This window comes from Cucumis sativus, chromosome 6, assembly GCF_000004075.3.
Source record: "Cucumis sativus cultivar 9930 chromosome 6, Cucumber_9930_V3, whole genome shotgun sequence".
NCBI classification, from domain to species: domain Eukaryota; kingdom Viridiplantae; phylum Streptophyta; class Magnoliopsida; order Cucurbitales; family Cucurbitaceae; genus Cucumis; species Cucumis sativus.
The window spans coordinates 9265408-9409586 of NC_026660.2; the positions used below are offsets into that span (position 1 = coordinate 9265408).

The following is a 144179-nucleotide window of genomic DNA, read 5'->3' on the forward strand; positions in this document are numbered from 1 at the left end:
ACATGCACCCATAATGGAAAAATAAATGAAAACCGAGAATTAAAAGGAACTGGAATCGTGTATTAACTAACAAATGAAAGAGATGAAACAATGGTGCCAAGTTTGCTTGTACATTGGTTAAGGGTAGAAAATGATAAATGTTCTAGCACTCAATTGATTTAAATAGAAGTTAGAAAACCTAATCCGAGTTAGGAAAGAAGATGAATGTTCGAACTTTCTTAGTTCTGATGAGTAACATCATCATCCAATAGGTTTTGAACTTGAGATTTCTCCACAAATCTCAACAAAATCCTCCAAAAAGTTTTGGGTGGTTTTACCAGTAATACAATACCTTGGAACATCTTAATTTTGGAACATGGAAACATAGAAAGAGATTGCTGAGTTTCATAATCATTTGCTTCTTCAATGGTTGTGACTTTCACACTATATCTCTTGGAAAGAGATTAAAGAAATTTTCGTACAAGCTTTTCATTTTATTCAACTACGGATCCATTTTCAACAATTTAAGAGTTTCAAACTGAGAGGTTAAGATTTGAAGACATCTTAACTTTGGAGGTTCCTTCATGTGACACCTCAAGAATTTTCCAAGCATCTGCTGCATTGACACAAGTGTTCAAGAGTTTTAAAATATTCTAATCAACTCTATGGAGATCAGGGCATTAGTGTACGAAAATTCTGGAGTGCAACTTCAACTTTAGCATTAGTTCAATCCTATTTAGGCTTGAGAGGTTTAGCATTAGCAATTACAGGATGAGTCCACCTTAGTTCGATCTATCAAGAACAATAGTTTGGGTGGTTAATCATTAGAGAAAAATCGTTGGTTCAAAAGTTACATAGATAATTAACAAAGTGAAACAAGCAGATAAAAGATTAAAGAAGATTAAAGAGAAATAATACATGAGAATTTCCCGAATCGATGAGGCTATGCCCGAATAAAAAGAATTTTTACTAATGGAAAGGATAATGATTACAATTAACAATTTATCTTTCAAGTAATTTTGATAGACAACAAGATTAGGCTAATGATAATTTAGGTTACTTCTTGATACTTGATTGACTCTTTCTAACCACTACAATTTATTTTTATAAAATGTTATTTAACTTGTCTTTTTATAAAATGTTATTTAACTTGTCAATCACTTGCATTTGTGTATTATTATTTACATCTGTGTCTAACAACTAATTGAATTTAAATCTTAATCCTTCAATTTTCTATTACTTAATATATTTTTCCATAGGAAATTTTTAAGAACTTTGTTTAACTTTACAACTCTAAAAAATTGTAAAATTGATGATTGTTATTTTTTTTTTAACTTTCAATTTTCATTCTTTTCATAAAATTGATGATTGTTATTTTTTTTTTAACTTTCAATTTTCATTCTTTTCATATTGCCTTTTGTAAGAAATTTTCTTGTATTATGAGGATTAATTATATTGAGCTTACAATTATATATTTACTTTTTAGAGAATTTTAAGCCAATCCAAAAAAACATATTGTGACGATTGGCTACATGAGATGTCTTTCACCACCTAGAAGTGTGGGGGACGGGAGAAAGAAAACAAAACATTCGAAAGATGAGACAAAATGTCTAGTGGGTGAAAAATTTTACCAATACATTTGCCTTGAACAATAGGTTTGGGTTCTGTGAACATACGCAAAATTCATAACTTGATATTCATTCCGCAAACTACTTGATTTACAAGAATATTTGTTCTAAAATTGAAAATCATTTCCTTGCCTTGGACAATTTCAAATCATTAGCTGAAAGGTTGAAAGCTTAGTTAACATTTTTAATATAGAAATGATATGATCAAGAGATTTTAAATAACAGTTTTATTAACAAATGATAGTGTATCATTCACAAGTTTTATTGCTTTTAGTTAAATTCTTTAATACAACAATGATAAGATTGAGGGAATTATAATATATAGTATTGGTTATAAATGAATGCCTATGTATCATTCACACAAGGTTTGATTACATTTAGTTAAATATTAGCTTTTAGTTGCGTTGAAGTATAGCCAATGGGTGTAGTTTTGGAATTTGGGAAAAAACAAGCATCCAATCTACTCAATGCACTGTAATATCATCTAAAGATTTAAAGTTTTGAATCATAATTTCACATGTAGTTCAACTTAAAATAATATATGAAACCTATAATCCCTCCAATGTTAAAAGAGGTCATATACGAAGATTCTTTACACACTTCTTTTTTCCTTACATCTTTTTCTTATAAAATTCTACGTGGTTGAATGGTCATGATTTTTCAAGTGTTACCCTTCATTGAATGGTTGTGACTTTTCAGGTATAGGTGTTCATTTGAAAAAAAAAATAGATATAACTTTTAGAGTGCAATTGATGTTGAGATGATGTTACTCCTTGAGATAAAATATAATGCAATATATAAATGTCATTTTGAAGAATCTATTTGGGATGAAGGTGAGACACACGTTGAATTGATAGGATTTCATTGATTCTTCCAATGTATATGTGAGTTGCACGTGTAAAAGAAAAACAAAATAAAATCTTTCATTTATCTAATTAAAAAAATAATTTCACGAGATCATAAAATACAAAAACAAAAAAAATTAATGAAAGTAATAATGAATACATTGAAACAATACATCATTACTTGTAACTCTATAATAGATATAACCTAAACCTTCAATCATTGTTTGGTGGAATTGTACAAGAGTTGTTTGCTGCTCATTGTTAGGATCAAGAAGCAAGAGCCCATAGTGAAAGTTCTTTTTGTTTTTTGTTTTGTTTTTTCTTAATCACATAGACCTTGTGGTCACTACCTCACTTTGGATATCAATTGAGTGGTCTATCTATTCTAAGCAATGCATATAGATAAGGCCTTCAATTTTCTTGATTACTTATTATCTTATTGAAAACGATTGTTGGAAAAACAATGAATCAATGTATTATATTATATTCTTATAGTTCTTTTGTCAAACAAAAGGCCATGTCACCTTGGGTGTTCTTACAATCAAATATATAAAATAATTTGCAATTATCAATCAATATAACAACAAGAAGTTGAGAGGATAGATGTAATACAATTGAAATATCTAGAAATCTATTAACATGAATAGATAAGAATTATGATGTTTGGTGTTTTGAAATGGAGAACTAGCTAGATGCGTAGAAGAATTGGATGGGGAAACTGTGTGCAATGCAAACACATATAGCTACACATATAGCTACACATATATACATATATATGATGAATAAAGATATTGAAGGATAGTGACAACCCCTATTGTTGTGTTGGCACTACTACTTGGGTTGTAAGCAAGTAAGAGGATTGGAACAAACATCACAACCAAACAACTCATTTCATTTAACATCTATCATACAGCCAATCTCTTATGGAGTTGGAAAAGTTCAAATCTTTCTCTTCTTGCTTGAAAATTAATTTAATTAATTAATATTTTCAACATAACAAATTTGAATTTTTGATTGACAATTTCATTATTTTGAATAGTCTATATCGTAGAGCTTTGAACAATGATTCTGCCGCCTCTTGAATCACTCATATCAGAGTTCAAACGAAGAAAATATATGACAATAACACGTGTGACTTTTGTTTTTTTACTAGCTTTTAAAAAGAAAATAAATTTAATATTGTTATTTATCTTTACCTAATAGCTAGTTTTTATTTTTAAAGGGTGAACTTGTTTTATTGGACTTCAAACAAATTAATTATATATAAAAAAGCATATTATTATATTATTGTTTGTGTTTGTGTCCATCCGCTAATTGAGTTTAAATCTTAACCATTCAATTTTCTCTTACTTATCTCCAATAACTCATAACGATGTTGGATTTCAATATCTTTTTACTCTTTTAAAATACTTCATTTCCCCCCAAAGTTTTAAGAACTTTGTTTAACTTTATAATTATCCTAAAAACTTGCAAAAACCATCGTTGTTTTTCTTTCTAAAATTTTCAATTTTCATTCTTTTCATCTTGTTTTTGAGAGAATTCTTATTGTATTGCGAGTATTGATTGTTGTGACCTTAAAATTGTATACTCACTTTTTTAAAGAGTTTTCTTTTGTATGATTTAAAAAACATATTGTGACGGTTGGAAAAGTGGATGTAGATCGAGTTTGACTGAACCACTATAGAATTATGGTGTCTTCTTCTCTAACATTTTTTAAAATTAATTTTGCATTTTATTTTTGTTGGTTGAGTTTGATTGCATACTCTATTTATATATATATATATATATTTTTTTTTATCAATCTTAATATTTAACATAGTTTAGCTAATTTTTTTTATTTAATTTAAAAATTATCTAGTTAGTTTAATTTAGACTTATTTGTTAATAAGTTTAATTAAACCTTATTCACCCATCTAGGATTTCCATACTGATCCAACAAGAAGTCTAACATTATATTTCGAATTTGCACGAAGAATCGAGTATATTCCACATCTTTTTTAAAAAAAATGTCAGAATTTGAGACAATACTCAAAACTGAATTTTCACTTAAGTGAGCATAAATATTTTAAAAAAATGCTACTATTTAATAAGAAAGTCAATGAATAAAATTCATCTTTTGTTTACTTGGTCTAAAAGGCGTAAGTAAACAAACTATCAAATCAAAATTTTGAGTTAAATTCTCACGTTTCGATGAAAATTATGCATTAAAGTAAAGGAATCAAAACGATTCTTTGATTTCAAGTTATATTTTTCGAGATTGACTCATAGTATGAACGTATATAAGGGGTCATTTTTCGTATTACTGTAGGAATTTATGTCTTAAAACTCGTAGTTTGTAGTTAAAATTATCTTATATTCAATAAAGTTATTGAGAATTTATTAGTGAAAATTGAATGCTATAATTTTGAATCTAATAAACCAAGGTCTCGAGACTATCTTGTGGATTTGAACATTATGTAGTGACATAAACGTGGACCGAGTTCAAGTATATAGCCTAAACGATCTATATTGTATGAATATATGATTGGACACCTTATTATAAGGACATTATTGTTGCAATCCATTTTATAGTTAGTACAAAGGATGTGATCCTGAATCGTTCATGTAGCTAGAGACATGGAAATGGGGACATCATATTGTAAAGAATTTAATTACATAAGATTGGAACAATGAAATAGTCACTTTTAAGTTGTAATACCTTTTACTCTTTAAAACTGATTATTTCTATTATAATGATCTAGGTAACTTAATGTTAATCTTAAGCTAACTATGAACTTATATTCAAACGAAATTATCCTTAGATCTGCATAGGTGAAAGTCGCTCAACAGTGCTGGTCCAATAAATCTCCCACTTCAGGGATAAGATCGGGTGGCGGCTAGAGACATAGAATGCAAGACGGAATTCACTCCTACCCACTTTAAGGTTAGTAGATAGGTTGATTTTTAATGAACTGAATCCAAGTCTTGAACAAGAGACCCCACTCTCTCATTGACACAATAAGAATTCTTCAGTTTAGAGGTTGGATCTATAACCAATTATTCAATGGTGGATCATTGGGACTTAAGGAGCCAAATGTAATATGAGTGTAAAACGGTATTCTGACCTAGCTAAGGTTTAAATAACCCGTGAAGGATTAACTTACTTATCATTGTTATATCTGATGAATACATATATATCTATAGTGAAGGGAGTGCAACACTACGAGACTTTAGTAGAATGATTGTTAAGTTAAAGAATGTTAATTAGCTCGATCTAAACGGGTTTAGTCAGTTAATATCGAATCGTTGGAGCCCATGATCTATAGGTCCATTAGGTTCCTCTGCTAACTCTTATGGAATTAACATATAAGAATATGTTGGAGTAATCTGAATTGTCCGAATTAGGTAAAGAGAGAGAAACCAAATATATGTGATAGTTATACGTTTGAGATAGAGTTTTATGTTTAAATGTGATTTAAATATTAAAAATATGAATGTGGATTCATATTTAGCAGCTCGAAATTGATGGAAATTGTCAAAGTTGTAAAAGTTAAAATGTTGATTTTTTACTTTGAAAAGTCAAATTTTGATCTACTTTATATTTAAATGTGAATGAATTTCAAAAAAATAAATATTGATTCATGCTCGGGGATCAAAATTAGTCAAAACTAACAAATGGTAAAAAGTCAAAATGTTGATTTTTTACTTGGACTTAAGTGGTCAAATGACCATATTGCCCTTGGACTAAAATTAGTGGAAAAATCCAACATTTTGTTATATAATCCTATAACACATAGTGGAATAAGTGGCTACATGAGATGTAGACACCTAGCCTACTAAGTTCCACCAACTTTTAGTGGAATGTTAGGTGTTGAGACTTATTGTACTAATTACATGCATTTTTTTACATGTAACTAAGTTATTTAAAGATCTTTTTTCAAATTAGAAAAGACTTTTGCCATTTTATTTTTAGTAATTTTGAATTATAAAATATTTCAACCTATTTTTCTCTAAAAATCGCAACCGTTAAACTCCACCTCCAAATTCCATCCCTCACTCAATTTCCTTAACCTAGGCAAGTCCCACAACCCAGTTCTAAGAATAAATAGCAGGTCAACACAAGTGGAGGTCTCCGATTCGAGTTTTGAAGATGTTACAAGAAACGGAAAGTTACAAAGATAAGTTTTCTTCTAACCCTAATTTCATTTAATTATGGTAGTTTTGACATGTTAATTTCTAAATAGTTTATATGCACTTAGAGTAAAGTTCGATCATTATTCCACTTCGCATGTCACGTGTTCCTTTAATTACAATGAAAACTGAGCCCATCATGGAAATAAAAAATGGATTGGTCGAGTAATTAAAATGGCTTAGCCCAACCCAATTTAATCCCATGGTGAAAATTTGAGCCAAAGAGGACATTGAACCTAAGCAGAAGTCGAAGTCCACTTAAAGCTTACAAAAATTCTCTATAAATAGAGGTTGTGCCCCTCCATTTGGGTAAAAGAAGATTTCATGACGAAGTATCGAAGCTTTGGAGATTTGAAGATTTCACCTTTAAACAGTCAAGTTTAAAATTTTGAAACTTTTGAGTGCTCATTTTCTTTTTTTTCAATTCCTTCTTTTAGGCCAATCCAAAAAAACAAAAGTCTCTCATGGGTTAGTCTTCTACCTCTCCAAGTGACACCTTCCAATTGATCCACTTTGAAGAGAGGAATTATGCCACGTCAACTGGTTTAATCTTATTCATTTAAAATTTTTATCTGGACAATTCAAATTATTGTGTTTGGATCGTTGTTTTGAGCTTCACACAACAGATACTTCAAAACACTAATTTACTAATGAATAAAATCACGTTTGTTATAAAAAAACATTAATTAAATTAAAATGAATTAATTTGGGATTAAGGCCAACAAGTAAACATTTTTCCCTTAAATTTCAAATTGAAACTATAGGTCAATTTTTTTAAAAAAAAAACCAATACATTCCAATAGAGGTGGTAAAGCTTCGAACAAGATGGCAAAAGGTCAACAATACGAGAAACTTAGCCCCTTCATTGGAGCACGCCACACATAACTTTGAACATAGACATACACTACAGTACAGCTGGTGGACCAAAAATTGGAGCAATAGGAAAAATCCTTTCATTCATAGAAAATCCATATATACAATGATTCTCAAATTGATGTAGACTCAGCATTAGTTTCAAGTATATATGGAGGGGTGAGTTTGGACAATTACTATGGACGTGTGCCACATCCCTAATCAAGACCAACCCATGCGACCCAGGGTGGGTGTGACCAATTGGACTCCAAAACTAGATGCCTAGAACAATTGGATGGAGGAAATTGTGTAATGCAGACGCATATAGCTACACAAAAATAGAAGAAAAAACAAAAACAAAAGATAATAAATGATTCGTCGGATGATTTGAAACCAAAAAAACTTTTGCAACATGTCATACAATTGTACTTCTCTTTTTTTTTTCTTTTTTCTTTTTGGTCAAAACTCAACATTAAAGGTGATGTAATTAGTAAGGGTGTGAAAAGAATACAATGTGTAGAAAAATTCAACCCAACATTTATCGACTTAAGTTTTGTAGTTTGGTTAATCTAAAATAATCAAAAGCGACTCGATGAAAATCGGATAGGATTAAAACTGTTCTTTTTTTTTAGAAAAATTAAATAGATCTATTATTGTGAGTAGTAGATAAGAAGTATGACACTAGTTTCAAATCGAGTGGGAAAATTGTCTAATGCATAGACGATGATATGATAGGAATAACAAAAAAAAAAAAAAAGTGATTAAATGATGGGGACAATCCTACTGATGGCTGCCACCAAATTCCTAACTGCTTAGATTGCAAGCAAAAGAGGATTGGAGCAGCCTAACTACTGCATTGAAGTAATTTCATTTAAGGGAGTTGGAACAAAATTTAAAGTTACAAGAATGAAACTAGTTGAGCTATGAGATTTTATATGGATGATGGCCTAATTAATTTTACAGATCAATGAAAATTAATATTTTTCTTACGTCACAAACCACTCAACAATTTGAAACATCTTCCTTCAATCTTTGATAAAAAAAAGTATGCAAGTTTCTATTGCCATTGTTTAAAAAATACATTTGTTGTTGTTGGCTATTTTGGTAGTAGGTGGCCAAGCACTATGAAATTATAGTTGAGCCTCATCAAGATTTTAAATCACTTCAGGATCCAAAAGTTTAATGATGGGTGAGAAATTGCGTTACAAGAAACAATTTAAAACCTCTCATGGTTGATTATAGCATTCACTTTATAAAATTGGAACTAGTATTAGTTATATTTGTGTGATGAAATAGATTTGTATGTAAGAAGTAAAAATTTATTAGATAAAGGAATAAAAATTTAAAGCATTTTGGAAAAGTTTGACATGTACCAGCATTTGATCAAGGATTTCTACCCACCTCGCTCCCAAATAACATGATCAATTTCAAAATCTTTCCCCCCCAAATTGTATACATTAAAATCAACAAACTCATCCTTCATTCACTCACTCCCTCCCTCCAAAAGAAACCCATTTTGCAATACAAATTCTTAGAACACTCTTGGCTTAACAACAATGGTGGAGTGTTTCAAAATATGCAAGCTAAATTGCCCACCTTTCTCTGAAGTATCCAGCTTAGACTGTCCAGGAGGAGGAAGCAGCTCAAAGTTTTGAACCAAACGCCCAATTGTAATACCAAGAATTGGCAAAGCCAAGATGATTCCTGGGCAGCTCCTTCTCCCAGCACCAAAAGGCAAGTATTTAAAATCATTTCCATTGGCTTCAACCTTTGATTCCTCTTCCAAGAACCTCTCGGGCCGGAACTCTTCTGGGTTCTTCCAGTTGGCTGGGTTGTTGGCTAGCCACCAAGCATTCACTAGGATCTTGCTCTCCGCTGGAATGTCATAGCCCGCAAGCTTGGCGTCGTGGAGGTTCATGTGAGGGACGAGTAATGGGATGGTCATACGAAGGCGGAGAGTCTCCTTGACCACGGCTTGGAGGTATGGGAGCTTTTGTGTGTCTGGCTCAGTGATTGGAACACCGGGTCCGAGTACGGTGTCGAGTTCATTTCTTAGCTTTCTTTGGATTTCTGGGTGGTTCACTAGCTCCGCGATTCCCCATTCAATCGACCATAATGTTGTTTCAATTGCTGTTCAACAATGTAAACAAGAAACTCAATGTCATTATCTATCATTGTTCTTTGTTTTTGTCACCATCATTTATAGTTTAGATTTATAATGTGACCAATTTTTCAATAGTGTTGTGGTTGTGGCTGTGGGTAGCTATCTTAGCTATTTCAATTGATGCTTCCTATTTTCGGGAAAAAAAACAATTTTATTCGGTAAATATTCGATTTTGGTTTTGTAAAATTAAATATGTTTCCTTTCATTTTCGACAAGGTTTCTATCTTTCATGTAAAAATAAATAGTATGAATTCCTAACCAAATTAAGATAACAAACAAACAAATTTTTAAAATTTGACTAAATAAAAATATTGGTAAAAAAAAACCAAAATCACTTTGTATCTAATAAAATAAAATAAAAAATATTTATAAATATAATAAAATTTCATCACTGCAATATACTACTATCTTTATCATCAAATGAACTAAAATATTTTACTATGATTACAAAAATTGTACACAATATTGTTATTTAGAATAATTTTCCTACAAACATAGAGATAAAACGTATGTTTATGAATTCAATTTTAAAAAATACTAAAAACGAAATAACTAAATTATTTTGTTGTTGTTTAAAGTTTCATGGAATATAAAAAGAATTTTTTAATTTACTTTATATGATTAGACTCTTACCGTCTATCAATAATAGATTATTGATAGGTTTCTATCATTGACAAAATCTAATTGATTAACTATATGTATATGAATACTTTAAATCTAATTACTACCGGTAGAGTTGTTCCTACCAAAAATGAGTGGTTGCAAATTTGTAAATCTATTAATCCTTAAAAAAGCAAAGCAAGGCTTTGGAGGAAAAGCTGTAGTTATGAAAAAGAAAGGAAAGAGAAAACCCATATGTTCAATACAAAATACTTTAATGTGAAGATAAACACAAACGGTGGTGATGGGTATCGCTGTCCCATCCTACGACTAAGCATTACTTTTCTTCTCTAAATATAATTTTAAAAACTATATACGTGTGGTTTAAGTTGATGTGCTCCAATTAATTCTTAATAAAAATGAACCATTTGTGTGTTTTAACTTAAAATTATGAAAAGAAATTAGTATGATGCACCTAAGTATTATTTTTAATAGAAATAATGGTAAAAGTATGAAAAAGATTTAATTCAAACTATATATTTACCACCCAGGCCAAAGTTGGGTGAGCAGCTACTAATACCCTAAGAAAGTGAAGTTAATTAGATTTATGAATTTACCTGCCACATTAATATTCTCAACAATGTAAAGCACATTATCTTCGTTGATTTCTCCCTTCTGTTGCGCATCCAATATATGATCGATCGCACATTTCAACCCCTCGTTCGTCGTGCTCTTCGTGTTCGCAAGTTTCCTGATCAAATTTGTTCATAAAATTTCAGTACAATTAACACATGGAACTCCAATTCGATTAACAACAGTTTATTTAATTTCAAACTCACTTCCTCTCCTCGACGAAATAATCCTTGAAGAGTTTCAGCCTCGTTTCCTTAACTTCCTTGCAGATTTTGAGATATCCTCTCAAGAACGGCCTCAAGATCGGAATGAAATCGCCGTAGTTGTATTCGAAGCTCTGCGCTAATCGGCTTCTCTCTCCATTCAGAGCCCTGAGTTTGTGAAACAGAGGATCGTCTTCACTCTCGAATCTTCTATCGAACATAATTCTGTACATGTTATTGTACATCATAAGCTGCAACCGCCGTCGGAGAACGATTCCAGTAGTCGCAGATTCTGGATTCTTCTTCACATCATCCACTACACTTTGAGCTTCGAACTCCCATCCTTGACGGTATTGCTGTACTACTTTGTTAGTGAAAAACGGAACAGTCATAATCCGCCTCATTTTCCTCCAGTGTTCACCATAGACAGTGAAAACCATATCCTGACCTTTACCGGTGAAGATATCGAAGACGACGTTTCTGGTTCGCGATCCGAACTCAACTCCCTGAGTGTGGAGCACTTCCTTGGCTAATTCCGGGGAGGAAACGACGACGAGGTTCCTCTGTCCCATCCGAAGCAAGAAGATATCGCCAAATTTCTTTGCGAGATCTGTGAGGTTACGGTGGTTCAAGTCATCACCGACTTGGAGCCAGTTGCCGAAGATGGGGACGGGTAAAGGACCCGGCGGAAGCTTGAAACGCTTGCCGCGAAGCTTGGAAATGGCGATAGCGAGGACGACGGAGAGGAAGAGGCCGAGGAGAGTCTTCTCCAAGAGGAGGAGATCCATGGCGTAGGAGGAAAGGATTTGAATGAGAAGTTGAAATGTTGGGGTGTAATTGATGAGAGTTGGGTGAGAAAGGATTGGGGGATTTTATAAGCAGAATTCAACTGGTGATGGTTGGAGGGACGGCGATGTCTGACGGCCCGGGTTAGGTGAGACTTGTGGCGAACTTTGAGCAACACTTCGCAACTCGCGTTACATTTAACGCCGTTCACAATTATTATTTTTATTATTTTTATTATTTTTATTATTTTCTATTTTCTATTTTCTATTTTTTAAATTATTATTATTTTGTTAACATATATTTGAAATTTTAAGATGCATCTTGAAACAAGTGAGTATGCTTCCAATGACATGAAAACATGCTTACACGTGAACTCTATAATCTATCATACTATTCATTGTTCATTTCTAATATATAATCCCATCATCTTTTATTTTTAAAATTTATTTTAATCCTCTCTATTAATTAAAAAATAGTAAAAGAAATTATAATAAATTACAATACTTAAAATGAGCTTTTGTGTTAATAATTAAATACTTAAACTTTTCCTTTTCTAAAAAGAGAAGAATTTCACTTATTTATAAAATATTAAAAAATTTAAGGATTTGAATTTGTAATTTGAACTCATGGAATCGTTTTTCTTTTTTCTTAATTTTATTGAATACGGATAAAACACCTACTTATGTGATTAAAGAGATGATATTAATTCTACTTAGATTGGTAGTTCAAATCTTCACTTCTATACTTTCAATTTTAAAGAAAAACGATGATATCACATAGTTGAATTATACTTCTATTGCTATTAAATAAAACCTCATTTTGTAATCTTTTTTGGTCTTTGATAGTTCATGGAACTCCAGTTTGATTCATGAGTGTTTCTCCCCTGTTGATGTTTATTATATCCTTAGCTTACCTAGACAAGATCAAAGGGGTTCGAATGAGATTATTTGGGATTAGAATTCAAAAGGTTGTTTCATTGTCAAAATTGCCTATAGGCTTGTGGTTTGGTGAAGGCTTCAGCCTCAGTGTTGGGTTCTGATCCCAATAGAAACTTGTCACTTTGGAAATATGTGGAAAGCTTAAAGCTCCACCCCATGTAAAACTCACTGTTTAGAGGATCATCAATGACACACTCCCTACTCAGGTTAACATTTTAGAACGTGTGGAATCTCTTGTAACCACTTGTGTTGACCATGTTTTCTGAGGTTGCAAATTCACAAAAGGTATTTGGCTTTCCTCTTTCCTTCTTTACATTGCTTTTTGGGTGATGTCATGTTTTGCTAGAGTACGACGGACTGTTAGGAGGGAACCTTGTAAAAGCTCTTTAGTTTGGATCGAGACACCGTCGTTGCCAATTCTTTTGTTGGATGTGTAGAGCTTTTGCAACTTGGGGAATTCAAGCAATTTCACCTACCTCAAGAAGATCGTGGTCAAGAAAATCTCCTCCCATATTAAGGAGATTGGGTCATTCGCTGTGAAGGCTCCTTCTATCCCTAGGAAGGTGATCCAGTTGAGTCATGGATTGTATCCCCCACCTAAGCTTGGTTACTGGAAGATTAACACTGATGTCTTGGTGCAACCGTGAGGGAGCTAAGGGCATCAGTTTGTTCGTTCGTGACTCCATCAGATTGCTTATCCTTGTTGGTTGCGAGAAGGTGGTATTAAACTGGGCATTAAAAACATGGAAGCCCTTGCTGTGATTGAAAGGTGGTTTGACATTATTACCATACTCGAGTTTGGTTCCATTCCTCTAGTTTTTGTGAAGTCTGATTTCCCTGAGTTGGTTAATTTTATCAATGGGGTGGGGGTTAATTTGTCTGAATTGTCTTGTTTTATTTTCGATGTTAAGATCTTATTTTATTCGTTGGAGTCATCTCCTTTTTGTGGTGTCACGCTCTGCTAATGGTGTTGTCTCATTGCCTTGCGTGTGAGGTTGTTTCTTTAGGGAGTTGTAAGACCTGTTTTGTTCCCTCTCTTCTTCCTCCTCTTTCGAAGTTGATAGGAATCTTTTTATACTCGTTTGATTCTCCTCTACCTATAAAAAAGTATGGTTTGTTGGGCTCATGATTAGTTTCTTTATATTTTACCCTCCTTCAAATATATACACACTAGACATAAACTAAAATAAAAGAACAAATGAAGATAATCCAAAAAAGAAGTCTTATTTTCTTATGGAATTTTGTGATTCTCTTAAATTCGTGTAAATCACTCCATTTTAACTAGAGGTTGATTGCAACAGTTGACAAAATTTAAGAGGTGATTGATGAAATTAAATGTCTATGAATGTAGATGTAAGGCTACAGTGGTGGTTTATGCAATATTTTTCTTAATCTTAATAAAAAGAAAAAGAAAACATTCTTTAATTTAAAATGGTTTAGGGTAGGTGGATGGGTTGTTGTGGGCAACGTCTCAAACGATGGCTTCAATCACTTAGCACCCTCTTACTTTCTCGTATTCTACCCTTTCAGATCTCGCCACCTCCTATTCTTACACCACCTACCCCTTCCTGTTTTTTTGGTAACTACCCCACACGATTATCATCAATTTATATCTTTTTTAGGATTTTTTTTAAAATAACGTGTTTTGTAAAAGTATTTACAAAGTATTTTCAAAAATAGGTAACTGAAGTCGTGTACGGTGTACACGACTTCCACAAATCGAAATGATGTCGTGGACCAGGCTTACGATATCCGAGTGGAGTCGTGGACCCGGCCCACGTTTTCTGACTGGAGTCGTGTACCGGGTACACGACTCCCGTACAGCTATCACATTTTGCCGCGTATGGTGGAAGTCGTGTACCCCATACACGACTTCTGTACAATGAGTCAACAGTGAGTCAACGGTCAACAATCCAGTCAACCGTAGGGTTCACGGGTGGACGCAAGGTTCAGAGGGTGTGGACATGTGTCGCACATGCAGGAAGCTTCTTAAGTTGTATAATTTAAGTGTTTTTAAATTTTGCTAGAACTTATTCAAGTTGTATAAATAAAAAGTTGAACTTTTTTAAATTAATTATAAATTAGAAGTTGCTAATACATGATTTAGATGTAGGAGTATTCTTAATAATATCAATATATAATATATATTTTTTAAAAGTAGAGAACCAAGTATTAAAAAAAACGTTCAAAATGTTTTTTTCTCACTCTATCTTAAGCCACAAGATTTCTTTAATAAATTAACAAAAATTCTTATAAGATATCACTAATGATGTGTTTACCTTTGGTTTATTTTTTTAATTTGTTCATAATAAACATAAATTACAAAAATTTTGGCCATTTAAACAAAAACTAAAATTTTCACATATTTAAAGTTGAACATTTAAACAAAAACATAAATTTCCAACTACCCTAATTTTGAAAATACTTTTTAAAAACACATTATTTTTTAAAAAAATCCGTCCTTCACAAATGTTTTTACCCTAAAAATAGTTAATCTTTTAAAATATAATAATTTTAAAAACAATTATTTAGGAAGTCGTGTACCCCGTACACGACTTCCGTCCACGTGGGTCAAACTCGTGCATACGTGGAGCGAAGTGGTCAAATGTGCTGACATGTGCATTTAGGAAGTCGTGTACGGGGTACACGACTTCGTTCAATTTCATTTTCAATTTCAAAAAAACACCTATTTTTTAAAATAGTTTGGGAAACAACCTTATTCTTATAATTTCTTTCCCAACAACCCTATTTTTCAAAATATTTTCACAAAACACATTATTTTTTAAAAAAATCACTTTTTTTACATACCCAATTTTTGTGTTTAAATAGTAAACTATTCTTTTTCTTTTTAATTGGTCTTTTTGTTTTGTAATTTTGATTTTTAAGTTTTTTTCTTAACAAACGTTTGTTTTAGTTTCTTAAATTAAAAAATTATATTTTCATCTTTTATGGTTAAAATTTTGTTCACTCCTACATAAAATTTGGATGATTAAGTTTTACTAATTTATTAAATTAATCTTATGTCCTAACATTCAAACATAATCGACATATTTATCAAATAAATTTTTCTTTCCAAAAACTTAAATTTCTAATATCTTTATTTTCCTATTCTTTATTAATTTTTTATCGTTTCAAGTTAGAATATTAAAACAAATGACATTTGACGTAAAGAGGCGTTTTAAAATTAACAAAATACTGAAACAGTTTACCAAAAAAAATAACAAAATTCATATATCTTTACAATTTGATACATCTTCTAAACATTTAAAATAATCACAAAACCAAAATCAATATGATTTGTTTGAGAGAAAAAAAAATCAACAACATTTTTCAAATCTTACAAAAATCCAAAGTACCAAATATATATTCATGCAACTCACGGGTTAATTTTGAGACCACAGAAGTGTATTTCACTAATTTTCTTTTATATAACAAAAGATTCTTTCACAATCTTCAATGATATCAATTAGAGAAATAAAAAGTAGAAATTCTGAGTGTTATTATTTCACTGTAACATTTTATATGACTAGAAGATAAGATTATTAAATAGCAACAGTAATGATGAAAATATTGCATTCATTATTCAATTAATACTTTACTTTTAACACTTTTATGAAAATTTTGACTTTATATTCTTAATTGTAGTATTGTTTTATTATGTCCTATATTTCATTATTATTATTTTGGGATATGAAAAGAAAATTCCCAACCTCTCAAGTGAGAAATAGAAAATTGGATGGAGGGTAGAATTTTTTTTTTAATTTCATTAATAAATTTAAAATTAATGATAGTAATTTATTTTATATTAAATAAGTAGTAAAATACTTGGTTGAAATTTAAATGTTAATTCAATCTTTGTTATTAGTACAGAGAGAAAAATTAAATTTATCCTAAAGTATTAATTTAAAGCTTCTTTCTCTCGCAATTTATAATGTTTTCAATTTTATTGTAATTAAAAAAGAAAGAATTGATGCATAAATATTGACCCATATTCTAAAATGTGTACTATTATTATGATTTAGAATTCAACAATTGTTGGAGGAATAACGGAAGTTTGACCTTTTGATATATAATAATCTTTGCCTTGAATCATTATACTATATTTTAACATTGAGAAAAATGACATTTATATTTGTGACAATTCTCTTACTATTATTGTTGATATTAATTAGGGATATTTTTTTTTTTATTATTATTATTTTGAAGAAGGGCAAGTTGATTTATTGACATTGCATTGTGTCATATAAGAGCCGTAGGGTTAAGCACTTTAGTGATGCCATTAATATATATATTGAAGTAACATAAAAAATATGTATTGTTTTATTTGACTAACATTACTTAATCTGGTCCAAAGCTCACCTAACCTAATATAGAAAACTTTGCTTATTTGATTAAATCAGTTAAATACACAAATCAAAACCCAACACCCACCTCAAAAGATCTCCATCACACGAGGCTTCGTTTTTAATTAAAAAGGAAAAAAATATATTTCATTTCATAATTAATTTCATCCATTTTTTTACTCTTCTTTTTCTATCATTAAAATGTTAGGACTAATTCATCTCAATCATTAATTTTTCTCATTTAAAAGAGCACTACCAGATTTTCCAATTACCGAAACATATATACATGATCAGATCCGCTATCTAATTTCTTGCTAGGTAGAACGTCATGTTTATCGAATATGGTATTCACACGCATGAAATTTTTACAAACATATATTTGATAATTTTATAAATGAAATATGACCTAATTAAGAAAGGTATTGAATTTAAAGGAGCGTGATCTTGAAAACTATGCGCTAAAAAACAAAGATGCCTAGTAATCTAAAAAAGAAAAAAGTATTATCATTAGTCAAGGAAAAAAAAGGTCATGATCACATTTGAGATAGCGAAGATGGAGTTTGGTTGGGTTTTGTAATGATAGTATCTTCAATATGTTTAATTATAATTTTGACTAAAAATTTTCAAACGTTAGAATACTTCAATTCCTTGGGAACAAGAGAGAAATAGTCGATTCAATTATACAAATTGAGTTATTCTCAAGTTCATCTTTTGTTTATTAATGTTAAGTACTTATTAAATTTTAATTTCTCTTTCGTGACATTTTGTTCATGTACATTTTCGAAATAGTCAATTCAATTATTTTAACTTAAACTTTTCAAATAGATGGAATTTGCTTGAACAATAATGAGTAATGTCAAACCATCATAACAAGAACAAGAAACTCATGGATGAAGACTTACGTGATATACTTATTTTGGTGAATTGAGAAGTGGGTAAGAGCATTATTTTGTTGATTAAAATTTGAATTGTGAGCTTATAAGTTATAATTTGGATGTCCATTTGAAGAAATTTTGGTTGTAATTGAATATAATTATGGATGATTAAAAGTTTTAAAGTAATTATGATGGGAAGAAAGAGAGAGAAAAAAAAAAAGAAGATGAGAAAGGGTGAAGGGCCTTGAGGGTTGAGGTTTTCAAGGCGGGGAGGGAGGAGACGTTAAGCATTTGAGGAGATATAGTTTAAAATCCAAGTAACCGGGAGAAGTCCCCCCATGAGGGGGTGTTTGGTCATCGGTGACTTTTATTCCTCACCAACGCCGACTTTATTATAATTATTATTATCGTCCTTTTTCTTCCCTTTTTCCCCTTTATTTATTATTATTATTATTTTTTATTTCAAATCAGTTGTGAGAACGGAGTTGGTTACGTGTCAACTCATCCCTCACTCTATTTCCATATTCTACAAACATAATTCAAACCCATTTTATAAAATTTATTAATTTAAGGAAAAAAATTATATTTATAAAATATAACCCAAATTTATAATTGCTGATTAAATTTAAAATTTCATTAAAAATAATTTCCAAAATAATTATTCATTTCATCCCTACATTTTAGGCCTAAAATCATTTTAGATTAATTAATAAACATTAGACTAAATTGAAGGACCAATGTGACTAAAAATATAATCATACCACTAAGCTGCATGGAGGTTAATTAATTTTTAATTCAATACTATAAATTACCTAACAAATACAATACTATACATTATCCTACATTTTGAAAAATACTATGTAGCAAAAGAATATTATATGCAAAATAAATGTAGAAATTCATTATATTTAGAAAAAATGTAAAAATTCAAAACACTATAACTCACTATTTTTTACTTTTAGAACAATAATTTGAGTTAGGGGGATTTAATCATCTCACCCGTCAAGCTAAACTCATTTTAGTTTTTCTCTAAGGGGTGAGCAATGTAGACAAAAAAAAATCTAGTTGATTGATTAAAACCAACTAAATTGAAGGTGGCCAGTCAAAGATCGAGGAGTTTGGTTGGTGTCCATTTGTAAAAGATTCAAATTGACAACTTTTTTAAAAATATATATAAAAAACATAAATAGATCTAGATCGACTAAAGATTGGTTTGTACTATTTTATGGTCGGAATCGATTTAAATATTTACTAAAATTGGTTCGGTGATTCTCACTCCTACCGTAGCTATTCGAAGGGTAAGAAAATAAATTATTTAATTGTCCAAAGCATAAAATTAAATATTACAAACAAATAAACAAATCTATATGATTAATAGTATCACTTATTTTCATATGCTCAATTTAGTATTTTTATTTTATAGATTAGATGATGAATGTATGCAATCAAATACTTTATGTAAATAATAAAATTGGAATCTCAGCATATCAGTTTTTTATTTTTAAACTTTCAAATTTATTATAAAAAAAAAAGATACAAGACATAGATGACATCATTTACACAATATCATCAGTTAGAGAAAAGAAGAATTGTTTTTTTTTATTTAATAGAAAATATAATTCTGAAGGTATTTAAAAAAAAAAAAAACTTAAATAGAAAACATAATGAAGGTTTTTGGAATAGGAATATTTGGTTCTAAATTGTTGTGCTCACCTACTCCGTTAAAAGAGAAGGCGTCATCAACCAATTATGACCAAACCCCAATGAAAAAGCGAAGCTGTTTGGTTTCCGCCGGTTTTCAACTACCACCGAATGACGGCGTTTGGTCTCTCTCCGTTATCTCTACTTTTCTATTGCCCACTTGATGAAGTCCACGTCACACATCTGACAATGCCACCAACTAACACACAAACACAATAACTAAATAAACTTTTTTCTTTTAAAAGAAAAAACACTTTTAAAAAATGGTTGTTAATAAGGAAAACAAAAAGAAAACTGAGGTTACTTTATCTGTTTTTAAGTTAGTCTTCCTTCACTTACATACATACCTACCTTAATTTGGCCAATTTTGTTTTTGTTTCCATCGGGTTTTCAAATAAATTTAATTCGTAAAGATGAACTTATGTTGATATTGACTATGACACGATGTGGTTCGTTATTTAGTATTTAATTTTCTGATTCACTCCGTTGAATGTTTATCCTAAACTTTAATCTTCGAAGATGCTCGACTTCATAAGTTTTCTAGTTTTTTGAGAATTCTCTCTAGACTAATTTTTTTTATGTCCCCACAAAAGAAAACTTTTCTATTTATAGTGTTCTTTGGTGAGTTTTACGAGCTTGGATTTGGTTGATCCATTGATCAAATCTATAGGCTCAACCATATGAACTCTGATAATATTTAATATTCATGTTAAATTAGGGTTTTTTTTTTATATTATTACTAATACTTGAATTTTAGCTCAAATAAATAATATTTATTTATACCAAAATAATTAACTTATCCAACAATCATAACGATAACATGTTGCATCATCAAAATTAGTCCATTTATGTCTTCAATTTCAATTTGAGACGCATGCCAACTTTTAATAAGTCTCAAATTCAATTATTTGTCTATTTTTTTTCATCACTAAATTGTTAAATGATGTGACAATTTGTGATTTATCCAAAATTTCTCATTTAACTAATACCTATTTTTCGAGATTTATGCATGTATTTGGATTGATGAACCTCGAAAAAAGATAAAGTTGAAGTTAAAAAACGAGCATTTTTTTTAAAAGAAAATTTTGGCTCAATTTAACATATGCATAAAATAATCTAACTATAAATTTAGTACCCGAGTTTGATTTAAATTTGGAATAAATATTAAAATTTGAGCTAACCTTAATTTGAGACAAATTTAGGGTTTTATCATAAATTTAATTTGTGTTAAGGATGCACAAAAACTTGAAATATGACCAATTTTAAATTTGAGACAAACACAAGTTCTCAAAATTGGGTTAAAGTTGGGATTATAGCTCCAATTTAAATTTGAGACTAAATTGGAGGCCATATGTAATATATATATGCAAGTTAATTTTGAGTTTGAGGTGAAATTTGGTATAAAATTTGTGTTAACCAAATTTAAATTTAAAAACAGGGTTAAAATCTAAATTTTGAACAATTTAGAAATTTTAATTATGTGAAATACGAAATTCGAGATTTATCTTCAAATAAAATATCGTAAGGTAACATAAAATAGTTTGATTTCTTTATTTAAAAAAATTGATATGATTCCAAATCTTATTAGGAATTGGTCTCGAGCCTGTAAATAGACTCACATCTTAATCGTTCTTTCCTCATTCGGTGGAGAAAGCAAACCTACGAAAAGGAAGGTTTGAAAAAAAAATTTCTCTTCTCATTTTTGTTTATTTATTTATATATATATTATTGAAAGGATAAGAGCCCTACGAACCGAAAAATTTTGACCGAGACCATAATCCTAATTTAATTGGGATCTTAAAAATGTCAAATACATTAGTAAATTACGAAAATAAATTTCTAGAGGCTAAGCATGTTAATAAAATTAAAGATGGTAGAGAAGAAAACTTACTCTCATTGACGACTATGAATTGAATTTTAGACATGATCACTTAGAGGCATTGAAATATTTTGTATAATTTAACTACTAGTTCAATAATTATGGATACAAAGTGATACATGATTTAAAAAATTATGTACTAGAATACGATTATAATAGTTTGTACAACTAAATTGGTCTACTTGCCAAGTACGATAGTAACAAGTTACTAGTGACAAATTTTATCTGATAAATTATCATAGTGTCATTTTCTTTTCGTACTTAGACAGTATAGTATGAACTTTGTTTATTCATTTTAAGAAGCCACACACCTACAACATTTTGAAGTTTCAGCATATATCAACGAACGAGAAAATCAAACCTCCCATTATCCAATCTGTAGAGAAAGAATAGGAACAACAAATAAAATCTACAAAAAAAAAATCTATATATACATATATATATATATATATATAAGTGATTGAGTTGCATATCACTCTTTTCTTTTTAATATGTTTCATGGCTTTGTTCGAAGTGCAAACAGTAAAATGGATGTCTTGTCATCCTATGATAAAACAATCTATATACCTTGTGTCTCAATCGAAACTGTACCAGAACCAATCAAAATGCTAATACATTCATATTGTGCTTGAGAAACATAAAGAAACGAGATAGAGTAAAAACAAACGAAAACAGAGAGGAAGATAATTTTTTTTCTTTCCACATACTTCTTAAGAGTGGACGCTTTTACAAGGCTTGGTTCATAACGATTCACACTAATAAAAAAGGCCTCAACGTTCAGAAAAGTTAATATGTAATAGTGCAATAATTAAAGAAAAAATTTAAAGAATCAAATGGAACATCAAAACAGTTATCATTATTTTTAAGGTGGAATTGTTACGAATAGCAAAAAAAAAACTTTTTACAGCATTATATCAATGATCCCCGACCAAAGTTGGTCTGAGATAGCCCTAAACTAAAGAAAATAACCTAACGTAATATGATCCCGGATCAAGGATAGCTCGATCGAGATAGTCTCGAGCTAATGAACATAAACTAATGTAGTATGATCTCGGATTAAAGTTGTTCTGAGGTGTCTCCGAGAGAGACCGAGAAATTTTCTTCAAATAGTTTTTAAATTTGAAAAGAATCTCACGGATGATCTAATAGTGGAAATAATAATTTAATAGTTATGGAGTTGTTGGGATTAAAAAGCAATTTAAAACCAAAACAAGAATGGTGGCTTTTATCTTTCCGACCCTATACAAACGTAGCTATTGGCTATTGCCTTTCCTTTGTCAAAAGCTTTGAAATTTTAGTATTTTCTAAACTTATAAATGACCAAACTAAAGTTTAGACTTTAATAACCAAACCCACTTACCCAAAATTATATTAATATATTCATTTCAAAAACTATTTATCAAAATAATTTCATTTGAAACTATTTATTTTATTAATGCAATTTTTTTTTTCTCTTTTTGGTCAAGTATTTCGAGTTGATCATTATTATTTTTCTTTCTCTCTTCTTGGTCGAGCCTAATGCTCGTCATTTTTTTTTTAGTTTAATTTTTCTAATTTAATAAACAATGTAACTTAGTTTCTATCCTTGTAATTTATTTTTTTAATTTAATTAAAATGTGAGGAATAATATTTAAGGAATCGCTTAAAACGTGACTAAGAAAGGTTAAAATGTGTTGAATTAAAAAAAAAAAAAAAAGAAGCTAAAATGTGTTAAATTAAGAGTTTGAATATTTTTAAAAAAGAATTTGAATGATTAATATTGTGGTTATAGTTTTAAATAAAAATTATTTTAACTAATTTGATATTCTCTCACATTTTAACTTATTTTTTAAATTTAATATTAATTTATTTTTTTCTCTCATATTAATTTATATTAACGTCATTCTCTATGGATATTTACCATTGTAATCCACTGTTTTGTATTAATTGAAGGTTGTAATTTTTTTTAGTAATTGTTTGTGATTGAAAAATAATTAAATATAAAATACAATGTCTAATACAATAATTTAACAATTTTCATTCAATGAAAAATTTATAAAAAAAAACCAATGTGTTCGACAACTTAGATGTCGTTGATTCCTAGCTCATTGCCGTCATTAACTCTACACTATTTGTTGCTCTAGTCTCTTTTGATTCACTTGTTATTGTTGCTCATTTGGTTGTTCGAGTACCGCTACATGCGGTTCGTAGTACAAATATTTGTTGTGTTCTCCATGACTATGTTGGTGTCTATGTATGTATGAAGATGATGGATCAGTCCCTAAATTATAGTATCATTGTCCAAAGTTTGACAATGATGGACATGCCTCTGAATTGTAATATCATGTTCCGATGTCTAACGATTGACCGACTTCTGAATTATAATGTCTAGTTCCAAACACCAACACCATCATCATCATTGAACTAACATAACCGATCTCACTATGTGTTTGTGTCACAAGAGACACTTCTTCCATGTGTTGGTCAACTTTTTTCAATTCACCAGTCTCTTGCACTTGAGCACCTCTTCTTTGAACTCGTGCAAGTACAGTGGGCACATTGTACATATAGTATATGTTTTTCATGTACCACTCATTATCGTTGCATATATCTAGGACATGTCGTGGACCATCTGTAACATCGAGAAGTCTATTATTGTTCGATCTCTATGAAATATTAACATGAATTAGAAACTATTCAAAATATATTTGTACTAAAAATAATTAGACAATATTTAAATAGATATCAAATGACCCACAACAGCTCCCGGCTGAGTGATATAAAGCCTGGTAATATTTTTGTACCAATTGATGTATTATTAAGTTACATCTACATTAAATTACCCAATCAGAAGGTCCAATAACAATCAATCTTCTGCAACTTAGCCATTGCAGCACCAAATGGGTAACTTTATCAGACCAATCAACAGTTCTCAGGTCAATGTTGTGCAAAAGTAGTTCAGTATTACAGTCAAGTGGAAGATTTTGTTTATGACCAAACTGTATGAGTGTTCTATTAGAATGATGTCACTCATTGATGTGAAAACATATGAGAGAACTAACCGACCGCCATATGTCGTGACTATTCGTATAAAAATTAGGTAAACTAGACATGACAGCTTTATACGCCTCTCAAATAATCTAAAACACAACATATCATATTAAATAAACAATATGGAATTTAAAATTCAAGTTCAGCACAATGTACTTGATCATGTTAGAGAAGATCAAACATAGACCTTTAATGAGAGACAATATGTGTAGCCGATTTGGTCACAAAAAATTGATATATCCATATTGTTTAATTAATATTTTAGATTTTAAATGTACTATGCACAAAAAACTATAGTTAATCAAAATTAGATTAAAATAGCATACATTGAACTAGAAGCTCGTGCATGTTAAATGGATTTGGTTTGGAAATAAATTGTATTTGAAAATGAACTAGAAAGGTTGTGGTGAAATGATCTTTAGTACCCTACGCGATGAGATTCCTCACACTTATTATTCCTCACACTTGTTATGTGTTCTTGTGTAGAATGTCATATTCTTGTTGTGTGATCTGGTATGAGATGTCATATACTTATTGTGTGATATAGTAAGATGACCTTTGCTTGTTTGTTTTCTGACGTTGGAAGACAAATTATGTGTGATGGAATTGATGGAGAAATTGTTGTTGCATTGAGATTTCTCTGCATGCCCTAACTCAGCAAGAGAGTGTGGTAAACGCTTGAGCTGAGGAGGGTACAAAGATGTAAATAAACATGCAGAATGATTCTGCGTCATGATCTATAAAACACGTTATGCAAACTACTTTCTTATGATATATGGTTTATGATGAATAATTTGTAAGAAAATGGTTTCTATATAATTTATAAATACTCATTAAAGAGATTCAAATGTATAAATTGTCTAGTGTATTGAATTAATCTTCTGATTTGAATTCAAAACTTTGTTATCAAACACATACCTATTCATACCATTGGTTTTGAGAAAAGGATTTGCAATACGTTATGGCAAAGACCTATTTACAAAATGTGTTGGTAAAAACCCCACTCATTAGACACTTTTGTCTAATCTTTCAAATGTTTTGTTTTATCCCCCCTCGCGGGTAGCGAAAGAACATATGACTTTTCCCATCTTGATCGCTTGTCGTGCCATACATAAGTCGCATCTTCTTGGTAGTAACCATTGTCAGCTTGCATAACATGTAGTATTAGATGAGCAAAACGAAGTGTTGTTTGCGACATCTGTATTTTCTTTTTGTGGGAACTCTTTGTACTTGTTAAAAATGTACTCCTTTATTAGAAATCAATAAAGTATTGTTATTTCAAAATGAATTTGTATCTCATGTTAAAATTGATGTTGGTGTTTTTTCTACTTACTAGACGTTCAACATGTTATCTTGCGAGGGAGATTCATGTTGAATGTTTAGGCGGCCTCACCTCCACACAATCACATGAAGTGATTTTGAGACAACGCGCGACATCCATTAAAATGGTGATTTTGAGACTTGAACAATGGTCCCTACTCTCCCATTGGCTCGAAAGAGATTTACGTTTAATGGTTGGAACATAAACATATTGTTTATTATATTGAAGGAGCACTCATATTGAAGGATATAGAAGTAACACTTAGGGGTCAAACGGTTATTTGATTCAATTATCGATTTATATTGATAAATTTTAACTAACTTTATTTCGATCAAACCAATTTACCCAAGTCGACATAAGCATCACTACATTTTACTTCATTTAGTCCATGAATTTTCAACATTAATTTTAAAAAACCTTCATTAAAACCTTAAAACCTTTACAATACTTAAAAAACTTCATTCTCATCCTTCAATATTAATTTCATTATTAAAACTATTTTTCAATAACGTCTTAATACATTCTACATCATTTAGTCCATGAATTTTCATGAACATCTCTAAGCTCTGAAGAAATTTTTGGACAAGAATTATTCAAGACTATAATAACATTTTGCTGCAGTAAGTATTATTTAAAAGTGTCTAATCAGATAGTTATAATAACTGTTATTTCAAAATCCCAAATTTACTCTAATATTTATTTTTTTCTATTTTACATTCATCATATTTTTAATTATTTGCTATAGTTTTTATTATATATTTTTTTCAAACTAAAATAGTTTACACATCAAACACATATTATTATAACTCAAACCAAAATAATCTACATCACAAATACAAACTATTATAATTTAGATTAACTATAATAACTCAGTCATTACTCTATATTGCCTCGTTAAATTTTAAAACCCTACCTCTTTGCCATCCTAAAAATACAATATATTTAATACATTCTTTGCATAAATTTTCATTTTAAGAAGAGAAAGAGGTGAGTGAAAAAAAGAAAAAAATAAATAAAGAGAAACCGTATATAATATATCCATTTAAAAAAGATTAAAAACAAAAAAGCTAATCTTAACTAAATACACTAAATAATGTAATCTTTTTTCCTTTTTTCTTTAATCAAATTTCTTTGTATCCTTACTTCAATAATTAAATCACTTTGTTTAAAAATGCTTCTTCTAACTAAAATCACTCATAAACCATGCAGTCATGTATATAAACCAAAATAGTCATAATAATCATCATATATATATATATGTATTGAGAAAACGATTAATTAATTAATTAATAGGTTACCAATAAAATATCCACCAATATTTTCTTGTTCAAATCGAAAAAAAACAAAAAACGGTTTCTAGGTTTGTTCACAAAATTAAATCATCTTGTTTCATTCATTGAGGTCATCGGAGCATATTCTTAAACCCAAAATCTAAATCTCTAACTTTATACTAAAAAAAATACATCAACATAGTTCTAGTAATCCCAATAATAATATTAATACCTTTGCCAAGTTCATCACCTTTTGCAAGCCATTTCCATAAGTTTTTTTTCTCTTCTTCAACACAAAACAATGGAATTCAATCTCCATTTCTCCAACTCCTTTCGTCTTCTACTTTTCTTAGCCATTTTCTCCACCCTCCTCATCGACTATGCAAACGCCTCCGAAAGTAAGTGATCTTCTTTCAAATAAATCCTTTTTTTATTTTTAAAACTACAATCATAATTTTGAAACATTTATAAATTTCTTTTTTTTGGAAATATTCATTTTTTTTAGAGAGAGAGAGGGGGAATTTTTAATCAGTTGATAAAGTTCAACATTTTGTTTATTTATTTTGAATTTAGTCTCTTATTTGTTCTGCCATGAATTAATTTTGTGTATGTGTGTGTGTGGTGAAATTAGATGTGACGAATCCGAGAAGAAATGATAATCTGAGTCCATTTCAGCAGTGGAGGAGCGCCGTTGAATGCATGACCTACAATGTAAATAACTAAAATTTAAGCTTTATGTTTATTCAATTTTTTGGATTTAATTGCCATTCCATTTTTAGGCCTTTAATTTATACTTTTTTTTTTCCCCTTTCTTTTGTAAATATTGTTGTTTTTCTTAAACTATAGATTTTAGGTTAAATTATTAGACTTTTGCCTCGAATACGCTTTAACTAAACATGTCATAGTCATTTGATTTTTTTACTTTTTATTTTTTCATAACAAAATTTATTGCACTTTAATTTCAAATTTAATATAAATATTTTGTTAAACATTTTATTTTCCACAATTTCTTTTAAAAACTTTTGTTAATAAAGTACACATTAAACATATTTTAAAATTCACCCATTTTGTTAGACACAGAATCTAAATTTCAATTTCAATATCTTTATTAAAGAATTGTCAATTAAGAAAAGGACTAATATGTCTTAAAAAGCCATCCTTGACACAATATTTAACATTGTAAAACACAAAGTAAAGATTAAAAAAATACCTCTTTTTTGTTTAATAAATTTTATTTTTCTATGGAACATAAGTTTTAAAATATTACTTGTACGTTTAATTTACTTAGTTCATATGCCCATGTTAGTATGTATGAGTTTAGTAGATTTTCATATTTTCAATTCTATTGGAATAAGTTTGGAATTTGATTTTAGTACAATGCAAAACTTAGAAAGTTAAGAAAAATTAGACACAGTCGAAAAATTGAAGAACCGAATAGACTTTAATTATTTGTTATAGCATTTGGTTTTAGCGTTGTGAAAAGAGAAATTTTTGGTGTGTGGGTGCAGAAATCTATAAAGTGCAGTGAGCAACAGCAATTGTCTCTAAATTTAACAATAGTAGTTTCACAAGAGGAAATACAGAATTATTGCAAAAATGGTTGTTTGGAGCACACTTTGGGAGTCTTAGATTGCGTTCACGAGGTCAAGAGGAATTTTTGGTTTGCCAATGATTTTAATACTTGGACTCTACGATCCTTTCTCATCGGTAGATGCGCCAGTTTAATCGGTAATCTTCTTCATACAAATTTCTATTATCATCTATTCTTTTTATTCAACGTATTTGACACGTCATTAAATCATATATTGCTTATTCATCACTTGTGCCCAATTTACTTAGACATATTTCATAGAAAGCATTATAATTGTAGGGATTTAATGACGATCAACTGTCTTACATTATTAAACACTAATTAATCGTGTTTCAAACCCACAATATAATCACCTTCTAAGAGTTTATATATGTAATTTTTAAATAACACTTTTGTAGTTAACAATTAATTAAAAAAAGTAGTATAGAACTTCCTCATAAACCTCCATAATTTTTTTTTTTAAAATCCCTTTTGAATAGAACAAGGTAAGGCACGAGAAGTTCAAATTTAGAGATCGAGAAAAAAATCTAAAAAAAAATCATTTAAAATAACAAAACTACTAAAACAATTGATCAAGGAACAAGGTGAAACTCTATCAATTCATAAAACAACTTTTTGTTGAATGTTTAAAAAAAAAAAGGTTGAATTTAGGTTAAATTTGTATTCATAGTGTGGCATTGGCACAATGAAATTTTGAAAACAAGATTAAAGTGTGAGATGGTTTGTTTGGAGTAAATAAAGCATAAACCATGTGCAGGGTTTTCATACAAGGACATACACTAACAAAGTGGAGCAATTCAAGTATCCCAAAAGATTGGTGTATCAATAATTATTCCTATAGTAATGGCAAAGGAAATTAATATGAAGTAGTATGTGATCCTATATATGCTAGTTTACTAATAAATGTCTTTGTTTTTAGTAAGATTTGATGTGATCATCCATATTAGAATATTTAAGGAGAAAAGGGCGTTGGAGTGTGTATCATTTTGTATGTATATGTGAGAGAGAGTGTGTGTTTTTATGTAAACAAATAACAGAGTTGCTATTTCTTTGTGCAAATCAATAAAAGTAATGACACGTTGTATGGTTTGATTGTTGGGTGCAAAATGAAGCTTTTAAAAGAAAGATATAAACTTTTAAAAGAAAGCTTTCAAATAGAGGATTTTATAGATGATTGAAGCTTCTTTAAACCTATAAACTTTATCCCAAGAGTTAGAAGACTCCAAACTCACCTGAAGTCGACTGCCCTCGAAGATTGAAGCTCTATTGGAGATACAAACTTTATTCTAGCTTCAAGAAGATCACGTGTTCCGCTTCTCTAAATCAAACATAAACATTCAATTGAAAAGAGAATCAGATGATTAAATTCTAAAGATCGAACCACATTGCATCAAATCAACACAAGCACAACACCAACACAAGTTTAATTTTACGAATCAAATTTCTTCGAAAATCTCGTGCAAACACATTTGAACATATGAAAACTTTACTATTACAAGAAAGTCAATTCTTCCAACGTTATATATTCGGTATCTAAAACTATGAGGTATGAAAATGGAATTTTAATCCTAAAACGTGTAATGTATTGTATACTTCATTTAACCTACGTTTTAATTTTTAGTTTTACACTTTTAAAAGTAAAATTGATTTTGAATAGTTAAAAATACACGTTTTGAAGTATTTTAAACATAATAATAATAATTTCGAACATTTTAACATATCCCCAAATATGAGAGCATGCCTTATTTTTTCCGAACTCAATCATAAAATGAAGATAAGTACCAATACATGAAATTCTTAGGGTCGTAAGCCTAATTAACAGTTTAGAGAAATTTTCAAATGACTTCTATTATGAGAAACAAAATCGTCACGAAAAAGGTTTAAATTAACTTTTTTATTAGTAAATTATACTCTCGAATTTGTAACAATTTAGTTTATAGAGTTTACTAAATAATCAATTTAATCATATATTTTACAATTTGTAATAGCTACATCCTTGTAACGAAATTATTGTTAAAATTTAATGAAATTTTTTATGCATGAAATTAAAAAAACAAATGACCTAGTTTGTTTATAAATTATGACAACTAAGTCATTATATAATCAAAATTAACAAGTAAATATAATGAAAGTTTTGATGATAGAGACTAAATTAGGATGAAGTTGAAAATATAAAGATTATACTATTATAAAATTAAAAATATTGAAACTAAATTTTTACATCTTAAAATTACACATACTCAATTTTTACCTAATGAATTTCATTTACTTAATGGTTACTTCTATGAAAGAGGTTTTCGTTTTTTAAAAAATGAATTTTTTACTAAATAGAACAAGAGGCAAAAATATTTATACAATACAATTTAAGAAAAGGAAAAAACACACAAGTCTACAACATGAAATAACAAATATATCCCGCTATTAGTCGACCCTATGAAAAAATGATTTTGTACCCATTCTAAACGATAATGTATCAAATCTAAACGATCTTGTATCAAGTCTAAACGATCTTATATCTAGTCTAAACGATCTTGTATCAAATATAAACTATATATTAGTTATAGTAGTCTATCTATAATAGACAACTAATCATTTAGATATTGATAAACATCGTTTAGATCTTCTATCAATGTTATTTAGATCTTATACCAATAAGAAAGAAAAATGAAAGAAATTTTGAAAGAGAATAAAGAAATTGCAAATAAGAAGTGAAAATATGAGAAAGAAGATGTAATAATAGGAAGAAAGTAACCGTATGAAGAAGAAAATAATAAACGACAAACAACAAAAACAAAAAGAACTTAAAAATCATCCACAATAATCAAAACCAATAAGAATAAATACGAAATTTATGAAAAAGTAATTACCTTAGGTTTTCTCGTATGTAAATATTCATGGTTTTGTTATATTTATGTAACGAATAGGAACGTTACAAACACAACTGATTTCGGTTTGTGGGCCATTCCATTTACCTGGCCCAATTACCAATATAAATAAGGAATGAGCCTTACCGAGTTGGGCCGAACATTCAAATGGGCCTCTCAATCTCAACCGACCCAGAAAAGCAGAATTTAGAAACGACATCGTTTCCAATCACAGGAAGTATGATATAACATAAATATCAACAAGAGGTATTCCCAAACGGCGAATTTCTTGCGCCTTACTCTAATCTCCCCTCGTTCAGCCTTTTGCTTTCTGCTGAGAGAAGGAAGAATCAGAAACCAAGAATGGCGGCCTCGGCTATGGTTCTCGACCCCAAATCCTCATTGGAGCCACCGGCATCGCTCCCGCCGATGAGATCTGATCTCCAAGGCTTGGCGGAACAGTCCTCCGACGAGGATGACCTCTACAGCCGTCTAAAATCGTTGCAACGTCAGCTGGAGTTCATCGACATTCAAGAAGAATACGTGAAAGATGAACAGAAGAACTTGAAGCGCGAGCTTCTACGAGCACAGGAAGAGGTTAAGAGGATACAGTCGGTGCCTTTGGTAATTGGCCAATTCATGGAAATGGTGGATCAGAATAATGGGATTGTTGGATCCACTACTGGTTCTAATTATTATGTTAGGATTCTCAGTACTATTAATCGCGAGCTTCTTAAACCCTCCGCCTCTGTCGCTCTGCACCGTCACTCTAACGCTTTAGTCGACGTTTTGCCTCCTGAGGCCGACTCTAGTATATCTCTGCTTAGCCAGTCGGAGAAGCCTGACGTGACCTATAATGTGAGTTTTATATCATTTTGTTTTCCTATGTTGTTCGAATTTTAGTAATGATGCTAATTCCGTCGTTCTTGGGTGTATCCTTTTGCTAATTGGAATTAGGGTTTAAGTGTAATCGAGTCTTCTTGTTTTGGTTTAATCCTTGTTAAGTTAGGTTAGCGTCTTGTTCTTAATCTCGAATTGAAAGGGGCTTAGATTGTTTTTCAAAGCAGTTGGTGACCATTCGACGAAATTTTGTTTTTTTCTTTATCAATTCTCATAATACTTCTTGGTTCGTTCGTTTCAGTCGATAATTTTCCTTTCCTAGAAAGATTAATGTCATTCATGAATTTGTGAAGGTTTTGAAACATTCGTTTAGCATTGTTTCCCTTGGATTTAAATGTGTATTTTAGATTGAATATTTAAGATTTTTTGCTTATCAAATAGAGAAAATTCTTCTAGGTAGTTTTATAATTTCTTGATGAATGCATTTTCCCCATATAATAGAGCTAGATAGTTTCGACCTTATGGCAAAATTCACATTATTAGTTTCCTATTTCTTAACGTGAGTTTGTGGTTGATGACTTTGATGTAGCCTGATTGAACTTCATTTCTTCCGACTTGATGCTAATACTTTCTCATAGCATGTTTCCTCGTGGAGCCTTTATACAAAGAAGGCTGGAGATTTGCTCACTGTTATTTTCTTCATTTCTTTTAAAATCATTTCTAGGATATTGGTGGATGTGATATTCAAAAGCAAGAAATTCGTGAAGCGGTAGAGTTACCCCTTACTCACCATGAACTGTACAAACAAATTGGTATTGATCCTCCTCGTGGTGTTTTGCTTTACGGACCTCCTGGTACTGGTAAAACAATGCTCGCCAAGGCTGTTGCTAATCATACAACTGCCGCCTTCATAAGAGTTGTTGGGTCTGAATTTGTTCAGAAGTATTTGGGTGAGGTAAGGTTGAAGTTTCCTATGTCATTTTGTTTGTAACTTCTTTTAGTTGCTCATTTTTTAACTTCTTGTACAAGAAAAAACCCATGACAATCTTTTACATGAATTCTCACTTTAATCTTGGTTGTATGTGGAAACTAGCTATTGATACTACTTGATCTGGGTTCTTGATCTCAGTTTCAAATTCAATATTGTTCAGGCATTGAAAATTCAGTTATTGCTGAAGATCTTTTCTTGGGAATGACTTATTTTCCCTTGTGTTCATCTTTCAGGGTCCACGTATGGTCCGTGATGTTTTTCGTCTTGCTAAGGAAAATGCCCCTGCAATTATCTTTATTGATGAAGTTGATGCTATAGCAACAGCTCGATTTGATGCTCAAACAGGAGCTGATAGAGAAGTCCAGCGTATTCTCATGGAACTTCTAAATCAGGTATTAATAATTATGATATACATAATGTCACCCAATTTCACAAGGGTATGATCAATGGCTTCTAATATGGGCACTGTTGAGAATTTTGTGAAATTAATTGAACTGGAATTCTAAATCTTATTATTAAACTACCAATTCACCCAAAAGCTTAAGCTGGTGGTTGAAGGCAAATTTAATTATATATCATCAACACTTATATTTTAGCTAATCAATAATTTTTTTATGACTACTTGTTCTTTTAGTTCTTTACTTGATTTTATTTTTGGTAGATGGATGGGTTCGACCAGACAGTGAATGTTAAGGTCATCATGGCAACCAATAGGGCTGACACATTAGATCCTGCCCTCTTGCGTCCTGGAAGACTTGACCGAAAGATAGAATTCCCTTTACCGGATCGACGACAAAAGAGGCTGGTATTTCAGGTAAACCTTGTACTTAGTTTGTTTTAAGCTCAACTTTTTTCCCATGTCATATTGCAGCAGTGGTTTCTACTCTTTACTTCTTGAGTTAATGAGTTATATTTGTTCATGATTTTCTTGTAGGTTTGTACTGCCAAAATGAACTTGGGTGATGAGGTGGATCTTGAGGATTATGTTTCTCGCCCAGACAAAATCAGTGCTGCTGAGGTTAGTCGTTTAAATGATAATGTGTGTTGTGTGTACTTTAGTTATCATCAATTGACGAAAGTAGTATAGTAGAACTGAATGTAGTGAGGGAGTTCAATAATTTTGGTGAGTTTGTAGTTTCTTTAAATGCATACATTGCCCTTGAATCTTCTATAGTGGTTAGTATCTTGTATTGAATACTTTTGAATAGTAATAAAATCCATCAGATATTATGACTGACGTAGTGAGTTGTGTATGCATTCAGCATCAGTTTAAAAAAATATATGTAGCGAGTTATTTTAATTTTTTGGTTAATTTCATTTTAGTTTTTTAAATGCACTTTGACATCTAATCCTCTGTAGGGGTTAATTTTTTGTATTGAATACTTTTGAATCGTAATAAAATCCTTCTGATGGTATTTCTTGGAAAAAGGAGGATATGAAATAACCATAGTGTAAGCAGTGAACAGGCATCAGGTGGTTGATATTATCCCTCCAGGACCAGAACTTCTTGTTTCAAACAACTCTCTCCAAACATCTCTCTTTTTTTCTTTTTTATCAACCCAGTACCAGAACTCTTCTTCTTTACGTACTAGGCCTTGAACCTATGAACAGAGGATTTGACTTAGGGTCCACCGTCCACCTTCTAAGCCAAGAAGCTACGTAACCATATGGAGAGCGCAGAAGAAGTCAATACTGAAGAGTTGTTTTTTATATTTTATTTTATTTATTATTTGTTTTTTTCGTGATCTTTAAAATTTATTAGATAACCCTGCCTTGTAGGGTGCCTAATTAAATACTGCATTTCATCCATTTCTAGTTTACTCTTTTAGTATCGTTACCTTGCTAGCATCCGAGTCTTACCACCCTGCCCCTAGATACATTTGGGAAAAAGAAACAAGAGGGTGGAGTGGAGTTGTTAATTTATGTGGGAAGGAAAGTTCAGCGATCGTTGGAGAGAAAAATCATTTAAATTAATAAATAAGCATTTTACACGTGGAGTTGTGGAAGGAAAGTTGATGTAGCAAGGATTAGATTAACTTATGGTACATTGGTCAAATCTTTAATTGACTAGGATTAGGATTGGTTTTCTTGATTGTTTAGGATTAGAATTAGTTTCTAATCCTACCACATCAAAAGCTTAGTCTGGGAAAATTTAATTAGTTACCTTCTAGGCCTCTAGTACATTAACTTCAGTGGCTATAACACGACCTTGTATGAATATGATTTGTTCTATAGGTTGTCCAATTGAGTCCTTAAATTCTAAAACTTCAATGGCAACAACAAAATGTCCACAGTTTTTTTCCCCTCGGCTCTACTTTGTTCAACATTTGCTGATAATAAGATGTGATGGCTAACTGCAGATTGCTGCTATCTGCCAAGAGGCTGGGATGCATGCGGTTCGCAAGAACAGATACGTGATACTCCCCAAAGATTTCGAGAAGGGATACAGAACCAACGTGAAGAAGCCTGACACAGACTTTGAATTCTACAAATGATTCCCAGAGGTGGAAGTGAAATCTCAGTACTGTCATTGTCGATACAATCGTAATTATCGGTTCCTTCCCCCACTCAGAGATTGCGGTTACAGCAACTGCTAGATGGAAGTTTCTTTGCCCTTGGAATAGAGCCGTGGGTCAGTAATTTTCCTTGTATTACTCTGTTTCTATATTTTCGCATAATTTAGAATGCTAGTCTTTCCGACATTGCTCAAACCTTGAATTGTTTTGTACTGGCCTGCTCTAGTCTCTATCCAAGCACTGAAAAGGTTGATTGTGTAACTCGGCGAATAGAACGTTCTCAAATTTGTCTACTGGGTTCAGTTCTAACGATGCAAACTACTAAATCTCTCTTTATTTGAGCCCATGGAGAAAAATGTACTGCTGACTTGTTGTTTGTTTATTTTTTTCGCTATTGTGTCTGCTGTGCAAGCTGCATGAGGATTAAATTTCGATGGGAACCTTTTGCTTTCAATTTAAAACGTTGATGAAATGTTGATCTCAATATAGAAACTTTGATGAAGTTTTGATCTCAGTATAGAAACATTGACCTTTTGGAAAAAAAGAAAAGAAAAGAAAAGAAAAAGAACTCTTCATTACCCATAATAACTTATGTTGTATTGATGGAACACCAATTTGGTTATTATGTTGCGGTGGAAACTATGGATGTGCGGAGGTGAACATTAATATCTTGTGGGCAGGCTTCCTTTGGAGCCTTCTATTGTTCCGTTGGAGGGCACTTTGTCCGTTTTCTCCACAGAACTATCAGATAAAAGATTGAATGTAACGTACACAAAATTTCAAGATTTTGAGATCTCCAAATTTTAGCTTCTTTTTTTAAATTTCGATGAAAACTTGATGTTCTCGAAATTTGGAATTTTGAGAATATTTTGATTTCTCCATTGCGATGAGATTTTTGAGAAATTTTGACATTTTAATAATTTTTTATTTTATTTTATTAAATAGTTATGTTAGTTTAGTTCAAAGTTTTCAATTTTATGGTTTTAACTAGTTCAATGAAGTCTTTTTATGTGCTATTTCTTCTAATTTCTAACATCCATTTTCGACCCAAAACTTTTAAAATTGAATTAAAACCTAGATTCTAGTTTAAACTATTTTTTAATTAAATACTCATTTCATCATTTTGATAAGAGTCCTTTTTTTCTTTTACTATTTTAAACTTTCATGATTTTATATTATTTCACCTTAAAATTCTTTTAGATTATATATTATTTTGTAATTTTTTTATTTCTTTTAAAACTTTTGTTTTTACATTAACATTTATCCATTTTTTTTTATTTAAATATTATCTTATTTTATAAGATTGTGATTAGAATTGGTTAGCTATTATCTAATTAAAGCCAGGATGAAAGTTTTATTGAGTGATTCTAACCTCCATCAATTGCCACCCGTTTTTATAATTTTTTTCAAATTTCTATCGATGTCTAGAACTTGATATTTTCATTAACACATATATTTTGAGTTTTAGCGCATTATGTTAAACTTAAAAGAGAATATATAAATTGATTTGATCTTTAAATCTTTTAGTTATATATAATATAATATAATACTAAACAAGTATAAAGGAGTCAAAGTTGTATGGTCCACCTTGTCCATTGGCCGTAGGATTACCCAAACTCAAGTTCAACTGTCCTCTCCCCTATAATACACATTTTCAACTAATGGTTCCATATTTATTGTTCAAAAAGCAACTTCTGTCAACATTATCATAATCTGTTCTCCTTATTGACTTGGACACTACTTAATGATACAAAAATCCAGGGAACTTTAGTCCTCTAATTTGTTTATTTTAATGAACAAGGCTTCATTTTTTGGAATATCTACCAGAAGTGCTTAGTTGAAATGCTTTCTTTCCTCTTTCTTTAGGATGTATGGAGAAGCCAACTTGTGATAGGCTAAATTATCAGTTTAGTTTATGAATTCTTTCGTCATTGTGGTACTTCAGTGACCTTGAATGTTGATGTTTAAGTTAGTATGGGAGGTTCAACTAAGCATATACAAATAGCAATATCGTACTTCTCTTTGGAGGGTGCTTACTTCCTCTCTTAAGAGGTGTTGAATGAAGCTCTCAAGTGTCATTTCTCTAACACATGCATGTCATATGTGTTACATTAACGATGTCAGAGTAATTGGGACTATCAGGGCGAGCTTAACTTGGTTATTTATCGATTTATACATATTTTCTTGCTCGATTGGTTGATCAAAAACTAAGATTCAAACATTTTCCTTTTTGGGGGCACGTTTCTCCATGTTGGCTCCTGGTGTCTCTTCGACTTGAACCTACCCATAGACATTTTGCACTTTGTTTGAGACAACCCTCAAAAGCATCTATTTTGGACTTTAAAAACTTAGTTTAAATAATTCTTATTTTAACTTTCAATTATATGTTGTATTTAATTGATCATTAATCAATTCTGAGCTTTTTCAAAAACTAATCAACGTGCTCATAAACTAATCTTTCTTTAAAAGCTATATGCACAATTTTAAAAAAGCGTCGGAGACTACAACATTAATTTAACCCATCTCTCATGTTGGCAGAGAAAAGAAGAAGATAGTTTGAGTTTCCATGAAATTAAGCAAATAACAAAACCACGACACGATTTTCAAGACTTTCAAACAAATTAATGAAGAAAAAAACGGTGTTGTATTACAGAACCACATTCCTTTCATTGAAAAGAGAAGTTGGTAATAAATTGGCATATAGTACTAGAAATTTTTGGAATGAAAGTAAAGTTGATGGTTAGGACACATGTATGATTAGGTAAGCTCTTCACTCAATGCCTTTTTCTTGCCTTTTTGCATCCAATGGGCTCCCCCACCATACATCATCATCCATTCATCTTCTTCTCTTTTTTTTCCTTTGAAACCGATTTGAAACTTGAAATTCAACTTCGTCTATTCATTGCCTCATTGTTTCTAAAAGCTCATTATACCACATGCCTTTCTTTCTCTAACTTTCATTCTGCTTCAAAATGATTCTTCACCTCATTTCTAACTTTCAATGGTGGACAGGTTTATAATGGATGTTTTCAACTATTACACTACCATTTACTACAATATTTTCAAACTTTTATTTGTTATTTGTTACTGTTTAATTCTATTATGTCTTCTCGTATAATTCAAGGTAATTATAATTGATAAGACTTCAAGACTAATAATATAAGAGCAATACATCGTGCAATCAAGACCAAACCTAAGTTCCATGTCTCCCTTTCTATATCCACAAAGAAAAAAAAAAGATAATGTGAGTCCACTCTGCGGTTCATAAATTCTTATTGGTGATAGACTTTATGTTAATAGAAGAAGATGTATTACATCTACAAATTTAGAGTATGTATAGATTTTTTTTTTCTCGATAAAGAGTTAGCAATAAATAAATAAATAAAAGGGTAGAAAACAAGGGTTAGGAGATAGAGGTGTATGTATGTATGAATAGAGTTATGGATTCATTGAAGTCCAAAAATCCAAAAGCAATTGAAAAATGAAAAATTGGTACTGTGAAAGCAAACCAAATAGGCATCTTGAGATTGAGGAAGGAATGATGAAGCCAAAATTTCTAAAAATATGCATTAAATTTCGAAACACTGGTCCCTCTCCTTCAAATCAAAACCCCTTTTTTCAAATTTCAAATTTCTTAATCATTCTATTTCACACTTTTTTACTCAATTTCAATCTCTCATACCAAACATTTTGAACCACGTTGGTAGGACAAACCATAAACACGGTGCAAGGAGTTTCATGAATACGATACCATAAAAACTTTTATGTACATTATAAATCTAAGGTTATCTTAGATAACGTTGAAATAATATCAATACTAATAGTTCGTTCAACGGTAAGATTAGCATTCAATTTTTCTAGACTTAGGTTTGGTTAAATATGGGATGAGAGACTTTTTAAGGATAATCAATAATGAGGAGGAAATTTTTGACAAATGAGAATCATTGTTTAACCTAAAGTCCGTGAAAAGCTAACGATTTGGGAGGAACTTTTAATGTAAATTTATGATGAAGTTACCTTTTTAGTCCTAATTATGATTTTTTATTAAAGAAATTTGAAGATTTTGTATTTTGATATAATTCTTTTTTAGTATAACAAATTGATCCATCATGTTTGTAGTTTTAATAGAACAAATTATGATGTAATCTTCTTTTTTTTTTTTTCATATATGTGTGCTTATTTTTCTCCCTATTTGTCTAATTCTTACATCAATTTCCATGTTAAAATATATGTAATTAAGTTTGAAGATTTATTGGTGCTTTCATTATTATTTTTCGATATTGATAGGTTACTTTTAGATCAACGAATATGAATATAGATATTGATATTGAACTATTGACCACACATGAGATAGCACATAATTGTTGAAAATTTTATCTTTTGTCTTTTACTCCAACTAAAATACAACGGTATTAAAATAAGTATGACTCAGCTGACATCAAATATCGTATTATCGATTTTCATATTAGACTTTCAATCTTTTAATTATTTTAATATTATCAAACAATAAATGGAAGTGAAACAAACCATTCGAACATCATTCGACTAAATTGTAATTTCAACCCAAACAAAATTAGTATAGAAAATTGAAATAAATTGAACAATTTGTTCAATTTTACTAATTGTGATTTGTAGATGTAATTTTTCTTAAAGTTAAATTTTATTGAAATTAACTTAAACGGTAGAATATTTTTATGCAAGTACGATAAACTAATAACATGGACTAAAATGAAACAAATTTCAAACTACAATAACTAAAATGATAGGACGGAGAATGAAACCTCTAACGTAAAATTAATAGTACAAGCTTTATATAACTTGAGTTTTACTCGTTTTGGCCATTAGCTTAGATCTGATTTTATTTTTCTTTTGACAACATATTCTTTCTTTATACCAAGTGGATCGAACTTGTGACAAGATGCATAACTGCTCACTTAGTCAGCAAGCTACAAACCCTTTGACACAGTATTTGAGATAGATAAAATTACAATTTTAACCTTGAAATTAATAATACGTGTTTTCTAATACTGAATTCAATCGTTTTGTTCTATGAGGTATAAATAATTTGTCTATTTTTGAAAAAAAAAGCTTATTTTTTTTCTTTCAAATCTTTAAAATATAGGAAAAATATCTTTTTAGCCTTTAGTTGTGTGTAATTTCTATTTATTTAATTTTTTGAAGGGTCGTTCGGGTAAGAACTATCTAAGATAGTAAATATTATTTAGAAGTCCACGGTTAACTACCTAAACATTATTTAAAATTTTTCAATTTGTTATAATATTTACTATTTATTACAATTTTTACTATTTTACATCATTCTTTTACTATTTACTACAACGTTTACTATTTTCTTATTAAATTAAAATAGTTTACACATCGAATGCATATTATTATAACTCAAACTAAAATAACATACACAAAAAATACAAGCCGTTGCAACTCAATTATAATAACACATTCCTTGTCCTAAATGCCTCCAAGTTTTAATTTTGGTTTCAATTTTAGTCCCTAAGTATCAAAATTTAACAATTTTACTTTTAAAATTTGAGTTTTGTTTGAATTTGGTCCCTAGATTTAAAGACCGTGAATACTCAATTTCAAATAGATTCAATGTTTATCAATTAATTTAAAGTTTATTAGAAAGTAAATTTTTAAATTTAATTTCAAAAGTGACGAAACACATCGAAATTTAATTCATTATAACGTGTATAAGAGATAAAAAAATAAAGTATTTCACAAAAATTGAGGTTGAAAACGTAAACATCGGTAAAATTGTAACATTTTGAATTTTTGAAATTGAGTTAAAATGAAATCAAAAAGTTAACAATTAAAATGCCTAATATATTTAATCCTAACGACTAAATAGAAAGTAGATCCAAAATTGAAAGAACGATATATGGAGATTTTATTTTCTTAAAATACAATACAATAGGATACTCTATACACTCATTCTCTGCTCTCTTTTCTATTTATTTTGTTATTGTTTCTCTTGTTTCATAACAAATTTTAATTAATTTTTTAAATAAGTAATCTTTAATTGTTGATTGGGATGTGTATTATTAATTTGTCTAACTATTTTATGGATGAATTTATTAATTAATTATGTTAAACATATACTTATTGTTAGGCATTTTAGTTCTTGATTGTGATCTCTATTAATTTGCCTAACTATTTTCTTGATTCACCAAAACTAATATGGTGAGTATACATCATGCTTAGTATTTAATATTTTTTCTAATCAAATTATTAATTATAAGAGATTTTAACATATAACGACAAAATTAATTGCCATCTGCTCCAAAAATTAAAAAAAAAAAAATAATTGCCACTCAAAAATCATTTTTTGATTGCTTTTGTTTTTTCAGTGAGACCAAGATAAATTTTGTTTTTATTTTTCGTAAATTAATTCTTGTTTATTCCTAATTTTTAGTTTCTTTAAAAGACAATATATAAACTTTTATGTAAAAATAGTGTTTATAAAGCCTAAGCTCACACAAAAGCAAGGATAGCAAGAAAAAACTATAACTAAAAGTTTCTTTTTGACAATGATTTTATATTTTTTTTTAAAATTTGTATATTTGGTTGTATTTGATTTTTAAGTGAAGATAGTAAAAGTTTTAAATTTTAAAAAAATTGTGTTTAAAATCTTAGAAGGTGTTTAGGCAACCTTTTGCTTGTTGCAACGAATTAGTAAATCCTATGATTTCACAATTTCTCAAACTTCACAACTACACTTCTTCGTTATAAACATATATCGTTTAGATGCAACAAATTTTTGGACTTTGTCGTACACAATAACAATGTCTTAAGGCAGTAGTTGAGCTTTGTTGGTGATGATGATTAAAAAAGCAGGCCAAACTTACGAACTTAATTAATATTATCATTATTTAGTAATCTGAAACATGTGTAACATTTATTTATGGGGTTAAATTGGGTGTTTCTAATGTGTGGTTGATTTTAAAGAAGAGAGTGTATATAAATGCAATTTTATAATGTTAAAGAGTCCGAACCCATGAGCCAGTTATTTTTCATTTAATAATTGAAAAGCTATTTTTACATTAAAAATGATCATTAGATCCAAGGCTTTTGCATTTAATTAATTATCAAAGTGTTCCATCGCATTTGGAGCTAACTCTTTTCCACCATTAATTGTCGGAGAAGATAGGTCTGACGCCACCGCCGGTGCAGGCGGAGGATCCGCGGCTCCACCAGTGTAAGAAGACACAATTCAATACATGGAGACGTTCCAAGTAGGAAGTTGTTTCTTCGTTTATCATAGTTTATATTTTATTAATTCAATTGTTTTAGTTTTTGTTTTAGTTTAAGTTATGATAATATGTATTTAAGTGTAAACAGATTTAGTTTGAAAATAAATAGTAATATAGATTTTATAAATATTATTTATGGTAATAGAAATCTGTATTTATTGATCTTAGTACTGTTTTGTGCTCTAAATAATCTTTTATGTTTTAATATTTGTTATTTTTAAAAAATGATAAATAAATATGGGTAATTATCAAATTAGACAGTTGAAATTAATGTATGAATAATATTAAGGATTGTTTTTAAGAATAGCAAAATGAGTCAACTTATTTATAAATATAGTAAAATTTATGTTAGACCACAATAGATCCAGATAGACATTTATCACTTTAATGATAGACATTGATGTATCACGATGATAGAAAGTAAAACTTTATTATATCTGTAAACATTTTTAATAGTTTTGTCAATTACAACAACTTAACATAATTTTAAAAAGAAAACTTAATTAGGAGTATTACTTATAGAAATTTAAAAGTTTTAGGGTGTGTTGGAGTAAATAACTGAGTTATTATAGTTCCAAATTATTATAGTTGAGTTATGTTGAGATTTTTTTGTCAAAAGATTTGTTAAGAATTCTTTTTAAATATATAGAGAGTTTTATTATTTAGATAAATAATTCTCATATATTCTAGGAATCTCGGTGTGTATCTTTATATATATATGTGTGTGTGTGTGTTGTTACTACTCGTTAAGTAGGGTTGACGCAAATAGACTTTATTGAAGAAAAAACTTTGTCTTTCAAGCAGTCCTTTTTCGAGGGTACAATAGTTACCTTCTAGTATATGAATATATATTAAAGATAGTCAATTCATCTAATGGAACATTGAATTATAAGAAATATGAATGAAAACCACATGATTGAAGATCCGATCAATTAATTCAGGAGGAGCCTGAATTCATTTTTGAGGAGATTCACGATTACATTCAAAGGAAACTTGATTTTATTTTAAGTTGTTGTGATAACTTATCAAAGTAGCTTTAAATTTAAGTTACTGACTTTTGAATCTCAATAATATTTCTCATCTAAGCGAAAGAGCTCCCTAGACGTAGGCCGAACTAGATTACCAAAGCCTTATGTGTTATATGTTACTTTCGTGCTTTAGCTTTTTTTTTTTGTAGCTAATTAATTTAGATATAACTAAAGATTATTTTTTGTCAACTTACTTATTTCAGGTTATAATAGTTTGTGTTTGGAGTGTAAACTATTTTAGTTTGAATTATAATAGTGTGGTGTAGATTATTTTAGTTTGAGAAGCAAATAGTAAATATTATAGCAAAAAAAAAAAAAAAATTGATAAATGTCAAATAGTAAAAAGGGTACCAAATCGTAAATACAATAGCAAATGAGAACTCTAATTGAGAATTTTTAAATAGTATTTGCCGTAGTTAAACGTGATTATTACATTATTGCATAATCTTCGCTCTAAACGAATTTTAATTATAAAATTATAAATCTCACACTTCATATTTTGATAAAAACGAAAGTTAAAGTGCTTCAATATATATAATTATAATGAATGTTTTAATAGATGTAATATCAAAATGTATGGAGGTATTTTTTTTTTCTTCTAAAAAGTATCCATTGCATTTTAAAAGAAAAATAAAGATAAAATGTTAGGTCTTTTTGTAGTATGGGATATGATGTATCATTTTCTATTAATACAAAGTGGATACAACTTAAAGCTAATATGGCTGCGTTTACTAAAAACAAAAGTATAGAAAAGGGAAATGGTATTGCTTTTTTGTGTTTATTATAGTTTTAAAATGACTATTTTGATGCCTTTATGTTCTTTTCATTCAAATATATATATATATATATATAAATAATAATACTTCTACCTTTTTCCACTAATAAATTATAACTTCAAACCACAAATTATAAAATAATCTATTTTTCTAAAAGTAGAATTATGTTTTAGAATAAAGTCCTTTATAATTCAATTGACTTAAAAATATATACTTGATTTAACTATGAGATTAGAGATACAAATCTTTCGACTCTAGATTGTTGTACTAAAACATATTATATACTTTATATGAACGTTGGATTTTAGTTAATATGATATCTTGTTATAAATAAAAAATAGGTGGATTAGATTCTTATATTTTATTTTTAGTGTACAAGTGTGCTTTTAGCTATCAAACATACTACTTTTAAATTATGATTGAATTTATAAACTGAGAAACAATTTTTAAAAGATAAATATTATAGCCTTTTTGTTGGTAGATTTATCGAAATAGACCGAGATTAAGAGCCTAAAATGAGCTAAAAAAATCCATAAAAAGATGTAGATGTGGCTCATAGGACTCATGGAGGACCATAGAGGTAGGTTAGTGAACTCATGAAATAGGACTTGAGGACCCAAGAAGCCTAGAGGAGCTCAAAGGATTCTAATTAAGAAAGCTTAGAGTGAGCTCACAACAATTGTGAAGAAACTTGGAGATAGTTAATAGGACTTATGTGAAGCTTAGAGGCTGTTTAGAAGATCTATAAAATTATTATGGAAGCTTATCGGTAGTCGTAAAAAGCCACAATGGACAATCAATGTAAGAGTCAAGTCGAGCAGATTAAGTATTGGCGGACATTTCAGGTGGTGGGATTGTTACTGTTCAAAGTGTGACAAACATGACAATTTGATGGATTAACAAGGGTTATTACAAGTAAAGAATTTAGTTACACAGTATCAATTGTATATAGTCAATATAAACCACTCATCAAAGGGTATGTCAAGAACACTTCATACTATTCTCTGCAACCAACATTCATTTAAACTCTTACTGATTTGAGTGTCGAAATATCGGAAGATAAATACAGTACCATTTGTTCGTTTCGTAGGAAGCTTTATTATTCTTCCATGATTTAAAATCTACCGTTGATTTTTTATTGTTTGAAACCAACAAACCTAAATTTCATAAACATTGTTAGAGACAACGATGGACAAAAGATGATTTAATAAGGCCATCATAATGACAATGTCCCGTAATTACACAGTTAGATATACATTGAAATGTTCTCTCAATCTTCTTATAATAACCACTACATACAATAAAAGGTGTTCATAAGTTTTATATTATAAACCAAAGAATTTGGAAGTTTGAGTTTCAAACATTTTCACCACCTAATTAAAGGAAAAAGAAAAATAAGAAAAGAAAGAGAGTATTTATGGTAAAACGGTAAATTTAGAGTACCTGCAAGAGAAAGCATGAGAAGATGGATGACTTCATTGAAGAAGGAACTATGAACAACGTACTCTAAACGGCCAAACCTTGAAATGCAATTAATGGAACCTCAGTTTCTTCACTTGAATTCACAATCTCCTTCATAGAATCACAGTAGGTTTCTTCCTTTTTCCTCACTTTACTCTTGAAAACGACCGCAATTCCTCTCTCTTCCCATCGAAAAGCAGCTCAAAACAAGCATTAACAGCGGTGATTGTGAGTGCTTTTGCTTTCTAATCTTCATTCTCTCTCTCCTTTTCAATACCCATTTTCATTAATCTCTTCCTTTTGTCTCTGCATTTCCAATTTCTGCTCCAAAATTCCATTTGGGTCTTCTTCTTTCACTCTCATTTCAGCTTACAACTCCAACATTTCTGCTTTAAGCTTCCTTTTTAACCTTCTCACACTCTCCTTCTAGCTCAAATACCTTGTTGTTTCTCAGATCCCTTCGTTCTAGCGGGATGTGAAGCTTCAGTGCTACATTTTACTGTAAATGCTCTCTGCTGTAGCTCCGGCTGCCATGGTGACCTTCTCTTGAGCTTCTTTGTAGCTCTTTTCACCGGTGGCTGCTTCCTTCAGTGATTGGGTGTCACTCTTTTATTTGCAGGTTCTTTCTCTTTACTTGTTTTTCGTTATGTTTTAACTCCATTTCTTTCTCTTTTCACTGTGTTCTGGTTTGTAGTGTACATCTGGATGCTACTTGAATGATAGATCTGCGTTCTTGTTGGAATTATATATATACACATTTTTGGGTTTAATGTATAGTTGGAATTGTATATTAGTGAGCTCGCATTACACTCACTTGGAGATAATTTTCAGGTTTACTTTAGCTAGATTTATTTTTGGAGAAGGAACTTTATAGTCATCAGCTTCTCTTTCTTCTTCTTCTTCTTCTTCTTCTTCTTATTTTCTTTAATTTTCGGAGCTAAGCTGGAAAAAGATCTTACAGCGTTTTTGTGTTCTGGGTTTTCAAGACACAACTTCCCTGTCATTTTGTCAGAATCATATTCTTCGGATTGTCAATTTCGAAGCCTGTAATGTCATGAAAATTACTGAAAAATGTTATCGTTCTGAAACTAGAAATTTCGTCTGAAGTTACCTGCTATAAGCTTTTGGGCTTCCTTTTTGAATTCAACGACATGTGTGCTATTAATTTCTAACCTCTTGGTCAAGGGTATATGTTTGTAACCAAGTTTTTGGCTACAATTTACAGTCATTCTTGAGGGATTAATCTGATTTTTTCATCTTATGCCGTTCGCCTTACATCCATTTCTAGTAAACTCTGTAGCGGGAGAAAGTTTTTTAGAGCCTGCATGTTGAATTTTTAACTTCAGAAACTAATTAGTGTAGGATATTATTTAAAGTGGTTTTGGGATGACTCTTGAGAGTACTAATTTTAAGTGAAGTACTTTCGAATTTTTTTTTAAAAAAACTTAAATTTCTCTGACCAAGTACTACGTGAATCTTGAAATTTGTTTTTAATGAACTTAAATCACTTTCTACCATACTAAAAGTCAGACCCAACTCATCCTCGTAGTTTCTCAGTAGTTGAGATTCTTCAGGATTAATGACTTAGCCCCCCTTCGTTTTAACAGATAAGATTGTCAAAGACGACTCTGACTTTTGTTCCTTGCACTCTTTTAGTTGCACATAATGTTGCATAATTCTTTTTTAACTTCTAAGAAATGTGCTCTTTATTATTTTCTTATTGAATGTGTCTATAGTTGGCAAGATTTGAATCATCTTCAAAAACAAACTTTCCGATATTGCCATTGTATCTGTTATTTATTTCTTTGTAGTTCTTCCCTTTGTTAACATTACCTTTGAAATCTACATTCCACTTTTGTGGCAGCCGCAGGTGAACAGCCGGGCCAGAACAGATAGTTGTTGTGACTTTTGCAGTTAGCATCTTCGAGTATCCCGTGTTAATTAATCCCAAATGAAGTTCTGTTCAGCATCAGTGCTTCCTCTGTTTTTTGTTATAATTAATCTACTTCACCTTGCAATTGCTGACCTGGAATCAGACAAGCAAGCTCTTCTTGACTTTGCATCTTCTGTTCCACATCGTCGGAGCCTCAACTGGAATGATACTACACCAATATGCACATCTTGGGTTGGCGTTACTTGCAGTGCAGATGGAACTCATGTGCTTACCCTTCGATTACCTGGCATTGGACTTGTGGGTTCAATTCCTTCTGACACCCTAGGGAAACTCGATGGCCTCAAGATTCTCAGTCTACGTTCCAACCTCCTTAGTGGAATAATTCCATCCGATATTACCTCACTTCCTTCTCTCCAATATCTTTATCTTCAACATAATAACCTCTCTGGTGATGTTCCTTCCTCCCTTTCACCAACTCTTGTTGTATTGAATCTGTCATTCAATTTATTAGAAGGAAAGATTCCAAAGACCGTACAAAATTTGACACAACTAACAGGATTGAACCTCCAAAACAACAATCTTTCCGGTTCTATACCAGATATCAATCTTCCTAAGCTTAAGCATCTCAATATAAGTTATAACCATCTTAATGGTTCTATTCCAACTTTTTTTAATACATTCCCAAATTCGTCCTTCATTGGCAATCCTTCATTATGTGGATCGCCTTTAAAAGCTTGCTCCATAGTCCTATCTCCAGCTCCTCATGCTCCACCTTCACCTGCCATTTCTCAAAAGCAGAGCTCCAAAAAGCTGAAGATGGGAGTTATCATTGCTATTGCAGTTGGTGGATTTTTCGTTCTTTTCCTTGTAGTCCTTTTTGTGGTCTTGTGCTGTTTAAAGAAAAAGGAGGGTGGAGATGCCGGTACAAGAAAAGGGAAGGTTTCTGGTGGTGGGAGGAGTGAAAAACCAAAAGAGGAGTTTGGTAGTGGTGTGCAGGAGCCCGAGAAAAACAAGCTAGTGTTTTTTGAAGGTTGTTCATTTAATTTCGATCTTGAAGACCTATTAAGGGCTTCAGCTGAAGTGCTTGGAAAGGGCAGCTATGGAACAGCTTATAAAGCTGTTTTGGAGGAACCTACCACTGTTGTGGTAAAAAGATTGAAGGAAGTGGTGGTGGGGAAGAGGGAATTTGAACAACAAATGGACATAGTGGGAAGGGTTGGGCAGCACCCGAATGTCATGCCACTCCGAGCATATTACTACTCAAAGGATGAAAAGCTCCTTGTTTATGATTATGTCCCAGGAGGCAGCTTGTCGTCACTCTTGCATGGTATGCGTTCATTATTTCTGTTTGATTTACTTATCTACTCTATAATTCTCAATTACAGTAACCTTTTTCTCTACCTTAATTTTGTATAAGTCGTTTTGTTTGTAGTTTAATACTAACTTTAACAAGACTGTTGTGTGGCAGTGCAACTCATCAAACATCCCCTTTGACAAATTATCCTAAAAAAGAACTGTGGACCAAGTGGGAAGTACAACGCATATAACATCATTTTAAACAAATTATCATCAACAAATTTGTGGACCAAAAGAAATGTAATAGTATCAAAAGGGAGAATGTAATTTAAGCTACTGGATTGGCGATGATAAATCTGCTATCTGCTACTTAAGGTCATATATTGTTTTTGAAGGAGTAAAAACTCTCATGCTTTTGTTAAGAAAAATAAAAGAATACAAGAGGGCACACAAAAATATAAAAAACAAGCTTGAACAAAAGGAGCCTAGGACTAATTATTGAAAACAAAAAGGATTCCAATTCAAAAGAACAAAACCAATATCAAAATTATACAAGGCTTAGTGATTAAAGCCCAAAGGAAGGCATTAGAGACCTAACCACCTCCCAAACTTCCACACTCGATCTCTCTATCTCTCCAAGAATTCTATTGTTCCCTTCCAACTTAATACCCCACGAAATGGCAAACTAGCTAACTTACCCTAGGGACTTGGTCATTTTCCCTTAAAGCTTCTTGAGCACCACACACATCAAACAAGGTTCTCGAGTGACCACAAATAAACTAAGCAAATTGCCAATCCCACAATAAATGATCAAGATCCTCCTCATGACTTTTGCTAAGAGTGCACCATTGCGGAAACAGGACACAATCCAAGGTCATTCGGATATACTTTTTTGATTTACTGGGGAATGTCTGGCTAACATGAGGATCTGTTCTTATTTTTTTCATTTTGATAGGAAACAAAACTTCCATGAACCAAAAAATAAGTTCAGAGTGATGAGATATCACAACTTCCACTAACCGAAAATGAAGTTCAAATCAGTTTCATCACTGACGGAGGAATAAGATGGAAGGCGTTTGATTAAAGACTCCTTGATGCGTTTAACACAACTATCGTTGCAAGATATCTCAAGAACTAACTCCTCTCTTTTAAGTATCCTTACATTCTTGACGTCCAGATATATCCCAAATGGTTGCCAAAGTACTGTTGACCCATAGATTTTGGACCTTTTATTCACATGGATGAGTAGCCAACATAATGATAATTTATAAGGCATTCTCTCATAGTTTCTTAGATAGGCATTTGAACATCCAACAACCATGGCTAGTTCGGTGTTGGGACTGTATATATACTCTGGCCACCCCACTAATCCTTAAGGAAGTTTTATTTTTGTGCGTGTCATCATTGTGCAGGGGCCTTGCTAATCCTTAAGGAAGTTTTATAGAGAATGCATAAGCATATGGTTTCGGACTTCATCTTCTTGCATGAACAAATAACCTAATTTGGGTTTCTTTTCTGAATCTTATCATGTGTATGTAAGGTAAAAAGAATTGAGGACAATCAGAAACTCTTTATGCTTAGGGTAATTGGCTTCCTAAATAGCAGTCTCTGTTCCCCTTTGGATTCTAGAATCCCTCGGCTGATTCAGCCTATAGCTCAAGTCACAACACTGATTGCTACAAAATAGCCCATTCTTTCACAAAACTGATATGTTTTTGTTGTAGATTATTCTGTGCATTCAAGTTACTATACACCTGTGGATCGTAAATTGTCAACCATACTGTATGGTTTCTGTTAGAATGCCTTGAATTCGTTACGTGACACTACAAACAACGTAGCAAGGGGGTCTCGCCAATAATATTGTTCTTCCTTTGTCCCGTAGATATAGCTAACACACTATTAGTGAATCACGTATATCTGTGTGTCTATTTTTATACATGTATTTCTTAATTGTTGATTTTGTAACAACCTCCATACAAAAGCAAGAAATTCCCTTGCTGCAAACATCCTCCCAGAATGTGATAGTGTTTTCACCACCAAACTTGTTATTATCGTTGTCTTTACAAACTCCAGTTCAAAAAGTAGGGTGTTATGGACACATGGTTCTATTCATTGTTCCCTTCAACTTTTGGTCAATTATGTTATAAGTTTGAGAACAACTAAAGTTAATAACAAAAGTTCATTGTGTTGGTATTTTCGACTTTGATCAGAGTAAAAATTTGTTTTCTAATACTTGTAGTCAACTTGAGCTGATTGATCTTTACAGCATATCTATAATCACGAGAAACTTCAAAAATTTAAATATGCTAGTTACCTACCAACTCATGGAATGCCATGAACCATGTTCATATATCTCATGTTAGCTATATATTTTATAACAGGAAACAGAGGAGGGGAAAGAACTCCACTTGACTGGGACTCAAGAGTGAAAATTGCTCTTGCAACAGCAAAGGGAATTGCTCATATTCATGCAATGGGTGGTCCAAAATTCACCCATGGAAATATCAAGGCCTCCAATGTTCTCCTAATTCAAGATGTCAATGCTTGTGTCTCTGACTTTGGCCTTACCCCTCTTATGAATGTCCCAACTTCTCGAACTGCAGGTTATCGTGCGCCTGAAGTAATCGAAGCTCGCAAACACACACACAAGTCAGATGTTTACAGTTTTGGCGTTCTTCTTCTTGAAATGTTAACTGGAAAAGCTCCTCTCCAATCACCTGGTCGTGATGAAATGGTAGATCTTCCTCGGTGGGTTCAATCGGTTGTGAGGGAGGAATGGACAGCAGAGGTTTTCGATGTTGAGCTAATGAGATACCAGAATATTGAAGAAGAGATGGTTCAAATGTTACAAATAGCAATGACCTGCGTAGCGAAGTTGCCCGACATGAGACCGAACATGGACGAAGTAGTTAGAATGATTGAAGAAATCCGGCAATCTGACTCGGAGAACCGGCCATCTTCCGAAGAGAACAAATCAAAGGACTCAAATGTGCAGACCCCATGAATTCTTTCATTAAGATTGTGTTTATTTTCATTAATCGAGGAGGTAAAATTGTGCAAATTAGGAGGTAAGTTCAGCCATTTTCTTTAAGCAGATGCACAATAATGCTTTCAAACATTTACCACCAGACCTTTGGCTTGTATGAGTTCGTACTTTGTAGAGTGTATCTGATTCTTAAGTTTCTTTAGGAATGATTGAATGTGAACCAATGAAAACTGCTTTGATTTGAATTCACTAGTTTTCTATGTTTTTCAATGCTTGGCCCAAATTTTCTTGAGAACTTAGTACAAACTACGAAGTGGATCCCATGTTCATCTTTTTATGGCTCTCTGACCATTCAATTCTAACTTCTTATTCTCGATATGTCTAGAGATACTTAAAGCACATGCCTACATTACATAATTTTCTGAAATCTTACAAGTAAATTTGGTGCAAATAGTCTCTTTTCACTAACACAATTGCGCAAGCCGGAGACCACCCACCATCTATTTGCATCGTTGCATGTGGGAAAAAGACCATTTGCTCCCACTATCTCCACTTTTGCAAGTTCCTAGAGCTGCTCTCGTATTAGTTTGTGTAAAACTTCCTATGTGATTTTTTTGGATCTTGGACCTAAATTATTCTTGTTGTTTTATTAATTGATTATCTAATTTATCTAAACGATCAAATAGACCATAAAAATATCAAAGTGAACTTAACTGACATGACTTACTAACCTACAGATTGGAGGTTTGATCCTCATTCTCATATTTGTTGTATCAAAATAAGTCATTGTAAACTAATAGACATAAAATTGAGTTTATGTTTAGCGTCCGATAGATTATGTAAACTTAAAATAAATTTTATAATTTTAGAAGCACGTAGATATATAACATTTAGTTCAACAACCACCAACATGCACTCATCCTCTGATAAAAAGATAACAATATATCTAAAAAGTTCTCTCATCCACATATGGAGAAGTAATTTTGCTGGAGTCCAATGCAACCTCAACCTAGAAAGAGAGAGGTTCAAATCTTCCCCTATTGATTTTTTCGTCTAATAATTCATTTCTATGCAATATAAATAATCAAAATAAACTTAGTTTAGTGTAAACGATATGTGCTAACAAGAGCTTTGATACTTGTATGTATCTAAGTACATGGAGATCTCAAATTCAAATTCTCCCACACATATGAATTTATGTAGGAACAATGAATGCATCGATTTTTGTATTTTTAATATTAGTTTTAAAGTGTATTATAATATAATATTAAATAATGTTCTATTTTAAACAAAATAGATTGTATCGTAGTGATTGTGTCATCTATATAAAATTTCTAGATCTGTCGTTGCTTCCACCCACAATTTATATTTAAAAAAGTATCTTGTACTATCTCCAATAAGAAAACAATTAAAAATGACCTAGAATCCAAGCAATAAATAATTGTAGAAAGATTCATCAAGAATAAAAATAAAATCAATATAAATATGACATAAATATGTTTACTTATTTATAACAATAAAGTATTTAGAGAAAAATCTAAGTATAATAAATTTTGTTGTTTTTTTTTTCATTTGATTAAATAATTTGTCTATTTTAAAAAAAAACTTTTTCAGGACAACACTGACGTAGAGGAAGGATTCGACGAATCTCTTACAAAAAAGAAAAAGGAAGAAAATAATAAAATGAAAATGAAAAAAAAATAATTAATTAGAAATTCAAGAATGGAAAAAAATTCTAGAAGCGTCTAATATCTCTCTCTTTATTATTTAATCCTGCGCCAAGATTCTCTGTCTTCACCACACCTTCTCTTCTTCCTTCTACAAAAATTTGAAACCCTTCTTTCTCGATCTATCTCCCAACGTATTTTTTCTTCACTTCATCTCAATCATCAACTGCTTTTTTCAATCTTCACCACCTGCTTTCTTGCTTGCTTTTTAGATCTTCTTTTTTTTTTTTTTTCTTTTTCTTTTGTTATGATTGAAGATTTCTGGCCTGTTTTGTGTTTGGGGTTTCAGATTTCACGTTTGTACTCGAGGACTTAATGGCTTCTAAACGTATTCTTAAAGAGCTCAAGGATTTACAGAAGGATCCTCCTACGTCTTGCAGTGCTGGTATGTATTATTTGCCCCCGCACCCCCCTTTTTCTTCCGTTTTATTCCTCAACTCCGCTCATTTGGCATCTTCTTGTTTTCGCTCTTAACATAGTGGAATTCCTGTAATGTTTGTTTTGTTGTTAATGCGACAATGTATTTTTGGTTTCTTATCTATTTTGAATTTGTCAAATTTATTAATTCTTTGTTTCTCCATCAAGATCATTAATTTTTTAATGGTCAGATTATAAGTTTCGGGTTCCTTGTTTGTTTTTAAGTATTCTTCAGTTTAATCTTGTGGACTACAAAAAGTACCTTGAAGTTCTTATGGGTTATTGTCTTCGTGCTGTTTTTTCTTAGGTCCTGTGGCTGAAGACATGTTTCATTGGCAAGCAACTATCATGGGACCTGCTGATTCTCCATATTCAGGAGGTGTTTTCTTAGTTTCTATTCATTTCCCTCCAGACTATCCTTTCAAGCCCCCAAAGGTGAAAATCCTTTCTAGTTTGAATGTTTGCGTTTGTTTTTCTGTTATTTCTTATACCATTATGTTCTGATATGACCCTTGATTCTAATTCCAACTTACTCGAATTACTAAAGTATGTATGAATATAAGATTGTGATCTTCACAGTGGGATAGTCCAACTATTCAACATGTTGAGATTGTTTTGTTGAGTTTTCACTAAGCTCGCTCTTGATCTTGATAGTTGTAGAATGGTGTATAATTCCTCAAAACTTAACCTTTTAAACCTGGCAGGTTGCTTTTAGGACTAAGGTGTTCCACCCAAACATTAACAGCAACGGAAGCATATGTCTGGACATTCTTAAAGAACAGTGGAGCCCTGCGCTAACTATTTCTAAGGTTAATTTGAATTTACAGTCTCACGAAACTAACCAATTAAACTAGTTTCTAACTTGGATAATTGTTGTTTGCACACGTTCTCTGTTTTTCTGTAAACCATCTGTTTCTTCTTTTTGCTGCCACAATTTGGTATTTGTTCAAACGTAATTGTCGTATTTTCCAGAACTAATAAATTACTTGTATATTTTATCTTCTTGACACAGTGAAGTATGATTGAATGGCCTCGAAATTTGTATTTCGTGTGTTATTTTGCACTACGTAGAAATGGATGTTCTTGTTTCCGAATTTATTTCAATCTTTGTTTTTCCCAAGTACAGATTCTCTGTTCGATAAGTGTGTTTGTAAATCTTCCATAAGCAATGTGGGATCACTTAATGCTGGTAAAATATTGCACCTTTAAGAGGGTGTTTGAGACGTGGGGTGGGTTATTATAGTCTGTTTTGGGTGCAGATTATTATATAATCTGAGTTATTTTAATCTATATTTAGGGAAGTTAGGAATAGTGAAAGGAGGAGTGAGGAATAGTGATATAGGAGAGGTGTGGGGGAGTGAGGAATAGTGACAAATAAGGGAAAGGTAGAATAGTCCTAATCCTAATCCTAGGATTATGATAATCTCTAGGTTAACATAGAGTGGGCTAACTCCTTCATAGGCTGAGGGCCAAACAGCCTCTAAATTGTTGCATGACTTTTCCTATAAAAATTGTCACATAATTTCAAATTTTCTTTACTTGATGCTTGATAGTGATAGTTATCCATCCCTGTTGTCAGAATGTCCCAACTCCTAGTGTTCGAATATTAAACAGCAACCTCTCCCCCTTCTCTTTTATTAAACAGCACCGACCATTGTGAAGCAGTGAAATGTCTTCTCTTTGAATTTTGAATTTTGAATCACATGATCGAAAACCTAGGGAAGCAATCCTTGGATCCTTTTTTTATTTAAGCGGGATAATTATATGGATCTTGCTTTGTTTTCTATTATACAATCACAGAAAATCAGGAATTTGGGTATATGGATCTTGCTTTGTTACATTTATGGTTGTCCAAATACATCTTTTCTACTTTGAGCCAGTGTTTCAGGCTGCTGTATGTTGACTTGAGCGTTTGCCATTACCCTCTGGATTTTTTTTTTTTTTTTGTTTGTTTTTACTTTTTACTTTCTAACTTTTGATAGTTGTAACTTTGTTAATCGTGCAAAAGGTCCCATCTCTTTAGTAGAGCTTTAACATGAACTTAATATATTTCAGGTGCTGTTGTCCATATGCTCTCTGTTAACTGATCCCAACCCTGACGATCCTCTTGTTCCCGAAATTGCTCACATGTACAAGACTGATAGAACCAAGTATGAAGCCACAGCACGTAGCTGGACTCAAAAGTATGCTATGGGATAGTGGACTACAGCCTCACCCAACTCAGCCTGCGAAGATAGGATTTCCCTTGAAAGTTGTTTTCCATGAAGTGAAAGAATTGAAGGCCTCTGTATTCGTAAGACTTAAATTTTTTTGCAAGGAACCTGACTTTCATTGTGAATATTGATTTGAAGAAATTATATAATGGAAGATCTGTAACTTATATTACTCTTTATTGTGAAATGATTGTTTTCCATATTTGTTATGAGTTCAAAAAGCTGTTTGATTGTCCTACACTCCAAATGAGGACCGTTCTAATAACTTCCAGTCTCTAGGCATATTTTGGGTAACAATATGTATAGTTCTTTCCAACTTCTTGATCATCGGTTTAGGGTTGAGCTGTGATCATTTTGTATTTTTAAGGGTTTAAGTTTGGTGGGGAAGCCTATTATTAGGAGATGGATTGCGAAATATCAACGTGTCCCTCTTATCTTTGATGAAAAATGTCAAATATCAAAGATGCGACAAAGAGCTTGTTTCGTCTCGGGTACTGATCATCATTTATCATTTATCATTCTTTCACCAAATCACCATTATTAACTTAAGATTATAAATATCATTTTCACTGCAGAGAAGCATCTAGATTTATTTTGGAGCACATAAACTTTGACTTTTAGTAGTAGATAGAGATGCTAGTCAATAGGAGTCCACCTTCACATCCACACACCTGTGACACTTCAGATCCTAGTGGGTCATAGGGATGTATCAGAGAGACAAAATATCAAGCCTCGGTTCTCTTTGATTGTATATTTCTTTTAACTTGTCTTGTGGGTCTATTAGAAGATTTCTTGGTATTGTATTATACTCGATACATTCTTTATAATTCCTAAATACTGTGATTCTATTTAGTGTTGGAGATAATAAATCTTCAGTATCTTTACAATAGTTTGATCATCGCATTTCACCAAGGCTGTATTGGATTATGATTGTCTCTAAGCCAAACTTGGGTTAGAAGCGATGCATGTGTTCTTCACACGATTACTGACCAACGATGGTAAGGGTCTTTCGTCTAGCATATATCATTGATTAACGTGATTTCCATTGAGTTGTACAAATGAGTTATATGCCGTCTTGTATAAATTTATATTGACGTCTTGTAATGTCAATCCTTTGAAGATAGTTGGTTTTTTTTTAACTTTCATCTTTCTTGAACTTTGATTACATTTCTAACAAACACACACTAAAATTGTAACAACGTGGCCAATTCCTATGGGAAGAAATCCCACCAAATAACATATATTAATTAGGACATTTTGTGATTTCTTACTCCGTATTCCTATATATCTGTCTTCAATCTTCCTACTCGAAGACTTGGGTTTTCCACTCCCAAGTCTTCCCTTCCCATTTTCTCTAGAAAGTCTTCCCTTTTCCCTCCATCTTCTTCTTCACTCTCTTTTCTCAACTGAAAAGGGTCCTTAGCAGCAAATCCTTTCCTATGTTTCTTCTTCAATTTGTTAGTGAAAAGCTATTTTTGATGATTTTTTTGCGTTTGATCCTTCTTCTTCTTCGTTGTTTTGCTGATTTTACAGATTGATTAAGCTTCTTCCTTTGCAACTCTTTCTTTTCACAATCCCCAATTGTAGTTTATGATCTTAACCAAAAATCTTCCTCAAGCTTCTTATTATTCTTTCAGATCTAACATGTCTGTCGGAGACATGGCTTCTTTATCAGGGCATAAAACCAACTGCCGCCGGAAAGCTCTAACTTCCGGTGAATCTACAAAACCGAATCAAAGGCTTCTTAGGATTATCGTCACCGACGCCGACGCTACTGATTCCTCTAGTGAAGATGAACTGATTTTGGGATCAAGAACAGCCATTAGGCGACAAGTAAGAGAAATCACTATTAAACGTTACTCTGTTCCTGATAGTTCTTCACCAAAATCCCCCGTTTCAGAGATTTGCAAGAAGCGGAACCCCAGATCACGAAGGTCTAACAATTCTTGTCGCCGGAATAAGTTCAGAGGAGTCCGGCAGAGACCATGGGGCCGATGGGCAGCGGAAGTTCGAGATCCGATTCTCCGGAAACGGATTTGGCTCGGAACCTTCGATACGGCGGAAGAAGCAGCGGCGGTTTACGACCGAGCTGCTATAGAACTCCAGGGTCCAAACGCCGCAACGAACTTCTCCGGCGACGGAGCAGTTAAATCGGCGGTGGAGGGCAGTAGCAAGGAGGAGGAGGAGGAGGAGGAGGAGGAGGAGGGAGGCGTAGAATCGCGGAAAACGACGGCGGCTTGGTCGCCGACTTCGGTGCTCCATTACGACAGCTTTTTGACTCCGATTGAGGAGATGGGGTATTGTGGAGAGGTGGATGAGTTGGGATTGGAGATTGGAGCTGCAAGTTTACCGACGGCGAGGAGGCAGTACGGCGGCGAAGAGGAATTGGGGGAGATTGAGTTGGACTTGGACTATTTCTTGGTTGACGTAATTTACTAACGACGTGGAGTCTCTATTAATATTCAACGACGTTACCAATTTAATAATAGCGATTATAATTATATATGTTATCTAATTAAATATTAGATGAATTTTGTGATGTGCCTAAATTTGTAAATCACAAAGTATCTGGGAGTGTAATTTTGTGCATTTCTTTTCTTTTTTTGGCTTCAAATAAGTATGATGATATTTGGAATTGAAGTTTTAAATTTTAAAATAGGAAATAGTTACCTTTTTCTTTTTGTATTAAAAATTTAAGAAAAATAGGGGGAAAGAGGTTTATGATGAACAGAATGTCAAAGTAGTAAGTTTCTATGTGTTTGCTTTGCTTTTTCTATAAATGTTATTCTTTGTTGGGTTACTAGTAAAGTTAAAGTTGAGTGAATAATAAAATTACAATTTAAAATCCATTATTGCAAATTCTATCAAATTCTCTACCATAGTTTAAAATTGGATATAGTAAATAATAATAATAATAATAATGGAGGAAATTGGAAAAGGGAAAGAAGGGTGAGGATGGAAGTGGATTTGGTGGGTCCAGAGTTTGTTCACCAAACAGATCTTGGAATAAACCAATAATTCCAATACCTAAGCTCCCAAAGTCCCAATTTCAATCTCTCCATTATTTTATTCTCAACAGCCGCCTTCCACTGTTCACTTCCCTTTTCAACAATATCACTTTTCTTTTTTTATTATTGTAAATTATGTAGCAATAAAGAAAGATCGGAGTAAATTTTCTTCTTTTTATGAAATCAAATTATCTTTACTTTTGACGTACTCCTAGATGACCAAGATAGTCATGGGAACCTCTAAGGATAAGAATAGGATGACCAAAGGTTGAGTTGTTGTATGGGTGAGAGGTGTCAAGGAGAACCTCTAAAAAGATAAGGTAGAGTGCATTTTGTAGTTTCTATGCGGGATGCAAGGATGGGTGGCCAAGGCTTGTTAGGCATTTGAAGTCAGCTAGGCGGAAAAATTATAGAAGAACCTCTAAGGACAAGGCTTGGCTAGGCGTTTAGGTTTGTAATGATATGCTAAACGAGTTGTCCCATGTGGCCAAAATAAGGCAGCATGTGTCAAGGCAAAGCGACATGATGCATTGAGGCCAAGTGAAGGCTATGGGTTTTAAGGTTGAATGTCATCCAAGCAAGTAAGCATTAGCATTAGTCGTCCTAAGAAAAACGGCAAGTATGAGGTTTCTTAAGACTATCATGCAAGAACCAATAGTTAAGGAAACTTTGAGGAGGAAGTTCTTACAATCAACTTATGCATTTTGGCTAATTTCAATTGCAAATTCTTTCTATATGAGTATAATTTGAAAGGTTGGGTTGCCAGACAAAGGAGACACGAGGAAGACCAACAACCATTAAAGGAAAGCCTTAAAGATCATTTCTCAAGTGAATTGGAACAATGTGGAGTTCATGAGAACTATATAACACATCCCTTGAGGTTTTAAGTTGAAATATGGAGGTAAGAAAATTAAGACAATTCTAAACAACTTTGTAAAAAAAAATTTCTCGTTTGAGTTATAAAGTTCGAGTTATTGACCTCCAAAGTTGAACTTAAGTTCTAAACGAGAAAGAAAATTATGGATAGAGTTTAGGCTTGGCCAAGTGACAAGAAGGACAAGGCGAGCTGAGCCTGAAAGTCAAGTGAAAAGAGGTTAGTTAGGCATTTGAGACACGAGCGACTAGGCCATGCAACATGCCCTACGCGCAAGGATGCATGCAATGTGCGAGACGCGCAACCATGAGGCTTGCAACATGCTAGGCGTGAGGTTAGCACACATCAAGGCTTTTCAGATGCACGTGCCAACCACCCTGTCGCACATACTCTGCGCTCCAGCCGTTCCAAATGAACATTTTTAATTGTTTGTGTTACTTTTGCCAATTTTGAGTAAAGATTTGATATTGTCTGGGGTAAAGAGATTAATTAAGGCATAAATATGGATATTTCAAGACAAGAGGAGTTTGAAGGATTTACAAGCTAAGAGGTTTAAAGGATTTTCAAGAGTTGAGCCACGAGTTGTGAGTGACAAAATGATTTTAACATGAGTTTAATGCTAAATGTTTCTAAACCTGTTTGAGAATTCTGAAATGATATTTCGTTATTGATTTAGCAAACGTTTAGCAAAACATAAGTTTTAAGCTTGAGTTCAAAAGTATATATTTAAAGCATGATTTATAAACTATCCCAAGCATACTTATATATGAACATGAGATTTGAAAGAGAATTAAAGCAAGCATGTATTTCAAGATAGGTTTTCAAGAATGTTTTCATGAATCTATACCCATATGTTCTATGTTACTCTCTATGACCTTATATACACATAGTGGTTTTCTGTTACTAATGTGAAGGCTGACGAGCCTATGTTTCTTGCACATTAGTGAAGATGCAATCCGTTGTGCCTATATCGAGAAGGATACAGTTAGAACTGTACCTATGTTGAGAGAGGTGCGTCATTGACAGCGTGGTGTACCAACACCCACATTTCATGTTAAGAGCGAGTTATGGATTTATAATAAAGTAAATTTTATGATATGTTCTTTCAAATGTTTATAAGTTCAAGTTTCATGATTATGAAATGATTTTAACTTCTTGAATGTTTCTATAAGCCAAGGATTTATTCAAAACTATTTAGAAAAGCATATTTTATAAAACTGTCACTCACTAAGTCTTTTGACTTATTCATTCAAATGTTTTCTCACTTTTCAGATAGTGATCATCATGTCGAGCCTTCCCTACAACTGCTAGTTACTAATTGTGAGTGAAGGTCATTATATTTTCATAGTCAGTATGTTATGTTTTAGTATGGTTTCAAGGCCTAGATAGTGAGTCGTAATCAAGTCTATGTTTATTCTGATGTACCATAAAGGTTGTAGCTAGTGGTCCAAGTTGTCAACAAAAACATTTGGCTTGTGTTGTTTGTATCTTATAAGCATGCATCTATGTTGTGACTGCTAGTTGAGTTAGATAGGTTAGATGGTTGGTGAGTGTTGTCAAAGTATGGCGATGTTTGCCAACCCTTGCACCCTCTTTTGTGGTCAAGTTAGGAGTAGAGAGAAGAGACTTTAGGAGTGAGTGTGACAGATTGTCCTTCAACATACACAGATCTCGAGTTAGACCAGAGGGTTGGAACCCAAGTTTGATCGCTTCTAGATTGGCTGAAAGCCAATGCGGACCGTATGGAGTCCAAACTGGACTACATTGAGTTCAAGTTGGACCACATGGACTCCATATTGGATCGCATGGAGTCATTCTTTACAACCAAGTTATCGACCATAAAGGAGTTGCTCATGATCTTAGTTAAGATATGTTGTTTTTGCATTTTATTGTTTACATTAAGTAGTACATGAATGTTTAATTAATCAGTACATGATCGTTTAAGTTTGACATATTTTTCATTTCTTCTCAGAGTGTGTCTCAAAATCCTCACACATCATCTAGAGACATCAATGACAGAAACGATAGTGAGGAAGGAGGTGATGAGGATGGACAAGTACACAAGGACCACAAAGTTGATGTGGATGAGACCCATCAAGCTAACAAACATTCGATTGAACTAGTTGTGGACCCATCGAACGATCAATCATATACGAACTCCAAAATTGGCTTCAATCTTGACGAAGATTTAGGTGCTAACAGTTGAAGAACAATTGGTGAATAATTCATGATCCAGTCAACAGTCTAAATGATAGAGAATCTTATTCAAGATGTTGTGTTGGTTCTTCTAATCCTACCATCGGATGAACAACACTCCGAAGAACCTCCTTTCAACATACAAACCCTCACCAAGAAAAAAGTAATTGAACCATCACTAGATAAGGACCAGGTATGTATGACATGTACAATTTAAGGTTTATAGTTGGGTCACTTAAAGTAAATTACTAAATATTGATGGATTATAGGACAAGGATGTAAATCCACCATGACATAAGAGGAAGAAGTCAGAAAATTCCCACCCGGTGAGGGAAAGAAACAAAAAAAAAATGTTGGTTGATGAACCCTCGCCTATAGTGCCTATTCTAGAAGTCAAAGAGAGGTGGATACCAAGATACGATCCCCTTTGGTCGGTTGATGGAAATTTGTGGAAGGCGTACTTGTCTTGGAGGGAAAATCTAAAAACCGAAAATGAAGAACGGAGTGTTGTCTACACATTCCAGAAACAAAATTTCTTCCAAACACTAGAGAAAAACACATAGGTGTTAGGAGATGTAAGTTAGACCCACATCTCATTTATTTATATAATATGTTGCTAATACTTAACTCTTTTTTGTAGACCATGGATATGTTGATGATGTACGTTTAGAAGAAGATGCTTTTAAGAATGGATTTATGCATCTACCAGTTTACAATATTGGACGCATCATTTATTAACGTTATTTCTAGTTAAAAAGACTTCATCAAAATCAGTTTGATGAACGTTATAGTACTTATAATTTTTCTTTTTCTTGTTCTCTAAGCAATTTAGGAGGATGAAATTATCGTTGCACAATTGGATTACAATGGGGTATTCATGCAAGATGGTAACAAAGCCATATGGTCAAGCCAAACTGATCATATCCAACTATGGAATGATCTGAAGCTGAGATACTTCTTTGACTACGATATTGGTAACATTGAGGATCGTAGATCATGATTGGAAGTAACTAGGTATTCGGTTCGGTCAACATAAGACAACATTGGTTGATGGTTGTGGCTGACATAAAGCATTGCAAGATACATGCCTTTGACTTTATGCCCAACTACAATGAGTAAACGATTGTTGACGGATGTGTCATTCCTTCACTTATGATAGCAGTCAGACTTGACACTTCAACTTCACGATTCAACCACGACCGGTGGTCAATAAATAGAAGCGAAGAAGTGCTACAATATGAGAAGTCGTTGAATTGTGGTATTTTTTGTGCTAAATTTGTTGAGTGTCTTGTACGTAATTCTTCAAAGGATTGTCTAGACCATAGTAATATGAAACTATTTAATATATGTAGCCAAGTTATGGGCCAATAACTATTTTTGGTAGAATAACATAATTATTGTAATCAATACTTGTAACAAATGTCTTGTAATTAATTATTGTAATAATTAATTTTCAACTACATGTTTTGAACTAGTCTAAATGTTTTCATCCATTTCCATAAACCATAATTTAAACAAAGGATCGTATAAAGAAGCTAAACGATACTGTATAATTTTAGAACACGATGTAATCTTTTCGTGAGATTCATCGGGATACATATCAGAAAGGTTTAGTTTTTAGAACTCGATGCAATGTTGCTTCGAGGTCCACCTAAATGTAAAACAAAAAAGGCTCAGTCTTTAGAGCTGGGTGCAATGTTGCTTCGAGATCCACTGAGATGTAAACTAAAAAGGCTTAGTTTTTAGAACTCAGTGCAATGTTGCCCTGGGATCTATCAGGATTTAAAACAGAAAGGTTCATTTTTTAGAACTCGGTGCTTCGTTGCCTTGAGATTCTCCAAGATTTAAAACAGCAAGGTTCATTTATTACAACTCGATGCTTTGTTTGCCTCGAGATTCTCCAAGATTTAAAGCATAAAGGCTCATGTTTTAAAACGTAGTGTCAGTTCGGCCAAACTCGGGCTCGGGATTTTTAAACTCGAGCTTAATTCTGCCTTATTTAGTGAAATTCATCCCGAGATTCATATAACATTTGACCAGTTTCCTGTGTGCACTCACGTGGTTGGCTATGACTGGATTAAATGAAATCGCATACTCGATACATGACTTTGTTTTGAACTTTAACCCTTTTTTTTATTAAAACCTACTCTATTTTTGTTATTAGTTTGGAAAAGAACATTATTCTTGAAATTAACTCTTTTCTCTAGTTAATCTAAAATGTACCCTTGAGCTATGTTAATTTTAGTGTTTAAGTGATGTATCTATATGTATGTTAGGTGTTTTTATTGATATATTTGAGAATAACCAAAATGTGATGTAATTGAATAATTGAATTTTGTTTTTGTTGTGAATGATTTAGATGAATAGGTTATGTGGCTCCATTTATAGCAACGTTTATTAACCTTTTTAAATATGTGGTATTGTATGGAACCCACCCCACCATTCTTTTCTATTAGATTATGAAGTTTTATCCAAATATATTGGATATTATGTGTTTATTATGTCCCACAAATCAATTGGAATTTCTAAAGGCTAAAAGTCCATTTCACCCAAACCTTTCATGTTTTCTTGTCTAATTTTCCTTTTTTTCCTTTTCCTTTCTTTTAGATATATTCTCAATCTCTAATATATCTTTTCCCCCTTTTTCATTCTTTATAAGTACATATATTATTAAAAATCTTTAGGATTTCAAGAACAAATCACTCTCACAACCATAATTGTTGAGTCATAAATTTTGAATCTCGAAAATATGTTTCTATGTTAAAATAATATTTGAATTCAACTAATTGAAGACCAAATCTATGAACAAACTAAGCTCATTATCCTTCCATTATGGAAAATGGAGGAAGAAGAGTGGAAGAATCGAAGGCAAAAGCACCCTCTCTAGATTAAAGTTTTGAAAATCTAAAGCATGTATTGTAACTCCAAGCTTTGAAGCTTTGAAATTCGTAAGATTAACTCTCTTCAAACTCCCAAATTCTGAAGACTAGAACTCTAAAGCTCTAACGATTTAAAATATATAACTTTCTTGAAGTTGTATAGCTAATTCAAGACGATCAACAAATTAGAGACTTTCAAATTGTTCAACAAGATCAACAAATAAATGTCTGTCAAGAATCAATAAGCTTGAAAATTAAAATTTATTTTTTCGAGAGAAAGAATCAAATATTAGAGATTGTATTCACTATATTGAAATCAATACAAATACAAAATTCAAATTTTATAATTAAATTTCTCCCAAAATCTCGTGTGAATAATAACTATAAGCTTAGTCCCTTAATTTTATGTTTTCGTTTTAGAATTTATTATTTTTTATAATTCCAATTATGTTTAATAAGTCTTTCAACTTTAAAATCGCTAAAATTATAAATAAATCTATCAACTTTCAATTTTGTTTCTAATATGTCTTTTAGTATATTATATATATATTTTTAGAAAAATTAATAAATCATTATAAAAAGATGAATTCCAATTTTATGTGAAATAATTTCGCAACTTTTTCCTTAAAACGTGAAATCAATCAAAATTACACAGATTTGAAAATTCTAATAACTTAATCGAAACGAACTACTTACACATTATAGACTTAGATTTAATAACCATTTTGTTTTTTGTTTTTAAAAATTAAGTCTATAAACATTAATTTCACTCCCAACTTTCTTATTTTGTTATTAATATTTTACCAAAAATTTAAAAATACAAACAAATAAAAAAAGTTATTTTTGCTTTTAAAGTTTGACTAAGAATTCATTCATTATTTATTATTTAAAAAAAGATGCAAATCACATATTGTTACCAAAATGACAATTTAGAGATTATCAATGACCAAAAACCTAAAAGTAATGATGCTAAATTTGTAATTTAACAACAAGAAAATTATATTTGTCAACATATTGAAACTTCCACCACTCTATCACATACAATTTAACAAGTGATAATGTTTCCAATTTCTTGATAATAAGAGAGAGAGAAAAGGTAGGTTAGTTATTTGCATAATATTCATATACCTTCAATTACAAAATTAGAAGTTAGGATTCTGATGCGAAGGCTGTTTTCAGAAATTTTATTTTTCTTTATACAACAAGGATGTAAAGAAAAGAAATAAAATAACATAAAAAGCTTTGCTCTACAACTTAGAGGAAGAAAAACAGATTTAGAAAGATGTACAATGCATAACAAACACTTCCACATGAATATAATGAGATGACATTGTTACATTACAACAGCACAAGCAATAGAAAAGATAAAACTACAAAGGTACAATGTATCTTATCATTTAAATCAGAGTATAGGGTTGGATGGCTTTCATCATGTAATCACCCGCCACACTCAAAATTCAAAAATGTAACCAAAAAAAAAAAAAAAGGCTTTAGGAGATTCACCTCAGATCTGATGGGGGCAGAGGGCAAGTAGGAACAATCTGAGTCATTTGTGAACTCATGTCAAGTCCTACCCCGGGTCGGTTTGAAGACGATGACGACAATGGCTGAGGTGGTAACGAAGAAATAGCATTGAGATTCGATGCTGCTGCAGCATGCTTAATGGGGTACACTTCAGTGACTTCTTCTGTGCCCTCATCAAGGTATATAACATCTTGCATGGTTAGCTGGTGGTATTCAACAATCTCCCTTAGAAACCGATTCTCGCGTGCATAGACTGAATTTTCATGCGCCAAACGAGCCTTTTCTGCTAGAAGGGTTTCAAGTTGAAGTCGTATCTAAATGAAAAACATCAGGAGTTAGAACTGAAAACCAATTGATTAAAATTGTTCATGACTCACATTTGACATACATTGGAAAACAAATGAAAGCATAACTTCATTTAATGACGTAATAAACCAAGAAAGGTCAAAGAACAAAGATTCGATCAAGTTAGAGCACTGGGTTTATATGCAGAATTGCTATGCCAGAAGAAGATGTTGTATCTTACTTCACAAGGCCTGCTTGAAATAGAATTAAAAGATTATATGAAAAGGGCAGGGGAAAAGTGGTTACCAAATCATCATCTTCTAGGTTGTTTCCCCTCTCACGATTCTCCCGAAGAATTTTATTTTCTTCTTCCAGCTGAGCACATCGTTCCTTCGCAAAAGCAAAATCTGCTTTGACAGTCTTCAACTCCCTAAGAAGCAGCTTTGCTTTGGCAGCCATTGCCATTGCAACCTATGGAGTCAAACACAAGAAATGTCTATTTTTTAATGGGTTTAGATGATGTCAATGTTCATAGAAAAAAGGGAATCCATGAAGACTGGAAAAACAGATGCAATGAAGAAGAATGGGGTAATGAAACGAATGTGCATAAATAATTTGTGAAGACGCCTACCACATTCATTAGAAAATCCATGGATGCAATTTTGGAAAAACAGAATTGACATGCATTTATACAGGACAGAGTCATTCTGAACATAAACAAAAATTAGTTTATCCTATGACATTAAAACCAACCTAACATAAAGAGTTGAGGAATCTACAATTTTTTTCCCACGAGAAGTAACGGATAAAGAAGTTAAAGCAGGCTTCAAGTATCAGCTGAACTTGTGTTCCTTCCCATTTTGTCTTTAAAGGTGTTACTATTCAGCATGCACTGAAGAACAGGCACATACAAACACTCAACACTCGCTTTAATCCTTTCGGTTATAAATACTCTACATTCTCCAAACGATCAATGTGATGAGGCCCAAAACATGATAAACTCTAAATACAAATCAGATCACTTCATATGAACTCTGAAAAAAGGTGACACATAACAAATAATCGAAACCTCTGCATGAGTTTGCATCATATCATAGCAGTAAATACAAACTTATAAACCAAATACTTGAACCAATATGATCCTTTGATCCCCAAATCTTCTAAAAATGAACAGGTAAGAACACCCAAGGAAAAGAAACGGATAAAACCAACTGGTTTTTTTTAAAGGCTTGCAAGAAAAAATCCAGATTATTCTGTCTAAGCTAACTGATTTATATGATCTGTAAATAAGTTTTTTTCTTTTCTTATCTTTTAGAGGAGAAACAAAATTTTGAAATGTAAGTTTTAAGCAACTGTTCAATCATATAATTTCATAAACTAGAGATATACAGTTGCCACCTTACGTCGCGAGATGCCTTCAGCTGAAGTTCAAGGCCAGTTTGCATTTGGGTTTGTGTTGGAGGCTGCGTCTGAGATTCCATGTTAGACCCAGAATTTGGTGTCTGATATTGTGCCACTGAACCACCAGACTTTTTCTTAATATGCTTGCGAGTTTCTTGAATGATATCAGCCGTTTTATTTTCAACAGCCGTAAGCTTTTCCTGAGAAGGTGACAAGCAATATCTTTAAGAATAACCTAAAATAGAGATCAATTAATCTCAGAACACTCAGATAGTCCATGACCCCAGATGTTTTAGCGGTGTATATATTTCAGAAAGAAGCATAGAATGTCCCTGTTTTCTGAAAAATTAAAGGGGTAATTGGATAGGCTATTGAAATTTTCAGATATTGGGTTACCTCAAAAGCATTGCCAATATAGTTAAGGGAAGATGCTATGGCGCCCAGTCCCTTCTGGAAAGAAGAATTTTCTGTTTTTGGTTGGCTTTCATCTGATTGAGTTCTGTTATGATACTGGAAATTGCAAAAACATACAAAACCTTGGCAGTTCATTATGAGCAGGCATATTTGCATCCTACTAAGAAACTGTATAGATAACATTTCCTCTCATATACTGGCTACTGCATAGGTCAATTTTTTTAGAAAATCTTACCTTGGCCCTTGTAGCTGAACCTGCACCTGCACCAGCACCTGTACCTGCAGGGGTACCTGTACCAAATCCTTGCTCCCTCATTCTTCCAGGTACTTCAGGTTGTTGGACGCCATTATCATCATCAAGAATTGCTTTGGCCTTTCTGGCCAAAGCACCCCAGAATCCATGTTTAGATTCATTCAAACTTTTCATTGATGTATATTCATATGCCTTTGAATCCTACATTTATACACACCATAAATTTTGGAGAAAAGTTAGCAAAACAGAATCCATTTAAATATGGAGGACAAGTGCAAAACAAAAACTGATAAGTAGCACTGTAGAAAAGTGAAAGCGCCACTGCAGAAGTAAAATGCAGAAACGGTACTCCTGCCAAAGATATAAACCTAAACAAAATTGAGAGTGTCGTGCAAGATAGATGGAAAATTAAACCCCTTTGACTTACTATTTCTGTATTTCATAAGCAATGACTTTCCATCACTTGGTTCAAATCAGGATAAACAGAATCCATAGGAAAGCAATGCAAAACACGTCCTTCATAATTGAGGGAACTAGTAGCAGGAAATTTACACCTCCTAGAAACTAGATAAAGTAAATGCAAAGAGAACACTTCTTTGAGCGTCAAAAGAAACAAGAAGAAAGTGTCAGGGGAAGAGGTATTCAGTATCTCTAGGAAGATAAGATAGTAAAGAATGCACAAAGGATTATATTTTAGATGATCAACAAAACAAGTAGCAGGCAGAGTAGTCTTTATCAATAATACGGAAAAAGAGAAATATAAACCTGTTAAGAACATTTTTAAATATCTGAGTAATCTCATTCTTCTTTTCGTAGCAACTTAGGAGAAAATGATAATCAAGGATAGAAAGACAAAGTGCAACATTCAATGCGGATAGAGAGAGGCAATTCTGCTGCCAGCTGGTCTTCTGAGCAGAATGTTGCCCCTATATAAATTAAATTATTTCTTTTTCAAACCTCAGGTTATAGGGAAAACACTTCTACATCTGTAATCGCATACATAACAAGGCTCTAAGCTAGTGAAGGAGAGATTGTTAATCTCATAGAACCAACTTTAGAAGGCAGGCATCATTTGCTAATAAAAAATAGCTTGGAGGATAAGGCACCAAATACTATCACAAAGAAAAACAATGGTTTGATCCCCAGCCCCACAGTTGTTGAATTAAAATATGAAAAAGAAAAACCCAGGCATTATTTCTTTTCTACTCTCCTCTTTATTTCGTAACGTAGATCCAGCAGTAAAACTTAGTTCTCATAAAAACATGGTTTCAATACACTGGTGCTGAAAGACCCAATATGCAGAGACAACACAAACTGGAGCTATCAACCATATTTACAAGTTCGAATAGTTAATGGATTATCAGTTCAGCAATAACGCAAGAACAAAACCAGCTTCTAAAGCAATCAAATTAACAAGAGTAAGCCACAACAGTTTGAAGATTAATAAAAGACAGAAACTAAACCTGAACAGATGAGGGGGAAGGAAAAGATGAAGAAAAAGCGGGTTTCGAGACCCGGGAAGCAGAGCGTGCAGCGTAAGCGGATGAGAGTGAAGAATCCCTATGAGCCGACGAGGCTTTTATGGCTTTAGCAGCAAGAGATTGTGGGGAAGATGATGACCGCGAACTACCAACAGCATCATTGCCACTGTCGCTACTAAGATCATATACATCATCATCTTCATTAGAAACAAAACGAGTAGGACGCCGAGAATTCCGAGCTACTTCTTCAAAATTTGAAGCTCTTGTCGCCCCTTGCTGCCGCCTCTTGTATTCCATATCCGTGTTTTTCCCTAAATTCCAAAAACCCTTTGGCCTGTCTTAAGAAAACGAAACCATTTCTGGAAAGAAAAAATGAACAAAATCCCACCTCCAGCGCAGAAGAAAGAACTAGCAGCAATTGAAATGGATGTCGAATTTCAATTTCAGCGCTGTAAACTAGCTTTTCAGTGAAACTTCGAGAACAGATTCAGATTGGTTGAATGAGGGAAGGGGATGATTCTTGTATTTGAAGAAGGAGAAATAAAATGAAAATGGATTCAGAGAAGAGACATGAAACAAAGAGTAGTTGAGTTTGAGCGATTGACGAATCGTTTCCCCTCGGATTCCTTCTCTCTGACTCGTAATCTGTTGTTTTTCCCTCTAGCCTCGGTCGTCGGAGCCCACAATTCCGGTTGAAATTAGATCTTCATTTTTTAGAATTTATTATTTATTCATTTTCTTTTTCGGCTAATTTTCAATTAGCCTCTGCCTTATTCTCACATCTAATATTTATGGAAATTTTGTAGCAATAACTCAAAAGGCCCACTTCAAAACCAAAACAAATTCTCACATTCATATCACAAATGCTACAAATACCATAAATGTCATCGTTACCGATATACTTTGATACACCGGTATAATTGACACTTCTAGATAATCTTTAGATCTTAATACACTTGACGTACTATGATACTCTTTGATACACTTAATACTCTTTGATACACCTTTCATACACTTAATATTCCTTGTTAGACTTGATTTTTTTTAATATACTTGATACATTTAAAGGCTTCAATGATGAGTTGGATATACTTGATACACTGCTAACAAACTTATTATGTTTCATTAGTACATTGATACACTATTGATATATACTTGTAAACTTGATTCATATACTTGATAATGATTCACTTTACTCATACGTTGATATACTTTAATAAATATATTATTGATATACTTGATAGTGATACAATAAGCTATATCATTCATATACTTAATAATTTTTTTTAAAAAAATGGAAATTACGTAGTAAGTATATCAACCAACCAATACATATAATATAAGTACATCAAAGCACTTGTACACAAAATTGATACAAAGTAAAACCAATGTAAAAAAAAACATAATAATTTGAAATCAAATTCAACTCAAAATACACATCGAAGAAAGTAGAAAAAAAAATCACAAAACGAAATTGAATTAGTGAGATCAACAACCATTATATTTCACATTGCAACTAATGTATCATTCATATCCTAAAATCAAGATCAAGACAGAAAAAACAAATATTTTTTACATGTAAAAAAAAAAGACTAAAACCTTGAAAATGAAAAAAGAAATAAAGATAATTAAAATATTAAAAATGAAAGTTTGGAAATAATAACAAATTGAAGATGTAGTATTTTATAAAGTAATGTTTTTTTTATCATATTTATAAAATTCTAGAACAATATGTTATATTTGTTATATCATATTCTTGAAAAATCGCGGCAAATTTCTATAATTTAATTTTAATTTATTAATTTATAATTATTTTAAATTCTTAGATTTTTATATTAGTAATATTTAGTAGATTTGTTAGACGAATTTAACCTTACCATTTAATTTTAGAAAAACAATACAAATTTCGTTATATTTAGTTACAATAAAATAGTCAACTACATTTATTATTGTTTTTAGAACGAACATATTTGAAGTATTAATTAAGTAAATTTTATTTTCTCTTTGATTCCATTTAATAATAATCCTAATTAACTAATTATAGTATTTAGTATTTACGAGATGCAATTAGAGAGTTGTTTGTTTTAATTAAAACATATCTCTCCATGTTCAATTGTTTTCGTTGCCTTTCCATTTCCTTTCCTTTTGTCGATTAACTTACAAAAATTCATGATTTATTGTCTCGTTCATCCTTCCATTTAATCTTCAATATATTTGGTTGATTTCATATTGGAGGAATATATGGATATGTTATTTTACAATTCTTTTTTTGTTTTTTCAATTTTTTTTATGTCGAGGGTTTAATATTATTCTTATATTAAAAATAATGTTTTCTAAATCAACCATGTATGTTGTTCATAACATTCGTCGAAGTGCAACTACGTAGTTTTATTATGTAAAAGTAAAACAATTATATTACATTTAGTAGACAATATTATAATTCATATATTTAAAGTTATTTTTTTCTAAATTCACATAATATATCTTTCATATTATTTGTTGATATCAATATGAATTTTTGTATTAGAGTAAATATGTTTTTGAGTTTCTTATTAGATATGACCAATGTTCCAGTATATTACTATGGGCTTTTCAACGAATTGGACAACTATATTAGTTATAGTGTATCATGTATTTTAGTCTATGAATAGATGTTATTTCAAGAGTTACATAATACACTAATATATGTCCAAGGAGTTTTGTTAATTTAGATAATCTAGATATGTATCTCTGTTTAGGTCCTAAAAAATGTTTGAAAATGACTTGATTATTACAAATGATAGCAATGTAAGATGAGTTTACCATATAATAACATCAAATGTTTACCAACACACGACTATATTAGAACACACACGGATATGTATCAATACAAATCTCATAAATATCACAACTATATCTTTCAACATTTATAATAAACTAACATATATATCCCAAATACCATGATTAAATTTTCATGATATTTTCCTTTGCATAACAGAAGCAGATATACACCAGAAAAACCACAAGTATCATATACTATTTGAACATATATACTAATATTATACACTAACACAGATATCGCATAAAAATAAATTGGTGTTAGGGTCACACTCAACCCTCTAAAAACAAATTGATTTTTTTTTTTAAATCTTAAACATCAAATCCATTTTAATTCAAATTTAAAAAACACATTCTATATATCACATACATTTTTCGTTTGTTAGGAGATTATAATTGACACATGGTCATAACTTATTTAGATTTACAAACATATCCTGCCATCCATAAGTATATGTAAAAGGCTAAATGTTAAAAAGAAAAAAAAAATTATGGATTATCTAAAAAGAAAACAAATTATCCTAAAAATTAGGAAAACAAAAGCAAATTTGGAAGTTCTAAAAATAGGGAGAAAAAATTGAAAAGAAAATATAATTTAGTGTTAGATTTATTGAAAATATAATTCTTTTAAAAAATGAAAGTGACCACTACTTAACCTTTCATTTTTAATTTACTTTTTGAAAAAATGGTGTTTGTGTTAGGTCGTGAGTTTTAAAAATATACTTCTTTTAATTACCATTTTTATAATAATAGACTCTATTAGTTTTTAAGATTTCGAAATAACCTTATTACTTCCCAACTATTCTAAAATAGTTTTAAAATCTCTTGAATAATTTTTTAATATACAAACAGAATAAAGATCATAAATATATTTAAAATTGATGGTCAAATTAGGGAGACTCATGATTTCTAACCTTGTTAGTTGTCCCCCAAATTCCTTTAAAAAAAGAGTAATCATTTATGAGATCTCACCTTCTCAATACCTCACTCTTAATCATTCTTAAATTGAAAATAGACTTTTGCATAAGTTTTCTGTATATTATACATATAGTTTACAATCATAGAATGGATTATCTTAACTACTCGTATATGATAAAAATTAATTATCTATTGAATCTAACAAAATCACCTTTTAATTCTAAACAAATATAACAACTATATAAAAGCTGATAGATAAAGACCTTTACATTTAGCTTCCTAAAAAATTGTTAACTTCGTAAAGATTAAATAATGACATTAATATGTTTTCTTATTAATATAAGAATAGTTATTGAAATTATAAAATTATGAAAAATATTTATAAATATAACATGTATATTTAGTAATATTTATAAATATTTTAATTTATTTTACTATATTTAAAAACAACTCTTAAATATATCTAACACGATTTTGTAATATATTGTGTTTGACCTAATTGAAAGCTCGAGCATACATTCGGAGATGTGTGAGGCAAGGAGTGTAATTCATTCAGTGGGACTAAGACTTCATAACTTTTTGGGCCAAAGAGTTCTCCCAAACTCCAAACACCAAACACAAAGGAAGAAAATTATATATAGTGCATCATTGGCAAAACCTAAAACAGATATGTCACAATAATATTCAATGAGAGCAAACTAGGATAGAATAAACAGTATTCCACATCCAATCTACAAAGACATTGACTTTTCGAATTAAATACTAGTCTTGAATGGATATAACAATGACAAAAGTATATAATATGGTACATAAGAAAAATAAAGGGCCTATAATCCATCGTTAAGAACCGATTTAAATTATTGGAGGGAAGGGACCTTATTTTTTTTAATGAATCTTAATTATGAACCTTTTTATTATTATTATTATTGCGCTTCCAGTTTAACTGCAGAATCAAGGACATCAATGGTATTATTTTGCTGGCCCCACAGCTGAGCATATCTTCCTGCCTTTGATAAGAGAACTTCATGGGGTCCTTGTTCAACCACCTTCCCATTCTCCAAAACTATAATCTGCATATTACACACAATTTTAACAAATGCTCTGTGCATATATTCAATAAATTTGCATAGTCAATGAAGAGTTAAAACTTAAAGTGGTCTGCAGCAGTAGTGTTTTAAAGCCCTTTTGACCAAGCCTAGATGGTAGTAAGTGCAGATATGGTGCTTGCCTTGAAAGGGCGAGACTCATAAAACAAGTAAGAAGTGCGCGTTTGTTTTGTAAGGCCCCAAGGCTATTTCAGACCTTTTTACTATTTTTAGAAAATAGTAATACTTCCAGGTTTTTCTTCCTTGTTAACTTAAAAAGGACCAAATTTACTAAAAAGCCTAAATTCAAATCTCCTCATCTTATTTATGAAATACTTTTAAGTTCTATATATAGTACGGTCAAAAAACAAGTATTTGAAGACTGCATATCAAAACTGCAAAGGAGATAATTTTGACTGATGAGAGATTTGTGAGAAATATTGCATATCTGGAATGATTTTTTTTTTTCTCATTTTTTAAGAACATCTGGTTGTCAAGGATATTTGGAATGACTTTTCATTTGAAGTGTCAAAAAAATACATTTAAGCACTAGAAAATTTGTTCCAAATCAGGAGCTAAATCAGCAGACTACCTGTGCAATTAAGGAAATTTCATTATGCACTTACTAACCTCATCACATTGCATCGCAGTGGTAAGCCTATGAGCAATGAAGATTGATGTTCTATTATTTGCAAGCGACTTCAATGCACTCAAAATTTCAGCCTCTGTTGAGCTGTCGAGTGCACTTGTAGCCTCGTCACATAGCCTGAATGAAGTTGACATTTCATTTTGTAAATATAAAGAAAAGGTGATATAGAGAAGAGAGATAGTGACTCAGCATGCTTTCAGCTCGTTCAGCTATTTTAGTTCATTAGTATAGATTTTTTCCTTAAAATAGGATGCAACCATGTGAGGAAAGGAGAAAGAATTAGTTGCATATTAACGCAAATAGGAAAGTAGACAGGATCCCTACAGAATAGAAGGTGATTTCAAGAATGCTCGAGCTAGAGCCACTCGTTGCTTCTCGCCACCGCTTAACTGCAGAGACATCACAGCCAATTGAAGATCAGGAACTATGTGAAAACACTAATCTGAAGAAACTAAAAGCGGGTTGGGGATCTCTCTAGAACTGGCCAAAATGTTATGGAGGGAACATCTAAGCTTGAAGGCAAGGTTTCGCAAAGATTTCTTGTTTTAGCTTACAAAAGCATGCACCATATATACTGTTAACTGTTAGGCTGCATGTTGAAAGCCAGCATGGAGAAACTCCATTAGACATTAAACATCCAATGCCCTTCCGATATCAACAAACACATACCTACCACTGAATCAAAAATAAAAACAATACGACACACTTGTTTTTGTCAACATTAATAACATCTCACCTTAAGCCCCCTTTCACCTACAACCGTAGAATACTTTTCAGGAAAGTTCATGATAGTATCGTGAATTGCAGCACGTTGAGCTGCATCATAAACCTGAGGGAAAAAGTTTTAAGAAAAGTGTCCCAGGTGAGAATAAACCAACGGCATACTACTTCAAGATATACCTCCTCCTCGGTAGCTGAAAGACGACCATAATGAATGTTATGGAAAATTGTATCATTGAAGAGAACCTGTTATTCACAGTACATGCAAACCTTAAAGGTTATAGGGTAAAATTAATCTTTGTAAAACAAATGTGACAAATTTTCTAATTTACCAGATCTTGTGGCACAACACCAACAAATTTCCGTAAGCTATCAAGTGTCACATCCCGTACATCTTGACCATCAATTTTAATCTGGAAAAACAAGTTGCTAGAAGAGATCAATGCATTTACCGGCTTGTACCATCAAACCACAATAAATGGCAGAAGAAGAATCCCATTGCAGCCTTGCAGGGATGGATGCATAATGTTAGAGATGAGCAACAGAAAGTAAAGATACTTATTCATTGAAAGCGGCTCTATGCCACTTGAGAGGATGCAACTTATATCGCAAAAAAAAATTTTCACTTCCACCTTGAAAACAAGGTGGCTTCTAGAGGGTGGATTAATAATGGGCCCCATGTTTAGTTCTCATTTATTAGAAAGTCCGGTAAAGAGATGTATTAATAAAAAAGAACATAAACAAAAGCTAATGAAGTCTGAATGCGCGAGTTGGTTTGCAGGTGCCAGGCTTTTGGGCAATTTAGATAACAAGATAGATGGATGATGTTTTATTGCCATCGCCATCTTTTACATGGAAGAATCATTTTAGATACGAGGATGGGAAAGAGAAAATACGAAAGAGAGGCAATGTTTATTAGGGTTGAGAAAGCGGGACAATCCAAGACAGTTGGATTGAGAGAGGTGATGTAGTAGTCAGGTGCTTTCCCTTTGCTTTTTTATTATCTGTCAGCTTAACAAAAGTCTATATCAAGATGAATTTTTAGAAGATGCGTCCAAAAACCCAAATTGGAGTTTGGTTTTTACAACTTCCAAACAAGAAAGTGTTAAATGGTGAAAGAACCGATCAAACCCCAATAATTAGATCAAACTCAAAAGCTAACCAGTGTATGCCCTTAGAAGATCAATGCCATTTATCAACTCGGGAAGAACAGTAAAAATATTTTCACAAATTATCACTGCTCATAAGTCATAACAAACAATGGGCATTTCAGTAATTTACAGCACTATTGCTTTTCCATAAGCTCCAATATGCACAAACAATATGAAGCAAGAGGCGTATTTGCAAATAAACCAATAATGAAACAATTTTGTACAATGGAGCCAATGTATGAATGGAAATAGTTTGTATTTCAGCATATGCTAAAATTTAACAGAACACAAATGTTATAGTATGTCGATAGCTCAATAACACTGCAAAACCTTTACATGGCGTTATCAAAGAATGCTGATCAAACTCGTAGAATCTTAGTTATAAACAAACCTAATGCCATTCCAAAATCTTAAAACATAGGATAAGGGCTCTTACACTTCCTGAATGGATGTCAAAGAACCTGAAGAGCAAACGAAGAATAGTTGACTTGCCTGTATGGAGATACCAATTTAACTACATCAATGACACTGCAAGCATTCAATAAAAGAAAGCTTTATATCAGATTTAAATTTGGGAACTGAGCATTTATGAGAAAAATTTTCTACAAGGCTTTAAAAGAATTGGAGCCTATCTTTTTAAAAGTCAAAATGCGTAATGAAGCATATTTAAAGAGTAGTAAACTATCCATTGACATCTACAGAAACCAACCCCAATTTGTAATACAAAAGGGCAAAGAGGCTACAAAAACCCCTCCCGTTTACTATAAATCTCACTATGAGAATAGTTACAAAATAATTTTGTATTCCGTGGCTGGTATTTACAAAATAGGATCATATAACTGTGAGTTGTCCCACTCTTTTCCGCTAAAGGTTCTATGATTTCTCTGCCCATGTGATCCAAAGGAGCATTCTGATCAAGTTCATTCATACAGAATACGCCAGCTTCTAGAAATGACAAGCCACCATCATCGTATGTAGGTTGATGCCTGGGCTCAACCAAAGGCCTGAAGGAAAGCATACCAAAAAACAATGGCAAAGGTGAAGTTAACAAAGATAAAATCTTGTGTTCCACCATTTCTCTTCTTAAGAGGAAATTTTTGGGGAAAGAGTAGTTGAAGAGAATCTTTTCTCCCCTTTTTTGCACGAACTCCATAGTGTTTATTTTGCCCATGACCACCCTCTATAAGAAGATTTTAACATCTGAGAGATTTTATTTTCCAGATGACGTAGAAGAGATTTCAGTGAATGAAGGGGTGTTGGGTGTGGTGATAAGGTCAAGGGGACATCTCCTAGAGTCTGTACAAGGTCTAAGCCTGATCACCTCGAATTTTCCTGGTTAGAATTAGCCAATCTTCCAATTCATTTTTTGTGCTCCTTATAAGCGAGAGATTCCAAGAGTCTGTCTTGCCATTTTTTAGACCACCAATCATTTGGCAGTATAGTAGAAGAGGAAATATGGGGAGCACATCCATTAGGGGGAGTGTGGTTGCTAGATCTGGGACCCACAGTTAGTTAGTTGGAGGGAAGAAATGTTTAAATAGTGAAAGGAAGGTCCAAGTGGGCATGGGAGTTTTTTTAATCATTTGTCTACATCCTTGAAAGATAGGAGAGCCAGTGAGGGGGGTAAGTCTTTCTTTGTTCGTCCTTACCAATTACTTTCTGTTTAGTGATTACTAATCTATCAATCCTGTATACTTTTCTAATATTTTCATCGAATAAGTTTCATCTCCAAGAAATGTGGAGAAAACGGCTTTCAGAATCCATGAAGGACATTATGAATTTCTGGTAATGCCCTTTGGGTTGACGAATGCTCCATCCACCTTTCAATCTTTGATGAATACTATTTTTAAACCATACTTGAGGAGGTTCGTATTGGTGTTTCTTTATGGCATACTGATCTATAGCTAGAACTTGGAGGATCATTTGAAACACTTAGAGCTGGTGCTGGAAATACTGAGAGAATGAGCTATATGCAAACGAGGGAAAATGCAGTTTTGCCCAAAATAGAGTGGAGTATTTGGGCATATTTTATATCTGAAAAAGGAGTAGAGGTGGATCCCAAAAAAGTCAGAGCAATTAAGGAATGGCAGTACCTACAAATTACGTGAACTGCGAGGGTTTCTAGGTTTAACCAGGTATTATCGGCGGTTCGTTCAGAATTATGGTAATGTAGTTGCTCCTCTCACTCAGTTATTAAAGGCAGGGGCATATCAGTGGACAGAGGAAGCTGAAGAAACCTTTAAGAAACTGAGGAATGTGATGATGACATTGCCAGTATTAGCTCTACCCAACTTTATCTGCCTTTCGAGATTGAAACAAATGCATCTGGGTATGGGGTAGGAGCAGTGTTAATTCAGCTGAAGCAACCGACTGCTTATTTTAGCCACACCTTGTCAATAAGAGATCGAGCTAAGCCTCTGTATGAAAGAGAGTTGATGGCAGTGGTTTTGGCTGTTCAAAGGTGGAGCCCATATCTGTGGGGAGGAAATTCGTAGTTAAAACTGATCAACGATCATTGAAATTTCTGCTGGGACAACCACTTATTCAACCTCAGCATAAAAAATGGACAGCTAATTTGCTGGGTTGTACATTTGAGGTAGTGTACAAACCAGAGCTAGAGAATAAGACAGCGGATGCGTAATTAGAATTCCTACTACGGTGCATTTGTGCCAATTGACTGCTGCATATTAGATTTGCTGGTAATCAAAGAGGAAGTGGAGAAAGACGTAAAATTGAAGGAAATCATCAAGAAGTCACAAAACGAAGATGTGGCGGATTACTCCCTGCAGCAAGGAATTTTGAAGTATAAAAATAGAGTGGTGATATCTAAGTCATTGACTTCGTTATCAACTATACTCCACACTTATCACGACTCGGTGCTTGGTGCGCATTCGAGATATTTGAGAACTTATAAACATTTGATGGGAAAGCTGTATTTGGAAGGTATAAAGGGGGACGTGAAGAAACATTGCAAGGAATGTGTAGTGTGACGACGTAATAAGACATTGGCTTTATCTCCAGCAGGTTTATTGATGCCTTTGGAAATTCCGAATATTGTGTGAAGTGATATCTCAATGGATTACCAAAAGCAACTGGTCTTGATGTGATTTTTGTGATGGTGGACAGACTTAGTAAATATGCTCATTTTCTGCCCTTAAAACATCCGCATACAGCGAAATCTGTGGCTGAGGTTTTTTGTCAAAGAGGTAGTGTGATTACATGGGTATCCAAGATCCATAGTTTCTGATCGAGACAAGTTCTCCCTCAGTAATTTTTGGCATGAGATGTTCAGACTTTCGGGTACTAAATTGAATCGAAGTTCAGCCTACCATCCGCATTTTGATGGCCAGACTGAGGTGGTGAACCGGAGTGGAAGCATACCTTCACTGTTTTTGCGGAGAAAGGCCGAGAGAGTGGGTTTCTTGGTTGCATTGGGCAGAATGATGGTATAATACCACTTTTCAAATTTCTGTTGCCATTACCCCATTTCAGGCAGTGTATGAAAGTGTGCCTCCTCCTTTGATATACTATGGTGATTTGGAAACTCCTAATTCTACCCTTGACCAGCAACTCAAAGAAAGGGATGTAGCCTTGGCATTCTCAAAGACCACTTGCAGATTGCACAAGAAAAGATGAAAAATTGCGCTGATAAGAAACAGCAACATGTTGAATTTCAGGTGGGGGAGTTCGTGTTTTTGAAAATTCTTCCCTATCATTAAGTGTCTTTGTGGAAGAGGAGAAATGAAAAATTATCACCAAAATTTTCCGTGCCTCATCGGGTGTTGGAAAGGATTGGCCCTACAAGCTGGATCTGCCCACAAATGCTTCCATACATTCTGTTTTCCATGTGTCACATCTGAAAGGTGTGTTGAGACAGCATACAGAGGTACATCAGTTAGTTCCTTTTGTGTCTGAAAATCATTAATGGATAGCTGAACGGAAAGAAGTGTATGGACATCGAAAGAATCCTACAACTGGAGTGTGGGAAGTACTGATTAGTTGGAAGGGACTACTGCCACATGAGGCTATGGGAGATTTTTTATGATTTTCCAACAACAATTTCCAGATTTCCACCTTGAGGACAAAGTGAGTTTGGAGGAGGAGAGTAGCCACCAATCATTTGGCTATATAGTAGAAGAGGAAATAAGGGGAGCACACGAGTTATGGGGAGTGTGGTTGCTAGAGCTGGGACCCACAGTTAGTTGGAGGGAAGAGAGGTTTAAATAGTGAAAGGGAGGTATTTAAACTGGGTAGGCAAACAGAACTCAGAGAACTTACACTGGGTAGAGTGAAATGAAATAAAAAACTGTTTGGGTGGAAGGGAACTACACAAATCATTTGTTCCAAATCTAAAAGTTCTTGTGGATTCCTTCACAATTGGCCATTGATCAAGCTCAGTGCATCATACTTTACACATTACACCTAACTGTTCCAAAGCATGCCTAAAGCAATTCACTGATCAAATGAAACCAAAAATCTTGGTTGATAACAACAGAAACTGACAATAGATAGAATAACCACAACCAGGGGTAAATGGGAAGAGGCGTTGAAGGTACAAGAAGAAGATAGAATACATAAGCTGCACCACATATAGAAGGTAATATCATCATCAAATAAATGTCCTTAAACAAAAATCTTGCCACATGTAAAGGTAAATAAAACCAAATATGGTATTCTTTACCGCTGCCACTGGTACCAACAATAGCCACGCTCTTTCCAGCAGGTACAACAAAAGATACACCATCAAGAATCTTTCTTTCTGCCAGGTAACTGAAGATAATCTCTTGAATAAATTAAAAAGAAAAAAGTAACAATCTCTTGAAAATATTGACAAAATTAACAAAAGAGATGATTCAATTCCACTGTGTTCAAATTAAAATGACTACAGAAATCAGCTTTGGCAGCATCAAGTTACAAACAAAGCGAGGGAAAAAAACTATGGAAGGGGAGAAGTGTTGATGAAAGAACGACCATACAAATCTGTCACATATGACATCAATGATCATAAAAAGAAAAAACCAATCTTCATCTATTCTACATGCATAAAGTCATAACTTTAATAGAAAAAAGATAGACAACATCAAATTGCAATCAAGATGTGACAAAACCTATCACAGTGAAAGAGTGAATCAAAAGAGCTAGCATATGAATCTAACGTGCCACCCTGACATTGAAAATTGTATAAATAAAAAGAAACAGAAACCTTATTTAACATAGATGAAGTCAGACAAAAAACATGGATGGTAAAGATTTGCATACTTAAATTGCATATAGCTGAAGCAGAGATGTTTCTGAATTTAATTATTTAGAAAGACAAACTTAATCAAGGTAATTCCAGGAGTATTTCTCATTATAGTCGACATGGGGCCTAAATTAAAAAATTGGCATGCTTAATTGATTCAACACCTGAAGTGTACGTTATCAAACTCGATGCTACCACCATCCAACTTCAAAGGCTTTGAAGTGTCCGCATCTCTAACCTCAGCTCTTTCCTATTGTGAACAACAAAATGATAGATGTTACCTTAAAGCAGAAAACGCACATAGGTAACTTCAGACATCCAAGATGGTACTGCAGGTCATGAAAAGTGATTTTTATTCGATGTAAAGTACCTCCAGCAATTGAAACATCGATTTCATATCAACAAGGCTCTGAATGGTTTCCCGATAAACACTACCAAGGAAATTAAGAGGAAGAGATAACTGAAAGAGTAGACCATTCACCATAACCTGTTCACAGAATACCATAGTTCTATGGTTAAAAAAATCCCTTCTGGTAACTTAAATTGTCAGCACAATAAGGTTTTAAATAATACCAGATCACCAACTGTCATATTCCCATTCATAACTCCATGTGAACACAGAACCATAGCAGTTGATAGAGCTGTGCTAAATATTACATTCTGACCAAAGTTTAAGGAGGCCAGACTGCGCTGTGTTTTCAGAGCAGCATCCTCATACTCTGGGAATTAAGGATCACAAAACAGCATTACCATTTGACGCCAGTTAGAAAGGGATGGAAAAAGAAAATTAAGCTCCAGTGACTGACAATAAAGTTGATATCTTATCTTTCCCTCCTTTTATGCATTTGGGTTGTTTGACTTGGGTGAAGTTTTTTTTACTTGTTTACTAAAAAAAAGCTTTACTATTTTGTTTGGCAAAGCACTCCATGTCACTTCCCTAATACTTGCTTGAAACTTTTAAATTTTTTAGGTTTCCTTAGGACAAGTCATTCTGCTGCTACAAGTACACTAAGTATCTTTACCTATTAACAGTGTTAATACAGACCTCAAGCAGGGAATTGAGGGGAATGGGAAGTTTTACAAAGTACAGACTAAGTCTACATCTAATAGTCAAGGCTACTTCATTTTTCCATGTTATAATAAATTTGTGTAAACATGCAAACCACAAATAAATATCACATGGTCCAGTGATAATTATAACCACATTACTGGCGAACATTTTCTCATTTTTCACTAGACCATTTTAGTCAGAAACTATATGCAACAGTAGAAGTCTTCAAGTAAAACTTACTCTTGAGATATTCATCATATTTATTGGCTTCATAGGCTTCGTTATTGAAGTATTTAACGGTCTGCAAAATCATATTTAATAAGGGAAAGAAGCAGCAGAACAATGGAAACTGAATTATGGATGGACAACTAGAAAAACAACTATTCAAGGATGTCACGGCCAGACCTCATAATTAATAAGTGAATCAATTGCTTTGGTGTTTGCATCATTATCAGCTTTATTCATGGCCTTCCTAAACTTAGTTCTCCACTGAAAATACACAAATGAGACAGAGAAAATAAGCACCCTTAAAAAGAAACAATAAATCCAATCCAAACATAAAAAACCCAGTAAACAATTTAATGATAGTGATAAAAGAACATAAATTCAAATGGAAAATAAAACTTAAAAAGTTGGGAGATAAAATGGTAGGAGTAAGGAACCTGAGTCACAGTCAACGTAAAAATGACATATGCTATCACCGATAGTGAAGTGATAAATGCAAATGGAGCTCCAAACTTATAGGCCAAAATACCCGACACCATGGATATCTGGAGGAATAGAAGCAAGTTAAATCCAAAAAAAAAAACAAAGCTGAAAACAAAATTTCAGTTCCTATAAAATATTATGTAAATAAAGCAGAAATCAACAGACAGGAATCATGATACAAGTAAAGGGATTCTCGAGTAGTTCCAAAACACACAAATTAGAGTCCCAAAATACGTGGATCCATGGAAAAGAAAGCTATAAATTCATAATCTAAGATATTCATCAAATGATGATGATGATGATGATGATGATGATGATGATGATGATGATCATAATACCTCTAAGATGGTGGGTACAACATTGAAAACCATGGATGAAAGAATAAAATTTATAGCACGGCTACCGCGATCAATAGTTCTACTCAAGGCACCTGTCTCACGACTACAAATAAAGTGAACAGGACAAGAGATTATCATGGAAGTTACAACTCCAAAAGGGGAAAGAAACTAAAACTGCCTTGTAACATGATTAAAAACAAAAACAGCAACTTTCAGTAACCCATAATAACAGACAATTGGTACAAAAAGACAGGGCCAATGAATCAATTCAGAGACTATCTAAAGGATCTAAATTCGATCAAAAAGCATGAGAATAATTAGCAAGATTTTGATATAAGATTGCCAACTTGAGCATCAAGTTAATTAACACATACATCCTCAACTACAATGTCAAAGATTCGAATCCCACTACCCCAAATGCTATTGAACTTTAAAATATTCGATAGAAGACTCTTAACTAGAAGCATAAAGTATAATTACATACCAAAGAACTTGACATGTTTGTCCTCCTCCCGACTAAATCTCCCAAAGTAAGACCAAGATAATATTAGTCTAAAGAATTTTAGCCTAATCCTAGAAAGGATGTGTCACCATAGAGTAAAGTTTGAATTGAATTCAGTGGGAAAGTGCAACTATGCAAGTGGTAACCAAACACATCTAAGACCTTGTACCACGGCACAAATTGCATGAGTAATCTTTATAAGCACCATGCCTAAATATTCTATGCACTCAATATTGGGAACCACTAATTTAAAATTGAATCTCCAGCATAAAATCTTAAAGAACAGATTAGAAAATGGAAAGCTTAATAGAGGCCAAGCATCCATGCATATCCTACAATCATTTTACAAAAAAGGAAAAATGTTACTTCACTCCATTTGGTAACACCTAAGTTGAAAACACACAAAATTGGAGAAGGACCAAAAAACTTCATGATTTTTCTGGCAATCCTAACCATTGCCTAGAATTTGTTGGGTCCTATATCAAATAAATAGTGCATGTCTCACCATTAACCTAAGATTTTCAATTTAAAATATGGGTAAATTGCATCAAGCGACAAAAACATTTAGAAAAAAACAATTCATGACACTTATTTTCTGCATATGGCGAATATAGCAAAATTAGTGATATCAGACGGTAATCATAGGTTATCAGCTTTTAAATTAGCTACTTTTGTAATTTAGAAAATGCAACAACATGGGCCTTATTATCATAATTTTTTTTGCTATTTTTGCAAGGGCCCTGAAATATATATATATATATGTGAGTGTGTGTGTGCATGAGAGCATGTATTTATGTATAAACTAAATGAAAATGATTACCTAAGATGATACTGGAGGTCAAGGTCATGCAAGTGTGAAAAAACCTGCAAACAATAACCAAATCAAGCATAAGCATCATGTTAAATTAGAATTTAAAACTCCAAAAAAAAAAGAATCTCCATCTAAAAAAGAATGAAGTAACAATAGTTAGAGCATTAAATTAGAATTTCGAAAGTTTAAAAAACCTCCCTACAATTTGGCTTCCGGCACCAGAAAAACAAAAACAGAACTTTTCCAGACATACCTTTCGAGATACAGATCGAATTGTCCGTAGTGCTACCTTGGAGAAAACGGCAGTCCGCAGCTCTGCAAAAGCATGAGAGGAATTGCATTACAGCAGTGTAAAATAATTGGCAAAACATAAAGAAGACACTAAAATATTTTTAAGCAATGAAATAGAAGAAGCATGCAGATAACGTAGAACGAGTATAAGCAATTACTTCATGTCTAGTACCGTTGAAAGCAGATGCCCCAGACCGGGCAATGCCATAACCAACTAAAACCGCAGCTGGTGTTGAAAAAAGAGTTAACATGGTGGAATTAGCGGCAGTAAAAGAAGCAAGAGCAGCTGCATTCCCTGAAGCAGTGGTCAACCAGTCAACGGCTAGCTTGAAGAGAAATGGCACCTGAACGTTCAAAATCTACAAGGAAAAAAAAACAAAAATGAAATGCAAAAGAAGAGCACAGAAACATGGGAAAGCTAGGTGTTTGATGATTGTAAATAACCAGACCTTAGCTCCGACCAAGAAACCCAAAGCCATTATGACCCTGAAACGGAACTCGGAGTTGTCTTTCATCCATAAATAACTAGCAAGAGTACGCAAAATCTTTGCATCGGCAACTTGGGACTCCGATCCTTTATTAACAGGTTTAATATTTTTTCCACTGGGAGACGATGCTGCTTCAGTGCCATTGGCAGAAGAGGTTGAGAACGGTAGCCGCCCATTTAACATGAAACCCTGCATTAAATTGTTTATAACCATGGAAATGGAAAAGAAATCAACACTCAACTTCAAGGAACAGTGCGATTGAATATCAAAATACATAACCCCAAGAAGAAAAACTAACAGATTGAGATCCTTTGGTCGAGGAGGAAGAAGAAGGATCAGACAAGAAAGCATGGACGCGACTCAGTGGATTGGAATTCGGTCTAGAGGAACTAAAACTACGAGAATTGCGGCCTTGAATGTACATAATACGATCATCATGTGTCGTAAGGAAGTTGCTGCTTAAGATCGAATATCTGTCGGAAATGCTCCCTAGCGCGCCGGTTGAAAGACGATTGTAATTACGATTGCAATAGATTAAGAACGAGGCTCCGCCTTTGGAAGACACCAAATGTCGACCATTAGATTGAATAAGCTCCGTGGCTCCGAGGCACCTACAGGCAGCCAACATTCCTTCTTCTTCTTCTTCTTATTCTTCTTCTTCAATTATTCAATTCTTCCTGTGATTCTTCGGATTACCAGAACAGGAGTGGAATTCGTTATCCAAAGCTCTGAATCCAAGGACCTTGAAAGGAAGATAAGATTCTCAAGTGAAGCCAACGGAAATCACTCAAGCATGTTACATAAATTAACTGGAAACTGGAAACCCTAAATCTACAATAAATTGATGGAGAGAATAAAAGCTTTGCCGCGCCATCTAACCTCTTGTTCCCGGTCTGAGAAATCGGATTCTTTTTGTTATTATTTTAATTGCGAAACCTCCAATCAACTGTTTTAAATTTATATTTTGTTTTCTTTTTTGGAAGAAAGTACCAAATTTTATTTAAATTTATATTCAATTCTCTTAATTTTCTAATACTTGCTTTTATTTTCTCTTAAACTTAGTGCAATTTCTCTTCCATTATTTAAGAAAACTAACTATTGATTCTTTACAATTTCTATAAAAATGACCATCAACATTACTGCCATCTAATTACACTCTAAGTTGCTATTGTTTATTTGTTAAAAGTTTATATAAATGGATTCTTAAATATATTTGTAAGTGAATGTCTTAAATTTTTATTTTAAGCAAATGAAAATGTTTGAGATTTTTCCAAAAATCAAAAAGTTTAAAAATTATTAAAAGACATTTTTATACAAGAGATAAATATTTTAATTTTAATAATATTTATTTATTTAATAAATAAATTATATGTAATGAGACATTTTGATGAATATTTAAATTAATAAAAATAATATTTAAAATAAGTGGTATAATATTAATAAAAAAAATAGAAAGGTTAGAAGATGAAATAGCATAAAAAGTTTCTTTATCATTTAATTATCTTTAATAAAGGAATTTCAAGAGTCATGCAATATCTCAATATCTCAAATTTGAAGAGAGGTGTCTTATTAGGTTGTAAAAAATGGTAAGCTTAGAAGAGTTGTAAAGATATTAAAAAAGAAATTCTAACGTTAATTAAGCTCTAAAATGAGGTTTGATCCTAACATAAAAATTTTAATTTGTTTCTTATAATGAAATTATTCCGCATCATTTTAATTTACACTTTTACAAATTAATCAAGTTAGATTAGTTTAGTTTTTATATATGTTTTTTAAATTATTTAAATAATAAAGTCATATAATAGTTAGAATGTACATGGAAGAAAGTTTGAAATCATCAACCTATACGGTTATAATAGCAAATCTTGATTGAGATTTCTTTATAAAAACACAAAGACATATTTAATTATTTTGATATACTTCTCTCAGCAAATATTCACTCACACGATTGTATAACATTCGCCTTGATTGTTTCAATCCATGTAATGATCTTTGTAACTTTATTGAACATAGATTTTTGGAACTTGATTTATATGTTTCAAGTATCTTAAATTCTTATGGAACTTTCATATAAATATCATTATCAAGATATTCATATAAATATGTTGTGACTGCATCCATAAGATATGCATGTATAGATTTTCATACACAGTCAAGCCGATTAAAAATCTTAATGTGATTACATCCACCACCGGAGAATATGTCTCCTCACAACCAATACCAGGTTTTTGTGAAAAACATTGTGTGGTTTCGCTTTATATCTTGTGATCTCATTATTTTAATTTTTCTTTCTCACAAATACCCATTTATATCCACAAGCTTGACACCTTATGGTGTTTGGACTACTCGTCCATAAACATGACGTTTGAAAAGTGAATTTAATTATACCTCACTTGCTTCTTTCCACAATAACTAATCTTTTCTCTGTAGACATTCTTCAACTGATTTTGGTTCATAATCCTCGTTTTGGATATAATATCAAGAGCAACATTATATGAAAAAATGTTGTTAACAACTGCATTAGTTCGGCTACATCTTTTTTTTTTTTTTTTTTTGTCATGACATAGTTTATTGAGATCTCATTATTATCCTTAGTTATTTTATCTTCTTCGACGTTTTTGTCATAAGTTAATTTTTGGATTTCTAATGAAAAAACCACATCTTTAATCGAGTTATGGACTTGATTCCTTTTTTGAAGACTTTTATCTTTGGAACCAACTGGTCCACCACACTTCTAGCTAGCGTGTTCAAGATTCATTAATGACAATATGTTGTGTAGGGATATCAATCTTTGAAGGACATTTGCAGTTGTTATACGTGATTTAGTTACTTTCTTTGCATCTACAAATGTATCTAATTTGTTATATTTTGCAAATGAATTATTTTCTAAACTTTAAGTTCACGTTGATCTGTACGATGATCTAAATGAGACAATAATAATATATTTCATGTATTTTTTTTCAACTTCTTAATTCCTCCTCCTAATGTTGAAAATTTTTGTCTCATTAAAATGACAATCAACAAATCATGCAGTAAACACATCACCCTTCAGGGGTTCAAGATATTTAATAATTGACGGAAAATTAAAACCAACATATATTCCTAGCCTCCTTTAAGGACTCATCTTAATACGTTGTAGTGAGTAATTGGAACATATACTGTACATCCAAAAGTTCTCAAATGAGAGATATTTGGCTCATGATCATATGCTAATTGTAGTGGCGAGTACTTTAGTAAGTTGCTAGCTTATTACGCACAAGTGACATAGCATGAAAAATAGCATGTCTTCATGCAAATGTAGGAAGTTTAGCTCTTATAAGCAAGGGTCTAGCAATTAATTGCAAACGTTTTATAAATTATTATGCTAGACCATTTTGTGTATGAACATGATCTACAAGATGTTCAACACTTATGCCAATAGACATACAATAACTATTAAATGTTTTGGATGTAAATTCATCAACATTGTCAAGTCGAATATTCTTAATTGTATAATCAGAAAATTGTGCTCTTAACTTAATTATTTGAGCAAGTAAGGTTGCAAATGCAAGATTTCAACTAGATAATAAGCACACATGTGACTCTCTACTGGATATGTCTCTTAAGATCATACAATACTTAAATTGTCCACTTGATGGGTTAATTGGTCCACAAATATCACCATGAATTAGTTCAAAAAACATAGATGATTTATTTCTAATTATTAATTTCCGTTGAGAGCAAGCATTACATGATAATTCATTAGATTGAAGAATATTCAAGTTCTTCCATGGATGGACATGTGGATTTTTCAATCATTCTTCTCATCATTATGGATCATGGATGACCTAATTGATTATATCAAATTGCAAATATGTCTGGATTCATAAACTTCATGTTCATTGTTGCATATGCTTCAATTACTCTTATACGAATATAATACAATCCAGAAGGATAAAACAGACAACCTTTCTAATATACGTTTTTCATTTAAGACAGTAGATATAATATAAAGATATTCTATTTCATTATTTCTATCAGTCTCAATACGATAATCATTGCAATGTATATCTTTAAAATTCAATATAATTTTCTTTGATTGGCTAGAGAACAATGTTTTATCAATTGTGGATTTTGTTCCTCAAAATAATATTTGTTTTCCCAATCCGTTCAATCAGGTTTTCAGAACCTAATATTATATTTACTTTTGTTCTCAATTTGCAAACATATTTTTTATTTGTAAGTATTGTGTGTGTGGTTGCCCTGTGATGTACGACAAACATGTACCAATGTCTAATCATTCCATATCGGTAACATATTTCTTCATCACTTTTTGATTTTTGTGAAGTTTTTCCTTTACAATCATCGTTCCGTGTGATTCTTTTGAAATTTGGATTATAAGAATGACCACCACAAAAATAATAATTATTTCTTCCTCTTCCACGGTCTCTTCCTCAACCACGACCACGATTAAAATTCACATCATTTGCTTCAGGAATGGTGTTGTTCCAGTTGGTCATCAACTTGAAAACAATTAGGAAAATCAAAATCTCATCATTTTCCACTTTATCAGATTTGTTTCGATTTCTCTCTAATCTTGGTACATCTTACAACTCTACCAAAAGTCAATATTTACAAGTAATTTATCACGCATGAGATGAGTTACATGACTACTAAAAGTGACTCTTTATACGCACATGACATAAGTGTCGATAATAAGATAGATATAGGTATAAGGTAAGAATTGTTTTTCTCAAATTTGTATGAATTTTATGGTTCGACGATTTGAAATAATGATTTGAATGAGTAGTTTACTTTATGATATGTGTTTGCAGTCAGTCTTGCTAACTGTCAGCTCTCAAAGCTAAACATATAAAAAGGGAAAAGCAAAACCAAAGAGATGAATTTTATCTCCATTTTCATCCACACAAAACCTCAACAATGGCATCTCCATGACTTCCACCTCCTCTTAATTTCCAATCCAATTCCTCATCCATGGCCTTCTTTCTTTCTCCTACCCTCATTCTTCCTTCTACATTCCGTTTCTTTTTCACAAAACCCCAACCATGGCCCCTCTAGCCTCCATGTTCAACGGAGCACCCCTAGCGCCACCGCTCCATTTTCACTCAAGTCGCCACCACCCACTCACCTCGCCCGCGATGCTGCCGATTAACAATCGCCGGTCGAGTTTACGCCCCGGCAACGGCAGAGCCGCGACGGTCAGATGCGAGGGAATCGGAATTGGCGATTTCATCGGTGGCGATTTGCTTAAATTTGACCTTGGGCAATGGTTATCGGATGTGGAGGAACACAAAGCTTTAGCAATTTACTCGCCGCATGAAGGCGGATACGAAGGCCGATACTTAAATCGCCTCCGTTACCAAGGCTATTACTTCCTCGATCTGTCCGCTCGCGGTCTCGGCGATCCCGAGACCACTCTCACCAAGATTCACCCTGTTTGCCCTGTCCGTTGAATCGAATACTTACAGCTGATTCAATTTGATTAGTTTTTTCTTTTTTTTTTTTTAGGGTTTGTTCGATTGTTGTTCTTACTTTGGGGTTCGAATTGCAGGCTCATTTGGGGAAGCAGCCTATTGCACGGTGGTATTTTCCGCCGGAAGTTGATTACAGGTTGGCGGCGCTGCCTCCGAACGCTAAGGGACTGGTCGTGTGGATAATCGAGGCTAAGGTGAGATTATTTGAACTGCCATTAGATTAACGATTCAGAAAGAAGTAGTTTGAGAAAAAAAAAAGGATTACCGAATTGGAAACATTGATCAGGTTCTTTCCAAGGCGGAGTTGCAATTCCTTGCTTTGCTGCCGACTCTCCGGCCGAAAGTCCGAGTCATTGCCGAGTGCGGGAATTGGTACGTTTCTTTGTTGGTCTCTCATTGTCCACTTCGGAATGAAGTGAATCAATGTGCAATACATAGTTTTATAAATTTGGTTCAAACTTAGAAAATTACCCTTTTTTGAAATTGAGGAATGATTGATGTGAGTAAATATGGGGAAGAAAGACATGCAGATTTCTAATAGCACATTTCAGGCCCGAAGTTGGTTATTATAATCATAGATTATTAGTGTTGGATTATGATAGTTTGTGTTTAGAGGTGTACATTATTTTAATATATATCACAATAGTATGTGTTTGCGGAATAAATTATTTTAGTTTAAAAAAAACTAAAAGTTATAATAAATAATAAAAATACAATGAATGTAAAGTGGTAAAAGATTACCAAATAGTAAATATTAAAGCAAAGGAGAAGTTTTGAAATAGTATTAAATATAGTTAATTGAGAATTACAAAATAGTATTTACTATAGCAAATGATGATTGCTATAGTATTTGATAATCATTTATTCAAACATCTCTTCAATGTTTATAAACACTTAAAAAAACGAAACGAACATAGATCAATAATGACGAACATGTACTAATATGTATTCCTCCTTTCAGAGTTTGGGAGTTAAAATCTTAACCATCATTATATTAAGAAGAAGAAGAGAGAAAAATCGGGGTGGAGTAGGTGTTTAACTGCGGCTTTGCCTATGTTGGTTTGCGAAATGCTTTGAATATTGGGTATTAAAATTTGTAATGGTTCTTAATCAGGAGCAGGGTGATTTTTAGAGAAGGGAAAACCTTGGGAAAAAATTCTTAGTTGAAAAGCAAACAAATAAATTCATTAGAAATCGTTCTACTAGGTCTTCTCATCTTTTTAGTTTTTATTGGATCATCAATAAAATCGTTCGACTAGGTCTTCACATTCTATTTTATGACAATACTTATTTAGGTTTGTCATTCATGCACTCATATTATATTAGATTAACGTAGTATTACATCTTAAAACTAATTGACAATGAGATTTCCTTCCTCTTTTTCACACAAACAAATTTTTTTGTAAAATTTATATCTTTTCTAACCTGAGATACTTAAATGGGAAGATTGACTTTATTTTTGTAGGAGAAAGTTCATGTGGAAACCGCTCAAGGAGATTGCAGGAGCTTGAAGACGCTTCTTAATGACTGGAGGAATAGAAGATTAATTCCTCCCTCAACATGAAGAATACAGTTTTTTTTTTAATCTCAAGTAATTAGCTCAAAATTATTGGTTAAATAGTTCAGCAGTGCACATTCCACCAGTCCCCAAGTTGAAAAGGAAGAAAATTAGTATTATTTAGAGTAAAATTGCAAATAATATGATTGTACTTTCATGCAATTATTGTTACCTCAAAGAATGGCTTCCTTGGTGTCCAACTTTCTTTCGAGCTTTCAGTGTACCGACATGAGTAAATTTTAACAGACTTAAAAAAGAGTATAGCAAAAGTGAAATGTTTTTCTTACAAACCAAAAAATGTCCTAAACCCAAAAATTAGGTAAAATTTGTTCTTAGCTAACGTCAAATTCAATTAAAATTACTAAAATATACTCTTGTGCACACAAAGTGTCACAATCGCACGTTTGTAAACGATTCGGAGAGATTGCGGCACTTGTTCCCTCACTAGAACAAGTAAGCCAAATTCAATTCCAAAAGCCAATGACACAATCAATGTACTTTGCAATCTCCACTCCCGTTCGTGAGAAAATGTTTTAGAAAACGGGTTTAGAGAAAAAAGTTTATTTGAAAGCATGTTTGAGAAAATGGGGATTGTTATAAGGCTATAAGCAATAAGAAACAACGACATAAGTCTCAAAAGTGTGAATATGGTGATTAGTCTTACCCCACATAGTACATTTTGAACAAAAAGAAAACTAAAGGAACTTGCATATTGTGAGACCTATGTTTGAATAGAAGGGTCAATCTTGGAAATAAGAAATTAAGTAAGAGGGTTGAAGATGACATTTTGGACAAAGTACGTATTTTGAATGAGTCAAGTGTTCTGATTAATTGAGTTGAAGCCAAAGCGACACAAGGAGAAAGAGAGTGCGAGTTGAAGCTTGGCGATAAAGAGTTAGGAATTTTTTGAAAAATTTTCTAATTATACTTAATGGTCCACATGTGACCGTTTAAGCTAAACATGGTTAAGATAAACATAGAGCTTACACGTGTAGTGCTTTAAGTAGGAGTTGGTGAGTTATTAAGAGCTCAAAGAATGACTAATCTAATTTGGGATTAATATATATAGGTGAAAAGGGTCCGTAGAAAGAAGGATTAAGCTAAAACTCTATGGGGATGTTTGCCTCTAGGATTAAAGAGGAGTGGAGTGGACACCCACTCCACTCCATGTTTGACCCTAGTATTATGATAATACTTGTTCTCACTCCCTTTTCTCCTCTTCCTCACATCCCCTCTCTTACTAAGCTCCAAATATTTACCAAGTAAAAGTATAAAGCCAAGCCAAAGCGAAAATTCTAGTAGCAGCCACCACAAAAAGAAGCAACACCGACAAAAGCTGAGGTCCAAACACACACTATTATAGTCCTCATACTATTATATTTCTTAAACTATTATATCTCACTCCTCGCCCCAAACGTCCCCTTAAAGTGTTACTTTGTTAAAAGAAGAAGTGCTAGGCTAGAAGAAAAGACTTGAAACTAGGTGTTCTAAAGGGAAACTTAGTGTTATGAGTGACTTTCCAAAATGTTCAAACACTTTAAAAGATTTCTTCTAAGTTTCATGTTGGTTTTTAAATATTGTTTCTACGTAATTGAGTTACTGAAAGGAAGGATTTTCTAAAGAAAGCTTTCGTGTTATGTTTAAAGTAAAGTTTTTTATGTGAGAATGTATGTGGTGCTTGTTTGTAAACCATTAGTTCTCTTCCTATCAAAAAGCTAACTATTATATGCACAACACATAGTGAGTCAAGGAAACCATGGGTGAGTGGACCACATGGCGGTAAGAGGCTAACCAATGTATAGTTGTGTTAGTAGCTTGAGCAATGAGAAATGATTCAGTAAAATCTTAGGAGGTGTTGATGATGATGCGATCATTACAGTAATCTATGCATGAGATCATCACAGTAATCTATGCATGCAATGGGATCATGTTCTTGGTGAAAGGAATGTGAAAGACTAATGTGTGTGTTTATGATTTGTGAAAGAGGCGTTGAAGCCTATTTGATGAAATGTTTTAACGAATTGTATGCTCATAAGGGTTTTCAAAATTTATCACTCACTAAGTCGTTGATTACGTTTTACCTTTTTTCTCACCAGGTGATCGGGCGTTGAGGCCAAGTAAGGATGGATATAAGACATGTTACGCATGGAAGCTGAGCAAGTGTTCTAAGTTCTTTGTATTTCTTGTAAATATGAAATTATTTTGTGTACAAAAGCATTGTTCTAAAAGAGTTGCATCTCAGTTTTGTGGGAGCTAGGCAAGGAGTTTTAGTTTTAATTGTTTTAGCCCTTGTACTAAGGAAGTAAGGAAAGTGTATTGAAGAATGCTTGGTTGAAGTAATAAGAAAGGGTTTGTTTATTAGTTATATTTGAAATTTAATAAATTTCCACTACCTGGTAAAGTTTAAGTATAAGTGTAAGGACATAAGTGAGCATTCTGGCATTTCACTTGAGTCACCAAGGCTGCTCAAGTCCTATCTTGTACCGATAGCAAAATTATGGACAGATGCGTGGTCGGGCGGGGTGTGACACATATGTTAAAGAGCAAGATGACACACTGAATAAAAATATCTAAAAAAAATAAAGGAGGCAATGCAAGGTGTTGGAGCGGTCATGCGGTCATCGACAACACGTCTTGGACAAGCATGACCGTGACACAAAGCATCTCATTCTCACTCTCTCTAAATCTCTTGCTTGATCTCACTTACTCTGTCTATCGCCCTCATCACTCTGTGTATCACCCTCATCGCTCTTGCTCTCTTTAATTTTACCAACTTCAATTTTGAAGAATTTGGACAAAGAAGAAGTCGCCAGCATCATCCGCAGAGAAGAAGAACAAACGATGCCTTACAGGTTTGGTTTTTCAACGATACTAATAAGAAGGAAAGTGAGTTTATGATTTTAAAATAACAACGGGACAAATTTTCCTTTTACGTAAAATACCTAATAACAGTTTATAGTCCACTTAATGTTTAGTTGGTAATCACAACTGAGTTTATGATTTTAAAATATGGTATCAAACAAAGTTAAAACTTGTATGTGAACTAAGTTTATGATTTTAAAATATGGTATCAAACAAAGTTAAAATTTGTACGTGAACTTTTAATAATGTCTAGTACATTATCAAACTATCAAATTTGTGTTCAATAATTTGATAACATATAAGGTAAGAGATTGAACCTCCAAAATCTAATTGTCAAGAGTCATAAAGTTGTACATTTCAAACAATATTTATCAAAACACAACTTAATAAAAGGTATAAATTGATAAAAGGTTTAAACTAAAGCAATTACTAATTCAAATTTTAATGAATACAACTCATCTACTAGCTCTATAATTTTATATTTTTTAAAATAAATAAATAAAAACTCGATAATCAATTATAAATCTTGGACACCAATCTAAGATTTAATATCTCACAAGTTTAGACAATTGACTATGGTAGGTTATTTTGTAAAATTAGTTGAAAGGTAGGGTAGGTTGTATTAAAAAACAAAATAAAAAAGAATATCCTTAAGATAGGATTACAATAGAGAGAAATTTGCTTTTACCACACTAGATTACCAAAAAAACTGCCTTCCAACTACAAATGTTTTACGAAATCCTCACACCATCAAAATTCACAATTGATCAGATAGGTAACAAAGGCTGGTAAATAAATTAAAGCTACATACAGCTTATACTTTTGCTTCTGCTTTTGTTGCTGGCGGCAAGAAAGCCTCCCACCATCCATATTCATACTTAGAATAAGGAGCTACCCAATTTTCAGGCTTCTCAAACTCCAGGTTCGTTGGAGTCGAAGCCAACGCTTCTTCTATGCTGTTGGCTTCATAGCTTTCGGCTAAAACTCGGTCCAGTCTCAGCTTCATAAACCTGCCCATATCAACAAGAAAAATAGACCAAAATAGAATGTCAAGCGAAGAATTTGTTGCAGAGATACAAGAATGTTTTGAGTTTTGAGTTTTGAGGTCATTTAAGGTGGTTGTAAACAATTTCACCATTTTGATCCCCTTTACTTTAGATCTCATTCTAAATATGTTCACATTGTATCTTCTCTTGCACAGAAATATTTGTTATTATTCGGAACTAACTTTATCGACTAATTTTAAGTTTTAATGAAAGTACAAAAGACTAGATTTGAACCTTACATGAACCAAAATGGTTATGAAATATTACATCAAACATGTAGTATTTTACATGAAGTAATCAAAAGGAGGGTTGAATTTCGGTTTCTGTAGCAAAACAGCTTCGCAAGAAGATAAGTATGCATTAAAGCATCTAAAGAAAAGAAAGGAAAACAAAAAACTGACCAAGAACAGGTGGAGTAATAAGTAAATGTTATGCTGTCAGCATATATATGCAAATAACAAACCAATGGAATGTTAAAATGCAATGCAGCTTCTAGCTAGACAGCTGTTTGCAAGATCAAGCAACTTTTTTATTAGTTTTCCGTACTTCTTTTCCTATTGTCACTCTAAACACACCATATGATTGTCTCCTTCTCTTTACATAAAACTACAAGTATATCTAAAAGCCAAAAGCATACAAACAATTGAGCAATCCGTTGGGCCTCTGATGATTAATGTTTCCATGATAAAAATTCCAAAAGTTAAATGTGCTCCAAGAACTAAATATACCAATGCAAATGATGCTAATGGGAATTGACAATAATTCAAGTTGTTAGATATTAGCGTTATGTCTACAGTCACAAGATTGTAAGATTCAGGCACTCGCCCAATTTTAAGAATCTAAGATTCATTTAATGACTCAACGTTCCACCGAAATTCTAAAAGATTTCTCCTCAATGTCATGAGAATATTTTAACTTTTGAAAGTACGGGGCATTTCCAATCTTCATTTAAAATTCTACGAATTTCTACTCCAAATGGTAGAAATGAGCATGGGAATATATTTGAAACAAAGATCAAAGTTGGTATACTTTTTCGTCATACTTCAATCAATTTAACTAATGTAATGTTGTGAAGAGAAACAAAAAAAAAAAAAAAATGAAGCCAAAATGAACAGAACGAACGCAAGGAGGTAGCTTACGTAATCCAGGTACTATCGGTTGAAACAAGAGCAACGGCAGGTCTCCGCAATCTCTTTGTGATATTAGGAAACTTGTCCAGGAATTTAGGCTCAATGACAAGCCAAAAATTCTGCTCTTTGTTACGCTCGCTAAAATTCCGAAGCCGCTCAAACAGAAGTTCTTTGAAATGCTCCTCTTCATCAAGCATAAACTTCGCATTTGCAACTAGAAAATAATATTTATTCGATTCTTGCTGCATTGTAAAAAGCAAACGTCCAAACCAGTGAATTTCAGTATGAGACTCCCAAATTTCCTAAACGAATTGGGGAAAACACATAAAGGACATACAAAGCAACAAAAATTATGATCGAAATCGCTGTTAATGAATTTATTTGTGCACACACAAAATCCCTAGATTTCCATGGATACTAACAATCTTGACAAAACCCAACTCCCAATATACCGATTAATTCAAACCAAACTTAGACGTGAAGAATAACGAAATTGAAGAGAAGCGAAATGTGGAAGAAGTTGGGAAGCTAAAGAATACCTTATCGGCGGAATCGGAGTTAACGGCGGCGATAGCGGTGTTGAAGGGAGAAGAAAGAGAAGAAAGTGGTGAAGACAAGAAGGAGGAGGTGAAAATAGAAGTGGAAGGCAAAACGAATGGGAATGAAAGAGTTGGGAAGTGATTGTGGTGGCCGATTCGAGAGGTGGGAAGAGATTTCAGGGCAGGAAAGTGCGTAGAAGTAGCCACTGCGGCTGAAGAAGAGCCCATTACAAGACTCACAGTGCCTAACATTTGGGTAGTCGGTTCTTGTAGTGGGGTTGTGAATGGAGAAATTTGAGCAGAGGAGCAAAAATGGAGGAAATGGCCAACAAAATTAATCAGCAAAATCTAAAAACAGAGTGACGGAACCTTATCTAGTTATCTATTACAATTGTTAATTTACCATCTTGCCCACTCTTCTTTACCCCCAGGCCCCACTCTCTAATTCTATATTAAAATTTGTCCTTTTTTTTTCCTTTTAAATTACTTTTAATTTTTTTAAAAAAAGTTTAAATATTTTTGGATTTCGCAAACTATTGTGACCAAATTTTAACTTCTCCCAAATTACGGGGACTAAATTTCAAATTTAACTAATTTTTTAAACATAAATTATATTTATAAATAAATTAACATTAGCTCGTTAACTAAATCGAATAGGATAGAATAGTTTTATGATTTAAAAACTTAGGATATCAACACACTTTTAAACAATTTTGTAAGATTAGAATTTAATTTCTTAATTCGCCACCCAACACAAATCTAAAATACAAATCAAATTCAATTTGAAATAATTCAAATTAAATCAAAATAAATTTGATTTTCATTTATGGTTAGTGAGCTAACGAAAGGATGTTATAGACCTATAAATTGAAATTTCAATAAAATAAAATCAATTAATTGAACTCTTTAATTAAATGAATCTCTATTCATTGACTATCAATCATTCTACTAAAGACTAATAGTTGCACTCTTCTTACAATAGATATATTTTTATGTTTATTAGATATAACCAATCTATAGAGCAATGGCCCTTCACAAATGGCTTGTAAGTACATCTAGGCCAAAAATTATCGTTTTGCCCATATAGTAACATCTAACTCCTTAAGTATCATCGGTTACTCTAATGAACAATAATTATAGTTCCACTATAACTGAACTCCTTTCGAGCCAAGAAAGGTGAGGTGCCACATTGTTCAAGCCTTGGAATCAACTCTTAAAAGAGTAATTTCTCTACTTACTCTATTTATAGAGAATGAGTGAATTTCTTCATGTATCGTTGTGTTTCCAGCTCTCTAATTAGACGAATCTCCAAAATGGTAGGCGTATTGAGTCGTCGACATAGGTCATTCTCACCCATTCAAATCAAAGGATCACCTATTGAGATTTATGTCCTAAAATTCGTAAATTTTAAATATAATTCATTGGTCAGAGGGTGACGATAGTAACAATTGAAGGTTGACTGACGGGGACCATTGGAAAACAGTTGTTGAAAGTTGATCAATGACGATTATTGATAAAAGGTAGTGGGAAGGTTGTCAACAATGGTTACTAAAAGTAGTTGTTGGAGGTTGGTCGACTACTGTTGTAGGAAAAACGGTACACAAATGTTGATCGTTAGTTGTCTACAATAAAAACAATTGCCATAAAAACATTCTTCAAAAGTTGATCGATGATAGTTGTTGGAAAATCTTTTAGGAAGGTTGATTGACAGTTGTTGTATAAAAATAATAACGAAAGTTGACTATCAGCAGTGGTCAACAAAAATGATTGCCTAAAGAACAATGACTACTGGTTCGCTAGCGACAGTTAATGGTGCTTGATAGTTGTCTTGTGACAGTTGCCATAAAATGGTCGTTCAAAGTTTGTCTGTATGCAATTGTCAAAAAGTGGTCGTCGAAGGTTGGTCAAAATCAATTGTGGAAAAAACAGTAGATGAAAATTGGTTGTCAACGATCGCGTAAAAGCAGTGGTCGGAGGTTTACTGACGATTGTCGTTGGAGACAGTAGTCAAATGTTGGTCGACAATAGTTGACGAAGATAGTTGTCGAAGGTTGGTTGTTGAGGATAGCTAAGGTGTTAGTAAGAGTGTTTTATACAAATTAAGGAGATTAACCATTAAACACTTAACTTTCATTTTCTAAAAGTTGCTTTTAAGTATTTATTTTATAAACTCATTTTTTCAAAATCTACTTTTGGTGGTTGCCAAACTCATGATTTTTTTTTTCAAAACAACTTATTTCTTAATTTAATCACTTGAAAATGCAATCCAAACTGACGGTTACACTTTCTTTGAAATCTCCACCATTTTAAACGGAGGAAAAAAATTCATTTGACACTAAAATCAATCAAAAAAAATTATGGGTGTGTTTGGGAATAATTTTCACATATCTAAAATCACTTTTGTTATTGCCAAAATAGCTTTTATCTAAAATAATCATGCTTGAAAATAAAATAAAATAAATTTTTTAAAAAAGAAAAAAATCGCTTTAAATTTATTATTGAAGTATCACTAATCAAGTGATTCTTCTTTGTTGATCCCAAGGGAATCACTTCCACCATTTTAAAAAGTTAATAAAATTAGATATTTATTGAAAATTTCTATCAACTACCATCGACCAACTTCCAATTACTTTCTTTTTGTAACGGTTGTCAGCAAACTTTTGATGATTGCTTTTTGACAGCCATCACCGAAAAACTTCTGACAACCATTTTTCAATGGTCTTCGTTTACAAACTTCTAGTATAGTTTAAGTATTTAAAAATCACTTTCAAAAGTTTTGAACCAAACAAAAATTTGATCGTTAAAAAATCACTTTTATAAAATTTGTTCTTCTAAAACCACATGACCAAGTATCATTACCGTTTGGAAATCATTTTCTCTTATCAAAATCATTTTTCATTTAAATGTTAGGTGTTTGACATCAACTGAAATTAATTTCAAATCAATTTTGGAGGAATTAGGGTAAAAGTGATTTTTGTTAGGTGATTCACAGTTAATCAATCCTGAGGTGGTTACCTAATTTAATTTTTGTGTAAAATATGGTTGATTAGCCATTTTTAATTTTAAATATTGGAACAAAAACTTGTCTACATTAAACTGCTAATAAAACAAACAATTATATATTTATGTTTTCTAATTTTCTTTAGATATCTATATATATATCAACTATGCAGGTAAAGAATTTAACAATAAAATAAATAAAAATAGATTTTTACCATCATTATTTAGTAAATAGTTATTTGTCAGATTAAAAATACAATTACTAGTTGGATAATTTCAAATTAACGTTTAGAACCAAACAATAATGATTGTAAATCAATTATAAGTATATGAAATCATTGGTATGGTTTCAAACATAAACATGATGGTTTAAAAATAAAATCATCTGTACCTAAATTTATTTTTTTCTAAAATAACTATTCCAACTATCACTCCCAAATATACTCTAAAAATTCAACATTTCCTTAAATGTGATTTAGTTCAATTTTAAAAGGTAGGCCAAGTTCATGACAATGTCCATGAGAGAGAATTAAATGGGTAATAAAGTAGATTTATATATTTGTATTATTCTCGTTTGTCGTACAAGACTGCGTTTGGATTTTCTTTTAAACATCGGTAGATAATTTTTTTAAACATTTAGAAAGTCAGTCAAAACATTACACCTTATTAAAGAGTCTTTTAAATTAAGGTTAAATTATAAAAAATGTCCATAAATTTTGTAGTTCGGAAAAAATAACCCTAAATCTTTAAAAGTTAAAAAATACTCTTAATTTTTTTTTAAAATTGTTAAAAAAAATTACGGTTAGTTTTGCATGAAACCTTTAAAATTTTGCATAAAAAATATTCATAACTATTGAAAAAGTTTCATAAATATATTTGAGCTTAAAAAGTTTTAAAAAAATATTTCCATTTATAAAAAATTTACAACAATTTTCTCACCAACCAAATTTTAAATTAAAATCATAGTCTTAATTTTATTTTACTATTAACACAATGATAATAAATCATGAACACAATCAATCTGTATAGTTATTGTTGTAATTAATATATAATTAATTGTCAAATATAAAATATATTTGATTATTAACACATAGTGATAGATCTATCCGTATTATTTTTTTTGTTTGACTAGTTATTATGTTAGTGTGTTTTAAGAATAAATTTTTATTTTTGAAACTTTGTGAAATTTTATGGTTTAACCAAAGTTTAAAATATTGATGTTGATGGATATGTCAAAGTTTTAACTTCACATATTTTTTAAAAAGTTATAAAGACGTTCAAAAAAAATTAAAATTATTAAATTAATATTTTATAATTTTCAAATATTGTATATTATTAATATTAGTGTTAGTTTTGATATTTATTTTTTTGTAATTCCTGGATTTTTTATATATGTAATGGAAATATCAATTCTCACTCCTATTAATATCGAACCAATGAAAATGTAAAAAGATCGACATATCAATAAAAATTTAAAATTATTATTCTTTAAAATTTTTTTGTTTTATTCTTAACTGCTAATAAATTAGGATTAATTAAAGATTTTTTAAAGTTTTTTCACATGGTAAGAATATTTTATGAAACTTTTCAAATAACCTTTTTTAAACAAAACTTCAACCGTTTCTATCCAAAACAAATAGCAAAAGAAAACCGAGTAATTTTATTTTATAATTTAGCGTAAGTTGAAATATCAAAATTCAGTTGATGAGAGAGAATAATGCAGATGGGAAGCAAAGACAATGAAGATTTGGTAATGCAATGGTTATTTCAGTGTAATCCATTTCAAATTTGATTGAACAATTGCAAGTATTCTTTACTAGTTTATACCTCTAAACTCCAAAATTGAATGACAGCCCCCATATAAAGAAAGAAAATAAAAGATTAGGGATGTTAATAATAGTTAACCCCTTACCTGTTCTAATAAAGGAAAGGGTACAACATGAAAGTGGTAGAAGTTAATCTCTACTCAAACAGTCCTCAAGCTCGAGATCTATGCCCACCCGATTTTTAATATTTGCCGTAGCATCGAGAGGCGACTTACATTTTTTCTGCAACTCCTTGAATCTGCAAACATCAAAAGAATGTTTCTTGAATAGCTTCCTTTGCCTTGAGAGGAAAAGCCTCTTCAGTAGGTCTTGGTAAGTGGGATCTCTTGAAGTGAATAGGAAATAGGCATAGCCTATAACTAATCCAGTTGTTGTGGTGAAAAATGCTATTGGTTCCATTACATCCCATGAAAATTCCCAGAATGTTAGCCTGAAGAAGAGTCCAACTTGTAAAACGGCTAAGCCTAGCCCGGTCCACAGTATTCGTCGCACCTGCTTATGTGCTAATACATCGATTTCTTCCTTCTTTTCTTGCAGCTGCTTTAGCTCGCTCCTCGTTGGATCGTCTTCCGGCATCAAAGCAATGGGAATGGCTCGTCTGACGAGATCTACCACCTGTGTAAAACATTGAGATTAAGTTTATGAGTCAAAAAGCTACTGGTACCGAAAAGAAACTTGTGCATTTACATCCAAAATGATTGGCTAATGTTTTACATGTATCAACAGATTCTGTTAGTGAGCATCTATAATGTGGGAAAAAGAATCAGGTTCTCACTTTCGCAGTTGTGCGAAAAGAACATACTAGTAAACAGCATCAAGGATAATGGCCTATTGAGCCACACGATTGAAGCTTCCAGCACGCAATAAGAATGTGAATATATTAACCACTCAGAGATGCTCACTCAATCACCTTGGGATATATACAATGAAGAGAATCGCCATTTACAATATCATAATCCCATTTATCGGCACAATCAAATCACAAATACACTTAATGCACTATACACTCTAAATCTTAAGAATAAAATGTCGCGTCTTTTCTTTTCCTCTTATTCTCTCCTCTCATCTTCATTTGGCCATTGGCCCACAAAGTGCAGATTGAGCCATAACTTTCCTCTTGACCAGTTGGTCCTTAAATTAACTTTAACCAAAATATAGCCAACAATGATACTTTCAGTTTTCAGTTTGCCGATCATAATAACGAACACAAAAAAAGAAAGCTACGATCAAGTTCTTGAGCCAAGGATACGAGCATACTAAGAAGTCCTAGAGCGAATACAATGAAAGTGAAATGATAGCAGATATCCTCAGCACTTTGGTAAAGTGAAATGACCTTTCCAAACTTGTTGATCTGAGTGTGTTTAGTGATAGATTTTGTAATCCGAATCAGATGGAGATGTACATAATTTGGTAAAGCTAAGTTCTTTCAAGAACGCACACTAATTCCAGAGAGGCTCATACAAAAATCAAGGCATTAGGCACACTTGCAGTTGTGACATTGGCTAAAACAAGGAGTGATCTAGAGAAAACATTTTGAAACTGCTAATCAAGTCTCAGAGTTCAAAACCCACAACACTTGAATTCTCATATTATAAAATTTAAAACAAATTAAACAAGAGAGGCAGTTCCTATCGATTCTTGTTCAACTAAATCTGTTACGAGTAGAAGAGCAACGAAAGATATTGGAAATGTACATTTTCACTGATCTTTGGCAAGGAATTTTGGACATTCTTGATGTTACAGACAGTGCCATATATCTCGAGTGTTTGACAGGGAAGCAAAAGACAAAACTTCTCAAGTTTTGTGTGGACGCGGATTCCAAGGTAGAGCAAAGAAAAAAGTGATTGGATAAATGAGGTGGATGTCCCAGCTTGAAAAATATGGGATGGAACTTTTGACTTTCCTAGATTTGCTGAGTTCCACTTGGTGTTCTTTTTCCAAACTTTTTTTGTAAACCCACTCCTTCTGTAGTTAACACAAATTTAGGGGCTGGCTTTATGTCGGTTATATAAAACTTTTAACTAAATCAATGAAAAGTTTGGGTCCTTCAAAAATAAAGAAATCAAATGCCTGCCCAAACTATTGACTTTTACCAGTTTAAGTTTAGGAACAAAGAAGTGACCCACAAAGATATTGTTTAAGAAATAAGAAAAAATAAAAAAATAAAACATAAACTAAATCTTTGAAATTCATCTCAGAGCCAATAAACATCCCGCTTAAGAGGAAGATTTCTTGGCAAAGTATAAATTACAAGTCCTCAAAACTTGTCTTAAAACTCCAAAGACTACCTTTCCCAACACAGTAATCTTAATCAGTATTGATTTTCTTCTCTATCTTTTCAATGTTTTCGTAGAACTTGGCCTTCTTTTTTGTGGCTAATTCTTAAAAGTGGCATTTGAAAACCCAATAGCTGGCCACCATCTTGAAGCTGTGTTTTTTGTGTGTTTCGTCTTTTGGTCCACCCTGCTTTTTGATTTTGTACTTTCATTCATCTTAATAAAAACATTGAAAAGCCAGTTTTTCCATTAAGGAAGGAAAATCCATTCAAAGACTTCTAAATGCCGGTTCCTGCTGACCTAGTTAACCCCCAAAACCTTATTGGCCGAATGTCACGTTCATTCTCTAAACCTTTAGAGAACAAAAGAAAAAAAAACAATACAAAAGTCAAAAACAACAAGAATTTCCAAACTTTCCCCTTTGATTTGTCTTTTTCTCTCTTTCATATTTATATATATCAGTAAGTATAAGGACCCAGTTTGACGTACCCTAGATCTCACGAGACAACCCAAATGCGTAGATATTACATCCTATCTAGTGGGCACTATTGATTGAACCATCCCCACACCAATGTCTTTCTTTCTCACAGCCATGACCCCTCTTGATTTGTCTTAAATTCAAAATTTAGAACTTACCCAACTTTCAAACTGTTCTTAAATTTGGAAAAACCTATACATCTAAAGAAATTCATTACATAGAACTCTATCCCTTTAGGCAAAAACTTCTACCTGCCATCCGTATTTCTGACACTAAATAAACTAAAAGAAATTGAATGATGATTATGATAGATGAAGAGATGCAACACACCCACACCACGATGCAAAAGCAGAATGATAATTGAATAAGGTCCCCACGCAATTCACCAACCTTGTCAGGATGAAGATAGACCTTATCGCGAAAAAGAAGAACCACACCAGCTTCATCAAGAACTCGAGCAAAAGCAGCGGCTTCATCCTCAGACCTAGCAACACCCATGCTTTTACAAGCTTCTATAAGCTCCAAATATCCAATCGCCTCCTTCCCATCAGTCCCCAATTTCGTCTTCAACGCCTCAACATTAACCAATCTCATCAACCTTTTCGCTTCCCCAAACGAAATCGCCTCTCCAGTAATTCCATTACCAGATTCTCCATTCACAGAACCAATACCAGGGCCACCACCACTCTCACTTTTATCCACATCGCGACGAACTCCAGTAAAATTCCCCGAATCCACAGACGAGGAGAACAAAGCAAGTCCGGTACAAAACCAACCGTTGGAGCGTACAGGAGGCGATGGAATGAAGGAAACTCCAGCAGAAAGCCCTAAGGTTCCATAATAAACCGGAGAAGAAGACCCAGAAAGCCCATTAACGAACAATCTGCGAATGAATAAACTAGTAGCAGAAGAACAGCATTTCCTCCACATGATCCCGTTTGTCAAGAGCTGAAAAATAAGTAAACAAAAACAGAAAGGTCAAGGTGTGGCGATAATGTTCAGAAGTGGAAAGGAGAGATTGTCAGAAGAATCATGGTGGGAAGATAGAAGAAGAAATTGAGGAAGGAATGTGGAAAGGGAGTGGGGGGAATGGTTATATAATGGGAATTGGTTGTGTGGTGTTTGTGTGTTTTGTGTTTTGGCGGTTTAAAGAAATGGGATTTTGGAAGGTGGCGTTTCCGATGAAAACGGGAAAAGCAAAGCAAGGAGGCAATGGCGTGGAAGGGAGGCTTGGTCCACAGCCCTACGCAGCTCTTCCGTGTGTTTGTTTTGTTATTTCTCTTTGGACCGCGTTAAGCGCTTTGTAGCTTCCCAAAATTGGATATTTTATTTTCATTTCCCACTTTCACTATTTGTAATTCTTTCAAAACTAAAAACAAATTATAGGTTGTTGTTATTGTTCTTGGTGTTTGACCCACCTACCTACTTGCTGTTTTTTTAAAATCAAAACAATAATTTCCATCCACTAACTTCAATAATTTACTATCTAAGTTTGCACTTCCATCCTACATTTTAAATACCCACCTTCTAACCTCACATTCTACAGTTCAACTTTCTCAACTCACACCCTATGTACCCTATTCAGTAGTTTTAGTGTTTGTACTTTTCATAAACATTTTATTTGGTTTTTATTTAGTATGGTGATTGCAAAGATGAGGATCAAAATTCAAACTTTTTTCAAAGAAGGGGACGCAAATTGTTGTTACCTTTAATCTTCACTTTGTTTTGTTTTTTGTTTTTTTCTTTCATGGAATGTGAGAAAAATTGTTGAATGAAAGTTTCTTTATGCGATAACACTACGCTATTTACTATGATATGCGAAAATGACCAAGCTATATGCAATTGGAGTCCTAAGTGATAGAGTTATTGAATTTTGCAAATTATGTGACATCGAGGCCAAATGGTCAAGTGAGATATAATAAATAACATGATCTTTATCTCATAATTAAATAACCAAACGTTTTATTACGGTTTCTCTCCATAACTACAAACGTTTACAAAATTAATTTCTCATTGTTCTATTTATTTTTTGCATTAGAGATTTTATTGGGATGGTATTTTATTCAATTATATATTTTTCTCCAAATCAATTTTGTAGTACAATTAGAGATAGAGGGATTTGAACCATAAACCTCGTGGTTTTGACATCGAACTATGCTTTGTTTGGCCACAATTCACATCTTATTGTTATATTTTACTCATTATTTGTGTGTTTGTTTTCCTAAATCTCTTAAAAATTTATAGTTAAATAAATGCGAAATGCAAAAAGTTTAACCTTAAAGTAGAAATACATGTCAATGTGATATGTGATGGTGTTAAATACTTTTACATTTTAGTCTATATAGTTTTTGTCACACCTTGTTCCAAACTACTTAACACAACTTAAATAAAACTTAACTAAAAACCACACAACGGAAATTAAATCAGTAATTAAACTTCTCTTATTAATTCCAATCCAATAGTTTCTACAACAGAATAAGACATGATACAAATTTTCTCAGCAATAATTAAACAAAGAAATGTTGAAAGTCTTCAACCTTCAACGATCGTTTAGGTTCCCAGTTTGATCTTGTAGCTCCTTGACTAATCGCTTACCCTTTCAAACACGATTGCTTAGCTACCTAAACGATCACTTACCTCCAATCGCTTACCTGTTTACCCAATCACTTATCTTTCTAAATGATCACTTAGCTTATATAACCTGGGGAGGAAAAATTTTAAATGTAAGTCAAAAGACTTAGTGAGTGTTGCTTTTTAAAATCATTTGGGAATACAATTTATAAATCATTTTCATTTAACATAGGCTCACTGCCTAAATTCAATAACATATTTCAAACCATAAATACACATTAGTTTCATTTATTCCTTTCATCAAGACATGAACCATTATCGTGCATGGATTATTGTGATAGTCTTTTCATCAACAACATCTTGAGAATTTTCTGGTTCATTCCTTGTTACTAAGGCTTCCTGGCGCAATACACATCTTTAATGCATTGTCCCACCTCATTCCACCATACAACATGCCTTCTCTACATGGCTGCCTTTACTCAATATGTGCACATATCTGCTAGCTCATTGATAGGACAATGAATAATGGTTTAAACACAATTTTACATTCATTTGAAACACATAAAACATAATATAAGCTTTCGTTCGAAATCTCTTTGCTAACATTCATATGTATGAAATATCAATACAAATCAGTATAAGATTATAAGAAAACTTTTAAGATTTGTAAAACATTTTGGAAAATCACTCACAATACTAAGTTTTCCTTCTTTGTTCAAAACTCTTATCCAGTCTTCTTCTTACTTATCAACCTTGAGCTCTTCTATTTGTAAAATCTCATAATCATCCTCTTTTTATTTTGTCTTTTTTCCTCATTTATATTAACCCTAAGTTAGATTAGCCATTCTTTAAACTTCTATAATTTCACCAGCTTCTGTTTAACTAAATTAAGATATTAAAGATCTGAATATCTAAGTTTCTTAGTGACTTTTTTAATTATGAAGTTTCATAGTATTTATTTACTTTATCGAGCATACAACGCCTAAAGAACAATGTAGGATCGACACAGAAAGATCAAGAGAATTTCAGGTGTGCCCTTTCAGGTTGTCCTCGTTTCAGCCTGAGAGGGACATGTTAGCTCTACCTAACACTTCCAACATACTAATACTTCATACATGCTTAGTTAAATTAAAAACTACCTAAAACTACCCACAACAGATTAGAAACTGATTTTGACATAAAAACTAGGCTAATAACTACAAGATAACCATAAAATAAATCCAACATTTTTAATTAAATATCTAACATTTTCAAACATTTAATTGAAATTAAATAGAAACTCAAATTCAATTTTAAATTAAATATCAAATTCAATCGCAAATTCTAAAAACATATATATTACACGTACATTATATAATATCAATTTACACATACAACATCAAATTTACACATACAAACTCATATAATTTTTACATAAATTACTCATACATAAATTTATACATACAATTTGAAATTCAAGTAACACATAATATCAATACACACAACTCTCGATGTATCAACTATCATATACAATATGCATCAACTATCAAGAGCTTTGTGATTTCGATCTCTCAATCTTCATTGTACTAAGAAAAACTTAAGGTGTTACTAAATTAACAAATTAGGGATCTGAATCTCTAAATTTCTTAGAATACTTTTTAATTGTGAAGTTTCATAGTATTTATTTACTTTAACAAGCATACAACACTTAAAGAACAATATAGGATCGACACAAAAAGATCAAGAGCATTTCAGGTGCCCTTTTAGTCTATCCCCATTTTAGTCTAAGAGGGACAGGTCATTGGCCGGAGCTAGAGTCTGTCCATTGTTTTTTCATATTTAGAGGCAAGGAAGAAAAGAAACCCTCAAGGGGTAAACAAGGAAACTTAAGAAAGGCTCTACCTCTATCTCCTTCTTAGTCTTTACTCTGACCTTAAGCTTTCTTTCTTGTAGGCTAGGTTCAAACTTACTATTAGCATAGCCCCTAGGGAGTCGTTCCACAAAGTTTATACTCTTTCTAAGAGAATTAACAAATCCTTTAGACGAATCTGGCTCCTGGCCTGATTTCTCTTGTTCATCCCACATCTTTATGAAAAATACAGTCTCGTAGGTCAAGCTTCTGCAAAATGGTGTACAGTTAATTGAAAGAAAATAAAACAACAAACTAGGATGAATAAGGAGATAAGTTTCAGAGTATGAATGCAAAGATGCATTTTCGCGAGATGACTTTCAAACTATTTTACCAAATAGGAAATAAGTTTCAGTGTGTGAATACAAAGATGATCTTTCATGAGATGACTTTCAAAAAAAATTTACCATATAAGTTTAAGTTTTTTTGCAACCTTAAATTTCAAGAAAAGTGAGTTTGAAGTAAAGATTAAAAGAGATAAGTTTGAATGGTTTTAAAAAAAATGATATATGAGAATTAACATTGCAAATAGATGAATGTAAAATCCATATTATTTAATATATTAATTTTTTGCTTTTAATTAATTAAATAAGAAAGAGGATCTATGAATATTTAGTATGATTTTGTTTAATGTACAATTAGCCTCGATCTTATTTTTACATGTCACTATGAACAAGAGTAGCTAAACTTGAGCCAAAGTTACACGCTCCCAATACCATACCATTATGTTATGGTGTTTGACTTTCAATTTTTCTTTACTTTTATCAATATCTATCAAGTACTTTTAAAGATACGGTCTTATTATCCGAGTTCCTTATTTTGTTGGGAGGTTTGTAGAAATTCAGTCCTTTTCAAATTTTGTTGATTTGGTGTTTCGTTAGATCCTACCCGCGTTTACAAACGTGCAAGTGTCTTCCCACACATATATATGACCTATAGGATCTGTGAAGGGTGTGACTTGTGTGTACTGAAGATTGTTTTTTAGAAAAAAAATCACAAAATGAGAATAAATTGAGATGATTCCATGTTTAGAAAAGGTGTTGCCGACGAAGCGAAGGGACACTTTTCCACGTATGATTAGCAACCAATAAATACATGAAACGTTTGTAGTCAGAAAAATAATGACACAAAACCATACGACTCTCTTTGTCAACATTGGATTGGATGGACCTCACCTTTTCTTTTCATTTTACTTTTTTCATTCTTTTTCTTTTTAATTTTTCCTTTCCATTCATATTCCATTTTATTTTTCCTAATCACATTTCATTATTACTTAAAATATTACCATTTTTTTCTAACAAAAAAAAAAAATGTAGATTGTATTCTCTAACATTAAATTATGCACAAGTGTAGGAGTGATGAGATCATAAATTTAATCCCTCAAAGGTCACCTATTTATGACTCCAAGCTCCGGAGGGGTATTAGAAGAACGTAATTGGAAAGAAGAAAAAATGGAGAGTCGTTATTGGGATGTGAAAAGGGAAGTTCCCTTTTAGAGAGGAGGGGCCAAAGGGATGGGTAGGTCAGTGTGTTGTGTGTACACTTAAGTCAACAAACAATTTAAGTTTGGAAATTACTTTTCAACAAATTGCTCTTTCAGTTATCATACTCTACAAATGACAGACAAGTCAAAAGTGGTTTGTTATTTATTATTTTTTGAGAAAAGATTTTTTTATTAATTCAAAAGGATTTTCTATAAGATGTTGACCGATTGAAAGTTATTTTAAATAATAAAATTTTAAAAAGATAAATATGTATATGTGATACAAATAAATATAAATGGTGGTGTAAATATTTTTGTTTATTTTTTATATTTAAAAACAACTTTTCTTTTACTTTAAATTGAATTATATAAAAAAAATAAACCCAAAATTTGTTGTTTGTATTTAAAATACCCATGAACTTGGATCGCCACGTCGGTTGTAGTCAAAGCCAACCAACACGTCAGAGTTTTTGTTAAAGAATTTCTTCATCAATGGTTGTTTTTTAAATATTTATTATAGTCGAATATAATATTGAAACTCACTTTTTAAACAAAAGGTTAAGTTTAAGAGCATCTTTTTCAAATATAGTTTAGCCATCTAATTATGATCCACAAAAGTTTCCATTGTTACATTTTAATCTTCCAATTAATATAAAAGATTACTTTAACAATTCACAATTCCATTTATTAGAGCTAATTTCAACCAAAGGAACACAACCCTCAGAAATTCTATGAATAACAAGTACTTTGGTCAATTAAGAAACTATTGGAGCTTTCTATTCTACTTTTACAACCAAAACCATACTTGTAACCTTAATTTCAACCAACTAAATAGCTTTCTTTTCCTTTTTTTTCTGCAGTACAAATGAGGCCACGAACCTCTTGATCCTCAGTGCACACTAATAGTAGTTACACTCGTTTTGGCAACTAAATAGCATACATACTGCAAGACAAACAAAGAAGCAGGTTAAAAAAGACCTATCATTTGCTGTGCCTTGCTTTTCTGAGTGTTTTAATCATTCCTCTAGCGATCTTCCAGAACCAAAAAACGTTCATCGTAGCCAACATAGGAGGCACCGCCAACAAGCTATAAAACCCCAAAGGATACACAGTTTTCACCTGAAACATATCAAATACAAGAATTCAGCAACAATTAATTCTATATGGAAAGAAGCTTTACAACCACTTACAAGTGTTTTTCTCTATGACAGGGATTGGTGTTTGGGGTTTACTTTTGGAAGAAGGCACTTTTTTGTTATTCCTAATGGCTTTTGGAGGAAGCTCCAGTTAAGGGTGAGATTAGAATGAAGGTTGAAAAATGTGCTTTTGAGTAAAAAAGAAAAAGTACTTAGCAAAATAATTTTAGATGAATCACTCGTGGACATTTTAGGTAATTAGGAGTGGAATTGTGAAATGCAAAGAATTATGAGGTTTCGGAAGTTGTGAACTCGGGTGTTTAGGGTTAATAAGATATAAAATTAATGAATTTAAGATTTGGGTGCACACTAGTTGTACCAAAAGAGGAGCAGAGTGGAACCTTTAATCAAGACAAAACCAACGTTTCAAACTACCTTTTAGTTGTTGTTCGAAGAAATGGAATGAAATCAACATTACTGGGAATTTGAGTAGTATTGGGATGCATGGGTAATTAGGGACGAAATTAAAATGAAATCATGAAGCAGGAAAACAATAAAAACAATGAAAAAGAGAGTTGAGTTGAAAACTTGCAAGCACGAGATAAGTTTGGTATTACAAATAGGTCCAAAACGCCCAATCTAAACTCATTCCTTTATGATTCTCTAAACAGACCCTAGTGTTGTGAACTCAATAAGGCACAAACTTGATGGCTTTCAACCATATGACCCATTAATTTATTGTGCTAAACAAGGAGTGGAATTCACAACTCAACTCATCCCAACTTTTCATCAAGAATAAAGCACTTGAGAGGCTTCAAACTCACTTTTAACAATCAAATCAAATGCGGTAAACATTCCAAAAAGTGCTTTGAATAAGCTAAAAAAGTTTTATAGGGTCCATAAGTCAACTCGAATTCACCCTTGTGGGGAAGGAGTTATCCAGGCTAGCCGATACTTCCCACCTACCCAAATCCAACAAAACATAGTATTTTTTTTTTTTTTTTTTTTTTTTTTTATGAATCCCACTCGAACCATATATTTCATTACCTACCCCCACTCCAACTAAAAATAGTAATTTTCTTCCTTTCTAACAAGTAATCCCACTCAGCCCACCAATTATCTGACACACAAGAACCAAAAGCTACGGAAGAAAAATTTTGGGGTATCTCATTCACCGTGATTAAAAGCAACCACTTGAAAATAGTCTATAGGCTATTGGCCTAAAAAGTTCTCAAACTAGGAAGCTCTTTTCTTTTCCCTCTTTCCATTTTTCTCCCCATAATTAATATGCTTTTAGATTTTAGTCATAGTCTAAGACAGCCGTTCAAATAGTCAGTATCAACTTGGAACAGATTTTTCCTTCTTATTTTCAGTAACAAAAACTTATCATAAAAATGAAGAGGTTTGGTCTTAGCCTAAACTACATCTCTATCATGATTTCAATGCATAAAGCATGAAACTAAGCTTGTAAATGGATAATTTCTAGCATCATACTTCAAGATAATTGTACTTGGATCATCTCTAGCATGATAACATCATATTTCTTCATTTTTTAATTATACATCTCTATCATGGTTTGAATACTTAAAGCATGAAGCTAAGCTTGTAAATCGATCATCTATAGCATGATAGTATCATATTTCTACATATTTTAATTATGTTTGATTATTTTCACAGTTCGCAATAGCTGTTATTAACAATAAGCAAACTATTCAAGACTTGGTTTGCAAAGGGAGATGTTGATCTCACCTGGTCAAAATGTTTAAACATGTGACTGAAAAAATATATAAATAAGAGAATCCTGGCAACCTGCAGAAACAAAACTCATGTCAGTTTCGAAGAAGAAAATAGAACCGAAATAGATAAAATATGATTACCCCTAATTAGGTACTCAATACATGAGTAAAGTAACTTCTTTTAATAGCTAAAAAACAAATTAAATAAAAATTTTAAGATGCCAATGAACACAGACTAAGCTCAATTACATGAATTCACATATACATTATTTTCTATGGATTCGGGAACATTGTTTACACTAAAAAGAAACAAGAATTCAAATTATGGACATTACCAACCACCCGAGAAACAGTGCAATTCCATTAATGACGTAGAGGTTTGAGTTTTTCTGGCCAGCATTGTCCAAGTACCTGATGAAGTAAGGAAAAGCAAGGAGCAAATGTTCAAAACTAAATACGTTATTGCTCTGAGCATAAATTTGCTTTTCTCATTAGAAATAGAGTATAGAGTAAACGTAACTCACAGCTTACCATCTAAGATTTACAAACGGAGTTGTGCTTTCTGTGAAAAGAACCATTAGTATATAAACCTGTCCTTGGCCACTTAGGAGGGATTGAATGATTGAGAACAGTGATAAAACATGATGCACAACCTAATTGATAATTAGGAAAGTTAGGAAAGTCAGTTATCAGCTTTCACATAGTATTGAAGTACACAGGTCTACACTCTACAAACTTCAGTTCTTTTTTTTTCACCACGAGAAATTATGTTTATCGGGACACTTGAAAACTAAAAGAAAATACTCAAAAATATCTTATGGATTGATTATATCATCAGTCTAACAAGTCACCCGCATAATGAGCTTTTCTACATGTGGTTTGGGCAATCATTTAGATATATAAAGCACATACTGTACAGGCCTGACTGCTCTATTGCTCAAATCAATTTCTCTCCGCAATAAATGCACAAAATTAGTCTCGACTTTCAGTCAAGAACATTTTAAATCTGTAAAACTGACAGCAAGGAGGAGGAAAAAAATTATTTTAAGCTTATAGTTATAGTTATAGTCCTATTAGAGGAAGACGAACTCAGTGTCTATTGAGGTTCCTGTGTACTTTATAAAGAAGAAAACAAAGCAGATGTTAATAACATTTTCCCATTACAAAGAAGATATATTTCTAGAACTCTAGGACAACATTTTGCCTATATAATAAATCCTGTTTCAGTAAGGTCGTCATAAAAAAGATATATTAAAAAGTGAAACATAAACCACGACATACAATATCAAATGAATATATCAATATTACGGGCGGGGGAGGGGGGAATGAATCTTGCTCCATACTTACATACTCAAAACCACCTAAAGCCGGGAAAACCCAGAGAACCATTGCCAAATCTGATAGAAAATAGCCAATGGAAAACTGCAAAAAGCACCAACAGGAAAAGATAAAATGAAGTTAATGAATCAAAATAGACAAAGTAGCAATAAAATATCTAACTGCTCTTTGTGCATGGAGGATAGAGTAACAATTAAAAATAATAAAAAATACTTTTCATGGAACAAATCAATTGCAGCCACTAAGGGCCTTGAGGAAGAGAAAATGACAATAATGGAAAATGTTCTAACATGAAAAGGAAAAAAAAAACCAAAAGAACAAAAATTAAGATTTAAGATTGAACACACAGCCGGAGAGTTAGTAAAAACAGAAGGTAAAGAACAAAATGGCATCTATGTTATTACTGCCACAACACTTGGTTGACTGAAAGAGCATCAACAAATTTAGAGTCTCCTAGAAAACTAATGTTCACTGAACTGACCAAATTTCTAACTATCTAAACCAATATAGAGCATAATTTAAATGTACCAGTGATTCCATTCAACTAAATTAAGGCAGGGTAAAGTGTTTGATAACGTAGAAGCTCGTGTTATTTCTTGTCCCAGCTTTTTATAAATCTGCGTTGCAACTCCCTTATGAGTAATATACGTGTTTGAGTACAAAATGTTAAATATACTTTTCAACCAAATAACAGAAGAACAATAAAAGTTAATGCAAGTAGATGGATGTGAATAATACTCAATGTGAAAAGTCCAACCATGAATCTCTATATCAAATAATGACTTGGTGATAAAACTGTAGTTTAGGTTAACTCATAAGACTAACATCCTCAATTTAATGGCCAGAAGTAAACTGAATAAAATAATAAGTAGAACGGTTTGTAACAAAAAAAAAAGATCATACTAGCATAAATATATTGACACGTACATTTATATTAATGACATAAAATGTACACACAAAAACTATCAAATTTTGTAGCCCAATCAACTCCTAAAACAGCTTAGGGGCAAGTATATTGTAATGTCAAGTGTCAACAAACAAAAGAAGCAAAGTCAAGAAACAATTATAACCAAATTTCACACGAGGAGAAGCTTTCATGACCTTTCTACTCAACTTACCCCCAATGTCATATCAGATAAAGAGGATGTTCGTCTAATAAGAAGCTCATTACTGGAACTTGGATCAAAAGTACTTGAAAACAGAACAAGGTAAAGAGAAGAAGATGCTGCAACAAGTGCGTGGAATGTTGAAAATCCCCTACAATAGGATAATAATTAATCTTCTTACATTCACATAGCAGATGTATTACTAATAAATAAGCTCAGTATTAAATGAAATAAGAGATTACAAGCATTTTACCTATTGTTCCATTCAACCTTTCCAAAATTGCTTAATTTGACATATGCTTTAAAGCTCTGGAGGCTAATGATGCCGGTTAACGTGTAAACCTTCAAGAAAGAAACAGAGAAGGTTTTTAACATTCAATCTTCTTTTTCACTCGTGTGCACAGAACACAACACAAGTCCTGTAGTTGAGGCCTTCAGGGTCCATCTAACAATGCTTCCATTTCCTAGTTCTAGTCTCTTCCTTGGTAACCATTTTTAACTTTTTTTTCTCTATTTTCTACTTTGAAAAAAGAAATAGTCTGTTCGATGTAGCTCTATGGATAAGATGCCTCGAAGAAAAATAAATAAATAAAATGTGTTTGACAACCACTCTTCTTTCTGCTTTTCTGGTTAACGCTTTTATAAAACTGAAGCTCCCCTTGAAAATTATTTAAATAAACTTAAGATGCCTTTTCTACTCGTCCTATAGTGAATAAACAATTTATGTGCACAGGCAATCAAAAGAGTAATTTCATTAACAATTTGAAAACGTGGCACTGGTAACCCACGAATACCAAAAGGAGAAAAATAATTCTCTTCCTATCATTAAAATACTAACAGACGTGCATATGAGAGCATCATGTATTAAAATTCACGTATTCACACAAGACGCCACCACTAATAAACATATATAAATATATGAACATTGAAACGAGACAACAATTGGTAACTGAATCAATTACCAGCTTCTAAAAGAATTAGCAGAAATTAGGTTTAGAAAAAGAGCGTAATAAACCGGGGGCAAAAATGCAGTTCGACAGGTGAAATGCTGCTACATGTGAAGGTTAATAAGAATTATACATCAATGAAGAGACACGACAGTGAAGGAAATCATAGATTACAGATAGTCATTCCCCTACTCTACTTTAAACAAAAAAAAAACAACAATACGAACCAGTACTCAACACTTACAATCTTGCAGAAAACAAAGCCAGAAAAGACCGAAGCCAGCCATAGAAGTTCCTTGCTCGGACCGGAAGTGTCTGAGATAGTCATGTACACAAGAGCCAGAAGCAAATGCGCAATTCCCAAAAACTGTACAAAAGGAAAACCAAATCACTATTGAGTAGTCCATTCACCAGAGTCAAAGCAAAAGCAGTATAAAGCCCTAGAATCACGTGTAGAACGAGTTAATGCCGCCAATGCATTAACTCGTAGATGATGAACATAGACATACTTATTCCGAAAAAAGTCGGTGTAGGCTTAGAAAGCCACTCGCACTAGCGGGCCATGGGCATCAAAGTAGTTCGGCTAGATACACTGGATTGAAATTTGAGTTGAAAAGTAGGAACGACAGGCGGAATAAATAGAAGAAGAAAAAAGGTATGGTTCACAAACAGGCGCCGGTGAAGGACCAAAAGAGGGAAGATGGAAGAGAATCAGCAGTATAATAAGAGGAAGGAAGAGAGAATTTGGAAGGTACAGCAACAAGTGGAGGACTGAAAACGAAGAAGAGCTTCGAGATTTGACTTGGACTAATATGGAATTGGATTGTGGAAAATGGAATTTCGGAATAATGTCTCCTTTTCTCGGGAGGCCGACAAGAAATCGGGAATCCACGTTGGATGCCACGTTTATGTCTGGGCCTAATCATGCCTAATCCCCCTAATTTCCAGTTTTTAATCCCTAATCTACCATTAATGTTTCTTAAATGTCATATAAAACATTTTCTAAATTAAAACAAAGTTTTCTTTTATAAATTAATTATTGTTTTGAAAGCTCCAAGAAAAACAATAATAAACCTCCACAATTTTCACCATTTTATCTGTAATTAAATCCAATTATGTTCATCACATCATGTACATCATTTACCAAAATACTGTATTTCTTCTTTAATTGAATTTAAAAATTTATTAATTTTTTTAATATATTAAAGGAATTATTGTATTATATGTGAACATAAAAGATTGATGATTAGACCTATGATTGACTTCGTTTATAAAATCATATTCAACTTGCATAAAACTTGTTATGTGATCTCCGTTGGAAAATGAACTAAAAGGCTATATGTTGTGGGATTAATATAGAAAAATTTCTCTAATCGTTAGATCGTAAAAGACTGCATAAATAATTAAATTACAAATAAACATATTTTAGTGTCGATGTCCCAAATTCGAATTACCTCTATTCTTGATAAAAATGATCGTCCAATTCGTATCACTAAAATGCAGCGAAATTACAAACGTTCTTTCACAATATGCACATACGAACTGGGAATTCGACTTTTCGAATTCGGGTCTACTAAAAGCTCTCACAAAGTGAGAATTTCGACTCTCTCTATTCTCTCTCCGTGTATAATAAATTTTATGTATTTGCTTATATATAAAATAAGAAGACGAGTCTTACTTATAGGTTTCATGGGGTTTCCTAATAAGCTTCCAATTATTTAATTGAGCTTATTAATTAATTACGTATTCTAATAAGTTTTCATTTATTTGATTGGACTTATTAATTATGTTTCCTAATAGGATTCCAATTCTCCAATTAGACTTATTAATTACCCAGCCTAAAGACAAATTCAACCCCGACCTATTCGGTTAATTTAATATGACAATGGGTCCATAACTCGTTTTATGGCTCATAAGTTATAATTGGTCTCTAGCAAGACATTATGGCTACTCATTTTAAATTAAGTCGATGATCCAACATAACCTAATATAATTATTGCTTTAATTCTTTTATCACACCATATCTACAATTGAATATAAGGCATGGACAAAGTCAGCTTATCTAATTCAATTTACTTCTCAATGAATAAGCATACTAAAATAATAAATTCCATTAATACTCTTATTGATTCATTTATAGCACGATCATGCATTTTCACAATTAAGCTTAATCGAGGGACCTAAAGATATCTCTTAATAACAAAATGGATAAATTACATCTTGATTAATCATTGTCAGCTACATAATTCATAACATATTCGAGTACAATCTTTATAACTATATGGTTAAAGATAACGTTTGATTGCATCATAATAGATTAATTCTTATGTTTGACACTATGATAATCACATATCTAAGAATGAAAAAAATCAATTATTTGAAATTATTTATGACACATGTCCATGTAATAATCTCAAAATGGATCAGTCAAATTCTTATTCTCTAATCTACATGTAATCATCCTATGATTATCAATTATAACTCATACTAATCTTAATCTATTATTGTTCCCACGTTAATAATCGATTAGGAACATTTGGAATATAATAACATATTCATGGATATTATTATACAATAACATGCAACTGAATTATAACTTTTATCAAACAATAATCCAATTATCATAAAGCACAATAAAAAACCAGCAATCTAAATGTTACGCAAAGTGTACAAATGTAATAAAATTTTAAGTATATCTTTCTATAAACAAGGAGCAGAGCAGAGTCGTGAACACTTACTGATTGAATATTTTGTGATTTACATAAGAAGAACGAGAAGATAAATACATCACTACAAGTAAATAAGACAAGTGATGTAATTACTCCTAATTTGTACAATTAGGCAATAAAGTAGCAGTTAGTTTGAGTTTAGTAAGTAATTGATTGGAGCCCGTAGATGGATGAGACAATAATTAATTACCAAGATATGAATGGTTGAATTTGCACCATGTTATTATTAAATTCAAAAGAAAAATGAGATCAAACCTATACTATTCTCTTGAAAGAAAAAAAAAATAAAGCTACAAAGTGCAATATGTAAGTCATATGATACTTTTCTTCCCACATGTAATAAAGAAAAGAAAGATACTTTTTTCTAGGTTTGTTTGACTATATTAATTTGTTTGAAAAAAACTTTTCAAATAATAAAATTGTTTAGATAAGAAAGTTTTAAAATATGTCGGTATTTATAGACACTAGTAAACTTCTATCGATATTTATCAATGTCACTTATAGACGTCGATAGAATCATCTAAATGTCTGATGGTAATAGATTCTAAAAATTATTTATTAATGTGATTTTATCCGTTTTGATAAAAATTAAAGCTTGTTTCTAAATATACAAAATGAACTAAAATATTTACAATATAGAAAAATATCAATCTATTTACGTCATATAATGATAGGCTATTGTATGTGTCTTTATCATAATAGACGGTTATATTTTACAATATTTTTGAATTTTTTGTTATTTAAAATGATTTTCCAAAAGTTATTTCTTTTTTTAAAAAAACTAAATTTCTCAAAAGAATTTTTAAAAAATCGATTAAACTAGCTATCCAAATTTAACGATTGTATACCAAATATAACTAAATCTAAACGATCTACGAACAATCTTGACAAAAATCATTTAAATTTGAAAATTTTGATCGATCGCATACCAAAATTTTTGAAATAAAATCGATAAAAAATATTGAAAAAATATCGTTTAGATTTGGAGCCAAATATATTAGACTCGTTGGGTCTCAATTAATCACTTTTTTTTTTTCTAGGGTGAGTTTGCATACTTTTTTTTCGTTGTTGAAATGGAACATTTTGTCCATTTATTGTATTTTTCTAAAATATTTTTTTTTTAAAAATAAGACTAGTGAAAAAATGCAACATTGATTGGAACGATGAAACACAAATATTTTTTTTTCGAAACATGAGATATGGTCTTCGGAAATGAGATTTTTATAGTTTAATAAAAATAATAATGTCTTGGTTAATTACATTGATATTGTTAATTACTAGAGTTAAATAAGTATAAAACTCGATAACAACTCCATAAATTTTAAGGGAACGCTTGGAGTCAGGCATGACTTAGAATAGTTTGGTTATTATAATAGTCCAAGGATTATAATAATTTGGGGTGCAAACCATTATAAATTTTGTAATGTGTACGTTTGGAGTGCAGACTATATAATCTATATTAATATAAGCTGCGTTTGGGGTGCAGTCTATTATAATCTGAGTTTTTCACTATTTTTAACATATATACCGTATATGTAATACATATTTTTTTAAAATTTTAGTTTATTAAATATTTTTAATTATGATATTCATTTAATAAATTTATCATCAATCGTGAATTTTCACTTTTTTTTTTTTTTGCATGCACATATATGGTACATCAAATGAAAAAAAGAGTTTTAATTAAGATGTTCATATCATAAATTAAGCTTCAATCTTGCTTTTGCACTCATCTTTTTTGCATGCATATATATTTTCCATGAAATACAAAATTTTGCTTCAAATTCTTTTCTTTAATCTTCTTAATTACGATGTTCATTTCATAAATTTAGCTTGAATCGTTAGTTTTTACTATTTTATTTTTGTCATACACACGTAATGGAAAACATATAATTACAAACTAATATTATTAACATTTCTTACTTAGGATCCTTGGTTGATTAATTTTGGATCAATCTCCACAAAGTCATTTCCTCATTGCTCTAGGTTATTTACTCGATACTAGTTTAAGCATACATTGCTACGATTTGTTACTTAGGTAATAAAGCAAGACAAAAGACATTTCAAGTACATATTTATCCGAACATAAATTCATTAATATATATAATTATTCTAGCAAAATATTTTACAATAGATTGAGACATAAAGACAAATACATAAAAAATAGATAAACCAGCTAATAGAAGAAAGAAACGAACGAAAATCAACAATGTGTCCAGCGTTATCTTTCAACATCACAGTGGAGTAGTCCAATTTAAGCTCGTTAGGTATACACAAGAATGCTTTCATATCTTGGACATTGTGCACTATTATCCACATAAACCGCACCCTGTCATGATTACTCAGTTCGAGGATTTCTTGAACTTGTTTCACAACTTCTGCATCGTAGTCGCCCTTTACTTAACGTTGTACATCCGACCATTCTACAATGTCCTTCAATTGGTCATTTGCAAATTCCATTACACGGCGATAATGTCGACAACTTCAGCTGTCTTTTCTCCTTGCTTCCTCTTGCTTTTACTAGAAGCGTTCCTACCCTCATTGGATCGACCGTGTTGTGTGCCCATTATCTTATCAAGCGACATGTCTAGTCCCTTACTGTACATTATAGGGATCTTAGGATCGTTAGCATCATCTATGCGAAATTCATCGTCATACCCTCCTGGCACATTCAACCCCAAATCATAAAGGTCTGTGTGTGCTCCTGTAGCACGATCTTTCCCAAAAACACAAGATAGGTCATCGTAATAGAGAATGGATTTGTTGAGAAGACCCTTGGTGGCAGGATGATTTTGTGCAAACATTTGAATAAATTATTAATTTTTTATTACGATTAAAAACGAATAGTGATCGATAGAATGGATAACGTACCTTCACCCACCTGTCGAACAAATCCTTCTCAATGATGATGCACTTGAATTAATCGTTCCAACCAAACTCACTGCATGATGGGCCGCTCCTTTCTGCGATGACTTGAAACATTCTCTTCAGGGTTTTTATTCGGCAATCTACTGTCGGTTAACCATGAATGTTACATCCTAGTAGCTTCTCTGTCATCATTCTTTGCAGCTGTGCTAGGTATCCACATCTAAAGATACCGTTATCTGACTTCCAGCCACCTGCAGAAACCAACTTCACCAAGCACTCCACCAATTTGGACCTTTCCTCTTTCGTTCAGATGTGTTTAGGGATTCAGAAGAACCTATCATACTAGTAAATATACGTAAATATGTTAATGAAAAGGAAGTAACATAAGGCAGACTAGTACATTGTGCTTCAAGCGATTTGTAAGTTATTGATTGATGTGGTAGCTATACACACGTTCAAAAAAAAAAAAAAAATCAAAACGTATGAAAAAACAAGTAAAATGACCATCATTAACAAATTATGTAAGGATACTACTAACTACGTAACTTTCATTCACTGGGTTCCAATGTACGAGATCTTGTAGCACTTACCAATGAGGTCCTATTGATTAGTATTATGCAGAGGAAATCAATTATAGACATTAAAATAATTAGATCTGCTCTTCATAGACAAATATTTCTTCGATCAGATTATCCCTCCATTGACTCATGGAAGGTCTTAGTGTAGTGAATATCGTCACCTACAGTCATTGCATGTATATGTTGAATAACCCTAATTGTAATCCTTCACCATATCAAATTTTGTCATCTCTTTATTGATGAGGTTGTGCAGTCTACAACAAATCATTATCATGTAACATTAGTCTTGGACTAGGTAGTGTGACTTTCCTTAAAGGATTGTCCTGCAACTCTTCAATAGACTGAACACTCTTTCAATCACATTCCATACAGAAGAATGTTTCATGTTGAAAAACTCTCATGTTGTTATAGGTGCGTTACTCGCACCACGCCACTCTTGCAGGTGGTATCTTTGTCCTCTGTATGGAGCTAGGAAACCCTCAGCGTTGGGGTAGCCGACATTGCATAGGTAGTAACACCTTGTTGGGATATCGAACATTTCAAAGGTCTAATGCGAAAATTGAAAATATATTTGCAAGGAAGTATGTGTACGTAGTTACCCTTCAGAATCTTTAATACATTAGGTCTTGCAATAACATCTCTAAACATGCGCAAATTGACTGCGAATCCTTCACAGCCAACTAAGACGAACACAAAATCACCATTCATATCACATACATTGAGGATGTTTGTTGCAACTTCGCCCTTCCGTGTCCTATATCTCAGACGATCAATTGCAAGCATATTCACCTTTTGGTTATTTTAAACCATTGTGAACCATAAAAAAAACTAGTATCTATATTTTAGATGTATAAAAAACATCTCCTCTCTGTTTTTTTGTTCTCATTTTCCTCTATGTTTTCGTTATCTCTTGTTACACTTTGTTTTCCGAGCACAATTTGAAGGTGTGGATTTCACTCAGTTCCAGTGCAGTTTCAATTGAGACGACTATTTTATCCTAGGGACGTCGTGACATCCGATTTCGAACTTTTGCATATTAAACTAAGTCACTAAACGTCTTTAAAAAAGTGTGATCCACGACTCAAACTCTCCCTACGATATTTTATTTTACAGGTTTTTTCTTTGTAGTTGTTGTTTGTTCCATTGTTGTATAATTGTTCTACAAATTTGATGTTTCCTATCAATGCTAAAATTTTCATTCTAATGTGGTTGTTCCAACAGTATGCAATAATTACCATAAATCTATTTACTTCGACAAAAGACACTTATAGTTTAACAATACAAATCTATATTGTTTATCTAATTATAGTTTAATATACAAAACATTAATTACTATTATAAATGTGTACGTTTATCTAAATTTTAACTCAATTATTGTTGAACTTGAAAAAGAAACTATATTTCTCTGATGCAATAAAAAAAATTGCAAATATAATAATTATATTAATTTAAAATATCAAAAAATATATATATATATATATAATACATATGAAAAAAGTTATAAATATAGCAAAAATAAAAAATTCAAAATCTATAATTAATAGACTATATTATAAATAAGAGTGTATATATGCAATAAAAGTGTCACAATTGAATTTTGTCATATTTACAATATAGGTTGATTCATAATTAATAATTATCTCTAAAATTTCTACTAAACTTTGAGTGGATAAGACAATAATTAATTAGCATCACAAGCATATATGGATGGTTGAAATTTGCACCATGTTTTATTGAATTCAAAAGAAAAATGAGATAAAACATATGTTATCCTCCTGAATCTTTTCCCACATGTAATAAAGTAGAAAAGATACTTTTTCTAGGTTTAGCTTGACTATACACACAACATAACAAATTCCCAAATACTATAATAACCTCACAATTCTTCTTCTTCTTCTTTTTAATCTTCACTTCAATTATTTTAATACTAAATATAACAAAGTTTCCAAATCTATCGACGCTAAATATTAATTTTGGTAAAAATTAAAGGATGTTTTTCCATATAGTAGATAAACCAAAATATTTACAATACAAAAAATATGACTAGACTATTATCTACGTGTAATTTAATAAATTGTGATATTTATATAACTATTTTTGAAATTTTTGTTATTTAAAATAATTTCTCAAATTGTGATATTTATATAACTATTTTTGAAATTTTTGTTATTTAAAATAATTTCTCAAGAGTTAATTTTCTAAAAAGAAACTAAATTTAGCTTAAGATTTGTTAAAAGTGAGAAACAAAAATTAGATAAAACCAAAATTTAGGATATATGTGTGTGTGTATGTATGTATATATGGGACTTTGGGAGTCACATGAAACGACGAATATTTATAGTAAAGATAGATGAGAAAGGGATGAGCAGCGGTGGGATAAGAAAGTGTGTTCGAGTGTCCAAAAAGGAAATAAATAAATAATATTAATCATAAAGTAAAAGAAAAAGCAAAATAATTGAGAGAGATAAAATCGGGTCTCACAGTTCCATTCCTTGAGCTTCGCTTCATTTCATCTCCATCGTCATCTTCATCTTCCTCTTCCTCTTCCTCTTCTTCTTTCCCTTCCTCTCCCTCTAGGTTTCATTCTCCAAGCCTTCTAACTCTTCCTGCTTCTCAACTTTCTCCAAACCGGATCTTCCTCACTCAGGTAAATCTCTTCTTCTCCTCCATTTCATTCTTTTTTATCTTTTTCCTGCAATCAACGCTCTACTCTCTGTTGTATTTTCTTTTTCTTTTCGCTTCATCTTCTTTCTAACTTTATTTTTCTCTCGCTCTTCGTTTTAATGTCTTCGTCAACCTCTGCTCTGCTGATTCCTTCATTGGTTTTTTTTTTTTTTTTTAATTTTTTTTTATGTTCTTCCGTTTCTTTGTATTCAGTATGTTTAGTGTACTGATCTTGTTTAGATCGAGTTTGAATCCTGTTTTGTATTGTGGATATTTTTTTCTTTATCGATCGCATTAATTAGTTTAGTTGTAATGTTGTGGCTTTGACCAACGCCGGTTGATTCAATCATTGTTCCTCTGCGTGTTTAATTTATTGATTTTCTTCGTCCTCATACTACCTCCCGTACACGTTTTTCTACGTTGGATCTTCATAATATGGATAAGGTGAGTGATTTAATACAGATGAGGTGAGGTAATTTATTTCTTAAGTGAAGACTGGCAGCTAGCTCAACGGAAAGAGGAAAAATTAGGGGCCATCTCTTTGTCATGTTATGAAGGAAATGACATAGATATATTATTGTGCTTCAATTGTCAAGTGTCTTGCCAGCTGTTGTTTCTTGTTTTCTTTCTATGTTGATTTTAAAATGTATATTATTGGTTAAATTTCAGGTTTAGTTTTGATTTGAGGTTTTTGTTCATTTGGTCTCAAAACTTTGATAAGTATCTCATATTACCCATAATATCTCTTCATAATTGCTGTTTAATGCTTATGATTCATGTCTATCGTTGATGAGTGATTTTGGTCCAGTCGTCCTTAGTTGGATAATCTTGTTCGTCCACTCCGATCTCACATGCTAGACAAAATTTCACACCGGTGTGAACACACCCTCTATAAACTTTTAATTTTGTGTCAATTAGATTCTTGAACTAAAAAAAAAACTAAAAATATGGAGGGACTAAATTTATGCTTTTGAAAGTTCAGGATCATATAAACACAAATCTTGAAGTTTAGGGATTAAATTTATAATTGAATGTAATAATTCATGGGAGTTTTTAATCATCATTTTCTTGGGTACGGGTAATATTGTAATGGACTGCTGTTTTCTGATAAATGTTACATACTTCAAAGTTTAAAGATAGCTTGTTGTACACATTTTTTAAGCATTCAGTGCAACAGGTAAAGATGCAAGGTGCTGTGCGATCATTTCTATCACATGGAAACGTTGTGAAAACTGCTGTTCTGCAACAAATTCGTGTAGCAAACCCCCATATGAGGCCTGCAATGCTCTCACGTTTTTCAACATCAGCTAGTTCTGCAAACATTGAAGAGCATGGCTTTGAAAGCACTACCATTGATGACATCTTGAAAGCTAAAGGCAAAAGTGCCGATGGATCTTGGCTTTGGTGCACCACGGAGGACTCTGTTTATGATGCTGTTCAGTCGGTATGCTTCCTTTCTAGACTTGTGTTTCTTTGAGCATTTTTATATCTTTTGGATATTTTAGTGAGAACTTTGCATCTTGTTTAGATTTCTGATATGCATACTTACAAATTCCTTTTTTTAAATAATATATATATAAAAGATGACTCAGCATAATGTTGGAGCCTTGGTGGTGGTTAAACCTGCGGAGCAAAATTCAATAGCTGGTATTATAACGGAGAGAGGTACAAAATTTATATGATATGCTTTCTGAATGCAGACATTTGTCTTAATATATGGGTACGTACAAAATATATGTTTCTTTCATAATTTAGAGTGGAGATTCATTTATAGTTTAGTTTGGGTAATAACAAGTGTAAGTATGCTTGGATATATATATTTTGGGTAATTGAATTGGGTATCACTTTGGGGATAATACTTTGGATTGTAACATTTATAAAATATTGCAAATATAACAAAATCTATTAGTGATAAAGCTCTATCGCTGATAGACTTCTAGAATTAAATCTAAATTTTGCCATATCTTCAAATATTTTGGTTCGTTTGCGGTTTGCAACAACCTTTTTTTCTTCCCCGAAGTTTCATTGAGGTGTTGAATTTACAAAAGATGGGGTGATGGCCCCCAATCAAAGGATTTACAAAAGATTTTTTTAATTGGTCAAATAGAGGAGAAGTTATAAGAGCTAGAAATATGTACAAAGCACCAAGACACAACAAGAGAGATAATATGTTAAGAAAAACCTTAAAAAAAGTTAAGTACCAATACTCTGCAATTGGCTGATTATGCCAAGTATTGGAGTTCAAACTCGGAAATTCAAACTTCTGATGCACTTTCTTTGTGTACTGCCATTCTTCTCAAGAAACCTACATGTTCTCATTGGTTTTTCAGTGGAGATTTCAAAGTGAACTGGATTTTTTTTTTTTTTTTTTTTTGGTAACGGAGAGTAAATTTGCATTATTTTGTTGCACGAAAATACTTAGGTACATTTTAAACTATACGTTTCAAATATTCCATTGTTAAAGAGATTTTTCTATTTTATTGTATGTTTGTAACATAGCGTGGGATGTTTACTTTTCCTTTTACTATGTCCCTAGAATGTTGTCTTAAGTTCAACGAAAGCATCTTCTTGTCTTTTGGGATGCAATATCTGAATTCTGAGCCTTTCTTTTCACGCAATTTATAGATTATCTGAGAAAGATTATAGTGCAAGGCAGATCTTCGAAGTCTACCAAAGTTGGGGATATTATGACTGAGGAGGTATAAACCTGTCACCTTTATATCTCACCCAGCCTTAATATCTCTACTAGTTGCTTGCGGAACGAAGGAAATTAGATGCTCATCTGTTTTATTTATTTAAGTCATTTCTATTCTTTTGATCAACTATCTTAATTTGCATATGGGTCACTTCTATTATTCGTTAATCACCCCTCCATCTGTATCTCATAGCCACACAAAACATGGGAACGTCGAATGGCAATGACAATTTGCTTTGGTTTGTGTTTGCAGAACAAACTTATCACTGTGACACCTGACACCAAGGTTTTGCTAGCTATGCAACTTATGACTGGTATTACAATACATTTTTAAGTTAAAAGTATATATATATATATATATAAATAACACCTTTGGATTTTGTTTGTCATTCATAATAAGTCTATACTTTCTAAAGTTGCAATGTTTACTCTAAACATAACTTGGGTTATAATTGATTTAAGTTAAATATAAATAATGCACATTTGGATTTGAAAAATTATTTTAAATGAGAAAATTTCTGAAAATATTTACAAGTATTTGTTATATCACGATCTATTTGTGATAGATTACAATACACAACCGATAGACGCAAAACTAGTTTGTCTATCGCGGTTTATTATAAACTAATATTTTGTTATACTCGGTAAATATTTTGGTTCTTTTCGTTGTATATGAAAATTCTCTCACCTTTGAATTGTCATTTGTTTTAGAAATGTCTGTATACTTTTTAAAATATTTCAAAACTACAATAGAATGAAATTTGGGATATGAAGTGGTGTGGTGGTAACAAAGAAGGAGAATATAGATGCTACACCTTCTAAGTCACTATTGCATCATTCTATATCTAATTCTCGGACACTCCGAGGATTGTCCAGAGAAAAGTAATATTGCAACTTATGAAATAAACGATGAAGTCCAAAGAGGTTTTGCAATATCCATTTATCTAATATAACTTGGAGATCTCATGTTCGTGGACAGACAACAGAATTAGGCACATACCTGTCATTGATGAGAAGGGCATGAAAGGCATGGTGTCAATCGGGGATGTTGTTCGGGCTGTGGTGAGCGAGCACAGGGAGGAGCTAGATCGCCTGAATGCTTACATTCAGGGAGGTTATTAAGTTTGGTGCTGTGGACCTTGGTTGCTTGGTGTATGATTTTCCGATAAACCAGAACACTTCAGCTCTTGTACATATGATGATGATGATGATGATAGGCTTGGTATGCGCATTCTCTTATTAATATGGTTGTGCTTCATATTAATATGGCTGTGCTTCATTTCATGTTGTTTCTAAGTACAATAATGAACCCATGTTGTAATAATAGACTCACAACAACTTTGCTTTGCAAAATTTCACCCTAATTTGCATCATCATTGATGGAGATGACTTGACATAAATCTCCCCCAAGTTTGCAATTTACCAAATATGAAGCAGTGTATTTCTGTTCAAAATGAGTTTGTGGAATCTCTTTGGATTTAACTTCAAGATTTTCTTCCCTGACACTACCAATTATCTTACTCCTAATGAATATTTAAAGTATCTTTTTTTTGTTATTAATTCTTGTCTAGCAAGCTAGTTTTCAATTTAATTCATGAGTAGATGATGTATTTGGCATTGAATTTTGTATTTGAGAAGTCTGAATTTGAAAATGATGATTTTGGAAACTTGATAGGTTCATAAGCACTTGTATAAAATTTGAAGAATAAACAGATACCTAAAATGATGTGACCAAATTAATAAATTAACATGAAAAGTAATACCCAAAGCAAGAGTCAGCAAACTCTTATCCTCAAGTGAACCGCCTTATCCACTTGTCCAAATGTTCGTTTTCTTTTTTACCAAATCAGAATAGTGTGTACATTTTACCTTCAGTGTATGTTATAAAATAAAGAAGCGTTTGTAAAAAAAAAAAAAAAAAAATGATAATAGAATTTGTCATTCTAAATTAGAAAAAAAGTGTCATGGATTATTTCTAATATTTTTATATACAGTTAAGTGTTAGATCAACTTGCACACTTTGACTAGTTTCACACAATAACTTGTCTACTCCTATCACAAAATTAATGTTACCATGGATTGAATATATAATTTTTAGTTACCGAGGTTTTGTCGCCTTTTTACTACTAAATCAATTCAGCATGGTTTATAAATTTGAAGGAAAGGAAGTTATCCAACGTTGATAAGAGAAAAAAAAGATTAAGCAAGACAATTTGAAACAAATTCCGATGATATTGCTGGTAATGGTTTAAAAAGATTCGACTTTAAAATAGAAGGAATAAAAAACAATTAAAGATATTTCCACTTTTGTCGAATAAATCCATAACAAATATAAAATTAATTGATCCATATCACATATAGAATTATTATTATTAGCTTTTCTTGCCATTGACTCAGTGTTCTCAAGAATTAAGTCTTTTTTTAAAAAAAAATAGTTTAAAAAAATAATTTGACTAAAAAGATATACAAATTATTATAAGAAAAATAGAGGCAATATACTTTAATTTAAAAATCCTACAAACATAAGACAATTTAGTTAGAAGCTGGTGCATAAACTTTTTTTTTTGTCTAATAACTAATAATTTTGAAGTTCCATCTCTAGCAACTATTTTATTTTTATTTTTGGAAAATCACCATTTTCCTCTATTAATTTATATATTTTGTTTGTTAAGGGTGTTTTGCTATCAATTTTGCTCTAATTTGTAAATAGTTTCAATTCTTTTTTTTTTTTGCTATATTTGAAAATGTTCTTAATTTTGTGTAATGATCAAAGGAAGACTCAGTTTTTTAAAAATTTATTTTCCTTTTTAAGAATTTGTCAAAGAATTCACATATTCACCTAGAAAATATGAAGCCTATGATCAAGTTTTGAAAACAGCACTATTTTCAAAAACAAAACTAAATGGATGCCAAACAAAAACCTAAAAGTTTAATAACTAAGTTTGTAATTTAACCAATAAGATACTCCGTCAGGTTGCACCATATATCATTTATGCAAATTCGATCTAAAAGAAGAGGGCAAACGGAATGGTTGAAATGAAACCTCACCTACAATACTGTGTCGGTATCTTTCTGATATTGTTTACACGTCAATTGAAGCGTTATCCCATTGTTAGAATAGATTCTCCACTGCAAACTAATAAAGAAAAGAGAGAATGAACCATTAGAAATACTAAATTATAGGAATAAGCATATCATATTTTACTGCTTTGATAATTCGTACAAATCATCCCTAATAATGGGTTCAATGTTCCAGTTGCGTTGATTGTCATCGGACAACTTTGATATATGCAAAATACTGTTATGGTGATTACGTAAAGTTCCTCGATGGCCAATGCTGATATATGTTATCCCAGCACCTGCGATTAGCTTGTATAAACGTGCCTGAACATGCAAAAACAAGACAAGAGTTGCATTATAGACAACTCACCAACACGAGTTGAAGAAACAATAAGTTACAAGATGAAAATAGAAAAACGTTAAATAACAAGTTCAGTCTCCAAATTTTTAAGTTCGTGTCAAATAAGTCCCAAAGCTTGAAAAAGTATCTAATAGACCACTAAAATCAATTATGTATGTAATAAGTCCTAAAAGAACATCCCATTTTGTGTCTATTTAATTTTTGACGGATTCAAAATTCTTGAAATATAAGTTATCTATTTGATTTAAGAATCTTATATGTATCAGTAACCTAAACATTCAATTTCATACATGGTACAAGTTTAGGAGTCCGCTAAATCTTTTGAAGTCAATTGATGATCTATTAGTCACAAAATTAAACTTCACAGGCCTATTTACACTTTTGCTTTGAGGGTAAATAGACAAAAGCTAGAAAACTCATAGACTAAACTTTAAAATAAAAACAAGCAATAAACAAGACAAGAGTGGTTGGATGTAATGCACAATAACAGTTATGTACCTAAGACAAATCTATTGCTAGCTTTGATTGTTGTATGATCTGATAAGGTTCTAATTAAATGTGTTGAATTGGAGGCTTAGTAATCTAAAGCTAGCAGATTAAAAACAAAAGGAAATTTATATATAATTATTGATGCGAAAGTAGATAGTTAACAATGGATCTAAAGAGAGGTGGATATAAGCTGGGTTGACACCCATAGTTTGGTTGAGTATGGATCTTAAAATTGTAATACAGTACAAATGAAATAGCATAAAATTGGGAATGAAGGTTATATATGTCATTTGCATCTCTTCAAGCAAATTTTCAAAGACATGAACGGGCAAAAAGTTAATTTGGCATCTTGTCTTTTTTCCCTCTTATCAAAGGGCTGTTTCCAAGCATGTACATTTAATAGGACATGACAAATGAGAAAAAATAGATGTCTACGAAGTCAAGCTATAACACAACATCATGATCAAACTCTAGCGGAATTTTAGAGAGTACCTCATTCGTTTCATCTAAAGCACTTGTAGACTCATCCAGCAGGACTAACTTTGGTCTTGAAAGCAATAAACGTGCAAAAGCAATTCGTTGTTGCTCACCGAGAGAAAGAACACTGGACCATTCACAAATTATGTCCAGACTACTGAAACGAGTCAATAGGTAGCTAAGACCCACTTTATCCAGGACTTGGATTAGGTCATCCGTTGACGGCCTATCAGGATTTTCACCAACATTGTTGATATTTGACGCACCTGTCAAAAAGGAAGGGAATACTGCAAGCCAAAAACAATCAGTCTGACTAGGTAGACCTCATGAAAAACTGATTTGCTCTGAATTACACATGGTGCAAAATAGAAACATGTATTCACGTGTTCACGTAGAAAATACTAGTTCTATTACTAATAAACATAGTAGTCACAATCAGTTCCAGTAACTCTATATAAATATTTTGATTTATTTTGCTATATTTGAAAATGCCCCTTATCATCATCATCATCATCATCATTATTATTATATAAAAATAAAAAAGAGACATGCATTCACACATTGCTAGATTTCAGAGCCATCTCCACAAGCATGCAATCCAAAAATGTCTGTAAATGGACTGATGATATTCACAATAACAATCAAGAGGTAGACTTACCATTTGATTCAGCATCACCTGCTGATGTGACAGAACCTTCAGCCCATGTAGGATAAAGCAGCTGTTGACGTAGTGTACCCAAAACCATATATGGTCTTTGAGGAAGAAAAAATATCCCTTGATAATTCTTGTTGAGTGGTCTACTATTTTCTTTGGATACATCTTCTCCTGTATGTGCTCCGGTGGGACCTTCATTTTGAGAAACTAACTGCTCAGGATAGTCTTTTATATAAAATGTGATTTTTCCTTTTCCAACATTCCAAAGTCCAGCCAAAACTCTTAGCAAAGAAGTCTTGCCACATCCACTAGGTCCCATTACCTGCGAAAGAAGTTCCATGCTCATGAATTTCCAGTCAACCACAGATTTATGCTCATACCAGCGAAAGTCAAAATATAAAGGCAGGAGATCCACAAACCAGCAAATGCTCCTTTTCTTTAACTATCAGCGTCAAGTCTCTCACCAATGTTGCTCCATTTGGTGCCCCCAAAGTCATATTCTCTATCTCCAATAATTTCTGGCGTTTGTCTGGGGCTATGGACCCATTTGATTCTAGTAGAGGTGAATTTTCCATATGGGAGTACATAAGATGTATCTTTTCTGAAATGTTAGAGAGAGCTTTAGGGGCACTGCCATCCAAGAGATCATCAAATTCACCTGCATACGTTTGAGGATCAAAACCTAATATATCTTTTAATTGACAAATTAAAATTATAGAGTTGATTTTGGACGGAAAAGTAAATCATGCAGTAACATAAATAATTGGTGTTTAGAACAAGGTAAAATATAGAACTGAAAATGTTTGGGAAGGTTCAAGAGACAGGACTTTGGACGTTCTAACTATTACTTATGACTTCTTTATTTTTTATTTGAGTTCAACAATATGCAGGGTGGAGGATTTGAACCTTAAGTTCTTGGCCGAGGTACATATTTTATGCTAGTACAATAAATAATAACGTGGTAGCAGTCATGCATAACTTTTTTAACAAGAAACCAAACTTACATGGAGAGAAATGAAAGAATGTACAAGGGCATTCATAAAAACTGCCCACAAAATACAAAAATGGCCTCCAATCTAAAAGAATGAAACCTAGCTAAAAAAACAGAGAGGAACCAAGGAGTTTCTCCTCCACTCAAAGGTCTTCCCTAACATAGGCGTGTGGGCCACTATCAAACTAGGAGGGGGGAGAAAACAAAAGCAACATCTTTGATGAGACTTGTAGGAGAACCCATTAATTTGTCACCCAGACCCTCTGAAAAAGATGAGGATTGGACTTACTCAAGATTACTATATGCCACAAAGCCATCGATTCCCTAGAAAAACACCACAAACCACTTAGTCAACAACGCCTGGTTCCATATCACAAATTAAATATCCAAACTTTGAAGCCTCGCAATAATCTGAGCCCCTCAAAAAATCTCTCATGATTCTTTCAAGGTTCATACTAATTAGAACACGAATCCTAAAAGTAAAAAGGGAAGAAAGTAAAGTGGGATCCCAAATAAAATAGTTTAAAGAAGTGTAGATCTTCCTCCTTTTGAAAAGAAAGCCTTCTTCCAGGTGGCAAGATGTTTGAGGACCTTTTCAATGATAGAAGACCAGAAAGACACCCGTGGATCATGACCAAGTGGAAGCCCTACATAGGAAGAAGGCAACACACTCCCCTTAGAACCCATGAAAGTTCCAAAGGCATTCAACTGGTGGGACTGCAATTAATGCCAATGATGAACCCCTTGCCTTCATTAATCTTTAGGCCAAACATTGCTTCAGGGAAGTAGAACAAAGTGAGTTGGATACACCATCAAACGATTCAAACCAATTCCATATTGAACAAAAGTTCAGAACGAGTATTCAAAACAATAGTTGAAGAATGAACAGAAAATCTTGTATGGCAAGTAAGATAGAATTTAAAAGTTGTATACTATAGAAGTGTAGACCTCCAACATGTTGAGAAAAAAATGAAAGTAATTTTGATAGAGGACCTCAAACAAACATCTCCATTGTACTTCTAAAATTTGCATGCATCACGCATGAATCTCCTACATAGATCTATATCTACCCCTCATGCACACTGGCGGATTTAGTATAGGCCCAGGGGGGCTCGAGCCCCCCTCAACTTTATTGTCTTTATATAATATGTATAAACAAAACCAATTAATGTTTAATATTTGTAGTCAGCTTAGTGGTAACTATGTTTGTCATCCCCTCTTCCAACTAGAGTTCAAGTCTTACTTATGTAATTTTTTTTCCAGATTTTTATTTTTCTTCTAAGTTACAACTCGAAGCCCACGGTCAATAAATTTTCTGGATCCGCCACTGTTCATGCATGTATGCTACATTGTCCAGAAGAGGAACTATCATCACCCTCCCCCTTTTATTATCATTCGTCTCAAAGGAATATAAACATACAAGATATAGGAGGTTGAATACAATACCTAGGCGATCAATAATTGCTGAAAAAGCACTGATGGCTTGAAACTGATATACAATGATGGAAAAATCCCCCAGGATGTGATTGAAAGCAGATACTGATTGATTAATAACACCAAACTCAATTTTTCCTGAAAAGTACATGGGGGCAACAACAGCAGCTGGAAGAATTTGAATAAGGTAGCGATAGCCATTGGTAAAGAACTCGAGATTTCTGGATGATATTAGTAATTTCTGTGAAGCAGCATATTTACAGAATACAGTAAGAACCCACAGAAGTGAAGAAACAGAAATATGATGAAACCAAAATATCCAAACTTTGAATACTAACTATATTACAAAATGAACATTGAGCTTTTTCTTTTTTAAACGGAAACAAGCCTTTTCATGATACAATGAGTGAGACACTAAGACTAATGCTCAAATTACAAGAGAATGAGTCAAAATTCAGGGAAATAAAAGATAACAAAAAGGATCAAACCCAAAAACATCCAAACCAATAGAAAAAAACTATAACAAATAGAGAAAAGAGTAAACCAATATCAACTCCCCGAAAGCCGAACATAACATCTCACATGGACATTGAGCTTTTACACAGATTATCTCCCATATCAAAATAAAAGACCCAAAGTTTGAAATGTCTAAACTCATGTAACTGTGGCGAACAGAAAAGATACATAAAATGCACTTATTACTTGCAAGAGGGCTTTGAGATTCAATGTAATACATGCATGCATGTAACCCTAAATTCTAATAAAGATAACACCATATTTAATAGTTATGCTCATACTTCTCATTCTGAAAATTAATAATGTATTAGGAAATACAAAATTAGTATAGAAAAATCCAGCACAAAAATACTTACAGTTAAATTCTCAACAGCACTTCTAAAACGTTGCAGAATAAGCTGCATCTCATTCTCTTCACCACCATAGAAAGCAATTGATTCAGCATTTTCACGAATGCGTACAAGTCCATAGCGAAAATCTGCTTCTTTCTTTTCTTGCAAGAAGTTCAAATTAACCAAACCCTGCATAAATGCATGTCAACATTTATGACAAACTAGCTCCCCAATGTTTCTATGAAAATAAAAAAAATGGTTATAGACTTGTCAGGGAATATCACCTTTCCGAGGAAAACACTGATTGCCGTTCCTCCTATCGAATATACAAGAAGAATAACAAACAACGGTGGATAGATACCATATAAGATGTTACTAAATGAAATTAAATCCACTGTAGAATTGAAGAGTGCCAAAGAAAATGAAAGAGCTGTCCCTGTGAAAGAACTGAGATCATCAACAATCCGCTGATCTGGATTATCAATAATGGATTGGGACTGAATTTTATAGAAAGACTGGTCCTTTAGATAACGCTCCATGTAATGTTTAGTCATCCATGACCTCCATCTAAGGGAAAGCATGTCCTTTGCGTAATCTCTCAATACAAAAACCTGTTGAGCGGCGAATTTGGGCCAGTAATACAGATAAAATGTTTAAAGTTAAATTACTTGCGAGAAGAGTTAAGTAAAAAAGTACAGGATAAACAGGATATACTGATAAAATTCATTGGATTAGTTCATAAAATTGAAAGCAAGACTCTCAAGTGTTTTTCTTTTCTTTTATCCAAACGTATCTGATTGAAAATAAACCCAACTTTTTCCTTCAAGTATGAAGACAACTTTAAATGCAATGGACGAAATGCTCTAATCTCCTTTCAGATATAAGAGGTTTTAGAGAGTTTGTTTTTGGTTAAGATCCATTTGGTTATAGTATCAGTTCGATGCTTGTACTTCTTTGGCTTAAATACAAGTTTAGTCCGTAGACTCTAAAAGGTAGTCAATAAGTCCTTGTACTTCCAATTTTGCATCTTATAGGTCTCTAAACTACCAATTTAGCATCCACAAGATCTGTCAACAAATTTCGAGTCTAATAATTTAGGGATACAAAACTCAAGTTCTTAAACTAAACTTGTAATTTAACCTACTTTTTATGCAACAATTTAGTGCATATACTTCCAAGGAAATACAAGGCTTGAGTCATGATGCAAAAGTTCTTACGGTAACAGAGTCATGAATATGCAAATAATTAATTTTACTCTTAATGTCGACTTCATTCACTAGTTCATATTTCCTTTGTTTTAAAATGTTGAAAAACAGAGTGGACTAGTAGAACAGTACCTAAGCGAAAGTGGGGGGAGGAGACCAGTGTGCTCACCGGAATACCTCCAGCAAAGGCACCTAGGTAGTAAAGGAGCTGCTTAGTGAACTGTTCTTGGTCCTTGTCTGTTCTCCATACCAGTGAGGAGATGAAAATGCGATTATGAAAGTAACTAAGTTAATTAATGGAATAAGCATTTGCGTACTATCGATTGTAAGAAGGAAAAAGGACCAAGAATTACTAGCGAGAGCGTTGTAGAAGTCGCGGCCAAGGAAATTGAAGCCAACGCTGATGCCGGTGGTGCCCAAGGTCAGAGCGAAGACAGCAGCCAGCTGCCATCGAGCTTGCACTTTATCATCCGAAAACCAATAAGGTGCGGCAACTTTCCAAAACCTCTTCAGAAGAATTTTCGGATCAGGTCCAGGCCTCTGAGCTTCCTCATTCTTCGTCATTCACAACCAAGTTCACAATCATTTTCCATAAACAATTAGCAGCAAAAAAAAAATTAAACACAAGAACAAAACTGACCTTATCTGGACCTGAACCTGGAGTTGTAATATCCTGCGACTGAGTCGTGGAGGACAAATCGGAGGCACTTGCAGAAGACCTAAAATAGATAAAACGATTCCTAGATTTCCTTCTAGCGAGACTTCTGCTGGTAGAACGGACCGTAACCGCAGTCGTCGAAAGTAAAATTTTAGAAACTCGAACATGGAACTGGCCGTGACGGCAGTCATCGCCGTAATCACGAAGCTGAAGTTGCCGCCGGTGAAGCTTAAACGTGTGATTGTCAACAACTGTAGAGGAAAGCGTGAAAACAGAGGAGGATTGTGAGCGTAGAATCATCTTAACTCTCAGTGGAAAACGAAAATGTGTTCGGTTACTCCATGAAAAGGTTGATTGGAGGGAAATTGAGAAGAAAATCAAAGAAAATGAGGAAGAGAAGGTCGCCGTCGTCCATTGGAGCACGACATTTGAAACAGATGATGGTTAACGTTTGGAGTTTGAGATCATAATAACGCCACGGCTCCCACTCTTTGCAGATATAATACATTTTCCCTCCCTTATTCCAAATATTTCTGGCCATTATTCTCTTGTTAATTGTTACGACTAAATATCATTTTGACAAAATTTTAATTGTTACGCAGACAACACGTGTAAAATAACATAGCACATTTTGTATTAACTAAATTTGTCCCATTTTCGTGAGTCAATCGAATTTAGCATTTTGATTGCGTCTGCACTTTGATGAAATTTGACCTTTTGGTTGCGTTAACACTTTGTGAAGTTATCATTATGTCCCTAAAATCAGTATGCATGTCCTACATCACTCTTTACGCAACATACCTCTACTCGTTACTCGCTATTCGACGCACTTTTTTTTCCTACTTTACGAACAATTTAATATTATTTAATGCTTACTCAATACATGATATATTCAATGTATGTTGCTAGGTTATACGTTGTGATCCTTGATGTCCAACTTGTTTTAAAGATTGAATACTTAAACATTCACTTTCGTGTGCTTGTAATGTTTTCTGTTCTAAGTTCTGTGATAAAGTTTTTTCGTTCTCTAGTTCTATCCTATTCAAATTTGATTCACCATCGTCTTGTGAGTCATCATCTTCTGAACGTCTCTTTGATTTGCAAAAGGTAACAACTCTTGTGAAGCACATACATGTAACAAATATCTTGACCATTGACCTTATTTAGCATATATATCGTTTTTGGTTGTCCCATTGTCAAATTAGAATTAGAATTAGAATGTACATTTGTTTGTGTTTCTTTCGATACAAAAGAACTAAGGTTTAATATTTTCAAAAGTTATTTCAAGCTTAACCACTCATACACAGTGTTGTAACTAACATCAAATATGAGTGTTGACTATAGGTTGTCATGTAATGAGTCTAAGAGGGTCGAGTACCATGTATCCTACATGAGCATCGAATATTGAGTCTATCGTGCATCGAGCAACGAGAATTTATCAATGGCCAATTATTATTTTTTTTCCCTTTTTCCTATGTAGTATGGCAAGGTAATGCAAAACTTATGTAAGGGATCGATTTCTTGGCCAAGCTACCGGCTTGTATTCCCACGTCACACTAGCTAATAAGATAGTGAAGGAGAAGCTCACATCTACACAATATGATCTCTTCAAAAAGATAGTATTCAGCCGCTTTTATTGATATGGATATTATATTCAACAATCCCCTTGTACATGCATTAGATCCTGCGAAGGGAAGTGAAAATAACAAGAGGGATATGATGGCGTTTGATTTGAAGGACACAATTGTTACATTCAACAATGAAGATTTCTTATTGGTGACGAGATTGTGGCCAACACCTAATTCAGCATGTGCTATGAGGGTTGAATGTATTTAAATAATTGTGGGTAATACCCAATTCAACATGAGGATCGAGTAACGTGTAACCTAGTAACATGCATG

General features: G+C 32.4%; 13 protein-coding genes across 15 annotated transcripts; 6 read left to right on the top strand and 7 right to left on the bottom strand.

Moving 5' to 3' along the window:
• Positions 1–8828: 8828 nt before the first annotated feature.
• On the bottom strand, positions 8829–11862 carry LOC101221846 (trans-cinnamate 4-monooxygenase). Its single transcript, NM_001305778.1, is given in 3 exon segments — positions 8829–9604; positions 10856–10989; positions 11078–11862. Coding segments are annotated over 3 exon segments (1518 nt in total). The 3' UTR covers positions 8829–9005.
• Positions 11863–31941: 20079 nt separating this feature from the next.
• LOC101221619 (26S proteasome regulatory subunit 6B homolog) lies at positions 31942–36502 on the top strand. The gene is made up of 6 exons (XM_004139883.3): positions 31942–32531; positions 33238–33468; positions 33738–33896; positions 34166–34318; positions 34439–34522; positions 35865–36502. The coding sequence occupies exons 1-6, from the start codon at positions 32037–32039 to the stop codon at positions 35997–35999; spliced, it is 1257 nt and encodes a 418-aa protein (XP_004139931.1). The 5' UTR covers positions 31942–32036; the 3' UTR covers positions 36000–36502.
• Positions 36503–46562: 10060 nt separating this feature from the next.
• Positions 46563–52999, top strand: LOC101221378 (probable inactive receptor kinase At5g58300). 2 transcript variants are annotated; one of them, XM_011658663.2, is made up of 4 exons: positions 46563–46781; positions 47008–47172; positions 48418–49774; positions 52125–52999. In XM_011658663.2, exons 3-4 carry the CDS (start codon positions 48505–48507, stop codon positions 52745–52747), a joined length of 1893 nt encoding a protein of 630 aa, XP_011656965.1. In that variant the 5' UTR covers positions 46563–46781; positions 47008–47172; positions 48418–48504; the 3' UTR covers positions 52748–52999. The 2 variants fall into 2 exon arrangements, with proteins under 2 accessions (XP_011656965.1, XP_004139930.1); XM_004139882.3 differs by having other exon boundaries at positions 46563–47172.
• A 1433-nt stretch (positions 53000–54432) lies between these two features.
• Positions 54433–57324, top strand: LOC101220979 (ubiquitin-conjugating enzyme E2 28). The gene is made up of 5 exons (XM_004139880.3): positions 54433–54590; positions 54746–54841; positions 55181–55308; positions 55578–55682; positions 56929–57324. The coding sequence occupies exons 2-5, from the start codon at positions 54772–54774 to the stop codon at positions 57070–57072; spliced, it is 447 nt and encodes a 148-aa protein (XP_004139928.1). The 5' UTR covers positions 54433–54590; positions 54746–54771; the 3' UTR covers positions 57073–57324.
• A 137-nt stretch (positions 57325–57461) lies between these two features.
• LOC101205428 (ethylene-responsive transcription factor ERF069) lies at positions 57462–59894 on the top strand. The gene is made up of 2 exons (XM_004139978.3): positions 57462–58084; positions 58724–59894. Exon 2 carries the CDS (start codon positions 58731–58733, stop codon positions 59523–59525), a length of 795 nt encoding a protein of 264 aa, XP_004140026.3. The 5' UTR covers positions 57462–58084; positions 58724–58730; the 3' UTR covers positions 59526–59894.
• Positions 59895–67316: 7422 nt separating this feature from the next.
• LOC101205186 lies at positions 67317–72152 on the bottom strand. Of its 2 annotated transcripts, XM_031887814.1 has the most exons (7): positions 71790–72152; positions 71384–71712; positions 69903–70121; positions 69650–69763; positions 69256–69453; positions 68159–68323; positions 67317–67881 (listed from the first exon to the last, which is right to left on the bottom strand). In XM_031887814.1, exons 2-7 carry the CDS (start codon positions 71696–71698, stop codon positions 67543–67545), a joined length of 1350 nt encoding a protein of 449 aa, XP_031743674.1. In that variant the 5' UTR covers positions 71699–71712; positions 71790–72152; the 3' UTR covers positions 67317–67542. The 2 variants fall into 2 exon arrangements, with proteins under 2 accessions (XP_031743674.1, XP_011656966.1); XM_011658664.2 differs by having other exon boundaries at positions 71384–72152.
• Positions 72153–75754: 3602 nt separating this feature from the next.
• On the bottom strand, positions 75755–89081 carry LOC101220746 (ABC transporter B family member 25, mitochondrial). Its single transcript, XM_004139879.3, has 20 exons — positions 88471–89081; positions 88134–88361; positions 87857–88043; positions 87647–87708; positions 87403–87446; positions 86081–86183; positions 85697–85804; positions 85440–85523; positions 85275–85335; positions 84557–84702; positions 84354–84470; positions 84148–84233; positions 83423–83511; positions 79178–79233; positions 77923–78003; positions 77771–77836; positions 77607–77699; positions 77195–77259; positions 76852–76987; positions 75755–76206 (listed from the first exon to the last, which is right to left on the bottom strand). The coding sequence occupies exons 1-20, from the start codon at positions 88798–88800 to the stop codon at positions 76060–76062; spliced, it is 2289 nt and encodes a 762-aa protein (XP_004139927.1). The 5' UTR covers positions 88801–89081; the 3' UTR covers positions 75755–76059.
• Positions 89082–93044: 3963 nt separating this feature from the next.
• Positions 93045–95415, top strand: LOC101220275 (NAD(P)H-quinone oxidoreductase subunit N, chloroplastic). Its single transcript, XM_004139877.3, has 4 exons — positions 93045–93616; positions 93724–93840; positions 93933–94018; positions 95112–95415. The coding sequence occupies exons 1-4, from the start codon at positions 93218–93220 to the stop codon at positions 95155–95157; spliced, it is 648 nt and encodes a 215-aa protein (XP_004139925.1). The 5' UTR covers positions 93045–93217; the 3' UTR covers positions 95158–95415.
• Positions 95416–98662: 3247 nt separating this feature from the next.
• Positions 98663–101142, bottom strand: LOC101220505. Its single transcript, XM_004139878.3, has 3 exons — positions 100782–101142; positions 100252–100484; positions 98663–99076 (listed from the first exon to the last, which is right to left on the bottom strand). The coding sequence occupies exons 1-3, from the start codon at positions 101031–101033 to the stop codon at positions 98881–98883; spliced, it is 681 nt and encodes a 226-aa protein (XP_004139926.1). The 5' UTR covers positions 101034–101142; the 3' UTR covers positions 98663–98880.
• Positions 101143–105527: 4385 nt separating this feature from the next.
• Positions 105528–109810, bottom strand: LOC101220034 (calcium uniporter protein 5, mitochondrial). Its single transcript, XM_004139876.3, has 2 exons — positions 108752–109810; positions 105528–106222 (listed from the first exon to the last, which is right to left on the bottom strand). The coding sequence occupies exons 1-2, from the start codon at positions 109289–109291 to the stop codon at positions 105737–105739; spliced, it is 1026 nt and encodes a 341-aa protein (XP_004139924.1). The 5' UTR covers positions 109292–109810; the 3' UTR covers positions 105528–105736.
• A 5152-nt stretch (positions 109811–114962) lies between these two features.
• On the bottom strand, positions 114963–121391 carry LOC101219798 (TLC domain-containing protein 4-B). The gene is made up of 9 exons (XM_004139875.3): positions 121076–121391; positions 120811–120933; positions 119873–119961; positions 119632–119770; positions 118523–118597; positions 117707–117828; positions 117511–117586; positions 117189–117248; positions 114963–115422 (listed from the first exon to the last, which is right to left on the bottom strand). The coding sequence occupies exons 2-9, from the start codon at positions 120892–120894 to the stop codon at positions 115285–115287; spliced, it is 783 nt and encodes a 260-aa protein (XP_004139923.1). The 5' UTR covers positions 120895–120933; positions 121076–121391; the 3' UTR covers positions 114963–115284.
• Positions 121392–129086: 7695 nt separating this feature from the next.
• Positions 129087–133588, top strand: LOC101219399 (CBS domain-containing protein CBSX3, mitochondrial). The gene is made up of 6 exons (XM_004139873.3): positions 129087–129388; positions 130583–130849; positions 130989–131070; positions 132031–132104; positions 132354–132414; positions 133080–133588. The coding sequence occupies exons 2-6, from the start codon at positions 130589–130591 to the stop codon at positions 133220–133222; spliced, it is 621 nt and encodes a 206-aa protein (XP_004139921.3). The 5' UTR covers positions 129087–129388; positions 130583–130588; the 3' UTR covers positions 133223–133588.
• A 1540-nt stretch (positions 133589–135128) lies between these two features.
• On the bottom strand, positions 135129–142766 carry LOC101204943 (ABC transporter D family member 2, chloroplastic). Its single transcript, XM_004139976.3, has 10 exons — positions 142261–142766; positions 141974–142175; positions 141790–141857; positions 140700–141026; positions 140440–140604; positions 139580–139808; positions 137562–137800; positions 137146–137464; positions 136503–136774; positions 135129–135484 (listed from the first exon to the last, which is right to left on the bottom strand). The coding sequence occupies exons 1-10, from the start codon at positions 142576–142578 to the stop codon at positions 135302–135304; spliced, it is 2322 nt and encodes a 773-aa protein (XP_004140024.1). The 5' UTR covers positions 142579–142766; the 3' UTR covers positions 135129–135301.
• Positions 142767–144179: the final 1413 nt, after the last annotated feature.

Bases quoted from the DNA above. Each gene is read 5' to 3' on its own strand.
- LOC101221378 (XM_004139882.3), top strand. From the start codon at position 48,505: ATGAAGTTCTGTTCAGCATCAGTGCTTCCTCTGTTTTTTGTTATAATT. The intron at 49,775-52,124 runs GTATGCGTTCAT...ATTTTATAACAG, and splicing joins CTTGTCGTCACTCTTGCATG to GAAACAGAGGAGGGGAAAGA.
- LOC101220505 (XM_004139878.3), bottom strand. From the start codon at position 101,033: ATGTTAGGCACTGTGAGTCTTGTAATGGGCTCTTCTTCAGCCGCAGTG. The intron at 100,485-100,781 runs GTATTCTTTAGC...TTTACAATGCAG, and splicing joins ACTCCGATTCCGCCGATAAG to CAAGAATCGAATAAATATTA. The intron at 99,077-100,251 runs GTAAGCTACCTC...TGATATGGGCAG, and splicing joins ACCGATAGTACCTGGATTAC to GTTTATGAAGCTGAGACTGG.
- LOC101219399 (XM_004139873.3), top strand. From the start codon at position 130,589: ATGCAAGGTGCTGTGCGATCATTTCTATCACATGGAAACGTTGTGAAA. The intron at 131,071-132,030 runs GTACAAAATTTA...CGCAATTTATAG, and splicing joins TGGTATTATAACGGAGAGAG to ATTATCTGAGAAAGATTATA. The intron at 132,105-132,353 runs GTATAAACCTGT...TTGTGTTTGCAG, and splicing joins GGGATATTATGACTGAGGAG to AACAAACTTATCACTGTGAC.
- LOC101205428 (XM_004139978.3), top strand. From the start codon at position 58,731: ATGTCTGTCGGAGACATGGCTTCTTTATCAGGGCATAAAACCAACTGC.
- LOC101220275 (XM_004139877.3), top strand. From the start codon at position 93,218: ATGGCCCCTCTAGCCTCCATGTTCAACGGAGCACCCCTAGCGCCACCG. The intron at 93,841-93,932 runs GTGAGATTATTT...AACATTGATCAG, and splicing joins TGTGGATAATCGAGGCTAAG to GTTCTTTCCAAGGCGGAGTT. The intron at 94,019-95,111 runs GTACGTTTCTTT...TTATTTTTGTAG, and splicing joins ATTGCCGAGTGCGGGAATTG to GAGAAAGTTCATGTGGAAAC.
- LOC101220979 (XM_004139880.3), top strand. From the start codon at position 54,772: ATGGCTTCTAAACGTATTCTTAAAGAGCTCAAGGATTTACAGAAGGAT. The intron at 55,309-55,577 runs GTGAAAATCCTT...TAAACCTGGCAG, and splicing joins ATCCTTTCAAGCCCCCAAAG to GTTGCTTTTAGGACTAAGGT. The intron at 55,683-56,928 runs GTTAATTTGAAT...AATATATTTCAG, and splicing joins CTGCGCTAACTATTTCTAAG to GTGCTGTTGTCCATATGCTC.
- LOC101204943 (XM_004139976.3), bottom strand. From the start codon at position 142,578: ATGATTCTACGCTCACAATCCTCCTCTGTTTTCACGCTTTCCTCTACA. The intron at 141,858-141,973 runs GTAATTCTTGGT...TATGGAGAACAG, and splicing joins CTTCTACAACGCTCTCGCTA to ACAAGGACCAAGAACAGTTC. The intron at 137,801-139,579 runs GTATTGTATTCA...AAACGTATGCAG, and splicing joins AGCAATTATTGATCGCCTAG to GTGAATTTGATGATCTCTTG.
- LOC101220034 (XM_004139876.3), bottom strand. From the start codon at position 109,291: ATGTGGAGGAAATGCTGTTCTTCTGCTACTAGTTTATTCATTCGCAGA. The intron at 106,223-108,751 runs GTTGGTGAATTG...TGTTTTACACAG, and splicing joins TCTATCTTCATCCTGACAAG to GTGGTAGATCTCGTCAGACG.
- LOC101205186 (XM_031887814.1), bottom strand. From the start codon at position 71,698: ATGGAATACAAGAGGCGGCAGCAAGGGGCGACAAGAGCTTCAAATTTT. The intron at 69,764-69,902 runs GTAAGATTTTCT...TGCAATTTCCAG, and splicing joins GTTCAGCTACAAGGGCCAAG to TATCATAACAGAACTCAATC. The intron at 67,882-68,158 runs GTAACCACTTTT...TTTTTCATTTAG, and splicing joins ACCTAGAAGATGATGATTTG to ATACGACTTCAACTTGAAAC.
- LOC101220746 (XM_004139879.3), bottom strand. From the start codon at position 88,800: ATGTTGGCTGCCTGTAGGTGCCTCGGAGCCACGGAGCTTATTCAATCT. The intron at 84,703-85,274 runs GTAAGTTTTACT...CTTAATTCCCAG, and splicing joins ATATGATGAATATCTCAAGA to AGTATGAGGATGCTGCTCTG. The intron at 83,512-84,147 runs GTGTTGAATCAA...GATTATCTTCAG, and splicing joins TTTGATAACGTACACTTCAG to TTACCTGGCAGAAAGAAAGA.
- LOC101221619 (XM_004139883.3), top strand. From the start codon at position 32,037: ATGGCGGCCTCGGCTATGGTTCTCGACCCCAAATCCTCATTGGAGCCA. The intron at 32,532-33,237 runs GTGAGTTTTATA...AATCATTTCTAG, and splicing joins AGCCTGACGTGACCTATAAT to GATATTGGTGGATGTGATAT. The intron at 33,469-33,737 runs GTAAGGTTGAAG...TTCATCTTTCAG, and splicing joins TTCAGAAGTATTTGGGTGAG to GGTCCACGTATGGTCCGTGA.
- LOC101219798 (XM_004139875.3), bottom strand. From the start codon at position 120,894: ATGACTATCTCAGACACTTCCGGTCCGAGCAAGGAACTTCTATGGCTG. The intron at 119,771-119,872 runs GTAAAATGCTTG...ATCCTATTGTAG, and splicing joins AAGGTTGAATGGAACAATAG to GGGATTTTCAACATTCCACG. The intron at 117,587-117,706 runs GTAAGCTGTGAG...TTACTTCATCAG, and splicing joins CCGTTTGTAAATCTTAGATG to GTACTTGGACAATGCTGGCC.